The sequence below is a fragment of the Triticum aestivum genome, chromosome 4A (genome assembly GCF_018294505.1).
Source record: "Triticum aestivum cultivar Chinese Spring chromosome 4A, IWGSC CS RefSeq v2.1, whole genome shotgun sequence".
Lineage (NCBI taxonomy): Eukaryota > Viridiplantae > Streptophyta > Magnoliopsida > Poales > Poaceae > Triticum > Triticum aestivum.
Window position 1 is genome coordinate 658,322,853 of NC_057803.1, and position 144,179 is coordinate 658,467,031.

A 144,179-nucleotide genomic window follows, 5' to 3' on the forward strand; every position below is an offset into this window, starting at 1 on the left:
AACCCTCTTTTTCTTCATTTAATTTTATGACACCTCATCAAAATTGCCTAGTCGAAATGCATGATACTAGCTATGATACTACCATTACAACTAGCCTCATGCACATGGGAATAGCAAACATGCTGATATGGCAAAGAATTAAAGAAGAGAGGGGGGTTAGAGTAACTAGTGTTCATGCATGCATTGGTAAACACATTTTTTTGTGTAGAACAACAACATTAGTTGAGTACTTTTGCAGACTTCAAAAACTATTCCACCGCCTCTGCTATCTTGCTAAGAGTAGGTGAAATTTTTGAATCGAGCCCTTTAAACTAGAAGGGAGGTAGTAGTACTCTAATAGACAACCTTGTTGTGATGACAAGATAGAACATGGCATGCACCTGGACGGAGGAACTAGTCTGCATTGTGCATTTAAGTTTTGTCTGAAGTCAATGTACCTCTACTTTGACCAAACTTATAGAAAAATGTATCAACATTCACAATGTCAAATCAATATTTTTACACTCATTATAAAATGTAGTTCTTATACTCATTATAATCAGTATAGTAGATATTGATATTTTTAGCATAAATTTGGTCAAACACTTTGCAAACGATTGACCAGAGTAAAAAGGACCAGAGGGAGTATCATGCATGCGGAGTAGGCAAAAAAAATTTGCTCATTTATAGCCGGTGGAAGTCTCAAAGGGCGCGACCGCGCGAGGAAGGCAAAGGTCGTGGGAGGCGCGACGGTTGACAGAATTAAGTGAAGTTGCATCCACGCACCGGCATGGCGTGCGAACAGGTAGAAGCTATACCGTCAGGCCTACGATATGGGTTTAGTAGACATGACATCTAGTGGGTCCCGCATAGTTCTCGAGAACTCTTTGGGGGCTTGCAGCCGTTTATCCACCGGGCAAGCCAGCAACCCCACGCCGTTCGCACGCCCTACTCGTCCCCGTCTTCTACCTTACACCAATTCGCTCCCAGTCGTCCCGTCCTTCCACATTAGTTTGCTCCCTGTTTTTTTGCGGGGTACGACAGTTCAACTTCTCCTAACCCTCCTACAAAATCCATGGCCTCCTAAATCTCCATGGTCGCCGCTAAGTACCAGGTTAGAGCCATCACCGGCGATGAGTTCATCGTCATGTACACACGTGGATCCACGACGGTGAAAGCATGCCTTGCCCATTTCCTATGCATGTTCAACAATTCAATGGATGAGTGGGTCGCTGGGCTAGATTTTGAGTACACCACAGTCCTGGAAAGAGAGAAGATTCTAAAGGAGGCAGAGAGGTAGAAGCCCGCCGTGATCCAGGTTTGCGTACATAACGTTTGCTTGGTCTACCACATATGCCATGCCGACGTTGAGTGCCAGGATTTTAAGAACTTTCTCAAGGACAAAAGAGTGAAATTCGTGACTATAGGATTTAGGAACGACAATGATGTCCTGCATCGGATAGGTCTCGTTGTAGGCCAGCCCTTCGATCTCCACAAGGCAAGGCTGGTGTCCTCCTCTCAACCTTCAATGCTGACCCTGGCAGCAGACATGATCGATCCTGCGTACGCTAAACTGAAGAAACCCCATCACGAGTTTCATCATGCATGGGAGTTGACGACATTAGATGAAGATCACATCATGTACACAACAATGGATGCCTACCTTTGTTTAAATATCTACAAGGATTGGATGAAGAAGCAGAGCCCAGTGTTCAGTTTAAGCAAAGAAGCGTCGGCGAAGAGGAAGAGGAAGAGGGAGGAGGACGAAGTCGAGGACGTGGACTCAGACTCCGAGTAGGTGGTAGTGCTGTCGCTCATGCTGGTTCTACTGCAGTGTCAAGCGGACTAGTTGCTTAGTTTATTTTCAAGGGTGTGTTGTGCTGAGGCCCCAGCTGAACTATTTTTATGTTCTTTCTCGTTATTTGAACTCTTTAGTACGTACAGTAGTACTAGTACTATGTCTTACTATTGTTCTTCTTGCAGTTGGTACTACTGCTCGTATCTTCGTGTTCCTACTGTACTTAATACGTTCATACTAGTGGTATAATTTGGGTCAGTCGATTTATGAAAGAAGTTCGACAGAGCGAAGGAAGAAGACGACAGAAGAGGTGGAAGAAGCCCTTCTAGCCATCCATGTTGCATCAAACGGCTCACAAGAGTCGACTGACCCAAATTGCTCCTTCAGATTGCAGGATCCACGTGGCATTCAAGGTCTCGAAGGTAGATTCCGCGTCCGCACCCGGTTTGCGGGCTTGATACGCGCGCGACTGGCTTCCGCCGTGACAGCCACCATGCGCGCCTCCTCCACGCGGGCGGAGACGACAATGACACGCTAGTTCCTCCTCGCTGGCGTGCTGGAGCACATGCTCATCCTCCTCTTCATACGCTGCGTGCATAGACGTGGCTCCACCAGCTGCTCGCGTGCTTGGCAGCGCGGCGGCATCGCGAGGAGGGACTGCAGACGACGTGAGCGGGCGAGCCTTCGGCTTCATGGCATAGGGATGGCGGCGACATGGCGGTGATGGGCGAGAAATTGTTGGCCAGAGCAGGCGGGGTCCAGCATGCGCAACGGCGGCGGCGGCTTATTGATGAGTGCGCGTACGGGAGCTTACTTTAGTTTTATATAAGGTTGGTCAGACTTAAAAGAAAACCTTACTAGTACACATAAACATTAGACTTAGGCAGCGCTTTTATTAGTTAGTACCACAGCCACGATACAGAATCATGTGCAAGCGCGTGAACCGCGGCCGCGCGGTCGATTGAACGGTGCATCACTGTGTCGCGCTCGAAGGACATCCACCGAACCTTTTTGTGTGTGTGAAAACAATCCCCGAATATTACTCAACTTTTTTTCCTGGAAAATTTCTTGACACTGCAATATTTCCATATATTTGAATTTAGCTCCAGTTCGTGTTTATTTGGATTTGGACGTTTTAGGTGCGCCTATTTTTTTTAATACTGATTTTGTGTGTCTGACTGAGAGAGAACGTGTGTATGTGTCCATATGTGTGTTGTGGCGGAAGGGCAATGTGGAGACGGTGTGCGTGTGATACAGACATAGAGAGGTGTGAATGTACAAATGATCATGCATGAGTGAGACATAGACAGATGCCGATACGTTGTGTATACATGAGAGAACGGTCTTCTAGTTTACTTGTGTGTGTGTGTGTGTGTGTGTGAGAGAGAGAGAGAGAGAGAGAGGAGAGAGGAGCATCCCTAACACAAAAACCATCTCTCTCGATTCGTCCGTCCCTCGCACGATCGCATGTAACACATGCATCAACGCGCACATTTTGACACCCTCGCCCGGCCCCTGCCCACCTCAAGGCCCACACAATCCCTTCGTGAATACCGATTTCTCTCCTTAGGTTTGTTTTCTCTCAATATCTGACACACACACACACATAGCACAACACACACACACACACTCCCCCGAGCACACAATTCATCACCATCCAAGGTTATACGGCGACCACTCTCGCTTGTGCTTCTTTGCACCCCAACATGCACAACACCTCAATCTTCAAACAGGACATCGAGGAGATCGAAGACGGCGCCCACACCGCGCTAGAGAATGCAGGGCCATTTGGAAGTAGGATGATGTGACGACGGCTGACTGGCTCCTCCCCCCACCCTCTCTCTCTCTCACACACACACACACAAAATTACCAATCCCTCTCTCTCCCACACAAAATTATCAATCCCTCAACCCGCGAGATCCTTCCCCTCTCGTCCATGTTTTTCCAGCTCTCTCATCAAACATGTTGTCTCTTTTCCTTCCACGTATACAAAATCTGGATGCACACGCATCTCACGTATATTGCATGTCTCCATCTTTCTCACAGACCTAACTTCTCCCTCTCTCTTCCTCTCTCTATATCTCCCCCCTGTCTCGTTAGGTTTGTCTCCTACTCTCTCATCCACATACATACAATCTTTCCCGCCCTATCTGCTCCATCTTCGCAAGCTCTCTCTGCACGTTTCATTCACACATTGGGATATGTTCAAAATGTTGTTTCTATAATGGCTGATGTAGAGTTATGGTTGGTTTTGTTGCATCCTACAAAGTAATAACTATGAAATGCATTTAGATTCTCATTTGACTGGGATTATGTGAGTTTGAGCATGTTGTGAAGTACTATAGACCTTGTATACATCTAGGTATTCGACAATGATTATAACTATTGAATTGTATAGTCTAATATATTTATTTCACAATTTCAACAAATGATTAGTTCACTACAAACTAAGAAAACAAATGTGTACTCCCTTCGTTTTATTTAAGTCCGCGTATTAGCATTGGTCAAAGTCAAGTTTTGTAAACTCTCAGAAAGCTTATAACAAAAAATATTAACATATACAATAACAAATAAATACCATTAGATTCATTATTGAATGTACTTTCACATCATACATATTTGTTATGGTAAATGTTTATATTTTTCCTATAAACTTGGTCAAACTTTAGGAAGTTTGACTTCGGTCAAACCTAATATGCAGAGTTTACTAGTACTACTCGCTAGTTGCTTAGGTGGTGTTTGGTTCTCTAGTCCTAGGACTTTTTCTAGTCCCTGGGACTTTTTGAAAAAGACTCTCAAGGAGGTGCTTGTAAGGACATTTAGCAAAAAGTCCGAAAAAAGTCCCCCCCCCCTATTTGGTTTGCTAGGGACTTTTTTAGTCCCAACACAAAAATGTCCCTGGAACCAAACACCCCCTTAGACGAATCACTCAACACGCCACACGGGGAGTTCAGCGTCACAAAATTTTGAGGTCGGCGGGAAAATCTCCCGCGACCCTGATTCGAGCAGTGGGAAGTTACCATCATAGCCATCAGAACAGGCTTACGGCTTGGTAGGGGGTTGTTTTCGTAAATTCAGGTTCACCCTACCCAGCCAACGCCACCCCGGCACCCAGAGTAGTACACCTGAATACTCCCCATTTTCTATCCCCACCGCAAAATAGACTTCTCCACGGCACCGCAGCCTTCATGCTCATCCCATTTACATCGGCGCACTCGTCCACCACAGCGCATCTGCCTCATCGATGACCTCGTACGCCGCACTGGAGCTGGTCCACCGCCGTCGTCATACACGGAGCCTCTTCCCCGGCATCGTCTTCCACGGTCTCGGATCTGCTTCCCGGAAGCCGACGCCAAGCGTAGAAGCACCACCGTCGTGGACAATGAACTGACTCCCGTTGCCGACCATGACTCACAGAGGCCGCCGCGACCATTGTTCTCCTCCTCGATTGGTAATGTGTGTATTGAATCACTTAGCATTACGTGTGTAGTTCCAATTTTGTTCATACCTACCCTTCAAATTTCCTGTGTGCTATTGTTCCCGTAGAAGTATTTGGTTATAGCCTCCATTGTCCAACTGAATATCAGCTTGTAATTGTGCGTCGCTCTTGTATCGCGCTGTGCTAGTTTTGGCACGCGGCGTCCGGCGCGCCCTCCCACCGCTCTGTGCCTTGCCACCGCTCTCTCCCCGCTCTGTGCCTTGCCACCGCTCTCTCCCCGCTCTGTGCCTCGCCACCGCTCTCTCCCCGCTCTTTCTCGCCTCGCCGCCGCCATGCCACCATGTCGCCGCGTTGCCGGGAAACTTGGGGATACCGCGGCATTCGCGCGCGCCCCTCCGGCGGCTTCTCCGCCGAGATCCGGTTCCGCGGGATGCGCCTCGGCCTCGGCAATTTCGACCCCGCCAACGAAGCCGCCCGCGTGTACGACGCGGTGGCGTGGTGCCTCCGGTGGCCTCATAGAACATTGAACTTCCCCAACATGCCGACTCGGGAGCGGGCGCAGGAGCTCGCGACTCTGCCGCGGCTTAGCACCGACGAGGATCGTCGCGACAACTGGCGGCGGGAGCACCGTCTCGGCATCGCCGAGATGGACGAGGAAGCCATGGCGCTGTGGCGCCAACACTTCCCGTAGGACATCATCAATGAGCACGAGTTCTACGCGCAAAGGAGGGCGGAGAGGGATAAGAGGAGGGCGGAGCGAGCCGCCTATCGTGAGGACAAGCGTAGGTGAAAAGCGGACGCTCAATTTAACATGAGGCTAGGAGCAGCTTCGCCCTGGGAATCCGAAGACGATCGGTATCTTCATGCCTACAGTAAGACGTCGGAGGAGGATATCACCAAGGAGGAGTCGGACAATGAGGAGTAGTTGAATTATCTATTTTTTTATCTATCAATGCTGAGAACTATCCTCTACTCTCTAGTCTATCTACTTCTCGATCTCAGCACTGTAAACGCTTTTTTAAAGCGCCGCGCATTGCGATTCTATTGGAGATGCTCTAAGATGGCAGACAAGTGCTTTAATGTTGCCCACAAGATGCGCAAGTATTACTAGTAATATATTTTTCTTGTCATGTTGAGATTTTAAAACCACGAGTGCGAACATGCAGAGTAGCAATGAAGACCAAACACGGGATATTGGGGACATCTTCAAGGAGTGTGGCAAGTTAAAGAGGAGCTGCACCGAACCTGTAAAACAAGCTTTGGTAAATAACACCCTTTCAATTACTTTCGTTTAGCCTCGTGTTCTTTGATGTGTATATGTTGTAGTTTTTGTTTTTCTTAAGCCTGGTGTTCTTCATGTGTAATAAGAAGAGTCTTAATCGTCCTAATGCTTTACTTTTTAGCTTGATGTAGGAAGATGGTGTTCTCACCTTGTAGTTTTTATGTTTTTTTCCTTTCCAATTCACTTCTCCGAGTTCTGTTTATCTGGCTTCTACTAAATGGATCTAGGTTGCTCTGAGTATTGATCTAAAAAAGAAGTAACTTCATGTCAGGATGAAGTTCCTGCGAGGAGGGAAGTATGGTCAACCTCGAGATCATGCTTCCAAAATGAGGTTGGACTACACACAAGGTGCCAGTTCCCTAATGATGCTGGATTAGACACAAGGTGCAAATTCCCAGATGATGATGGATTACACACAAGCCAGGTGGAGACGTCAGTTGTTCGTGTCCTTGTGGCTCTCGTAAAGGCTAAAAGAAAGCGTGTAGCAGCCCTTGAGAATGTAGCTGAGTTCCTGAAGAAGCGAAAAGAGCAATCAGATGCTCTCTTCACCCAAGCCAAAGAAGAGATGGAAGAAGCCAAAAATAAGCTAGCAGAGGCAAAGCAGGCTAGGCGTCTCCTGCTATCTAAAACTGTTGTCAATACAAAATTTCCTTCATAATAGCTAGGTTCAAATGTTTATCCAGTCAGCATGCCTGTTGTGATGTCCGTGCATCTACTGATGTGGCACAATTTTTTTCGGGTCATGTAATAACAGCAATTACTTTCCAAACAATAACAGATGAATCAGTCTTAAGCTGGTTGCACGCGCCGAGGAGGCGTGCTCAGCCGGGACTGCAGCGAGTGGGCGCCTCTTGGCCGGCGCGCCGGTTCAATGCCTGCGCTATGAGAGGTCGCGTCCGTGTAAGAGCAATCACCCCTCCAGTCCTTTTTCTGTTTGGGTATAACAAAATCTCGTTTTCCATTCACATTTTACAAGTAAAATTCATGGACAAACTTTGACCCAAAATACGATGGGGACTAGTAACCAGAATGGAGGTAGTAGTTTTTTTTAAATCAAAGAAGGGTTTCCCCTTCCGATTTTCATTACTGAAAACCAGCATCTAAATCTAAACCATAGTATTTGCCCTAGAACTACCAGGTTCAACATCTCGCAACATAAACCCATACAACCATACGCCAAGGAGGTACGTAGTACTATGAATTCCATTTTCGCTCCATACCAATCGTTCTAAAAACTACTTAGTACGTATAACGCGCCATTGAAAATCGGAACTCTTAACCACGCTAAAAAATGATATTTTAAACGTGGATACTCGATCTGTGGCAACTGGCAAGCCACCGCCGCCAAGTCGTTCACCTGTGGTCCCGACCATCAACTCCTATGGATCAAATTATCACGCGAGCTGACTATTCCTACAAAGGTGCTCCACCACGTACCCGGTACCCGCGACTGCAGCAATCGTGCACCTAGGGTTTCAGGGTTTATTTGTTAACGTCGCCTTTACGTAACACTATGTGTGCGAGACAGCAAGAGGCCGACTGCGTGCGTGCGCCTCTTCTCTTTGTATATGTACTCCACCGTTTGTCTAGTGTCCAAAAAATTATAATAACCACTAGCAATTCACCAATGCGTTGCCACACGATCAAAGTAGAATAATACATATTCACCGATTTGATAGAAAAAAAGTCTAGTTTTGAAATACCTATATCACTAATAATATGTTATGTTTCACTCAAAATATATTCCTTTGGCGTTTTTGATGAGATAAGGGAGGAATGTTGTTAGTTTCAAGATTCGAGAAGTGGTATATGTCTAATTTCTACTCTTACTAGCAAGATGCCCGTGCGTTGTACGGAACATCAAGATCTTGTGGGAGAAAAGGATGAACGAGGGAAGGCCTTATCTGCAAATGTGGTGATGAGTGCGGGTAAATTGCCATATTTTCCTTCCTATCGGTCAGATATAAATCGGATGACCTACATTGCAGGATGGCAGGCCCACCATCATCACCAACTCTGTTTTTATCCCTACTCTTATAAAAAGCATTGTCGGTGATGATGGTGTGCCTACCATCCTGCAATATAGCCCGTCCGATCTATATCTGACGGATAGGAAGGAAACTATGACAATTTTGCAAAAAGATACCCACACCCCTCTCCACATTTGCAAATGTGGCCTTCCCTCGTTCATCCTTTCCCCCCACAAGATAAACTACTCATACAAATGCATCTTGATGTTCCGTGCAACGCATGGGCATCTTGCTAGTTGTCGCAAAAAGCCCATGTGTGTGAGAGAGAGGGAGAGTGGAGGAGGACAGAGTGCATATGTGACAAAGACACAAGGAGTGTGTGTGTGATAGGTATCAGCTTAAAATGAGGCGATAGTGTGTGTGTGCATGATCGAGAGGGCATGTCTCAAGAAGGGAAGAAAAATCTACATAAATACAAGGAGCGGGAGAGAGACATTTATGCGATAGTGGAAGCACGAGTGTGCGGGTGTATAAACCTTTCTAGAGGCTAGTCGATAAATGTTTGTGAGAGAAATACGAGTTGAGGTGCGAAAGCGAGAGTTTTTGTGTGTGTGAGAGAGAGACGGTAGTCGGGAAGGGGAGTGGAAGAACGAGTGTGCGGGTGTATAAACCTATCTAGAGGCTAGTCGATAAATGTTTGTGAGAGAAATACGAGTCGGGGTGCGAAAGCGAGAGTTTTGTGTGTGAGAGAGAGACGGTAGTCGGGAAGGGGAGTGGAAGCACGAGTGTGCGGGTGTATAAACCTATCTAGAGGCTAGTCGATAAATGTTTGTGAGAGAAATACGAGTCGGTGTGCGAAAGCGAGAGTTTTGTGTGTGTGTGTGTGACAGAGAGACGGTAGTCGGGAAGGGCAGTGGAAGCACGAGTGTGTGGGTGTATAAACCTATCTAGAGGCTAGTCGGTAAATGTTTGTGAGAGAAATACGAGTCGGGGTGCGAAAGCGAGAGTTTTGTGTGTGAGAGAGAGACGGTAGTCGGGAAGGGGAGTGGAAGCAGGAGTTGCGTGTGTGTGTGTCTGTGAGAGAGAGAGATGGGGGGTTGTCTGATCGGTAAACAAATGAATAATGTCAGTCTGGGATGGAGACGAAAAGGAGACAGCAACAAATGTTGTGCCTACATGAGAGAGAGAGAGAGTAATTTTAGTTGTATGACTCATATCTAGAGACATATAGGGTGTGTGAGAGAATCCCGTAGAGAGAAAGACAAAGTGAAAGACGAGTGGAGACTGTGTGTGTGGCGGTGAAAAAGAAAGCTTAGGTACCGAGTGATACCAGATAACAATAGAGACGTGAGAGATAACAAAAACCGTGTAATGTATAATGATAGGGAGAGTGTGACACTTCTCAAGGGAGACGTTGAGAGACCATGTTTGTGAGGATAGGAGAAACATGAAGTGAGCGCTGGTGAGCTGGAGAAAAGAGAGTGATACCTACATGAAGGAGCATGCATGCGAGAGAGATGGGCATGAAAGGAGTGAACATAGAAGGGATTCAAATATTTGAATTCGAGACGATGATACATGTAATCCATACTCGAACCAAAATTGATCTATCAAACATGCATACTCATATGAATTCACGCACATCTATGTTATTTAATATGTAGATATTACTGATCCATACATTTTAGTAGAACATAATTTGGTTAAACTGTTTTGAATTCAACCTTAAGATTTTGAGATCATCGTATTTGTAAATCATATTATACATATAAAGGAGCAGAATTCTTTGTTGTGCTTTTGAAAGTATATATAAAAATGATGTATATAGAATGTAATTCCAATTGAAAATGGATGCCACCCGAAAAAATAGAATACAAACGGGATTCGAATTGAGTTGGCATGGTAAACGTGCACTCTGCAAAATTTGAACAAAGCAGGGAAAGTTGCAGTAACCGCCCGAAACCAAAATCTGCGAGATGGAAATTACTGTTGCCTATCCCTCCTACGCAAAGCCTATCTTCTGGATTTCTATAGGTTTTGATAGGGGTAGGTTTGTAATTTCACCCAAATGTGATGTAACCGCCTCTCACCCGGATTCATACACGGTGGGCGCCAAAACACAGTGTGTCCTCGGCCGAAATTGACTCCCTCCCTAATTCATATTCATACACGATGGACGCCAAAAACAAACTCTCGTCGGCAAATATTCGGTGTATGCGAGATTACCGTCCTATCCCCAACCGACTAATATTGCTGTGATGTAGTAGGAAATTTGAAAAGGGGGCTAAGTTTGTAAATTTCCTCGCATTTGAGACAAGCGCGCCCTGAATACACGGTTCCCCCCTTCCTCTCTACCTCCCTTTTCCCCATTCATACTCCGTGGGCGCCAAAATACCCTCTCCACCCCAGCCTCCTCCGTCCGCCGACGTCCGCCACCCCATCCATCGCCGTCCTCCTCTACCATGCCGGAGCTGATACCCCGCCGCCACCGTCCGTTACAAGAGATCGACCTCTCTCATCCACGGGTTTGGACCCGGGATCCATGCATCCCGTCCTCTCGCTTCATCCCCACCGCCATCCACCTTGCCGGCGCTGCTCCTACGACCATCTCGTGCACCGCGCCCTGCCGCCACCGTCTACCCTCCTAGATCTGCTTCCACGCCGCCAACAGCCATCGCTACCGCAGCACCGTCAAATTCTCAGCAGATGCATACACGGCGCCGCACCAGAGGCGGTACTCTTTCATATCTGCTCAACTTATTTATCGCAGCAAGAAAATAGATCACCACTGCTTTACTCTGATTTCTTGTCTTGGTTGCGAAGTTGCCTTTGTCCGGTTTGCACCTTCAGATCCGCCATGGCATGCTCAACACTATGCTCCCAATGCTTATGGTTTTCCCCTTTTATATTCCACACTAGTTAAATCACAATAGACTAAATTTCAAAATTGAGTCAGTCGATTTTACAGAGCTCGCCGGAGTTGGCCGGTGCGAACGAAGGGGCACGGGTGGTTGTGGGGCCTCGCCGAACGAAGAAAACTCGACGCGGGTGGGGGGTGGGGGTGGCGGAGGAACACAGGCGGTGGGGGCCGGTGGTCCGGCCGGCGGCCTGTGCGGTGTTCTATATGGGAAGAATCAGAGACGAGGAAGAAGAAGGGTTAGGAGACGTAGGATCTTCATCCAACCGCCTGAAATGGTCGAGAGACAGCTAGGAGTTGCGTTCTTAATGCGCTCTGGTTCATCATGTGTGGGCACTGCGCAACCAACATTTTATTATCCAAAATCTGCTTGCTCTTCTTTACCATGTTCCTCTTCCGTTCTTCTTTAATATGCACTCTCTCCGTTCCTAAATACAAGTCTTTGTATAGATTCCACCATGGACTACATATGGAGCAAAATGAGTGAATCTACACTCTAAAATGTATTTGGATACATCTGTATGTGATCCATAATGGAAATCTCACTACTAGAAAAAGGGCTATAAATGGGATTGACACTAATGGCGCACCAGACAGGCGGTGCGCCATCTATTATATAATTAAAACATAAGTCAAACAAGCCATCACGTTAGTCCACACAGATTAAATTATCTTGACCATCAATTTTAGATACAAACGCCTAAGATTTAAAGATGTAAATGTTACATAAAATATTATATACGTGCATTGTGTTGCACATATCAAGTCTGTTACGTACTTCTCTAAAAATAGCTCTGTCACGTACACCGGTTAGGAAAGTGCAACCATGTTTGCGTGTAGGAATCATATATGGTGTATGTGCCAATTAGGAAAAGTGTAGTCAAGTCCGACTTTAATTCTAATCCAGGAAAACAAACGCCATACAAAAGAAAAAAGGCAGCGTTTGTATACATGGGCCAAACTGCCAACCATCGGCCCGTGGTCCTAATACAGAGCACACACAAAGGCAGCTCCCGTAAAGAAATAAGCAGCGGCAGGCAACACTTCTCAAAAATAAAAATAGTATGCAATACGTAAATATTTTTATGTGGCATTAATGCACAAATATATACATGATGAATAAGCTTAAATCCAGTTAGCATTTTTTTCAAATGTCACCTATCGGCCAATTCATTCTCATATCAAATGTGTCTATGGTGAGCAGAAGCGAAGCAGCACAAGAATAGAAGGAGGAAAAAAATAGGTGGTAAGGATTAAACGGTTGAGCATACACGTATTTATTCAATAAATAGATAGTTCTTACTGGATGAACACATAATACATCGATATCTAATATATGAAAGCCAAAACAAGAAAAAAGCTAAAATGTTTTGTTTTTGAAAAGCAACGTCAGGCAACACTTCTCAAAAATAAAAATAGTAGGCGACAGGTACATATTTTATCTGGCATTAATACATAAATATATACATGATGAATAAGCTTAAATACATTAACCATCTTTTCAAATGTCACCTATATATCGGCCAATTCCTACTCAGATGGATGTGCCTATGGCAAGCAGAAGCAAAGCAGCAAAAAAAAACAAGATAAACACACACGGATTAAAAGGTTGAACACACACGGATCCATCCAATAAATAGATAGTTCTTACTGGATGAACACATAATACGTGTATGTCTAATATATGAAAGCCGAAACAAGAAAAAAGCTAGAATATTTTGTTTTTAAATGAAGATGGTGTAGCATTTATAAATAGATAAAGTCGACTTGAGTATACTTTTTGAAACTTCTATTTTTGAATCAATAATACAACTACATTACAGAATATGGAAATGTATCATATTATTAAAATAGAAGGGACATGTCACCCAGTTCCTTCAAATAGACAAAAGTATTTGCTTCGTTGATCTTAAAAGTTAAGTTCTATGATTTAGAATTTAATTATCTAAAATATATTAGATTTAGAAAAGAAAATATTACCAAAATGTAAGTGTACAAACTGTCCATGGAATACACGAGTGCTCTAATCCGAAGTCTAAAAGCTACAGTATGATTGGTACAAGAGTCATGTTGTTTTGGCAACACAAAGCCAACCCGTCAATGTGCTTTCCCATTCATATAGGAATTGTATTGCATGCATGCATGCGATGATTTCATTCTGAGGTCATCATATACTATTGAACTACCAGCTCCATATAGATCGTGACTAAGAATGTTTCCTTGGATATATATGTAAATCAGATTTAGTTTTTGCATAATTAAGATAATGAGAATGATCCGTGAAATAAAGGACATGAGGGATGCATAATTACCTTTAGCATAAGTAGCTTTATTGGTGAGGGAAAATACAAGTATATTCATTTAGATTTCTTTGTTGTTTGTGAGTTTTCCCGGGAATAGAACATGACTAGACTTGGTGATGAAATGTGTATTTCTAGATTTAATTCTCGGTTATACATTATTTGAAAAAAGAATAATAAATACTTAGAAGCATATCAATGTCCCCACTCTGTTGTACTTGCCTACACAGTATATGGTTTTGCCTGTCACGAATAAAGTAACAGTACATTGTAGTGGAGCTATTATAAAAATACAATAATATTTGTATAAGACGTACTTCTCTAGACTAATATTTTTGTGTTTATTTTGATGATATATCAAGTCGCATATATCTACCAATTATATCGACTGCTGCTTCTCTTTATGAAGTATTGATGATTTTTATGAGAAAATATCAACCCATACTTGGATGAGTTAAATGGAACAATATTTGGCCGTCCAACAACCGCAGTTAGAGCAAGACAAACATGAGCATGACGTTAGATCCAAGATATTGCACTATATAATTGTAACACCAGTAACGACGGCGTGTGTGAATATAAGACAACATAACTATTTATATTTAAATACCAGGTTGAACATTCTTTGGAAGATATTTTGAGGAGGATTAGGAAGTAAAGTTAATATAATTTTGTTTGACATAGATGATTTTATTAAGCATGTTAAAGACTATCTTAAATTTAAAGTAATAGTTATAATGATACATATGAATCTAGCCGCGCAAATGCGCGGGTCACTCCGCTAGTTAGTATATACTAATGGCGCACTACCTTCTGCTACGTCATTAGTGTTGGAACTACTAATGGCGCACCAGGCCCAAGGTGCGCCATTAGTATCAAAAAAAAATTTGAACTAGTGCGCCTGTCCAAACATACTAATGGCGCATCCAGACGAAGTGCGCCATTACTAGTTGTCGGAAAGTGCGCCACTAATGTAGTTTTTTTTATTATATTTTTTATTCCTTTTTTTGCAAAACTACTAATGGCGCACTTCTCCACCGTGCGCCATTACTAGTTTAAACTAGTAATGGCGCACTCTGGAGCAGTGCGCCATTAGTATGTTTTTTTTTGCAAAACTACTAATGGCGCACCACCAGAAGGTGCGCCATTAGTAACCTGGATTACTAATGGCGCATTTGTGGTTGGTGCGCCATTAGTAAGTGGGCAGCAACAAGATATTTTGGACAGTCTCTCCTACCCACACTCACTTTCCCCCCACTTCATTCTCTCCACCGCCTCCTCCTTGTCTCGGGTGCGTCCTCTTTTTCACCTCATTTCCACCATAGATTCATTCAAATTAAGTGGTTAAATTACCTTGTTTTGATAGGAAAGTAAGGGGGGAAGCTATATTTATGTTGTTCTCCCTACAACAATGTGCACATGCACTTTTTATGGCCTAGCTAGATCTATGTATGTTCGTGGTGTTGCATATGTTTGTGGTGTTGCATATGTGTTTGTGTTAGGAGGTGTACCGGTATTTGAAATGTGATAGTTGCCAATATTTTGCCGGAATGTTGATTCATTTCCGTTTCGGCGAGAATTTTGGCATTAAGCATTCTTTTCGGTCCTATTTTTAGGGAAAGTCATGCCAAAAATTTTCTTGGTTCTAAAATATCGTTTTGCTCTACCCCGCAGGCGACCATGGTCCGCACGATGACCGAAGGCATCGTGAATAGGTTTTTGAGGTCCGCGAAGGCCGAGATGCTTCAAAAGAACGAGACGGAGATAAGATATCCGTGTCGAAGATGCAAGCTGAAGAGCCTTATTGCGGACCCGGATTCCGGGCAGGTGCGGGACCACCTGCTCTTGCGTGGTTTCATGGATGGCTATCGGTGGCAAGGTGATGAAGATGACTACGAAGTCGTCCATGGGGGCCGGGCAAGAAATGAGGAAGGGCAGCAAGACAACCACCGCGGCTCGGGCGGGCGAGAAGACGAAGAATCCCCAGGAGATGATCACGACGGTGATGCTGTACACAGTCATCATGTAGAAGATGCAGGACATGATGATGAGGAAGATGCCGGAGCAGACGACGGGCATGATCATGAAGATGATGATGCCGGCGGAGCAGACGACGTTGGACCATCGATGGGCTGGGTGCAGGACCCTCATATTCAAGAGCTGCTTCTCAAGCAGACGGATAACGCAAGAGCTGCCGCCCGAGAGAAAGCCAAGATGGATCAACTTGAGTTAGACGCGGTTACTCCATTGTATGAAGGATGCAGGCCCGAGGATACCCGCCTGAAAGTAACGCTCATGGCTCTGGAGATGAAGGTAAAACACAAAATGACCGACGCATGCTTCGACGAGAACATGTCATTCTGGCACGAACGTCTTCCCAAGGGGAACAAGTTCCCAACCAGTTTGGAGGAGGCGAAGAAAATCGTGTGTCCTCTCGATTTACCGCACGTGAAATACCATGTGTGCATGAACAATTGCATCATTTATCGGGACGAGCACGCGGAGTCTACCATATGTCCGGTGTGCGGCGTCACTCGATACAAGAAGAGGAAGAAAGCTCCTCGAAAAGTGGTGTGGTACTTTCCGATCACTCCTCGTCTGTCGCGGTATTTCGCGGACCCTAAGGTAGCAAAGCTCCTGCGTTGGCACGCGGATAGGGAGGAGAAGAAGCGAGAAGATGACGCAAATGATCCGGAGATAGATAAAAAAGACAAGATGTTGAGTCACCCTAAGGATGCGAGCCAGTGGCAGGCGTTGAACTTCGAATACCCAGAATTTGGGAACGATCCAAGGAACATTGTGCTGGGCGCGAGCACCGATGGAGTCAATCCGTTTGGCAGCCAGAGAAGCACACATAGCACCTGGCCTGTGTTTGTGTGGATGTACAACCTTCCCCCTGGTTGTGCATGAAGAGGAAGTACATTCACATGAGTATGCTAATTGAAGGGCCGAAACAACCAGGGAACGACATCAATCTGTATCTGGGGCTGCTGAAAGAGGAGCTTGACATGCTGTGGAAAACGCCAGCCAATACATGGGACACCGCAGAGAAAGAATATTTCCCTATGAGAGCCGCACTGCTCACGACGGTGCACGACTATCTCGGTTACGGATATCTCGCGGGGCAGGTAGTCCACGGATTTTCTGGATGCGTAAGGTGCATGGATGACACAACGTATCGCCAGCTAGATAGAGATCCCGGGTCTTCGAAAACCGTGTTCATGGGACATCGAAGGTGGCTTCGCGACGATGACCCGTGGAGGAAACGCAAGGATCTGTTCGATGGTGAAACCGAACCCCGAAAACGCCCGTGTACGAGGAGCGGCGAGGAAATAGACAAGCTGTTGAAAAATTGGAAAGACTGCCCACTGCCGGGAAAGAAGCAAAAGGCGCCAGAGCCGGGAAAGAAGCGAAAGGCGCCAGAGCCGCTGCTGAAGGTATGGAAAACGAGGTCTGTTTTCTGGGACTTGCCGTACTGGAAGATCCACCGTGTGCCTCACAGCCTTGATGTCATGCATATCACGAAGAACGTGTGCGAGAGTCTGCTTGGTACCCTGCTCAACATGCCAGAGAGGACCAAAGATGGGCCGAAAGCAAGGGCAGACTTGAAATCAATGGGCATCAGGCAGGAGCTTCACGCTAATGATGATGATGATGATGATGATGATGATGATGATGATGATGAGGCGAAGCAGGACACAGAAAGTCGTCGCAAAGGCAAAAAGGCCAAGAAGACCGGAAATGACTACCCTCCCGCGTGCTTCACTCTAAGTCAGGAGGAGATCGAGCAGTTTTTCACCTGCCTCCTAGGAGTAAAACTTCCTTACGGTTACGCGGGGAAGATAAGCAGATACCTAGACCCAGCGAAGCAGAAGTTCAGCGGGATGAAGTCTCACGACTGTCACGTGCTGATGACGCAGATACTTCCAGTTGCAATCCGTGGGATCATGGACGCGCACGTCCGTGAAACGCTATTTGGCCTATGCAACTTTTTCGACGTCATCTCTCGGAAGTCGATTGGCGTGAGGCAACTCAGAAGGCTACAGGAAGAGATCGTGGTGATACTATGCGAGCTTGAGATGTACTTCCCGCCCGCATTCTTCGACGTTATGGTGCATCTGCTGGTCCATATCGTGGAGGATATCATCCAACTCGGGCCGACGTTCCTGCACAGCATGATGCCGTTCGAAAGGATGAATGGTGTCATCAAAGGATACGTTCGGAACATGTCACGTCCAGAGGGAAGTATAGCCAGGGGCTTTCTGACCGAAGAGTGCATCTCCTACTGCACGAATTATCTAGGCATCGAGAACCCCGTTGGTCTGCCCGTCAACAGGCACCTCGGCAGGCTCGCTGGATGGGGTCACCGTGAGGGTCGCCGCGAAATGCATGTCGACTTCGAGGGTCGACTCGCCGACTTTGAAAGAGCAAACCTAGTCGCGCTACAACACATAGACGTGGTCGATCCTTGGGTGGTAGAGCACAAAACCTTTATTGAGAAGACGTACAATGACCGAGGCCAACAGAGGACGGACGGAGATATACTCAAAGAGCACAACTCATGTTTCACGCGTTGGTTCAAGCAGAAGCTTCTGTCGTACCCTTTACATGAGGATTCTTCCGCGGAAGAACAACTCATATTCGCCTTGTCACAGGGCGCCGAGCACAACCTGATGACCTATGAGGCGTACGATATCAACGGCTACACATTCTACACCGAGGACAAGGACATGAAGAGCGATGGTTATCAGAACTCCGGGGTAACGATGGAATCCTACACCGGTAAGGACAAGGACAGATACTACGGAAGGATCGAGGAGATCTGGGAGCTGAGCTACGCTGGAGAGAAGGTGCCGATGTTCCGTGTCAGATGGGCCAAGAGCGTCCTAAAAGAAGACCGATATTTCACCACCATGGTTATACCCGAAGCCAAATCCAAGACCGCGGGCGCAAACGTCACCGCGAAAAATGAGCCATGGGTACTGGCTTCCCAAGTGGACCAATGCTTCTTCATTACCGACCCGCCAAAGCCCAGTCGTGTTGTCGTGAGGAGAGGCAAAAGGAAGATCATCGGAATGGATGGAGTAGCCAATGAGCAAGACTTCGACAAGTACGGCGACCCGAGGATCGAACATGACGACGATGATGAAGTAGCAGCATACACCACAAGAAGAAGCAGGACCACCCTACCTAAAGGACGTCCGTTCCACAGAAGAACTCCATTTGCGAAAAAGAAGGGCAAGAAGAATGTGAACAGATAGCTAGCTAAGATAGATTGTATTTAAATCGTAGCCTTCATTTCTCGATTGTATTTCATGGGCACTTTTTGAACTATCATGAATATTTTTAAATTTCATGGACACTCGATCTCGATCCCCCTCCATCTCGATCGCTATCCCACCTCGCCAGATCCGGCCCCCCTCGCCGCCGAGCACCCCCGGTCCACCGGCCGCCGCCGCCGACCCCCCTCACCCTCGATTCCCCTACTCAACCGCCGCCGCTGACCCCCCGCACCCCTCCCCTACTCAACCGCCGCCGCCGACCCCCCGCACCCCGCGCACCCTCCCCCGCTCCACCGGCATTACTGTTTGATGATATTTAAAAAAAATTATTACTGTCTTATAAAAAAACATTACTGTTATGATTTAAACAAGTTTGAACATATTTAAACACAAATAAGTATCAAACAGCATTTTAAATGCATAAAAAAATTGTGGAGCCTGGGAATCGAACCCAGGACCTCCTGGTGTGAGAACTGGCTGCTGACCAGTCGAGCTAGTAGAGGGAACTTGGTGTGGATCAGGTCAGGTGGGAGATAACCTGTTGGCTCGAGCAGAAATCAAAAAAAATACTAATGGCGCACCAGGGTGAGGTGCGCCATTAGTATGGATGTACTTATGGCGCACCGAGGGGTGGTGCGCCATTAGTATTGTGCCCCCATCCATATTTCCTCCCCAGCCCTCGATCCCCTTCTCGCCCTCGCCCTCGATCCCCTTCCTCTCTCCTCTCCCGATGCCGCTGCCCCGCCGCCTCGACGCAGCCCCGACGCCGCAACGCCGCCCCATCGTCCTCGTCTCCGCCCCGACGCCCCGACGTCGCGACGCCGCCCTCTCCTCTCCCGACGCCGCCGCCCTGCCGCTTTCCCCGCCGAGAAGGAGGAGGAAAAGGGGGCGCTCGCCGTTGACCTCGCCCGGCCGACTCCGGTGGCCCGGCCGACTCGCCATCGCCCCGCCGCCCTTGTCGCCGGTGGCCCGGACGCCGCCCCGTCCACACCACCGTCGCCGGAGCACTACACCACCACCCGGACCTCGTCGCCCCACCTCGTCGCCCCGTCCACACCACCGCCCCCGTGAGCTCCCCCTCCTCCTCTCCCCCTCTCCCCCTCTCCCCCTCACTCTACTTACTGTCAGTTGACACTGTATACCTGCCAATTGTCCAGGGCTGAATCCTAACAATGTATTTTGATCATCTTACTCTGCTTACTGTCAGTTAACAGTGTATGCACTGTCAACTGTACTGTATATGCAATTCAGCACAAACATTGCAGCACTGCATTCATGATTTTTGAGTACATATATTGCTCATGGTATGAAGCCCCTGCATCTGCATTCATGATTTTGGAGTAGGTTGTATGTACTTCTACACCACTTTAGTTGGTCTATAGTGGGGTGCCTTCTGCTCTGTTTGGTTGCAGTATATGCCCATCTAAAATGAACCTGGAGTATATGTTGTGTGCCTTGGTCTGTAGTAGAGTGTGTTTGTTTGTCGGACTAGGTCGCGAGAGCATTGACAGCATTTAGCTTATGGACTATCAGTAGATTAATAACTAAGACATGATTCTGAAATACATATGGTGGACAGGGCATGTACCAATGGTGGCCCCTTTGTGTACATATTTGTCACATCTGATGTCCAAGTAACTACAAAGCGATGAGGATACTATCAATATACACATACACTCACAACTGCCATGATAATAATTTGTATAATTACAATGATGCTGGAGTTATAACCTAGAATAAGGTGGATGTCTCAAACACCTGCACATAAATAACAGATAAGTGTAAAGTGATTGTAGGGAAGCTGAGTAAAATCCATATCATGTTCAAGATAGCTAGTAATTATATATGTACACAAATATGTAACCAGTCAATGAGAGTGTGCTCTTGTTGTATGCCTGCCTGCTATTGCTACAACCGCTAGTGTATGCCATAGAGTTTGTCAGGTATCCGTTAAAAACCAACCTGCAGCAGTTTCTACGCTATTTGCATCTCGCTTGTGCCTAGAAGTTAAAAAACAAAGTATGTGATGTGGGGCGATGGCGCTCGTTGCCGGCGTCCTTAAGACATCTATGTTCTTTCTTCTGAATTAGTTCTATGTTGGAAGAGAAGAAGCAAACTTGTTGCTTGGAGAATGCTTCTGTTTTTTTCCTTTGATTTTGTAATGTTGATTCCTGGCTGGCAATTTTGATGTATACTTTATATGATGATGAAGTGCTACTGAGTTGTGTGCAAATTTCGTTAAATCAGTGATGTGTATGTGTGCTGTCAGTTATGTGTATGTGCTTATTTTAATCCAGTGAAATATGGCACTGAACTGTAGCTAGCTAAACGGTATTTTCCATGTTGTGATGGAGGCCTTTTTTGCCTTGTCCACCCGAGAGGCCCTTGAGTTTGCTGGAATGTCGATTAACTTCCGTTCCAGCAAATTCGGGTACTCCATATGTCCTATTTTCAGCAAAGGTCATGCTGAAATTTTCCGTGAATTTTAGCATGACTTTGCTAAAAATAGGACATATGGGGTACTTGTGACTAATGATGAAAGCTTAGGCTTTTAGGGTGCCTCGGCGTCGAAAAACCCTCAATGATAAAAGCTTAGCTTTTAGGATGCCTCGGTGTCGACAAACCCTAAATGATGAGACCATGATCTTGTTCCTTGACAATAACCAACTTTTTGACCAAACTTTGTTCCTATTTAGAGAGAAACATGGCCAACAACGATCAGGCCGGTGGTTCGGGCGGCAAGGCATTCTGGGAGCTGTCCCAGGAGATGGAGGAACAACCTCACTTGTATGAGGACGCCGCCTTCCCCACCGATCCTGAGACCACTGATGGTACCGCCGAGGATGACCCCACTGATGCCACCACTGATGGTGCCGCCGAGGATGCCACCACTGATGATGGCGGCGCACGCACAGATGGCAGCCAACAGAAGAGGCAACGGAAGGACCGGCGCCCGACCGTGCTCCGCACCCTCAAGGAGGAAGTTACTGAAGTGGACTCCGACGGGAATCCAACGGCGCCCGAACGAATAGTCAAGGGGTACTCGCTTCAGCTCGGGTGCATTCTCCGGAGCACCGTCTCGATCAACACCGAGAACCTGAGGCATCCTGACCGAGGGAATTTGCGCAACCTCCTCTTCACGAAGCTGCACGAACGATACAAGTTCCCCGCTGCTTTTGAAAACACAAGCCTCAAAGGGAATAAAGTGAACAATGCTGCCCTCACGAAGATGAGCAAGGCCCTGTCTACTTGGAAAAGCAATGTGAAGAGAATGATCGAGAAAGGTGAGAGTTATGAGAAGATCAAGGAGAAAAATCCTTCGATCACCGAAGATGACTACAACGACTTCAAGATCAATTGCTCGAGCACCGCAAACTCCCAATCAAGTCAGTGGGGGAAAGAAATGCGGGAGCTGAACTTAGGGGAACACAAACTCGGTCCCGGCGGTTACAGAGTGGCGGAGCCTATATGGGACAAGGAGGACGCGGAGCGTGCCGAGCAAGGCCTACCGCCCCGCTTCGAGAAATACAGCGGTAACAAGCAGACCAGGAACTTTGTCAGGGCCCGGTACAAGGAGGACCCGATAACAAAGGAGCTTACCACGGATCCGAAGACCAGGGCGCTTGAGCTTGTTCTGGTAAGGAATACACCCCCGCGTAATTAGCTCCATATGGTTGCATTCTAATTAATGAAGCCAAATTTCTAAATGGTTCACATTCCTTCCGCAGGCGACTGAAAGCAGTAGCGCGGGGTCGACTACGAGCAACCCTTGGGACACCACTCTAAATAGGGCGTTGAATGTAATGAAGAACAAGGATAAGCTCAGTAAGCCGACGTCAGCTGGTCGTGTGGCCGGCAAAGGCTTGTCCACAAAATGGGGGTCATACTATACCGCTGGTGTGCGGAAGGAGAAAAAGACCAGCTCGGAAAGCCAGGCGCGCGAGGTTCAAGAACTCAAGGCACAGGTGGCGCGGATTCCGGAGATTGTCCAAGAGCAAGTGGAACAACGACTCGGAGCGACGATCACCGCCATTGTGCCTACCTTGATCCAGGGGTTGAGTGCGTGGATTGCGGGCGGCCAACAGGGGCCGCCCCCGATTCCTAGCTTCACGGCCAGCAACTCGCAGAATGCGATGGCGGGGCCATTGGTGTCTCCGGCGGAGGCGGCATTGGTGTCTCCGACGCCGGCACGGGAGCTTAATGCACCCGGGTGTACGCCGGCCGGCACCTCTGCAGCAAGCGGCCCCTCCGTCAACTGCACGCCCGCCGTTGGCGGTGCCTCGACATTAGCCGAGCTCGACGCCATCATCACGGTAACTAATTAAGCCTCTCTCGGCCGAGGACTTCATCTCCTTGCCTTTGACTGGGCATCCCTGACGCCCTACATGTTTTCGCAGGGCGCCGCCGACGTTCCGTGCACTCTCCTGCACTTCGTGAACAACGAGTTGGTCGATGTCGCCAAGGGCCAAATCGTTCAACCGGGCAACCCCTTGTTCCACGGTACCCAGATGCCACCCAACTTGTTTAGGGTTCAACTGGTTCGGGTGCTGCCAGGCTGCGACGAGTTGTTACCTCCGATTCGACCCGTCGGGGCCGACGATGATGACGTGATGACCCTCAGCGCCTGCCTGAGCTGGCCCCTGCTTTGGCCGAAGAGCCAGATTCGTTTGGGGGCGGGGGACACCACCCCAAAGACAACACCGCCAGTCGTGCCGGCGCCAAGTCGGCCCCATGGCAAGACCGCCGCAACGGTGCCGGACATCCCTATGCCACTGGATCCAAACATGCATATGGCACAGGATCAGAACGACTACGACGACGATACATTTGGCAACGTCGATCAGTACTTTGCCGAACATGGGTACGATGGCGACTTCATGGGGGCTCCTTCTCAAGAACCCAACCCAACAAAAGACGTGCGCGATCTAGCTGGTACCGCGGAGAAGCCAAGTTGCAACAGGCGTCGTCTGCCGTTCAGCTCTCAGGAGACGCCTCCAGCTGCCGACTTCACCGAGCCTCAGATAGGCGAGGTGCGAAATATTATCAGCCCAAACACACTCAAGAAGGCGGTCTGTGAGCAGAACTCGGTCCCATTACAGGAGAAGAAGAAGGCACGCAAAAGAAAGACTAACAAGGGTGCGAGCCAGCCGGCACCGAGTACGATCCGTGCTCAGGACGGGCCACCTTCACCTGAGGATATCTCGAGGAGGGTGCATGTGGCGGGTAGGGCGATGCTACCGACAAATATGCTCAATGCTGCAACCGGTGCTATGCGGAGTCTGCATGACAGTGTTCTTTCTTTGGAGAAGCGGCGTCTCAGAGAGAAGGATGTGGCATACCCGGTTTTCGCGGCCAAGGTGCCAGAGGGCAAGGGCTTTGTGGATAACTCCATCGGGCGTACGATCGTCCTGCGGTTTGATGACATCCACGCTATGATGAACCTTCATCCGCTGCACTACACCTTCGTTCGGCTATTTTCGCTGAGTATGGAGATGCGGATCATTCGCGACAAGACCCCGGACATCGTGATAGTCGACCCCTTCTACATGCGTGCCAAGATCTTGGGCAGCGCTGGGGACCGGCAAGTCGCGAGTTCTTACCTCGAAGGCGTCATTCTGGCAAACCAAGATAAGGATAACTTCCTCGTGCCTTACTTTCCCGAGTAAGTCCTCCCCTCAACCGGCCCGTAACATATGAATTCTTAGATTTCGATCGTTTTTCTTTTAACATTCCGTGTTTTCTGCAGTGACACACATTGCACGCTCATCCTCCTAAGCCCCAAATATTCCATGGCCACGTATTTCGACCCGGACCGTCAGTCGAACGTAGACTACACAAATGTCAAGAAGGTTCTTGATGATGTTCTCCCCGGCTACGCCAAATCTGGAGGCACCTTCACCAGGCCTATTCGTAAGTACGGCAAGCACGTGTTCTCCCACAATACGACGTTCTGCTGCGTCAAGCAGCCGCCTGGCGGTCAGAAGGGTGCCTACTACGCCATCCATCACATGCGGGCGATCGTACGGGACCATCATCAACTTCTGCTACCGAGTAAACTCAAAGATTGGGCAAAGAGCGTGTCGGCAATCCAGGACGCGGACCTCCGACAAGAATTCTTTCGCATCCAGTCGGAGTTTGCGGAAATCATCCATCAAGATGTCCTTCGTACCTCGGGGCAGTTCTACCTCAGAAATCAACCGTCCAACAGTGACATCGACACAATGCTACAAATGCAGGCTGACAACGCCCGTTCTTTCATGACTCCCACGATAGACGGCGGCTTCATCCACGCTCCGGTCCCTTGAGTCGAGTCGAAAGCAGTGATGCTGTGTCTAGTTCTGAAACATCGATTGGCTCATGTTGTAATTAAACTTTAATGAACTTGTAGTATGTCTCTTTGGTTTCGAGAGTCGTTCAACTTAGATGTAATCGATGCTATTAATGTCTTGCTTTTCTCTTCCGATCGTTCTGTTGCATACTTATATATTGCTTATGTATTGTCTGTGAATTGGTACTAACGTTTCGTTTGGCTAGTGCATAGCGATGCCGACGTATGTCGTGTACAAGGGTAAGGTTCCCGGAGTCTACGACGACTGGGAGGAGTGTCGGAGACAGGTTCACCGATTCAGCGGTAACAGTTACAAAGGGTACACCACTAGGGCCGAGGCCGAATCTAGATACGCCCGCTATCTAGCGGGAGAGGGGAGGGAGCGTTGGAGGAACCGGATGAAGACGAGTTTCATCGTGATGATGCTCATCGTGATGACCGCAACTCTCTTCTATGTGATGGTAGTTTAGATGATCGATATCGACTTGTAATGTGAAGACAAACTCGCTACTCGCGGTCTCGAGACTTGTAATATAATGTTCTATCTTTGTTCGGTCTTTTCAATTCGGAGACTAATATGATGAATTGTATTCAGAGACTAATCTTCTATTGTATTCGATGAATCTGTTGTTGATGTGTGCTGTCTATATTTTGTCCAATTATACATTTTGTAACCTGTGCAAAAAACAGAAAATAAAAAATAAAAAACCTAATATTCATACTAATGGCGCATCACACCACAGTGCGCCATTAGTATGCCAAAGGATACTAATGGCGCATCATTAGACAGTGCGCCATTAGTATGCCGAAGTTACTAATGGCGCATCTTGCTGTTGTGCGCCATTAGTATGCCAAAGCACCTGGGTATACATGGCCCCCTGGGAGGCATACTAATGGCGCACTGTTGTATATACTAATGGCGCATCCAGTGGTGCGCCATTAGTATACCAGATACTAATGGCGCACTAGTGGTGCGCCATTAGTAAAATATACTAATGGCGTGGCACTAATGGCGCACCACTGATGCGCCATTAATGGCCAAATTAGGTGCGCCATTAGTAGGCCTTTTCCTAGTAGTGTCTCTACCAAGACCTATATTTTGGAACGGAGGGAGTATGATAGTAGTACAGTATGTTCCTTGTACTGAAGATGAGCAGGGACATTTGCAGTGTAGAGGTCTATAGGGTCGGTTGTGATGGACACTTTGAGTCTTTGATTCATAGGATTTTGTAAACATAGGAATAGGATTTGTAGTGACCTTCCCACTTGAATCCTATAAGAATAGCAAGGAAATGCGGGGAGCTGTGTCGCCTTTGAGAGTTACACTGATATTAACAGTACCGCACCTTCAGTTGAAGAGAACTGGTATCTGAAGCCTTTCTAGCCATACCGACAGTACTAGCACATATATTCCAGCAAGTTCCACTTTGTTGATTTTACTCTGATGCTTATGGTTTTCCCCGTTATATCTACACTATGATCTGTGTAGCTGCTTTGTGTCTCACTAGCAGCAGTCCACTCTTGAAGCTAAGCACTGCAATGACTTACAAAATTGGCACCAAGGCATTGAGTGCCATTCTAGATGCAATGAAACTCATACGCTCCTCATCTGTTGATTCTTGTTCAGAATATCATCCTAATGACTCTTGTTCAAAATTGCCACATATAGAGAGACAACATGGAATTGCATTTCTTTGGGCGCTGTGATTCATCATGAGTGGGCAACCAACATTGTATGCAATGAAGCGGAACCTCAAGAATATGTTTCCTCTTCTGTTCTTTAACATGTTCCTCTTTGTTTATTCTGTATTTAGTACGTACAGTATGTTCCTTGTCAGGAAGGGGCGCAGGGACATCTGCAGTCAATAGCTGATAGAGCTGGCCTGTACGTGATCGATAGGCTTTCAATTACTAGTGGCAATACAACACCATATTTTCAAGCCAGTTCCACCTTCCCGATTTATATATCGTGGTTATGGTGTACCCCTGTTATGTACACTATGATCTGCCTAGTTGTTTTGTGCTCTTGTTATCATAGTTTGGCAATAAACTCTCTATACAGTATATTATGAACCTATCATCTTCCAACTATCCTTACTTCTGGAGCCTATTTTTTTGTGTACTTGTGCCAGATTATATAAATGCACGCACCATATTACAGCACACATGAGCTCTCTCATCAAAATCCAGTGATAGCACACAAGTGTTTATAGGGGCACCCCTATATTTGAATATCATCTGCATTACAAAGATAATCACACAACTATTTATGTTTTCATGGTTCTCAAAAATTATACGCAATTACAGTGAATATCAAAATCTGCGCATCAGAAGAATATTGTGGTACACTGCAATGACTTACAAAATTGGCACCAAGGCATTGAGTGCCATTCTGGATGCAATTAAACTCATACGCTCCCCGCCTGTTGATTCTTGTTCAGAATATCATCCTAATGACTATTCTAACCACGAGGAGTCAAAGGAAGATGGCATGTCCTGTTCACCCATCAAGGTGCATGTTCTAATTTGGCAAGGTTTTATTGATTGTGCGTATCTTGCATATGTTGTCTTGCATTTCTTCTACTTTGTTGCACCGCCATCTGCTTAGTTTACTCATCATATATGTCGAGATGCCATGCCCATCCATTATCAATACATATTCCATCTGTCATCATACCATGTTTTTTCACTGAAATGATGTTCTTGTGCATCAGACATCAAAAACGAAGAGGGTGATTGCCGAACCTGAAGGAGCACCAGCAAAGTCCTTGAAAAATGTGGTGGTGCCGAAGAAATCAGACAGCACCCCACTTATATTGGTTGTACAACCAGTGACACAAAACGTAGGACCGACTCCACCAGACTGTACCCATACTTCACTGGCCACACCACTAGCCCCACCACACAGGACCCGCACTCCAGCAAAAGGTATACCGATTTCATTTGCCATATCATCAGCCGTACCACAGAAAAATCCCACTCCAGCAAAAAGTACAGCAAGTCCACCGGCCGAAGACCCATCCCAACTGCAGAGACGGCCAATTCCTGCAGATTGGAACCCCGTTCCATTTATTCCTAGTTTAAAAGACAATGCTTTCGATGTTGTTAGGGACTACGTGCATATATTCCCATCATGGGAAGATTATAGTGAAGACAAACACCATTTTCACATCTTCCTGTCCAACTTACGTGTAAGTGCTATTATTCATGGTTATTATTTTCCTATTTTCTGCCGATTGAACACATCAATGATTTACATTACATTGTTGTAACTAGGCGAGGGTCAATCTGGATAGTCATGATGAGCAAAGCTTGCTTGTGCTTTTCAAGGAAGCATTGTAGCAGTATCGGTGTTACCTGAGGAAATCACACTTTGATGGCAAGTCTATAAACGAATTTCCGGTGAAGTCTCATGTGCTAAATTTAGAAGACATTGAATGGAAAAACCTTGTTATGCACTGGTCTCGTTCCCAGGATGAGGTACTGTCTATGAAATCACATGATAATTTGAACTTCTACTTTTCCGCATGTGCCTTACGGATCTTTTTTGCAGGAAATCTGCTCGAAGAAGAATTCCGGTTTGAAAAGAACGACAAGATATCGCAAATATGTTGCCCACTGCTTTGCTCTTGTTAGTACCTGTTGTCCTGTATCACTGTACTTGCATACCTACCTGGTTCATTATGTGACAGCAGTATGCATGATAGCTTGCTTATCAATTGTTCGCTCCAAATTATCTGATCTATATGAATGGTTACACTAGTGTAGAATATATCCAATCCCAATGAATTTTTTAGCTCTGCATTGTTCTTGTAAGTACATGTTGTCCTTTATCAGTGTACTTATATTGACAGGTAGTTGTTCATGTACCATCACTCTACAGCTTATTTTCCTTTCCCCTTCATTTTCTACACATCAGATCTATATTTACTCTTACCATAAGGTTGGTACTGAAGAAGTTTAGCTGTGCATTGCTCTTGGTTGTGCCTTTTGCCTGTATCGCTGCACATACATTTATAGCTACTTGGTTATGTAGCATCACTCCTCATCTTATCTTAAATATTCTCCATTTTTTCGTATATTATCACATCTATATTTACTCTTAACAAAATGTAGAATAAAGGCAATGCTTATGAAGAAGATTCTGTGGTAAACTTCTTTAATTGCCCCCTCATCAGCATGGACAAGGGCTTTATAGAGCCTGTCTTCACAAGTAATGTAAGTTTGTCCTTCTCAAGCCTTTAAACTTTGTTGTGTATATTTGGTTAGGCATGACTGCAATAGCTGTTTATTTTTGGTGTTTGCATCAAATTGCATGTTTAAAGTTTATTATATAGTTCATAAACAAAAGTTTGTCCTTCTCAATTTATGTTTTCAGTTGTACAACCAAGTTCCTTCTTCATACCATGTACATTATCTTCTTTTGCACTGCATGTATGCTTCTGTTCTTCATCCGTAATCTAGTAGTGTGGTGCACCTACCCACTATAGCACAATGTCATATTCTGCAATGTCTTAACTATGAACAATGTCATATCATTCTACTATTATTTAAACCATCTCTTTATTTGCCATTCTGAAATGGGATAAATTGACAGCACACTAACCATTGATACTTATGAGTTCTTGATCTGTAATCTAGTGGTGTCGTGAAGCTGCCAACTCCTTCACAATGTCATTTCCTGCCATGTCTTGACCTGAACAATACCATATTGTGTTAATGCAATTTTAAACTGTGTCACTTTATTCGTCAGTAAGAAATGTGATGAATTGTCAGCACTGATACTTTTATGTGCGAAACGTGTCATCTATCTGCTTGTTTATCTTTCAGAGTGAGAAAGATATAAGTGTTGAACAAGTGCAGTCTCATCATCTTGCTCAGCTGCTTGCACTGCAGCTCCCCAGCAAGGCTAACCTTTCTTGAACTCTATTGAAGTGATGTCGGTTTTGTATAGTATTTTGTCGGTATGTTTATTTGCACTGGTGGCGATGTTTGATGCCCAGTGTATGTAATCTGCTGTCTGCTTGTGCTTTATTATCTTAGTGGCGAACTTTGATGCCCAGTGGATGTAATATGCCGTAATTTCTTTATTGTATAGTCTAGGTTTTTTCTTATTCACGATGCTGCAGTTATTTTACTGTATATATATACTGTCTTCGTAGTAAACCGGCCAAACCGTAAAATTACGGTACATAATCGGGCCGTCATGCAATCATGACGTATGATCCACATCATGGGCCCCGTCATCTTGGTCCGTTAAACGACCAAAAGTAAACTGGCCCACTAGTAGATAAGGGCCTTTAATAGTCCAAGTAAACCCCGACCCTCTTTTTGCAAGAAAACTCAATGGGCTTTTAGGTGGCTGAGAAGTAGGTTGGGCCTGAAACATGTCGAACAGCTCACGAGCCGGCAGCAGCCCGAAATGGACCCCAGCCCATGAATGTGCGAATCAAATCACGGGCTTTTTACATGCCAAAATTGTCTCGGTCCTTGTTTGGTCCAATCAGATATCGGCTGCGAGCAGGCCAGATGCAAACCGGGTCGTAGTTAGGCCCAACTATATAATGGGCTTTTAACAGGCCAAAATTAATATAGGGACGAAATGTTAAACGGGCCCTTAATAGGCCAAAACTAATATCAGGCCGAATTACTAAATGGGCCTTTATCAAGTGGGCCCAAAAGCATAGCGCCCAGTTGACGGGCCGAATCTGATATGGGCCATAATTTAGCCCAAAGCCTCTAAAAGGGCCGGACCTGATCTAGGCCGTAACTTGGCCCAGAACGTGGTAGGATTTACGGGCCGGATCTCATATGGGCCATTATTAGGCCCAGAACATGGCAGGCCATTAATGGACCGGATCAAATATGGGCCGACATTTGGCCCAAAACATGGAAGCCAGTTAATGGGCCGGCCTACTAGGGTCGTCATCTTGTGGGCCTACAGCTGGGCCGACCCATTAATGTCGGCAAAATCTCGTGGGCCTTTAGCTGGGCCGGCCCATTATGATCCGCAAGAATCTTGTGGGCCTTTACCTGGGCCGGCCCATTATGGCACACAAAAATCTTGTGGGCCTTTACCTGGGCCAGCCCATTATGGCCCGCAAAATCTTGTGGGCCTTTAGCTGGGCCAGCCAACACTACTAGGAAAAGGGCTATAGATAGGATTGATACTAATGGCGCACCATGGAAGTAGTGCGCCACTACTATATACTAATGGCGCACCTGTTGGTGATGCGTCGTTAGTGTGGAAGACACTAATGGCGCACCAGAAACAGGGTGCGCCACTAGTATTAATTTTTTTTTCATTTTTCCATACATACTAATGGCGCATCAGGTCGAAGTGCGCCATTACTAGTTCTAACTAGTAATGGCGCACTACCACGCGGTGCGCCATTAGTAAGCTTCCCCCTCACTCCACCCGTTCCCCTCCCTCCCTTCCTCCCGGCCCACTCGACCTAATTTGCCCCCTCCGCCCCAACCGTACGCCGCCGCCACCGCCGCCGCCCCCTCCATCCCCTCCGTCCCCTGCCACCGCCGCCCCGACCCCCGCCGGAATCCACCCCCGCCGCCGACCCCGACCCCTCCGGCGACAGGTCGCACCCGCCCAGGTACCTCTCCCCCTTCCTCCTTCCTCCCTCTCCACCCTTCCTCCCCATTCCCTCCCTCCCTCCCCTTCCGCCGCGCCCTCCACCTCCCCACTGTCCTAGCACCCACAGCGACGACACGAGGCCTCGCGCCCCCGCAGCCCCGTCGTCTCTGCTCCGGCTTCGGGCCTCCTCCCGTCTCCAGATGGAGCGCTGCCAGACCTCCGGCCGGCTGCCGCAGCCGCAGCCCGCTCCCGCCCCGGCCCCAACCCCAGGTGCGGCGCCGATCCACCCACCAACTCATTAGCTTGCTCCGGCTTCGGGCCTCCTCCCCTCTCCGGATGGAGCGCTACCGGACCTCCGCCCGGCCGCCGCAGCCGCAGCTCGCTCCCGCCCCGGCCCCAACCCCAGGTGCGGCGCCTATCCACCCGCCCCGACCACGGCTGAGGAGCCTCCTCTTTGACGTCCGGGCCAAGATCGATGCAGAGGCCACCGACGCCTTCCCGTTCCAGAAGCAGTGCAGCGTCGGCTCCGTGGCGTGCACCGACCCGACCCTCTGCTTCAACAATGGCAACTCTGAGGTCGGTAGCGCCTGTTGGGAGGATAGCTCCGAGCCGGCGTCTGCAGACTGCAGGTTCGGTGAAGATGGCAATTATAATGGCAATGGCAGTGCGTCGCGGGAGGTCGATGCTCCGAAACAACCTGTGCGTTCCAGGGATGTCGTTGAGCTCTGCTTCCCTAGCTGAATCCATGAATGTGGTCAGTGATTATTTGGGGTTTTGCTTCGGTAGTTCTTGCATGGGAGTTGTTTTACATTTTTGGTGAAAATACACTCTCATGGAACGAAAGGGCAATCAGTGAGTACAACTGATATGATGTTCTTATGTCTTGATACTATGCTTACTCATATAATAGACATAGAAGGAGGTTAATAGTTATGCTCAGGAGGATGTGCTCAGGAGGATGTGTTCTGGTACAAAATTGTAATGCCAATATGCGCTTGATCTCTTATCTCTGGTTTGGATTCGTGAGTATTCAGGCAATCGGATGGGACCATGATACAGATAAAAAAATGCACCGTCTTTGGTTCTTTCTCGTTGTTCGATATCAATTTCTTAGTTAACTTGAGCATCGATTCAGAAAAATTCTTCCACACATAACCTGATGATATAAGCCTCAAGCAAAACTGAAGTAGCTGCAATTGGTAGCGATAGCTAGCTAGCTTGACTGGATTATGTGCTTAATTCACTGAATTTGGTTGGTGAAGATGAATTAGCAGCTCCCCCATGTAGCTAGAATTGGTATGATTTCTATGGAGAATGACCAATTCAGCTTCTTACCCCTAAAAAAATCAGCTTCTTTAAAACTGACAGCAGGTTCCTCCCATGTTTCACTTTTTCTAGTTAGTTTCTTCCAGCTATAGGTTAGTTTACAGCTAGAATTATGTATTTCAACCATTTATATGTTTAGTTTCCAGCTATAGGTTAGTTTACATCTACTTGCTGCTAATACAACATAATATTTGATATGAGCAGGGTGAACAACCTTCAGGTCCCGGGAATCTACTCAAGGCTGCAGACACTTCTTGTCTCACTTCTTTTATCATCGGTATAATATTCATATTAAGGAGTTTCTATAAGTTCGTTGTTCTTACCTGCAAATTTAAAATGAAAGCACAATCAATCCATATTAAGTGCTCATCCTAGTGGCAGGCAAAATAATTAGGGGAGTGTGTCATTCTTGCTATGGTCATGTAAGAGAAATGCTCTGCCTTGCTAATTTTACCATGAGATTTGGGGTAATCAGCTAGTTCTGGTCAAAGCAAGTGGTTTTCCTAAGCTATGCCTTGGTTAGAAAATGATGTATGATGGGCATCATGCATGTTATCATGCATGTTTTATGATTTGTTGTAAGGGTACTAATTGGTCTCTTCTGCTGCTTATCAGAGATGGCGGGAAGCAGCCACCGCCGCTCTGCGACACCACAGTACGAGTTGGATGCTTTCGAGTTCTTCACTATCATACTTGAGACTTCAGTATCATCCATGACGCAGGTATATAAAATGAGAGATCTCCCCTTCACCCATCTCATTATGATATCTGTTGTTTGCTACATCACTCATTGTCCCAAACTGCAGAGGCTGCCTGACAGTTTTATGAACATGCTGATGAGTGAAGATGCGCCAAATAATGTGAAGATGCGACAGGCCGGCAGCGGGTTTCGCAGGCAGTGGGATGTGGAGTTGGTGATCAAGGAGGGCCACATGTACTTGTCTCGTGGGTGGGAGAAGTTCTACCGTGCCTACAATCTGCGGCTGGGGTACTTCCTTCTCTTCAGGTACGACGACGACGCCACCATGCTCATCGTGAAGGTGTTCAACACGACTATGTGTCGCATGCGCTACGCTGACAATGATGATGCCGGTACGTTCTGCCTCTTCTTATTCCTCTACATTTGGCTTTGTCTCATATCGATTGTTAACGGTCATTGTTGCATTGTGGACAGGTAATGGGAGCAGCAGCAGCGACACTGGCTACAGCCAAAGCAGCAGCGACTATGGCTATAGCGAAAGCAGCAACGATTCTGGCTGTAGAGAAAGCAGCAGCAATTCTGGCAGCAGCATAGACAACAAGAAGGATGATCTGGACTGGAGTGCGGGAGAAGAGGAGCAGAGTGGGGATGCGGAGCTGCAGGATGACGATGGGCATCAGGCTGAGGATGACCTAGTGCTGGTGGTGGCTGACCAAGGGCAAGAGATGGTGGTGGCTGACCAGGGGCAAGATATGGAGGTGGCTGAGGATGACCTAGCGATGGTCGTGCCTGAAGGTGGCCTCACGATGGTGCTGGTGCCTGACAATGACCACGCACAGGTGGTGGCGCCGGCGATCCCAGGCGACATGACCACGCCAATTGTGGTAGAAGACTACATCCGACTGCCTCCACCGCCTCCACCGCCTCGCCGCTCTTGGCGCGTGAGGCTGAGGAAGGAGAAGGAGAAGAACAATGCATGAGAACTGAACTTTGTGAGGTATGTCAGATCTCCAAAATGATATATATATACTTAGTTACCTATGTTATCTCTAATATGCTTAGTTTCCTATAGGTTAGCTTCATTTTACCTAAGTTGGCTCTAATATGCAAACTTAGAGCTTATATGCTTAGTTTCCTATAGGTTAGCTCCAAAATAACTTATGTTAGCACAAAATGATCAAGTTTACATAATAAGCTTATAGTCTTTTTCTTATTCTTCTTCTTTTCCAAAATGACATAGGTTAGCTTCATTTTACCTAAGTTGGCTCTAATATACAAACTTAGAGCTTATATGCTTAGTTTCCTATAGGTTAGCTCCAAAATAACTTATGTTAGCACAAAATGATCAAGTTTACATAATAAGCTTATAGTCTTCTTCTTATTCTTCTTCTTTTCCAAAATTCTTCTTATTCTTCTTCTAGTGTTCTTCTTCTTCTAGTATTCTTCTAGTCTTCTTCTTTTTCTTCTTCTAACTTCTTGTTTATCATTTTGCAGATTTGATTTAATTAACGGAAGCTTGCATGGATGGAGTGCTTCTTTTCCATTTGTGTTTTTATTTTGTATCAATGTGAAACTTTTGTGAATTGATGGATAACGGTGTTGGATGAACAATGTGAAACTTTTGTAATATGTAACAATGGAACTATGTGTTGGCTATGTATGTATATATGATGGAACTTGTGTGTTGGCTATGATTGTTATATGGATGCTTGTTGTATATATATGTGTGTTGGATATCTCATAGGTGAAATAGTGACCTGAGATTAAGAAAAAAAATTAAAAAAATTGTTACTAATGGCGCACTACCATGTGGTGCGCCATTAGTATAGAATACACTAGTGGCGCACTATGGGCAAAACTAATGGCGCACTGCATGGTGCACCATTAGTATACCAGATACTAATGGCGCACCAGTGGTGCGCCATTAGTAAAAAATTCTAGTGGCGTGATACTAATGGCGCACTGGTAATGCGCCATTAGTAGGCAAAACCAGTGCGCCATTAGTAGGCCTTTTCCTAGTAGTGCAATTATGGTCCGCAAAATCTCACGGGCCTTTAGCTGGGCCGACCCATTATGGTCCTCCAAATCTTGTGGGCCTTTAGTTGGGCCGGCCCATTTAAACTTGATGGTTCGGTCCACGTGTCAACATATCATAGGCGTGTTTGGCCCATTGGATGAGTGACACATGTGCCAACACGGAGCTGACACGTGTCTCCTCCAGCCAATGATGATTTTACACGTGGAAACTCCCCATTGGTCGGGGCTATTAACGGGTTATCAGATCCAAAACCCAACCCGATAGCTTAACGGCGTTCCATTACGGTGGATGCCACGTGTCGGTCACCCTTGACAAAAGCACTTCTGTGACACGCGATTTATCGTCATGGAAGTGGACACTTCCGTGATGATAATTTTGGTAATGTCATGGAACACTTCTACGACAGCACAGGTATGACTATCTTGATTCTGTCATAAAATTGTCATGGATGTACATGCATGACAGAAAATGCGACCTACTCTGACAAACACGTATCATCACGGAAGTGTATTTTTTAGTAGTGATGCATTACGGAACAAGTAAAGAGACTTTCCGGTAACGAGATAGAACTAGGTATGAAGATACCAACGATCAAATCTCGGGCAAGTAACATACCGATGACAAAGGGAGTAACATATATTGGCATAGCGGTTCGGCCGATAAAGATCTTCGTAGAATATGTGGGAACCAATATGAGCATCCAGGTTCCGCTATTGGTTGTTGACCTGAGAGGTGTCCTGGTCATGTCTACATAGTTCTCGAACCCATAGGTTCCGCACCTTAACGTTCAATGACGATTTGTATTATATGAGTTGTGTGTTTTGGTGACCGAAGGTTGTTCAGAGTCCCGGATAAGATCATGAACATGACAAGGAGTCTCGAAATGTTCGAGAGGTAAAGATTGATATATTGGAAGGTGGTATTCAGACACCGGAAGTGTTCCGAATGTATCGGGTACATACCGAAGTACCGGAGGGGTTACCGACGGCCGCCCTTCACTCTCCCTCTCCACTCTCTCACTCTCTCCCCATGCCACTGTCGTCTCCGACGCCACCAACGCTCCTGCTCCTCCTCCACCGAGGTATCTCCTCCCTCCCTCCTCTTCCCTCCACCTCCCTCCCTCCCTCCTTCCACCTCCTTCTCCCTTCCTCCCTCCTATCTCCTCCCTCCCTGCCTCGTCCGTCCTCCTCCTCCCTCCATCTCGCTCCCTCCCTCCCTCATCCCTCCCTTTTCCTCCCTCCACCTCCCTCTGTTTTGAAATTTTAGTAATATTTTTTTTTGTAAAAATATTTAGTAACATACATTTTTAGGTGTAGAATGCTATATGCAAAAATTTTAGGTATTAAATTTAGTAATAGAAGTTTGTAGTAAGAAAATTTATGTATAGAAATTTTAGTAATAGAAATTTTTAGTAAGTGTTGAATAGAGTAGAACTAGGGTATTTAGTTATGCCAATCTCACATTGCCAAGTTGAGAGAGAGAGAGAGAGACCTATTTAGTTATGTTTCTTGTCGGAATGAAATGTTCAGATTATAAGATATATTGAATTGTTTTTGTTAATATTTTGAACCATAGAAATGCAATGAGCACCAAGTTTGAATGCTCATGTGGCACAGGGTAGGTCAACGACGCTCAGAATATCACTGATGACACATGCGCCCAGTCGACATCCATCGTCTATAGTGAGTAAACATGGTCTATGTGGTTTCATAGATGTAATGGTAGTAGATGAGTAGTTGTGACAATGTGTATGTACATCTTTGTATCACAGGGAAAATCCAAGTTGCCTATGTTTTGCCGGAGTGTTGATTCATTTCCATTCTGGTAAATTTTAGGCGCTCGATATATCCTATTTTAGCAAATGTCAAGCTTGATTTTTCCGTGAATTTTAGCATGACTTGTGCTAGAATATGTAGGAAATATTGAGTGCCATGGATTTCCCGAAAAGAGAATTAAACGACATTTCGGTTTGACTTTATTAAGTCTGTCGGGGCTCCATACATGACAGTCAAAAAATCGTGAGCAAGAGTGCCCACCATATATGAGAGAAGAAGAATGCCGCTGTAGTCGTGGGGGTTGCTTCTCCTTCTTCTCCTTGGGCTAGACCTTTGTTATGCACTAGGGGAAGGAGGAGTAGCGACCATCATCAACGGTCGAAAAATCAGTGAGGGAGGAAGAATCCTAACTGTTATCGTGGGGGTAGCTTCTTCTTCATTCGAAGGTGCTAGACATTTTGGTGTAATGCAGTTTCAAATTAAAGTAGGAGCTACCATCACCGATGGTCGCAAATGTCAGAGAGGAAGAATCCCGACTGTTGTCGTGGGAGTTGCTTCTCCTTCATTCTCGTGTGCTAGACATTTTGGTGTAAGGCACTCGGTGACGAAGGGAGGAGCGACCATCACGGACGGTCGAATATATCAAAGAGGGAGTGCCACCATATACACCACGTGAGATGAGAGTTTTCAAGGAAGATTCAACAGACCGAAAGTCAACCCTTGATGAATAATAATGATCTGCGTGTTGAGTTCCTGGTAGTTGTCGTTGATTTATAATCTTTGAATTTTGAACACAGAAAATGTCAAACAATGATCAGTTCCCGAAGTTTGACTACTGCTGCGATGACCGGGGTTTGTGTGGCAGGGAGCCTCGCCTGCAAAATGGTAGGTTCTTCACCGTGATGCTGGAAGAGACCTTCGACGGTACGCAATGACAAGTATTTCATTGTAATTAATCATGACTTGTGCTTATTTGCTTGAACATGCAATTTCCTTTTTTTTCAATTCGACTAGTACATCCCGTGCGCAAGACCGTATTTCTTGCAGAAGCTCGGTTTCCAAGACTTTGAGAATATGGAGACAGGGTGGGCTCACCTTAGGACTAAACATGGTTATGCGTTTTGGGTTAAGTTGTACAATGTGCTTGATAACTCACATTTCGGTTGCTCTAATGGGGAAGCTATCTGCAAGGCCTATGCATTTGAGGAGAATATGCAAATAGCATTTGATCTTCTTCCCGAAGATGATGATGTTGAAAAAAATATCGATATTTGGGTGGATGTGGATATGCCTCCAGTTTTGCCTAAATGTGGGTTTGTCAAACTAATTTGTTAGGTTAAGTAATTTATATTATTTATTTAAAATTATTTGGTGTTTATTGCTACTAAACTTGTTTATTTGTAATTATCAGTTTATTTCTTATCTTTAAGAAATACTCGGAAGGCTGTACATAGGACGTACTACAGCTATCGTTTTGAGCTTAATTGTGAGCTGAAAGGATATCTTGTCTCATTTATAGATGATGTTGAGACCTTTAAGACCAATCACTTTATCAGCCTAAATTTTAGTGGGTACGTGCCACTAGTCCATGAGTTGCATGATGAGAACTTCATAGCCAAAGTATGATTTTGTTAATGATGGTAACTTCATTGCAAACATTCTTCTTAAGCTAACTATATATGCTACTATTGTGTTGTTCAACAGAAGCTCCCGAAGGAGGTTGTGCCTGACATGATGCTTAACGACGGTCATACGTATATGGTTAGCTTACGACCATTTTCTCTAACGGCTTACCATAGTGCATGCTCTATTTCTTTGAAAGATGCAAGGCTCAATATCAAAGAATGGATCAGACCAACCAATGCTCACACGCAATCGATTGGATACAACATGCATGTGTGCAAGCCACAACCTGGCGACATGTGGATCTCCATTCTCCATTTTCAAGATGGACCGGTTTACGCGTTTTATGCTATTTTACTTAGGAGAGAGGAGTATGTCCTAGGGAGTAAGAACAATTAGCTAGTGTTGATTATGACTATGATGATGATGATTAGTTGTTATTATGATGATGAGTTATGTGCTACAATGTGTTAGCTAAAATGATGAGTTGTTATATGACTCATAGATGATGATCATGAGGAGTTGTTATGACTATGATGATGACGATGATGACTTGTTATTATGATGATAAGTTGTTATTATAGATCATATGATGAGACTACTTTATAAACATGTACAAATACAGTGCAAATACGCAAAAGAAAATAAAAATATAGGAAACTGTAGCGGTAGCGGTGGTTGTACACACGCTACTGCTAGGTTGAGTAGCAGCAGCGCTTGTTGGACACACGCTACTGATAGGTAGGGTAACAGTAACGCTGGTGAACCGGCGCTACTACTATGCAATAGCTGTAGCGCTATACAGTAGGGCGGCGCCCAGCGCTACGGGTAGGCTTTCATCCCACGCAATTACTAGTGTTTTCCGTAGTAGTGAGTCTTATTCAAACCCCATTACATAGTGTCTTTTTTAGCCGTAAGCTGAATGCCAGAGATGTAACTACATATTTCATGCCATTGGCTCAATAGTACCGCATTAAGTCTTCTTCTCAAGAAAGAAGAGGACGTGATAGTGCTAATTTTGTCCATAGTGCAATCTTGATCATTCCAGATGTCAAATAGTTGAGGGAATTGAGCATTAAATGGGGGTCAGCCCATTGGAATCTTTTCACTATCTAGCTAAATCACCAGATTCTTGCTTGATTTTTCTACTAATTGGAAATATGAGCAATTTGTTGAATGATTGTATTAACAGAAATACTAGATAACGCATGGCTAGTATAGCAATGATAAAATAAGCCATGCGATTTGACAAAGAGAAGGTAAACAACATGTTCATATATGAACCGTAACTAAACATATCTAGAGCAGACAGTATAGCAGGTTGCATATATGAAATAGAGTCTAACATATCTAGGGCAAATACTAGGACAAGGAACTATAGCAGAACCTCTAATAGAAAGGGGACAAACACGTACAGGACAGCAGCAGGAGCAGAGGCACTGGACTTGGGGTCAGTGTCCTCCATGTCGTCGAGGAGGTTGTCGACGCCGGGGAAGTAGTCGTCGAAGTCCGGGGCGTCCGTGACGAAGAAGTCAGTAGTCGCGCAGAGCGCTCCCCAAAAACCTTATCACCCTTCTCTCGTACAGGACTCAAAAGGTGCGGTTTCAGAGGCCTACTGTCCCGACCTACGGTGCACGCCGCAAGCCGGGATGGGGAAGATTGTAGCAGCAGCACAGTGCTCAGGAACTAGGTGGCGAGAGGAAGAGGACCTTCTGTTGTGTATCTCTGGAGAGGAGCGACCTCTCTTATATAGGCACAGGAGAGGGACACGAACAGGCTGCGGTGAGACGTGAAGCAACGGAGGGAGACAAAGCGAACAGGCCATTCGTATTCACTCTCCACTATAGCAAAACATTTCAGCTCCCGTGTGATCGTTCGTATACCCATCGTGCGTGGCAAAAATTTAGACATCAGCTCGGCTCATTCCCGCAACCCGCGGCGCATCGTGACGAGGCGTGGCGAGGCGGGCGGCGGAGGAGGAGCGCGCGTGGATGTCCCTCTTGTTATCATGCTCATACATGTGGAGAAAAAACCTCCCTTATAAAGAGGTTCAACTCCCTCTAAACTAGCAATGTGGGACTAAACTTTAGTTCCACCTCTTGCCTTGCACGAATGGGCTACGTGGGCCTCTAGGATTTATTAGGAATTTCTGAAACTGCTATTGGGCTAGGACCAAATAGACAAAAATTCCAGCAATCCCCCACCAGATCCTAGAGGCACACAAAATTTGCCTTTGGTTCTAATACACTATTTTATATACCGATACTGCAGTGGAGACTGTTAAGTTGAATTTCCACCTAGAACTCTATGCTACACTAGTAAGCAATTTGAACAGTGGACTGGGCCTTGAACTGTAAGTTTTCTGCGAATCTAGCTTCACACAAAGCCTTGACCAGTACGTGGCTACCGTGGGTCTTCCCCACGGGTGGAGCTTATGCGTCATACTCTGAGACCTTTCATGAGTTTACTAGAGAGAACCCTACTCTCATAGATTGGGACGTTTAACAATCAGACTCATATAGGTGCGTTCTTCATAAGATGTTCTGCAGGACAACATCTCTGCTTCAAAGAGCCACTTAGAACACATTAAGATATAGATCAACCTGCCATGCAGATTAGGAGAGTATTGCATCTTCATAGAGTGGTATTTTTAACAGTAAGGGTACTCTCCTCCCAGTTGACCAACAGCTTGTCTTCCACATCTAATTCACGGGATCTCCGATCACAAAGAATAGGTTACCACTATGAACAACTCATATTGAGGGTCTCATACCCATCTCCCTCGATGCATTATCTATCACATTACGTGATAGACCCTTAGTGAAAGGATTTGCCAGATTTTTTGACGTTTGGATATAATCCAATGCAATAACTCCAGAGTTTCTCATTTTCCTGACAGACTTTAACCTTCTCTAAACATGTCTTGATGACTTCATGTTATCCTTTGAGCTGTTCACTTTCGTGATCACAGTTTGATTGTCGCAGTTCCTAAGGATACCCGGTATAGGTTTCTCAACAATCGGCAAGTCATTCAAGAGCCAGCGAAGCCAGTCTGCTTCAACCGTAGCTGTATCTAGTGTTGTGAGTTCTGCTTCTATTGTTGACCTCATTAAGATGGTCTGCTTGCAAGACTTCCAAGAAACAGTGCCACCTCCGTGAGTGAATACATAACCACTCATGGCCTTTATCTCGTCAGCATCTGAGATCCAGTTTGAATCACTATACCCTTCAAGCACCTTTGGATGCCAGTGTAGTGAATTCCATAATTTGCAATGCCTTTCAAATAACGCGAAACTCTCTCTAGAGCTTTCCAATGCACATCTCCTGGTTTTGAGACAAACCGGCTCAGTTTGCTAATAGCAAAAGAGATGTCAGGTCTTGTAGCACTGGCTAAGTACATAAGCGAACCAATAATCTAAGAATATTTCAATTGGTCTCTAGCAATTCTTCGATTCTCTAGAAGCAACACACTAGCATCATATGGTGTTGAAGAGGGCTTGCAGTCACTGTAGCCAAAGCGACTCAAGATCTTTTCCACATAGTGAGATTAAAGCAATGTAATCCCACCATCATCGTCTCGCAACAACTTGATGTTCAGAATGACATCAGCCACTCCTAAATCCTTCATCTCAAAACAACGAGATAGGAAATCCTTGACCTCCTTAATAACATTCAGATTTGTTCCAAAAATCAGTATGTCATCAACATACAAGCAAAGCATAACTCCCTCGCCCCCACCATGGCGATAGTACACACATTTTTCAGCTTCGTTCACAACAAAGCCTGTAGCTGTTAAAGTTCTTTCGAACTTCTCATGCCACTGTTTGGGTGCCTGCTTGAGTCCATACAAAGACTTCAGCAACTTGCACACTTCCCCTTCCTGACCATCTATTACAAACCCATCTGGTTGTTCCATATAAATTTTCTCGTCCAACTCTCCATTTAGGAAAGCAGTCTTAACATCCATTTCATGAACGAGAAGACCATGTGAGGCAGCTAGTGAAAGTAGAACTCGAATAGTGGTCAGTTGAGCCACAGGTGAGTAAATATCAAAGAAGTCTTCACCTTCCTTTTGGGTATAACCCTTAGCCACGAGCCGAGCCTTGTACTTTTCAATAGTACCATCGGGCCTAAGCTTCTTCTTGAATACCCATTTGCATCTTATAGGTTTGCACCCATAAGGATGATCAGTTATCTCCCAAGTTTCATTCGCCAAGATGGAATCCATCTCGCTATGAACTGCTTCCTTCCAGTAGTTAGCATCTTCAGATGCATAGGCCTCTGAAATAGAACTGGGAGTGTCATCTATGAGATACACAAGAAAATCATCACCAAAAGACTTTGCAGTCCTCTGTCTCTTGCTCCTAGTAGGAACTTCATTGTTCTCCTCCACAGGACTTTCAAAGTGTTCCATCAAAATGGCAGGTTCAGTAATTTTAAATGGTTCCTGATTTGATGAACTAGGTATCTCCTGATTAGATGAGGTAGCCATATTCTTCATGGGAAAGATATCTTCAAATAAAGTTGCATCATTCGACTCCATGATCGTACCGACATGCATGTCAGGTACCTCAGATTTTACAACCAAGAATCTATAACCAATGCTATGAAAAGCATATCCCAGGAAAACACAATCCACAATTTTTGGTCCCAGCTTCCGCTTCTTTGGAATTGGCACATTGACTTTCGCAAAACAACCCCAGGTTCGTAGATAAGAGAGCTTTAACCTTTTCTTCTCCCATTCCTCGAATGGAGTTATCTCTTTGTTCTTTGTGGGAACTCAGTTTAGGACATGACATGCTGTCAATATCGCCTCCCCCCACCATGCCTTGGAGAGACCCGATGTGTCTAACATGGCGTTAACCAAATCAGTTAGAGTACGGTTCTTCCTTTGGGCCACCCCATTTGACTGAGGTGAATAGGGGGGCATCCTCTCATGGATTATACCATGTTCCGCACAAAAGGAATCAAATTCATTTGAGAAATACTCTCCACCACGATCGGACCTAAGCCTCTTGATCTTTCGATCAAGTTGGTTTTCCGCTTCAGCTTTATAGATCTTGAAATAGTTCAAAGCTTCACCCTTAGATTTCAGAAGATGCACATGACAGTATCTAGTGGAGTCATCAATTAACGCCATGAAATATTTATTTCCACCTTTTGTCAAAACACCATTCATTTCACATAGATCTGAATGTATGAGTTCTAGTGGTGCAAGATTTCTCGTTTCCGCAGTCACATGAGACTTACGTGGTTTCTTAGCTTGCGCACACACTTGACACTTGGATCCCTTGACAGTGGTGAAACTAGGGATTAAGTTCAACTTAGCTAGTCGCGACATGCAACCAAAGTTAACATGACAAAGACGTGAATGCCACACATTTGTTTCACTATTGTTGCAAATATGATTAACAACTTTATTGCAAACGTCTGATAAGGATAAACGAAACAGGCCTCCTGACTCATAGCCTTTACCAACAAAGGTTCCATACTTGGAAATTACAAATTTATTCGACTCAAAGACAAGCTTGTAGCCATCTCTACACAGAAGAGATCCACTAACAAGATTTTTATTGACGGAGGGGACATAATGCATGTTCTTCAGCCGCACGATCTTCCCCAAAGTAATCTTCAGATCGACCGTGCCTACCACGAATAGAAGCACTTGAACCGTTGCCCATCAGCACGGTTGAAGTCCCTACGGTCTGATAAGACAAAAACATGGAAATATCACTACATACATGTACATTAGCACCCGTATCAATCAACCAATCAGGAGAATGACATACTGAAAGAATAGTGGGAAATAAACCATACCCAGCATCCTTCATGTCAGTGTCTCCAATGACAACATTAGCGGTCTTGCCGCCTTTCCCAGGATGACGCTTGTCATAGCGATTGGGGCAACTAGGAGCCCAATGATCAGGATCTCCACACACATGACAAACGCCTTTCTTCTTGTCATTCTTCTTCTTAAAGTTCGTGTGCTACACAGCCTTGTTCTTCCCATCAAACTTTGCTTTACCATCAAACTTGCCCTTGTTCTTGAACTTGTGGGGCTGGAAGTTCTTCTTATGTACCAGATTGGCACTAGAACCTCCCTCAATACCTCGAGCATGGTTGTCCTTTGCTCTCGCCTTTTCTTCCACATTAAGAGTACCAATGAGATCCAGAATGGAAAACTCCTGCCTCTTATGCTTCAGTGAGGTAGCAAGGTTCCTCCACGTGGGAGGAAGCTTAGTGATGATACCTCCGACAATAAACTTGTCCGGTAGGATACAATTGAAGTGCTCAAGTTCTCTAGCAAATGACTATATCTCATGAGCTTGCTCAACCACGGAGCGCTCTTCAGTCATCCTGTAGTCATAGAATTTCTCCATGATGTACAGCTCAGTGCCAGCATCCGAGAACCCAAACTTGGCCTTGAGTGCATCCCACATATCTTTTCCATTATCAATTGACGCATAAGCATCAAGTATGTTCTCACCAAGAACACTCAGAGCAGCCTTAAACAAGGTATCCATTTTTTGAAAAGCTTGTGCCTGTTGGGCATCTTGCTCTCCTTCGGGTTTGCCAAGAGTGGCGTCATAGCAGCTCATGGTCTGAAACCATAAGACTGCTCTCACGCGCCACCTCTTATAGTGGATACCCTCAAACATAGGAGGTCTCATGGAAGCAGCAAAACCACTCGGGGTAAATTGCCTATAATAAGGTTTTTGGATTGTTGGAAATATGAGCAATTTACCGAATGATTTTATTAATAGAAATACTAGATAAAGCATGGCTAGTATAGCAGTGATAAAATAAGCCATGCAATTTGACAAAGAGAAGGTAAACAGCATGTTCATATATGAACCATAATTAAACATATCTAGAGCAGACAGTATAGCAGGTTGCATATATGAAATAGAGTCTAAAATATCTAGGGCAAATCTAGAACAAGGAACGGTAGTAGAACCTTTAATAGAAAGGAGACAAACACGTACGGGACAACAGCAGGAGCAGAGGCACTGGACTTGGGCTCGGTGTCCTCCATGTCGTCGAGGAGGTTGTCGACATCGGGGGAGTAGTCGTCGGAGTCCGGGGCGTCCGTGACGAAGAAGTTAGTAGTCGCGCAGAGCCCTCCCCAAAAACCTTATCACCCTTCTCCCGTACAGGACTCAAAAGGTGCAGTTTGGGAGGCCTACTGTCCCGACCTACGGTGCACGCCGCAAGCCGGGATGGGGAAGATCGTAGCAACAGCGCAGTGCTCAGGAACTGTGTGGCGAGAGAAAGAGGACCTTCTGATGTGTATCTCTGGAGAGGAGCGACCTCTCTTATATAGGCACAGGAGAGGGACGCGAACAGGCTGCAACGGGAGGTGAAGCAACGGAGGGAGACGAAGCGAACAAGCCATTCGTATTCATTCTCCACTATAGCAAAACGTTTCAGCTCCCGTGTGACCGTTCGTATACCCGTCGTGCGTGGCAAAAATTTAGACATCGGCTCGGCTCATTCCAGCAACCCGCGGCGCGTCATGACGAGGCGTGGCGAGGCGGACAGCAGAGGAGGAGCGCGTGTGGATGTCCCTCTTGTTCTCATGCTCATGCATGTGGGGAAAGAACCTCCCTTATAAAGAGGTTCAACTCCCTCTAAACTAGCAACGTGGGATTAAACTTTAGTTCCACCTCTTGTCTTGCACGAATGGGCTGCGTGGGCCTCTAGGATTTATTAGGAATTTCTGAAACTGCTATTGGGCTAGGCCCAAATAGACAAAAATTCCAGCAGCCCCCACGGGGGGTGACGACGAAGACGTCGCCATCATCCGATCCAGGAGACCCCCCAACGCCTCCAACGAGGGCTACGACACCCACGGCCGCCGCCGTCAATGGTAGCCTCCTCCAGATCTGAGGTTTTCCCCGAAAACAATGTAGCGAGGGACGCCCCCACCATCTCCTCCAATGAGAAAAATGACACCCATGGGCGCTGGCGACGATGGTGGCATCCTCACCCACTTCAAGAGCTAGGCCACCATCTCCTCCTCCACTTGATCCGCTGCCAGGAAGCCACCGCGAGGCAACACCCACCGACCAGATCCCTTTGGACCTACGATGAAGACAACCAAAGGTAGAGGAAGTCACATCGCTGCGTGACTAACGCCAAGGCTACACACACGTCGTCCCGAGACGCCCGCTCAAGATCCACAATCACAACCATGCCTCCAAGCCGCGACGGAGGGACACCCCGCCGCTGCCATCACCCCCCCCCCCCCCCCGCCCCGCACAGGCTTTGCCCAGCCGGGATCCGGCGGCGGCGGGAGGGGAGGCAGAGGGGAGAGGAGGCAGAGGCAGAGGGAAAGAGAGATATTTGAATCGGGAAGGAGGCCTAATTGAGTAATTCTTGAAGAGACAAAATACCATCCAATATGTTCCTACCTTTTGACAAAGGCATTTTGAGTAGGCCTAATCAACTTATTAGCATATTTGCTTACTCTACGATCCATCACCTTAGTTATGAGTTTATATGGGCATCTAAGGAGACAAATGGAGAAAAAAAATGTTGTATACGATCAGCCCCAGAAACTAGGCAACAAGGTAATAATACCATAATTGAGACGTCGGACGTCAAGAGTTCCTTTATGAAAGCTGATGAACAGCTACATGATACCATGCTTAACTGTTTCCCAACAACATTGGTAAAATTATACAGGAATGTTGTTGGCCCTAGAAACCCTATTTGCGCCCTTCGCAAAAATAGCATCTCTCACTTCTTCTTCCATAAACTCTTGAGTCAGATCAACATTATCGTCATCTTTATGCTTCTCATCGTCACCTCACGTGTTAGGATCCATGTGAAACTGGTTACCAGGGGCGGGGCCAAAGAGTTCCTTATAGAACTCGGTGGCATGTTCAATCAAATTGTCAATACCCTCTATTCGACATCGCCGCATTGAGAGATCTTGATGTATGAGAGTCTTTAGTTCTATTTGGAGAAGAACTTGTTGTATCCCACGTTTGATTAGAGTGAAAGAAGATATGTGTGGCTTGGGCTCGTGGTATTTACCCCACTTGACGGTTTTCCACATAAAAATACCGGTGCTCATCTCTGCTAATTTTGTGCTATTGTTTTGTGTAGTTTCGCTTGGCAAAAGACACCTTTGAGTTGGATGTCATTGTGCAGCACCGTGTTGGAGAAACTTAATAAAAGCGTTAAATTTCTTCCTAAGTTTCGGTTGACAGAATGTACTCCATATATGCAAACACATATGTTTCCTTCTGTAACTAAGTAACAACGTGTGAGTTAGTGCATAGAGTTGGTGCTAAAGTTACTTTGTTTCCGTTGCAGTATTTTCGGATCACCGTTAAGCGCGTGCTTACCATATGACTAGGCGTTCTCATTCGTTCGGTCCGATAATATATAAAGCTGGACGATATGGGGGAGAGCGAAACTGGGAATATGTAAACTGAAATGGTGCTTTCAGCCGCTACCAACGGAGTAGAACAACGTTATCTCCACCTCCAATAAATTGTAGCCTATGTCAACTATCTAACCGTTGACATTCGTTATCCCATCCTGCTCGTGGCACAACGCAGTAGTACGTAGTACACATGCAAGTACACAAAGCGCAAGCAGTACTTGAAAGTCGAAACTGAAATGGATAGAGACGGAAGCCATTTCAGAAGCCTAATATATATAGACAGGTGTGCGTGTGGTGTACTGCATTCCTTTTCAAGCTAATAACGGTCATAAGCTAGATAGAGATGGCGTCGGGATCAGCAGCTCTGGCTGTCGTCGCCGTGGCCGTGGCGGCTGCGCTCCTTGCCCTGTGTGGCTCGACGGAGGCCCACGCGCAGTTCGGGGCGTACAACAAGACGTGCCCACAGGCGGAGGACATCGTGTTCAAGGAGATGACCGCCGTCCTCGCCAAGTCGCCCGGCCTCGCCGGATCCATGCTCAGGCTCTTCTCCGTCGACTGCTTCGTCGGAGTAAGTCGAGCTCATAACCCAGCTATCTATCTACAGTTATGAGCTAGATAGGCGAGTCAAGTTCACAACTGTGCCTTGCGCAGGGTTGTGAGGGGTCGATACTTCTCGACTCGACGGCCAACAACACGGCAGAGAAGGACTCGCCGCTCAACAAGGGCCTCCGCGGCTACAACGTCATCGACTCCATCAAGGCGAAGCTCGAGGCGGCCTGCCCCGGCGTTGTCTCCTGCGCCGACGTCCTCGCCCTTGCTGCGCGTGACTCCGTGCGAATTGTACGTCGTCGTCTCAGCAAATAATTGTCTCCTTCGTATTCATCTTACAATGTTTTAAATAGCCCAAGTTATAGCCCCGCTAAAGGGCCCGGGAGCCAAATCGAATTGCACTTTCAACGCTGAATTGAGAATGACGGCAATAGCCCGCTATTTTGCGCTATAGCGCTAACTTTGAAGTCATTTAGCCTTCTGCATTGTTTTTTGTTCTTGTTTATCATATATATGACGCTTGGTTGTTGAATTAGGACACCTAATTGGTGCTAGGGTATTGATGTGTGAATATGTTTATATGTCAAGAGATAGCATATGCAATATAATCCCTCCGTCCCATAATATTGGATTATTTTCAAGCTAACCTCTGTCTCATAATACAAGATCATTTTTCAAGCTATGTTAGCTTCAAAAACGATCTTGTATTGTAGTTGGACGGAGGGAGTATCATATATGATGCCTGATTGTATACTTATTTTTTTTCATGATTTAAGAAAACACTAAATGAGGCTTATAGCTTCGATATAACTTTTCATAGCTTTTGGCCGCTAAATGGCATACTGTTATTTAAAACAATGGTCTCATCTGTATCTGATGCCATGTGGCTCATGCCTCACCTCTACTAGACCAAAGGCCCCTACATCCCGGTCCCGACGGGACGGGAGGACGGCAATAGATCGTCTGCCGCCGACGTCGCCCCCAACACCCCCAAGCCGGACGCCAGCATTACCGACCTCATCACCTTCTTCGGGAAGTTCAACCTCACTGCCAAGGACCTTGCCGTCCTCTCCGGTGCACACACCACCGGCAAGGCTCACTGCCCCGCCTTCTCCGCCCGCCTCTACAACTTCACCGCCAGCAACAACATCTCAGACCCCACGCTCGATGCCAACTACACGGCCACGCTCCGCGGCCAGTGTGCGGCCGGTGACCTCGCCACCCTCGTCGACCTCGACCCCAGCAGCGACACGACGTTCGACCTTGGCTACTACAGGGGCGTCGCGGCGAGCAGGGGCCTCCTCTCCACCGACGGCGCGCTGCTCCTCAACGAGGACACCAGGGCCTACGTGACGCGCCAGGCCAACGCCACCGCGCCCGCCGAGTTCTTCGCCGACTTCGCTGCGTCCTTCATCAACATGAGCAAGATCGGCGTGTTGTCGCACCATAAGGGCCAGATAAGGAGGCACTGCTCCGTTGTCAACCCTCTGTCCGCCTCCTCCCAGGCGCCCGTCACCATGGGCGCGCACGCCGCTGTGCTACTTGCCAGCTCTTTCGTCTCCATCGTCGCTCTGGCGCTTGTGCTCTAGCCAGCATGCAACTTGCATTCTGTGAAGTGTTTGGTTTGGGTTTTGATTTTATCTGTTGATTGCTTATTTGTCTCGATTGATTTGCACTGGTAAGGATGGATGCTATCATGTCAAGCTGAGCTTGCTGTTCCCTGATTTATGAATGTAAGTATATATTGCTGGTCGCAAGCTCTCCATGATGACCGTCATTATGGCACTTGTACCTGTTTTGAGTTTGATGGGTGTTGGAATTTAAGTTTGAGTTTGAATGAAGTTTAACTAGTTTTCAATCAGTTTTAACAAAGAAAAGGGTCAATTCTTTTTTTAAAGAAAAGGGTCATTTCTTATTGAAGCAGGCAAGACCTATAAGCATCAAAACCGTAAAACATATAGTCACATAGCATTGCAAACATCGTAAGGTCTAGATAGTCAAAATATTACCCGTTGTTAAGAAATATAAATGAAAATTGCATATCTATTAATTTGAATTTAAAGTCGGTTCTCTACGACCAACTTGGTCAAAGATCTTTATAATTTGTTGAGAACTCAACTTAGGTCTTCCCACATCATGTGTTCTTAACCTGACACTAGTAGAGAAATGGTTAGCCACAACTTTAATTATTGTCGCACCCACTTTCAATCCATGTCATCGCTATTTTTTTAAAATAATGATGGCATTGACATATTTGGTACCACTGGTAGGAAAACGACTTTACATGAGCCCCACTAGTCCCGGTTCCAACGGCTAGGGGGCCGGGCTTCATTAGTCCCGGTTCGTGTTGAACCTTTAGTACCGGTTCGTGACACGAACCAGGACTAAAGGGGTGGTGACAGGCTGGTGTCAGGCTAGGGCCCCACGAGCACATTTAGTAACGGTTCATGTCACAAACTGGGACTAGAGGTTCACCTTTAGTCCCCGTTTGTATAACCAACCGGGACTAAAGATACTCCTATATAAACTCTTCGTCCAGCTCGAACCTAAGCTCTATGTTTTCCCCTCCTCTCTGTTTTCTTCCCCTCTTGATCGAGCTCACCTCCATTTTTACCAAAATTTGTCAAGATTTGAGGGCACCCATTCATCCAAGTGTTCACAAAGGTTTGCAACTTTGTCCTTTCATCTCTCATTGCTAGATTAGCTCTTGCAATGCTCTATAAGTATAGTGATTTGTGAGTTTTAGTTTGGGAGTAATTATATGTGGTAGTTTATTTGATTTATATGCAATTTGAGCTCAGGCGCCGGAGAATAATTTATGCGCATATTACGTTTGCGAGAACATTCGCATTATGACGTCTGAAAGGACCAAAGATGATAAACAACATTGGGTACGTTTGCCAGGTATATATATATTTGAAATGAAAAAGAATTAAATGGAAAATCCAAAATTAAAAGGAAAAATAAACCCCTAAACCTTTTTTTAACACACCACAAGTTTGTGGGATAAGGTTAGACACAAGTTAGCTGTGGCGTGTGACTCCTATGCACGCCGTAGGTACTTATACTAGTGGTGGCGTGCTTCTTCTGGCACGCAACCACTAACATTTTCAGATGTATAAGTATTGGTAGCCTCCTTGTTCCTCAAACAATTTCAGTTCTCTGTCCACAAAAATCTTCTCCCTAGCTAGCTCCTCTCAATTTTGATCTTCCCCTAGTAGCCATGTGGCCGGTAAAGGACCAACCGGAGCTTGTAGAATCAACATGAGCCCCCTGTGCGAGCCCATATTGGCCGAGAGTGTCGAAAGATTGGGGATCCGCCATCTTCAACTATTTAATTTTGTTGAGTACTTAGAGCAAAAATTTAGAATGTAAATTAAAAATCAACCCAAAAATAAACTATATATAAAACATAATTAACATCTAAAATAAACAAATATATCAAAACATCAAAAGTAAAAATTTAAAACAAAAATAAATGAAACCTAAACAAAAATGAATTAAATTAAAAAAACAAATAGAATGTAAACAGAAAATTACCTAAAAATCTAGAATAAATAAACTATATATATTAAAAATATATATATAAATAAAATGTATAAAAATGAATTAATTTAAACTATATATAAAATGTCAATAAAATAGGAAATAAATATAATGTAAATAAAGTAAGTAAAATGTAAATAAAAATAAAGTAATAAAATAATATTGGGAAAAATAAACTATATATAAACATAATAAAAAGAACTATATTTAAAAAATGTAAAAATAGGGCCCCTTTTTAACTTAAATATCCCATGCTTTATCATCTAGATTATAGCATGTATCATAAACTTTGACAATAAAAGTTGGTGGTTCATGTACAGGCTCACTCAAATTAATATCATCCCCATCTTGAGTTTTCATGCGCACTTGCAATATTGTCGCCCTCAACCAAGTTTTCATTCCCACTCGCAGCATTCTCAACCCCATCTAAGTTTGCATTGGGTTATTCTTTAACAATGTCAATGGTTAAATTCAACTAGTTAACATTTCTAACACTAGTATTTGATTCTTGGTGTGGAGTTTAGTGAAATCGATGATTTTTTATGTTGTGAAAGGTTTTCCGGTACATTACAACATGTATCGGTTTGGTTATGTACATGTGGGCCACATGTTGCAATGATTTTGGGCATCACAGTTTGCAGTGGATGCTGCAAAGTTGTTCTCCCATTGTTCCAAACCTTGCCTTCTACGTTGGGTATGTTGTGGATGCTTTTTTTCGTTGTACGATTTGTTTCAAGCAATGGTGGTCTGTTGCATACATAAAAGATCGTGTATGGATAAAAATATTGCAAGGCGGATGGATGAGCAAAACCATCGCTGATTGGACCCAGCAGAAACTAAGATTTCTACAATGAAACTACACACCTACTGCAGATGCCGTTGGTGCCCATGATTTGTTGCAAGATAGGTAGTGTTATGTAGCAGTGTTCCTAATTTGCTACATCTAGCGATTGACATTAATTGACTAATTAGTTAATTAATCACACACGCACACACTTTTCTTGTGACTAATTCCCTTGATAGGGCATTGAGTGCACAACGCTAGTGAGTGATGCACAGTGGGCATGGACATGTAGACGCCTTACCAATATAAACTGCAGCTGCCCCGCTCGGCCCAAGCCCCTCTACTCATGGTTTGTTTCGTTTGAACTAATGATAATCGACGTGGGGTGCTTCTCATTCACACGCAGGCATTCACGCACGCACAAACATGCATGTAGAAACCGTCACCCGCACATTTTTATGAAGCAAATTATGAGCCCCAATTATTTGCCTCCAGGCTCCAGCTATGTCTATGGCTCCACAAAATCAGATGGAGGACTTCACTCAGGCTGTTCCTTTCACATTTATGTACCGTAGGTTACACTGTGTGAGAGAGGGTGAGAGGGAGAGGCTCCGCGTGTGTTATATTTGTGAAATTGTTTATGCAAAATATAACACTTGGTGCTTCCTCAGTGAAAATACAAAGTTGAGTGCCATTAAAATGTAAAAATTGCAGACAAACAATCAAAGGACAAGAACTGTATATGTAATGTTTTTGTATTTTTAAAAAATTATCTAATAAGCTTAGATACTACTCCCTCCGTTCCTAAATATTTGTCTTTCTAGAGATTTTAACAAGTGACTACATACAAAGCAAAATGAGTGAATCTATACTCTAAAATATGTCTACATACATCCATATGTTGTATTCATTTGAAATGTCTAGAAAGACAAATATTTAGGAACGGAGGGAGTAATTCATAATTGTCCATGCATTGCAATGGATGCACAATTTTTTTTTGTATGCAATCAAAATAAATTACTTGCCATTTTATTGTCAACTTGATTACGTTCCAATAATATAATTTAAATTATAGTTGCCGGTACTTATTGGATTAGCAAAGAAAGCATGATTTCCTTTGCTAAGCCAATGAGACATGGGCTGCTGGGAGCTGGTTTCAAGAAAAGAAGAGGAAAAATTCATAAGACCGAAACGGAGGTGGGGGGGAGGATGGACGAAAGAAACAAACACTCTTATTTTTAGGTAGGAGAGAAAAGAAAGCCCAGTGGAAAAATAGACAAAACCGAAACCGAAGGCGGGGTGGGGAGGGAGGGCGAAAAAGAACAAACGAAACCTTACTTGGTTTTTCGGCAGGAATGACAAGAAAACCCAATGAAAAAATCGAGAAAACCAGAAACGAAGGTGAGTTGGGGAGAGATGATGAAAAAGAAACGTAAGATGGAACCTTTAGATTTTAGGCAGGAGAAATGAATGCAGTGACATGTTAGGCTCTTTCCCTCCCTTCTAGACGGTGATGTTTGGTTACGAGTTTTCTGTTTTCTGTAGTGATATTGTAGACTCAAGCAGGAAGTTTATATTTATCTACTGGAAATTTATTGGTAATTATTTTATATCATTAATAATTTTTATGCTGGCCATATTTGGCAAGTTTTCTAAGCTTATTAGAGTAAAAGCAAGTCTTAGAGCAAAGCAAACCCTTCATGCTCAAATTCCACAAAATATAGTGACAAACGTTTGATGCAACTTGGACAAACCTTGGAAAATAGCGACTAGCTTCTAATAAAAAATTAATCAATTAAATTTTATTTATGGATTTAATTTTGAAAGTAAGTAGCTTGTAATGAGATTGATAGATTACCTAGCTACACAATATTTTGGGATTTGATTGGGGTCATGCAATTATGTAATAAAGAAATGAAATGAACTTTTTGTTGCAGGGAACGAGACGTTCGAGAAGCTTGGCACGATCGGGACGTTGTCCAACATACCTGACTACTGTGTATCACATGCAGAGCGTCAACGCCGCCACCCTCCTCAACGTCTTCTCTGACACCAGCAACCTCGCCACCGTCCTCGGCGCCTTCGTCAGCGACACCTACCTAGGCCGCTACACCACCATTGCCATCTCCATCGTCGCCTCCTTCCTCGGCATGCTCCTGCTCACCCTCACCGCCGCCCTCCCCTCCCTCCACCCTCCCACCTGCAACGCATCCAAAAGGGCAACCATGTCAGGGCCATCCGCCTCCCACTTCGCAGCTCTCATGGCCTCCTTCTTCTTCTTGGTCGTCGGCGCCAGCGGCGTTCGACCCTGCAGCCTTGCCTTTGGGGCAGACCAGTTTGACCCGCGCACCGCGGACGGACGGCGCGGCATCGCCAGCTTCTTCAACTGGTACTACTTTACTTTCACCATCGCCATCATGCTCTCTGCCACCGCCATCATCTACCTCCAGAGCAACGTCAACTGGGCGCTGGGGCTAGCCGTCCCCGCCGTGCTCATGGGCATCTCATGTGCCGTCCTCTTCATCGGAACGCATCTCTATGTTCGTGTCCGCCCCGAGGGCAGCCCCTTAACTAGTTTTGCACAAGTCCTCGTCGCCGCCATCCGCAAGCGCCACCTCCGGCGAGCTCGTAGCATCGCCGAGTTGTTCGACCCACCGCACCGAAGCAAGCTCGTCTCCAAGCTGGCCTACACCAACCAGTTCACTTGCCTCGACAAGGCGGCCATGCGGACCTCTGAGGACGCGCTCTACTCTGACGAGAAGACGCCGGTGAACCCATGGAAGTTGTGCACGATACAACAGCTGGAGGAGGTGAAGTGCCTAGCGCGCATCATCCCGGTGGCCGGTGTGGTCGTCGGGGATCGTCTACTTCGTGGTGCTCACCCAGCTAGGCACCTACGTCGTACTCCAAGCAGCACAGACCGACCGTCGGATCAGCAGCGCCAACAGCTTCCAGATCCCGCAGGGCTCCTTCATCGTCTTCTCCATGCTCTCCCTCACGCTGTGGATACCCGTGTACGACCGGCTGGTGGTGCCGGCACTCCGCTGCTTCACCAAGCATGAGGGCGGCATCACCCTGCTCCAGCGCATAGGCGTCGGGCTGGCGCTTTCTGTCGCGACGATGCTGGTGTCAGCGGCCCTGGAGCACCGGCGGCGGCGCCGCACCACCATGATGCCGTGCCTCTGGCTGGTGCCACAACTGCTGCTGGCGGGCTTCTCGGAGGCGTTCGCCGGCATCGGGCAGCTCGAGTTCTTCTACCGGCGGTTCCCGGAGAACATGTGGAGCGTGGCGGGTGCCCTCTACTGCCTGGGGTTCGCCCTGGCGAGCTACGCGAGCGGGGTCATGGTCACCTTGGTGCACCAGGCGACGAGGGGATGTGACGGGCGGCCGGACTGGCTGGTACAGGACCTGGACCAGGGGAGGGTCGACCTTTTCTACCTCGTCACAGCCGCAATCGCCGCCGTTAACCTCGTATATTTCATTGTCGGCGCGCGCTGGTACAGGTCCAAGGAGTCTGATGACGACAATGACGGTTCACACGCCAACGTCGATGGCATCGAGCTCGTCGACGGCAGCCCGAAGAAGTCCGTGAGTGCGGCGCCGGTTTAGCCTAGCTAGTTCGGCCGTGATGCATGGATTGGTAGATTATATAAGGGTGTGGCTAGGTCTCAATCGATTAAGATTTAACCAAATATCATTCAAGTGATGTAATATATAAGAAAGAAAAAGAAAAATGAAGAAAAAATTGTACAAATTTCCATGCAAGATCTAGTCTAGGGGATATAGCCTAACTTGTTTTTGCAGGGAATGTTGTGATGTGATATGGTCAAGACGTGATGCTATATTTTGTTGTATGAGATGATCATGTTTTGTAACCGAAGTTATCGGCAACTGGCAGGAGCCATATGGTTGTCGCTTTATTGTATGAAATGCAAACGCCCTATAATTGCTTTACTTTATCACTAAGCGGTAGCGATAGTCGTAGAAGCAATAGTTGGCGAGACGACAACGATGCTACGATGGAGATCAAGGTGTCGCGTCGGTGACGATGGTGATCATGATGGTGCTTCGGAGATGGAGATCACAAGCACAAGATGATGATGGCCATATCATATCACTTATATTGATTGCATGTGATGTTTATCCTTTATGCATCTTATCTTGCTTTGATTGACGGTAGCATTTTAAGATGATCTCTCACTAAAATTATCAAGAAGTGTTCCCCCTGAGTATGCACCGTTGCCAAAGTTCGTCGTGCCCAGACACCATGTGATGATCGGGTGTGATAAGTTCTACGTCCATCTACAACGGGTGCAAGCCAGTTTTGCACACGCAGAATACTCAGGTTAAACTTGACGAGCCTAGCACATGCAGATATGGCCTCGGAACACGGAGACCGAAAGGTCGAGCGTGAATCATATAGTAGATATGATCAACATAGTGATGTTCACCATTGAAAACTACTCCATCTCACGTGATGATCGGTTATGGTTTAGTTGATTTGGATCACATGATCACTTAGATGACTAGAGAGATGTCTATCTAAGTGGGAGTTCTTAAGTAATATGATTAATTGAACTTAAATTTATCATGAACTTAGTACCTGATAGTATTTTGCTTATCTATGTTTGTTCTAGATAGATGGCTCGTGCTGTTGTTCCGTTGAATTTTAATGCGTTCCTTGAGAAAGCAAAGTTGAAAGATGATGGTAGCAATTACACGGACTGGGTCCGTAACCTAAGGATTATCCTCATTGCTGCACAGAAAAGTTACGTCCTGAAAGCACCGCTGGGTGCCAGGCCTGCTGCTGATGCAACTAACGACGTTAAGAACATCTGGCAGAGCAAAGCTGATGACTACTCTATAGTTCAGTGTGCCATGCTTTACGGCTTAGAACCGGGTCTTCAACGATGTTTTGAACGTCATGGAGCATATAAGATGTTCCAGGAGTTGAAGTTAATATTTCAAGCAAATGCCCGGATTGAGAGATATGAAGTCTCCAATAAGTTCTACAGCTGCAAGATGGAGGAGAATAGTTCTGTCAGTGAGCATATACTCAAAATGTCTGGGTATAATAATCACTTGATTCAACTGGGAGTTAATCTTCCGGATGATAGCGTCATTGACAGAATTCTCCAATCACTTCCACCAAGCTACAAGAGCTTTGTGATGAACTATAATATGCAAGGGATGAACAAGACTATTCCCGAGCTCTTCGCAATGCTAAAAGATGCGGAGGTAGAAATCAAGAAGGAGCATCAAGTGTTGATGGTCAACAAGACCACTAGTTTCAAGAAAAAGGGCAAAGGGAAGAAGAAGGGGAACTTCAAGAAGAACAGCAAGCAAGTTGCTGCTCAAGAGAAGAAACCCAAGTCTGGACCTAAGCCTGAAACTGAGTGCTTCTACTGCAAGCAGACTGGTCACTGGAAGCGGAACTGCCCCAAGTATTTGGCGGATAAGAAGGATGGCAAAGTAAACAAAGGTATATGTGATATACATGTTATTGATGTGTATCTAACTAGAGCTCGTAGTAGCACCTAGGTATTTGATACTGGTTCTGTTGCTAATATTTGCAACTCGAAACAGGGACTACGGAATAAGCGAGCACTGGCCAAGGACGAGGTGACGATGCGCGTGGGAAACGGTTCCAAAGTCGATGTGATCGCGGTCGGCACGCTACCTCTACATCTACCTTCGGGATTAGTTTTAGACCTGAATAAATGTTATTTGGTGCCAGCGTTGAGCATGAACATTATATCTAGATCTTGTTTGATGCGAGACGGTTATTCATTTAAATCGGAGAATAATGGTTGTTCTATTTATATGAGTAATATCTTTTATGGTCATGCGCCCTTGAAGAGTGGTCTATTTTTATTAAATCTCGATAGTAGTGATACACATATTCATAGTGTTGAAACCAAAAGATGCAGAGTTGATAATGATAGTGCAACTTATTTGTGGCACTGCCGTTTGGGTCATATCGGTGTAAAGCGCATGAAGAAACTCCATACTGATGGACTTTTGGAATCACTTGATTATGAATCACTTGGTACTTGCGAACCGTGCCTTATGGGCAAGATGACTAAAACGCCGTTCTCCGGAACTATGGAGCGAGCAACTGATTTGTTGGAAATCATACATACTGATGTTTGTGGCCCAATGAATGTTGAGGCTCGCGGCGGGTATCGTTATTTTCTCACCTTCAAAGATGATTTGAGCATATATGGGTATATCTACTTGATGAAACACAAGTCTGAAACATTTAAAAAGTTCAAAGAATTTCAAAGTGAAGTGGAAAATCATCATAACAAGAAAATAAAGTTCCTACGATCTGATCGTGGAGGAGAGTATTTGAGTTATGAGTTTGGCCTACACTTGAAACAATGTGGAATAGTTTCGCAACTCACGCCACCTGGAACACCACAACGAAATGGTGTGTCCGAACGTTCTAATCGTACTTTACTTGATATGGTGCGATCTATGATGTCTCTTACTGATTTACCGCTATCGTTTTGGGGTTATGCTTTAGAGACGGCCGCATTCACGTTAAATAGGGCACCATCAAAATCCTTGAGACGACGCCTTATGAACTGTGGTTTGGCAAGAAACCAAAGTTGTCATTTCTTAAAGTTTGGGGCTGCGATGCTTATGTGAAGAAACTTCAACCAGATAAGCTCGAACCTAAATCGGAGAAATGTGTCTTCATAGGATACCCAAAAGAGACTGTTGGGTACACCTTCTATCACAGATCTGAAGGCAAGACTTTCGTTGCTAAGAATGGATCCTTTCTGGAGAAGGAGTTTCTCTCGAAAGAAGTGAGTGGGAGGAAAGTAGAACTTGATGAGATAACTATATCTACTCCCTTGTTGGAAAGTAGTTCATCACAAGAACCGGTTCCTGTGACAACTACACCAACTAGTGAGGAAGCTAATGATATTGATCATGAAACTTCAGATCAAGTTTCTACTGAACCTCATAGGTCTACCAGAGTAAGATCCGCACCAGAGTGGTACGGTAATCCTATTTTGGAAGTCATGTTACTTGACCATGATGAACCTACAAACTATGAGGAAGCGATGATGAGCCCAGATTACGCAAAATGGCTAGAGGCCATGAGATCTGAGATGGGATCCATGTATGAAAACAAAGTATGGACTTTGGTTGACTTGCCCGATGATGGGCAAGCCATTGAGAATAAATGGATCTTTAAGAAGAAGACTGACGCTGATGGTAATGTAACTGTCTATAAAGCTCGACTTGTTGCGAAAGGTTTTCGACAAGTTCAAGGGGTTGACTACGATGAGACTTTCTCACCCGTAGCGATGCTTAAGTCTGTCCGAATCATGTTAGCTATTGCTGCATTTCATGATTATGAAATTTGGCAAATGGATGTCAAGACTGCATTCTTGAATGGATTTCTAGAAGAAGAGTTGTATATGATGCAGCCGGAAGGTTTTGTTGATCCAAAAGGTGCTGACAAAGTGTGCAAGCTCCAGCGTTCCATTTATGGACTGGTGCAAGCATCTCGGAGTTGGAATAAACGCTTTGATAGTGTGATCAAAGCATATGGTTTTATACAGACTTTTGGAGAAGTCTGTATTTACAAGAAAGTGAGTGGGAGCTCTGTAGCATTTCTAATTTTATATGTAGATGACATATTATTAATTGGAAATGATATAGAATTTCTGGATAGCATAAAAGAATACTTGAATAAAAGTTTTTCAATGAAAGACCTCGGTGAAGCTGCCTACATATTGGGCATCAAGATCTATAGAGATAGATCAAGACGCTTAATAGGACTTTCACAAAGCACATACCTTGACAAAATTTTGAAAAAGTTCAAAATGGATCAGGCAAAGAAAGGATTCTTGCCTGTGCTACAAGGTGTGAAGTTGAGTCAAACTCAATGCCCGACCACAGCAGAAGATAGAGAGAAAATGAAAAATGTTCCCTATGCTTCAGCCATAGGCTCTATCATGTATGCAATGCTGTGTACCAGACCTGACGTATGCTTAACAATAAGCTTGGCAGGAAGGTACCAAAGTAATCCAGGAGTGGATCACTGGACAGCGGTCAAGAACATCCTGAAATACCTGAAAAGGACTAAGGATATGTTTCTCGTATATGGAGGTGACAAAGAGCTAGTCGTAAACGGTTACGTCGATGCAAGCTTTGACACTGATCCGGATGATTCTAAATCGCAAACCGGATACGTGTTTTTATTAAGCGGTGGAGCTGTAAGTTGGTGCAGTTCTAAACAAAGCGTCGTAGCGGGATCTACATGTGAAGCGGAGTACATAGCTGCTTCGGAAGCAGCAAATGAAGGAGTCTGGATGAAGGAGTTCATTTCCGATCTAGGTGTCATACCTAGTGCATCGGGACCAATGAAGATCTTCTGTGACAATACTGGTGCAATTGCCTTGGCAAAGGAATTCAGATTTCACAAGAGGACCAAGCACATCAAGAGACGCTTCAATTCCATTCGGGACCAAGTCCAAGTGGGAGACATAGAGATTTGCAAGATACATACGGATCTGAATGTTGCAGACCCGTTGACTAAGCCTCTCTCACGAGCAAAACATGATCAACACCAAGACTCCATGGGTGTTAGAATCATTACTATGTAATCTAGATTATTGACTCTAGTGCAAGTGGGAGACTGAAGGAAATATGCCCTAGAGGCAATAATAAAGTTATTATTTATTTCCTCATATCATGATAAATGTTTATTATTCATGCTAGAATTGTATTAACCGGAAACATGATACATGTGTGAATACATAGACAAACATATAGTCACTAGTATGCCTCTACTTGACTAGCTCATTAATCAAAGATGGTTATGTTTCCTAACCATAGACATGTGTTGTCATTTGATTAATGGGATCACATCATTAGGATAATGATGTGATTGACATGACCCATTCCGTTAACCTAGCACTTGATCGTTTAGTATATTGCTATTGCTTTCTTCATGACTTATACAAAGTTCCTGCAACTATGAGATTGTGCAACTCCCGTTTACCGGAAGAACACTTTGTGTGCTACCAAACGTCACAACGTAACTGGGTGATTATAAAGGTGCTCTACAGGTGTTTCCGAAGGTACATGTTGGGTTGGCATAAATCGAGATTAGGTTTTGTCACTCCGATTGTCGGAGAGGTATCTCTGGGCCCTCTCGGTAATACTCATCACCTAAGCCTTGCAAGCATTATAACTAATGAGTTAGTTATAAGATGATGTGTTACAGAACGAGTAAAGAGACTTGCCGGTAACGAGATTGAACTAGGTATTGGATACCGACGATCAAATCTCGGGCAAGTAACATACCGATGACAAAGGGAACAACGTATGTTGTTATGCGATTTGACCGATAAAGATCTTCGTAGAATATGTAGGAACCAATATGGGCATCCAGGTCCCGCTATTGGTTATTGACTGAGAATGGTTCTAGGTCATGTCTACATAGTTCTCGAACCCGTAGGGTCCGCACACTTAAAGTTACGATGACAGTTTTATTATGAGTTTATAAGTTTTGATGTACCGAAGTTTGTTCGGAGTCCCGGATGTGACCACGGACATGACGAGGAGTCTCGAAATGGTCGAGACATAAAGATTGATATATTGGAAGCCTATGTTTGGACATCGGAAAGGTTCCGGGTGAAATCGGGATTTTACCGGAACACCGGGGGGTTACCGGAACCCTCCCGGGGGTTAATGGGCCTTAGTGGGCCATGAGGGAGAAGAGGAGGGCCGGCCAGGGCAGGCCGCGCGCCCCCTCCCCCCCTAGTCCTTATAGGACAAGGAAGGGGGGGCGGCGCCCCCCTTTCCTCTTTCCCCTCCCCCCTTTCCTTCTCCACCAAGGCAAGAGGTGGGAGTAGGACTCCTCCAGGCGCACCCCAAGGGGGCCGGCCGCACCTCCCCCTCCCTCCTTTATATACGGGGGCAAGGGGACACCCCATAACACACAAGTTGATCTACGGATCGTTCCTTAGCCGTGTGCGGTGCCCCCCTCCACCATATTCCACCTCGGTCATATCGTCGCGGAGTTTAGGCGAAGCCCTGCGCAGGTAGAACATCATCATCGTCACCACGCCGTCGTGCTGACGGAACTCATCCCCGAAGCTTTGCTGGATCGGAGCCCGGGGATCGTCATCGAGCTGAACGTGTGCTGAACTCGGAGGGGCCGTACGTTCGGTGCTTGGATCGGTCGGATCGTGAAGACGTACGACTACATAAACCGCGTTGTCATAACGCTTCCGCTTACGGTCTATGAGGGTACGTGGACAACACTCTCCCCTCTCGTTGCTATGTCATCACCATGATCTTGCGTGTACGTAGGAAATTTCTTGAAATTACTACGTTCCCCAACAAACTGATCCCTTACAAAGTAGCGCATAAACTAAGGTTTAAGATTATGTCACTCTACCAACCCATCATCTAATAACTACTCCACGATGCATTCTCTTAGGCCCGAATATGTTGAAGTGTCATGTAGTCGACATTCACATGACACCACTAAGGGAATCACAACATACATATCATCAAAATATTAAACACATATCAAGTTCACCTGATTATTTGCAACAAGATTTCTTCCATGACCTCAAGAACAAAAGTAACTATTCACAAATGATAAACATGCTCAAGATCAGAGGGGTATTAAATATAATAATGAATCTGAACATATAATCTTCCACCAAATAAACCATATAGTAATCAATTACAAGATGTAGTTGACACTACTAGTCACGCATAGGTACCAATCTGAGGTTTCAGTACAAAGATTGAACACAAGAGATGAACTAGGGGTTTGAGAGGAGATGGTGCTGTTGAAGATGATGAAGATTAGCCTCTCAAAAATGAGAGGGTTGTTGGTGATGACGATGACGATGATTTCCCCCTCCGGGAGGGAAGTTCCCCCGACGGAATTGCTCCGCCGGAGGACAAAAGTGCTCCTGCCCAAGCTCCACCTCGAGACGGCGGCGCTCCGTCCCGAAAGTCCTGTCCTTATTTTTTCTGTAGGTCAAAATGACTTATATACCAAAAAAGGGGCACCGGAGGTGGGCCGAGAAGGGCACAACCCACAAGGGCGCGCTTCGGGGGCCTGGCGCGTCCAGGTGGGTTGTGCCCACCTGGTGGGCCACCTCTGGTGGTTATTTGCTGCATTATTCATCATATATTCTAAAACTATTCTCCGTAAATTTTCAGCTTATTTGAAGATGTGCAGAATATGTGGTCTGACATAGCTTTTTCAGGTCAAGAATTCCAGCTGCCGGTATTTTCCTTTTTTGTGAAAACCTTGCATATTATGAGAGAAAATGCATTAGAATTACTCCATAAAGCATTATTATGCATAAAAATATTATATATAACAGTAGGAAAACATGATACAAAATGGACGTATCAAATACTTACCTCTGCTATGCTGGATCATACTCTCCTCTTCGGGGAAAACTAACGCGGATCACAAGTAGTAGGAAGAAATTCTGGCGCCGTTGCCGGGGAGACATCATCAACATCTATCAGGTTAGAGGGGGTTTGGTATTAGAGATAAGAGGGAAATGAGCGGCCCAAGAACAGTATTATACCGAAAATGCCTAACGATTTAACATGCAGTAGTGCCGCTATAATTTATCAGCTCAGATACCAAACGACCTCCGAATGTGACGACATTTGACAGGTTGTCTACCTACCATATAACAAGTCCGAGCGCCAACTTTCAACGAATTTCGAGAATGTTTTATTCTCACTTAGAAAAAAATTATTTAATGATGCCACGGGCGTGAGCGAGTATGATTGGGCTTGAGACGATCAGCAAAGACAACTAAGAGAAGCGGCAACTACAAATAGATGGAAGTTTTGAAAAATGACGCCAACAAAGTGTGGATGCAACGCAAATGATGCTATAATGCATGCAACGAGCAAATAATTAACGTGGTTATCCCGCAAAACATGGAAGACATCTGGAACGTCGGTCTCGGGTTGTTAGAACCTTCTCTCCCCCACCGGCCGGCTTGTGCTCATCAACGCGGTCCTCGACGCCATCCCCACCTACGCCATGGCTTCCATATGAACGATGTGAGAAGTCAAGACTTTGGTCGTCGGTCTTGGCAGGACCACCATCGGGTTGGGTGCAGTACTGCTCTGCTACAGCAACAGAGCAGCGAGCCAGCCAAACTGAGATACAGTATAGACAGACACTGAAATGAATGATGCAATTAGTTGTCATCGTGCCGAATTATCATCTTATCTTTTTTTAGCAATCATAATACTGAGTTTAACTGGCCTGAAAATATGGCAGCACACGTTTTTATTTTTATTTTTTGTCAAGACTTTTTTAAAGAAAAGAAAAGTATGTTTTCCGTCCCTCAAATTCCTCAAAAGTATAGGCTTGAATTTGTTCCTTGTTTTAAATTTACTGTTCATCAATCAAACCTGGTCAAACCCCAGTCAACATGCTTAAAATCTGGCTTTTGACCAAACTTATCCGGTTTTAAGACTTGAAGGATCAAATATATATCAAAAAAATTTGAGGGACCAACTCTATATTTTTGGGAAACTTGAGGGACCAAAAACATGTTTTTCTCAAAAAAGAATAACCCCGGTCTCTGCATCAAGTGATGCACACAACCATCTTTTCGTGAAGACGGCGGTACATAATTTCTGCATTGTTCGCCGGCACAGGGTACCTGCTTGTATCGGCATAGTAAATTGTTAACGTAGTTAAAAAGATTCACCGGTGTTCTTTCCATTTCACACCGGACAAAAGAAGCTTCAAGGAAATTACCTTGCATTGGAGTGTGCTTGTGACTTGTGAGAAAGCAAGACGTTGGTCAATCTTCTCACATTCACCAAAGTCTTGAAGAAGCTCCATTCATCGGTCTTTTACATTCGTCAACCCTTCCACATACCATTAGAGCATCTCCCAACAGGCGCGTCAAAGGCGCGTCCGCGCGGTAAAGTTAGGTTTTAGCGCACGCCGGCTGATTCCGCGCGCTCCAGCGGTGGCGGAAACTTACCGCGCTCGGGAAGCGTTTGCGCGCGCGCGGGAGAAAGGGGCACGCGGCGCGGTAGATTTAGCGTGCCGCTTACCACGCGCCTATAAATTGCCGCGCTCGCCACGCGCACAACACACAGCCACGCGCCCTCTCCTCGCAACCTCGCCGCCTCGCCACCACCGCGCCACCATGCCGCCGGGGTGCTTCGGGCTATCGCGGTGTCCGCGAGCGCCCCAACGGCTGGTACTCCGCCGAGATACGATCCGGCGACGCCCGGCTCGGCCTCGGGACGTTCCGGAGCGCGCAAGAGGCGGCCCGCGCGTACGACGCGGCGGCGTGGCGCTTGGACAGGCCCCGATCGCAGATGAACTTCCGGGACGTCTTCACGCGCGAGCAGGCGCAGCGCGTCGCCCCTCCGCCGCGTCTCATCACCGACATGGACCGTGTCGACCACGCTCGGCTGCAGTGCCGCCTCCTCGTCGCCGAGGAGGACGAGCGAGCCATGGCGGAGTGGCGCCGTCGCCACCCGGAGGACGTCGCCGACGAGCATGCCTACTGGGCGGAGAGGACGGCAAGGCGCCGCGCGGAGCGGGCTGACCGGCGTCAGCGGAAGGTATTGGCGAACGAGCAGTGCGACATAGTTTCAGCAGGTGGGAGGTCGTTCTTCACTGCGGACGACGAACGTTGGGACGACATATGGATCTCAACCTCGGACGACACCGACGAGGATGATGGTGATGGTAGAGACTTGGAGTAGTTTCTATCGCTGTATGTCGTAGTAGTTTCTATCTATCTATCTATGTCGTAGTAGTATCTATCTATCTATGTATGTCGAACTATCTATCTATGTATGTCAAACTATCTATCTATCTATGTAAAATATCTTATATCGTTTTTTTATCTATGCAAAAAAATGTTTTTTAGAAGAGCGCGCGCTGCATTTTTACCGTGCCTGCTGAAGCTGCGCGCGCGCGGCTTTACATCGCGGCTGCTGGAGCAAACGCTGCGCGCCGCGCCAAAACAGGCGATGGGCGCACGCCAAATCAGTTTTTAGCGTGCGACGCGTTCGGCGCCTGTTGGAGATGCTCTTATTGCACACTCCTTTACACACGCATCTGCAGGCCGGCCCTGTGTTTCAGGAGGCCCTAGACGAACTCGACTAAATGGGCCCCTATGCCCGTATGTGTGCGTGATATATATGTGTGTGTACATATATATATATATATATATATATATATATATATATATATATATATATATATATATATATATATATATATTAAGAGCAAACTTGCAACCACACATCTTTAGTCTGAGATTTGATGACTATAATAATTGTTGGATAATGCCATATTATGGCAGAAATATTAAAGGATAGCAAAATGAAACTAACATGACATGATAACCTCAAATAAGGAACAAACTCAAAGAATCCTTCAGTGTTTGAACTTTTGGATCACTTTCTTTCTTTTTTCTCCTATTTTCAGCACCCGACAAATGCTTTTTAGGCAACATGGCATGCTAATGTCCTAAAATTATTAAAAAAGAGGATATAGAGAATTAGAGATTTATACGTCGGATGATTGGAACCCTATTATTCCTCTACTAGCAAAAGGGTCCGTGCGTTGCAACGTGGAAATAAATCATCGCCAATACCGGCCCATCCATGTCGCCACTTCTCTTATTTTTCACCGTTGTTGATGGTGGTCATGTTGTCCACTACTCATGACGTGATTAATTCCAAGGTGATGAGCTTGGTCATCACAATCTAGCATGCCGCTTTCACGAGAACCCTTCCTGCATCGACCTGTAATTCTCCAGACTTGTAGTGATGATGGGCGCCACCGCTATCTCAGCCAGTGCATGCACTATCCCCTCAAGGCCTCACTCCTTCACCTAGTCCAAGGGTGGCAATGTCATGCACAGGAAGTCATGATGGTTGGTGTGGTAAACTTAATCTCAATCCATGAGGTCGTGGGATCGAATCGCCATGTTGCCTCAACATATGAAGATTCATGTTGCACCCATGTTTAAAATAAACCAAACCTAAAAATTTACGTTTACAAATTAACAAGCATACATCCCACAGTAGAGAATCATCTAATGTACTGAAACGTTGACTTTTACTCGATACAAAAGTTGTACGTCATAGATAAGAATGCTAAGGCATAATTAATGTCATAACCATTGTTTAAACCATTTTTTTTCAAATCCCATACTAATGTAAAAGGCTTTCACAGAAAAGAAATCACTTTTGGGTGCTATAACTTATAGTCAAATTGGGATCATTTTGGTTAAGCAGCTTGGATCAGGTTTTCGAGTTTGTAATGTCCAAGCTCAATTACGCAGCAGGCAACGCCAGCCGCACAGCCCGTGCGCACTTCTCCCTCCGGCCGGCCTGGGAGGCCTGTCCCAGCGTGGCACTTTTGTGTTGAGTTGCTTTCGCTTATGATGGTTGTATAACTCATGCCTTCATTATGTTTATCTTCAGCATATATACCTATGTATACCTACTTTAATAAAATAATAAAATATAATATTGTGAATGGATTAAAAATTCTCAGCAATAATTTTGACATCAGAACTGGAAACATCTTATGAAAAAAGTGATTTTTTAAAAATATACGGATTTTCATGAAAATTCGAAACATTTTTTTTGAAAAATAAGAACTAAAAAATAAAAAGGAAAATATAGAACTGGTAGAAAAACCTTCTAGAAGGTTCTCAAAACCAGTAAAACCCGGTTAGGAAACCTCTAAAACATGCCACGTGAAAGCTGTACTTATACATATAGATGGGTGGGCCCAAATGGCATAATGCGTTGAATAGGGATTTTACCAATTTTATCTCTTCACTAGCTAATTACCCGTGCGTTGCACCGGGAGAACAACAATTATGTGTATGCATGGGTGATATATTTAGGTCATGCTTTCAAAAATAAATCAACCAAGAGTTGTTTACCCTCCTATTGCTACAGCATAAAACATGTGCAATACATGTATTAGTTGGAATAGACATATATAGATTGTATATAGTTAAATACACATGCATTCCTACGGAGAATAAAATAATAAAATAACCAAAATGCAACTTTCTCATTTCCTAGTTAATCTGGGGCAACTTGTTCCACCATGAACTATCTTTTCACTCAAGAGCCAACAAAACCTTCTTTTACAATCAAATGGCATCAATAAAATAGTCCTTCATATCTACTTTCTTATGCATTTTTGGTGGACAGATTATGATAAAAAACAGCATTATTCAACTCCTTGCACATATCTGAGGCAAAAGATGAAACCACGGTAATTACCCAATTCAAGGGCGAAGAAGATACATAATTACCCCGATTGATCAAAGCAGTACCGTGTGTAGCGCAGGTCGTCACTGCCGCTCCAACATCTCCATGCCTCCTGCCAGCTCGTGCCCACCTCTCCATGGCTCCTGCCATCTTGCCTAGGTTGTAAGTTTTGTAATGCTCATGCAGCTCCACAGCTGACTGAACTTGAGGTGACAGTTTTATTCAAAACAGCTCCACAGATGCATGATGACAACAGTTTGGGACTAAGTTTATACAGGCTTCATGGATGTTCTTCAGGGAGCTCCATCGTCGAATGTTTTAACTTGGTAGCTTTAGATAAGAAATCCATCGCGTAACTGAGACCATGTCAAAAGTGTACCTTTTATAATTATTTATTTGTTTCTTGCATCTGATTGTCAATTTTAACTACATGGACAATTTGAATCGTCGTGCTAATCTATGTAAGTTATCATGCTCTCTTCAATTCAGTGCTTTAGGACAAAAAAAAGGGAACTCGCTCCAAAAAGAACAAGAAAAGGAAGCTTAGTTGCAAGAAAAGGATAAAGAATTTGTACTGTTTTGCTCCGGTGACTCTGATTGGTTTTCTTGTATCGTTGATACTGGTGCTCTATTACTCACCGTCAAGTCAAGCAAACTACCACAATGCTTATCCAACAACAACAACAACAACAAAGCCTTTAGTCCCAAACAAGTTAGGGTAGGCTAGAGGTGAAACTCATAAGATCTCGCAACCAACTCATGGCTCTGGCACATGGATAGCAAGCTTCCACGCACCCCTGTCCATAGCTAGCTCTTTGTCGATACTCCAATCCTTCAGGTCTCTCTTAACGGACTCCTCCCATGTCAAATTCGGTCGACCCCGCCCTCTCTTGACATTCTCCGCACGCTTTAGCCGTCCGCTATGCACTGGAGCTTCTGGAAGCCTGCACTGAATATGCCCAAACCATCTCAAACGATGTTGGACAAGCTTCTCCTTAATTGGTGCTACCCCAACTATATCTCGTATATCATCATTCCGGACTCGATCCTTCCTCGTGTGGCCACACATCCATCTCAACATACGCATCTCCGCTACACCTAACTGTTGAACATGTCACCTTTTAGTCGGCCAACACTCCGCGCCATACAACATTGCGGGTCGAACCGCCGTCCTGTAGAACTTGCCTTTTAGCTTTTGTGGCACTTTCTTGTCACAGAGAATGCCAGAAGCTTGGCGCCACTTCATCCACAATGTGTACATAATATTGCATATCCTTTGTCCATATTTTTAACTATGCGGATTTGGAGCATGATTTACAACCAGAGTCCCACAAAATACACAATAACTATCTGAAAATGGAAATATGTACATAATATTGCATAGCGTCTTCATTTCAGAATCCCTGTTCTTATTGTCTTTATACACGCATATACTTATGCAAGTCACACAAAACTACTTATGTGATATCACTATATTATTAAAAAAACAGCTCATAATTCACATTTTGCTATCTATATAGTTATATTTCAAGTATTGTGTTCATTGCAATATATTTTCATGTAAGATCATATCTCTACTCTCTAAACAAAGTTATGTAATGTATGTATTATCATGTGCATATGACTAAAAGTCCCCGCAGCAACGCGCGGGGTATCATCTAGTACTACAAATGACAAGGCACAACATGTTTAGCTTTTCGACCAAGATAATAGAGACCCATAGTTCATGGCAAGAACCTTACTCGTGAGGAAGGAACAGACTCAAGGGCCTTCAATGGCCATGGATTTGAGTGAACCCTAAATCCATCTTCTAATATGTCGAGTGCAAAGCCCTAAATACGCAGCGGGGAGTTTTGAATGCGATGCACTAATCCTATGAATCCTCGTGTGGAAGCCGGTCCCCTTCTTCTACTCTTGCGTAGCCTCCATGGCACACACTACTTTCTCCTCCACACCTGAGTGACGAATGGAGAGGGAAACATAATTTAAACTGAGAACAGATCATGTGTGGCACTGCACCAATGCTCTCGTGTGTTCCAAGGAGTTTTGCCTTGTATACTCTTGTTCTTTTGTCTGTGTACTGTAATTGTCAAACAGTGCCCTGAGAACTTGTAGCTATCACCGATTGTGCTAGAAAGTAAACACAACTGTGAAATTGCTCTTGTGCGGCCAAGATAGTGTGTTACCTCCGACCAATCACAAATCAGCCGGCCGTGCTGCCTCCAACGGCCGAGCTCTGCTTTGACATAGCCACCGACGCCCGAGTTCTCCACACAGAAGTATTCTGATTGGAAAAAGGAGCAGCATGTTCCTATTGTTTGCGATATAACTGAATATAACAAGAATTAGCATGATCAATGGTAGATTGAATTAGCTAAACAGATAGCCCCCATCTTTCCAAATCTATGAAGATTGCACTACAGGGAACGAAGTGCTCACGGGACCAGCTTAAAGTCACACCATCAGACATGGATGCTCACCTTGGGCTATGGTAAATAGCCTCTACCGGCGGCGGCTGAGACGAGGCCGGGCGGATTCGTCCTGAAGAGATTCCGTGCAACCGCCACTAGATCAAAGGAAGTCGTCCTCGTTGGCGTCGGATGACACTGGGGTATGGGGAGGAGGGGGAGAAGGTGGGCATCTTCACCTCGACTTAGGTAGAATAGGCGGCGGCGGGACGAAGCCAAGATCAGATTCATCCCAGCGAGATTTTGGGCGACCATGGCTGGATAGTAGGACCGTCGTCCTCCTTGGCATCGGATCGTGCAACGGTAGGGGAGGAGGGAGGAGGTGGGGCGAACTCTCAGGTGGTGGCGGCGGTCGAGAGTAGCGCTAGGCGCTTAGGGCATTCTCTCATCGCAAGGGAAAAGGTTGGGCCAGGACGGGACAGAAAACTGGGCTGACTTTCGCTCATTGTTTCGGATTTAAAAAAAAAACAGAAAAAACTGCGCTCGCGAGGGGAGAAGGATCGACGAAGGGTGGGTAGACGTAAGAGGGGAGACGGAACCTTATGTAATTTTTAGGTAGTAGAGAAGAGAGTAGAGAAAAGTACAGAGCTATCGCTGGTGGGTTGGTTGTTGCTTGCCCCGTCGATGGCATGGTGCATGGTTCGAATCATGTCCTCGCTAGAGCCCACTAACAGTAGCATTGAGCGGAGGGCAGGCCCAATAAAACCTGCGTTTGTGGTCATTATATATCTCTACTCCTAATGAAGCAGTTGATGAATAGTCCGCCGGTTATTTTTCGCTAGTTTTATTTCGTTTACCCTCCCACCTCCGTCAAATCGCTGGTTTATTTTCGTCTATTGTCCCACCTACGTAAGCTCGCAATCCTCCCGCGAAAAAAAAACCATGCCAAAAAAAACCCCATCCTTCGTTGCCCCCTCCCAGCGATCCCATCTACCCCGCCGCCGCCGTCCGAGGGGGAGATGACGCCACCGCTGCCTCTGCAAGGCAGGGCGGTTTGATTCCCGCCCCTGCAGCCTCTGCAAGGAAGGGCGGTACTGCACTTCGTCGGTACCGAAGGGGCACCTGCCGCGGCTGGGGACTCGCCGCCACTCTCCTATCTCTCATCGCGCACCTTCCCCGACCAAGGAGCGCCCCAACGTTGCCATGTCACTCGCGTGGCTCCCATGGTCATGGTGCCGCCCGCATAGCTCCTTGCGCCGCCGGTCATAACGCCCGCCTCCACCACAACTCCTCTGCCTGCGCCCCCATGTGTCTGAGATCCAGGTACTCATCACTGTCGATCCCCAGTGGGAGAGGCCCCCGCCTTCCTCTCCTCCTGCATGGTGGCCGATGGCCGCAGTTAACGGCGCTCCTGCGAGCGGGAGACACGAGTGCGGCGCAGGCAGTGACCAAGAGTGATGAGACAGCCCCCGGCCGCCTGGGGGCGGTTCTTTCACGTGCTGTAGACCATGCCATTCTGCTATGACGAGGATGTGTTCCGGTGAGCATTCTGTGAAGATGGTTACCTGCTTGACGAAATGCATTCCTGAGTAGCGCTTTTCTTGTTAGGTAGTCATAAAAATCTGGATCTTACATTTTATACCATGTTTATTTTCTGAAATTTCTATCTCATTCACATCCCACACTGATCCACTAGCAAAAAAAGTAACAAGAAAATGGAAACATATTAAACTGGATGCTCGTCATGTATTTCATGAAGAAATTTGCATGCCTAAGGGATGTCTCTGTATAAAAGGTTGATCTCTGCACAACAGTAGTTTCTTCAGGTTATGGTGTCTGATTTTTTTTTCATCTCATTTTGCCATGCACTAGATTACGTGGTTAATACTATCACAATGCAATAACTGGGAAGATTACAGAGGGAAGGGACAATATGTAAGATGGGGCAAGGAGGCTGGCTTCTCATGACGACTTCATATATGATGCAACACTTAAGAGCTACTACAAAGCTTTTTTTAGGAAGCTACTACAAAACTTTTTTTTCAGAAGCTACTACAAAGCTTTTGTTCAGGTAAATTTCTAGCTTAAATGGCCATCAGAAATGGATTCCCTGTTATCCGTCATGCTTGGTGACCAATAGATATCATTATATGCATAGCTATATGAAATGCTACCAGCAAACAATTACTGCTAATTTTAGTTTACCAACTCTGAATTTTGTAGTCGTGTTTTCCTGTTATACAAGAGTTTCAATATTGTGCATATGTTTCCTTTTCTTAGCCTGTTTTTTCAAGAGTAAAAGCAATCACAAACGAGGCCTACAAAGACGATCCTACCATTCTTAACTGGGCGATGATCGTCGAGTCGTGTTGCCCTTCAAATCCATCAGACAATACGCTCTAGGTCCTTATTGCAGTCTTATTTTTGGGAACTTCTATGTCTCATTTATGTTTGTCCACTGCACATTTTGAAAATATTGGTTCTTTTGTAGGCATGGATAGAAAATATGGCATCTTACATTAAGTATATAGATATTGTGCACCTTGTCGAGATTGGTGTTGAAGTATAAATTATGGGTCGTCTACTCCTGAACTTTTGCTCGTCAACCAAGATGAAATCGGTCAGACACATAACGTACAGTTGTATAACTATATAACTAGAGTGTACCTGATAACTATATAACTTGAGTTATAGAAGAGGAAATTTTGTTATATATGTTTAACAGTTTCTTTTCAACAAGAGAATATTTGTGGCCCCATTGCAATATATGGGCAATTAACTATGGTTTGATTCTCTGCACGGTCGGCCTCACCCCTGCTCGCCAGGGACGCCTTATTCTGTCGTACTCATGCTCGTCACTGGTCGCCTCTCTATCTCTGGCCGGACCCATTGTCGGCTCCGCCTCTGCCTCGATCCCATGCACCATGGCTGCCCAGATGGCCAGCCAGCGGACACAGGCGACTGCCACGCTAGGTATCCTGGACCGCTGATACCACTGTTTTTCTGAAGATACGCTTGTTCCATTTGCACCAACCTTGTTGTTTAGTAATAAACGTCTATGTTTCTTCTACTACAGTGGGATAAGAGTACCATATCCCGAACAATGGGGTGGTCCAACTTTTAATACTGGCGAAGCTTTTGCAATGATGGCTGAATCATTTGTTGCTCTGGTGGAGGTTCAATTAAACCGAGGTAAAAAAATGCCAGATTCTTTTGTCAGATAAAAACATGACTGTGTATTTTGCTTGTCAGGACCAAGATCTCTAGCTATCAATGAAATTTCCATAGTAGTTTTTGTTGCCTCTGTGTAACCCTGATAGTAGCTTCTTGGAAGGTTCAGATGTGTGGCAAAGGATTTCAATTTTCCTGTTTACACAAAGGCAGCCCGTGGAAGGTTCAGATTTCTCATGCTAGGATCTGTGCTCTCAGGGTTACATAGACAAAAGTGCCTCCTACTTAGTACTTACTCAAAGGCAACCTGAGAAAGGTTCAGATTTCTCATGACTGCTTCTTGGGTATTTCATGCCTTTGTCATCTTATTAGGAAAATGTAGTTTGTTTTATAGCTGATGTTGCTCGATGCTTTTCATCGATGAGTAAATGCTTAACTTAAACTCATAACTACATGGCACAAGCTACTTCCGATGGGTCCTGTGCAAATAAGTTTCATCTTCAGACATGCCTTGAGTTGATTATTTAATCCTTCTATAAGAATCTATTTAGCTTTGTATTGTTGCAGTTTCATTATATATGCACTTACCAATGCATCTAAAGGTTCAACAATGTAGAAACCACCATTAGTCTTGAGGCTACAAGTTGCTTCCTCATTCCTCTGTGTTGCACTATAGGTGCTAAGGGGCCGAGGTCACATGTTCGTTGAGGCATCAATACACCTCACTTTCCCTTTCCTTTCCCCTATTTCTGTTCTTGCATTTATTTGTTCTTCTCGGACCTCTCTGTCCGCTGCTTTAATATGGTTCTGATTGGTGCCTTACGTCTCCCAAGATATATGGATTTTGGTTGGGGCAGTCATCACATAAATAAAATGCTAACATTCTCTCAATTTCTGGGATTTGTGAAATTGCCTTCTTTTTGTTGGATCTCACCTGATTTGTTTGATGTCCTTGAAGCAAATACCATGACAAGAGCTTGAAGATTTCAAAGATACAAAGGGTTAGCAGAAAGAGGATACACTGATTTCATCTGCTGCACTTAAGAGTCGAGTCTCTCCGTAACAGGTAACTCAACTCTTAACATATTCATTGCAGAAGCAGAAACAACGGGATACATGACCTGAATACTTGCATTGTGACATGTTTTTCTCGTGCCTCAAATTGGAACGATGTCCATGCCTTTGACCTTTACAAGTTACCTACACTTCAGATAACCCAACGGCTGGAACCCCGATAATTTGGGTTATATGACAAATGTTTAAACTGCTTGGGTCATGTTGGTCAATAGAGTAATTAACATGTTGGTTTTGTTCTGAGATGATATAAACTTGATGTATAGAGTATTAGAGTACTAACATAGATCCGTTTTCTTTCAACATGTATCTTTATTGCATATACTTGAAGTAATATAATATGCTTGAAGTAAACTTGATGTATAGATTATTGTTGCCTCTACAGATGGTCAGATTTTGAAGGCTCTGTACTCGAAATCATAAGGGAATTTCTTGTTGTTGCATCCAGGTGCTGGAATTCCTCGTAGTGGAGTGAAAACAATTGTCTCTACGCATGCAACAGCAAGGTGGGAAGTTGTAATTATTGTAGGACTTATTTTCTGAAAGTTGAAGGGAGGTACTACGCAAGTTACAGGCTTTCAATTCAGGTTAGTTCGGATGAAAAAATTGGCAGAATAACATTTTGACACATTTAGCTGACTTCTTGATTTTGGTGGCAGCATGAAACCAAGACACGTGATATATTGGTAAAACAGTTAGGGTGTGATGATTCATGAACAAAAGATTCAGAAAATTTGTTGAATCATTTAAGGAGCAAGAACAACAAGTATGTGCTGAAAAATTATTTCCCATGGTTTCTTCACTCTTGGTTAAGGGATTCTGGCACATTCCCAAAGTAGCAACTTGTCAAGGTGATGTTCCTATCTTGTTTATGCTAGATGTAGCTATTTATTTGTGACATCAAACAGCTTACAACATTAGCGATTTTTACAACATGTGGTAGTTCTTTCACATTTTTCTCAAGAAAAATAATAATTGGTTGCCATTTTTAATCCTTTGTAATTTGTAGTTTATTTGAATATTACAGAAACGGTTGACATCTAATTTGCCATCATGTTGTTTTACGCATAATGTATTTATCGGTTGACATCTAATGCTACCGGTAGGCTGGATGGACTTATATGGTACAAGGCCATTAGGTAGCATGTACACAAGACTTCTCCATTGGTTGTTGTTGAGTCAATCAACTTACTTGAGGACCCGTTAAGCTTCCCTGATAGAGAGCACGTCAGTGATTGTTTTTTATTCCGTCGTTTGTATTGTAGGGTTCGGGTCGGAACAAAATTCAATATATGCTGATGTATGGAAGAAAAGCATATGAAGTTACAAAAGTGGATTATTCTCTATCGTGAACAAAACATTATTTGCTTCCCCAACTCTGATTAAATCATCGGTGCATGGATTCACTTAACTCACTTGGATTATCTGTAGTTGACCCTCCATTTAGCCATAGAAAACTTGTTAATTATAAAATATTTACTTCCTTTTAAAGCAATTAATGTATAGTTGTTCTTACTATATTATCCTCTATTTTTCTCAGTATTTCAGAGAGTGTCATGTGAGTTCAACATTACTTGTCTAGAGGTAATTGTCAAAATTAGCCTCCCGAGTTTGCTTGTGTCGCTCATGGTATTTGTTGAAGTATAAAAGGTGTTGATTTTACTGATTACAATACGAAAACTAACAAATGATGATTCAGTTGAAGTTTTTGTGTCCTATGGAATTAATTGTCTATATCTCTGTATAATTTTATACTATAAATTTTGGCACTCCAATTTAAAAAGTGAAGCACTTCACAATTATGTGTGATGTTTCAAGCAGAATTGAGATTAGCGAATATTTTTCTGCAAAAGAAAAGCATGCATGACTTGGAAACTATGAGATTTCTTATCAGAATTACTGCCAGATCTACGGATATTTTTCCTAAAGAGCAAAACCATAGTTGATTTACTGAATTCAAATAACGGCATGCAAGTGTGGTTCTATATCAAATAGCTTTTGCATTTGACAAAAGCAGAATAAATGGGATTCTTACCATACAAAAAGGTTAAAGCCAAAATAAATGAAAATGTTGGTATTCAAAACTTTGTATTCAAGTCCAGCTTAGGGGTTCATAGACTTGCAAAAAAAAAAAAATCTTGATTGAAGTTGGCTCCATGAATTTACAGGCTAATATGCAATCTTGAGCTATTATTGTTCTGTATATTCTGAGGTGTAGCACCCACTCATCCTTGTTACAAGGGATGTATCTAGATGGTAATTTTATAGATGGTTTGGTAGACTGCGAAATTTTTCACAATCTTGGCACGTATTTGTATTTAAGCCTATATTGACCAAATGTGTGATGTGATAAGAAAAATACAGCATGTAAGGGTGTGGATGAATTCAAACATTTTTACTCCCTCCATCGCTGTTTATAAGTCTTGCATGTGTATCTAGGTCATCAATTTAACTTATATAAAATAAATTGTTTAACATAAAATTATATCATTAGAAAATAAAATATCTAAAGTTTCTAATAATATACTTTTTGTAATGTATGCCTCTTATTAAGTTGGTCATATTAATGACCTAGGTACACGTGTAAGACGTGTAAACTGAGATGGAGGGAGTACTAGGGATAAGAATGAGTGGCTCCATTAGTACTAGGGATAAGGTTAGTAAAAAAGAAAGAAACATCGGTGGTGTGTGGTCCAACATGAAACGACAGGCGGCGTGACCGGTCGGCCGAGTTGAATCGTTTTGCATTCAACTACTGGTTGCTTGGTTCCAGCAACAATTTTTGAGTGTCAATAACATATTATTGTGTTTGATAGTATGATGTGTGTTAGCTGATTGTAAAAAAAAATGTGTGTTAGTTAAGATGTGCATTGTTCTCGGTTATTTTAGTGCTTGTCATTTTGTTTCTTCAAAAGCCCGTGGCAACGCACGGGCGATCTACTAGTATAGCTATAGACTCTCCGGACCTGGGCCACAGTGCGTTGCCACGTGGGCTTCCTCCGTAGATATATATATAGATTCAGCAACCATTGTTGAGGCCTCTGGAAAAGTTTGCCTGCATGTTTCAGATCACAATATTAATTGCTAGTAAAACTGAGAGTGAAGGGGCATACACATAGCTATTTTCTCATACATTGTCAGAATATCCGCGCCTCACAAACCAAGAGAAAGACCAAAATATACACAGAGGAGAGCAGGCCCTACTGCCAACCAAAACAAGAGGGGCAATGGGGATCATTACTTTGATGTGGCGTGTCAACTGCCACAGCGACTGCTAGCGACGAGGCAGCGTTGGTTCCTTTCAAAGCGCAGGCCGGGCAATGCCGGCTCTCGCACTCGAAAAACAGCGCCGTGTTTTGGAGCTGCAAAAGCAACAGATGCAGCCACCAGATGCTGGCGTGGGTGATGGCACTGATGCTTAACGTTGGGGGGCTTGCCGGAGCAGACACCGATAAAAGTGGCAGTTACAATCACATGATAGGATTATACTCTTGATCTACGGACACATCACAGAAACGTAGAGAGTTAGGTCTAACTTGTTGGCGCCGCCTCTCGCAGCGCCGCTCTTCTTCTACCTCACACAGCTCTCTCTTCCTCTTGTTTCTCTCTCAAACACAAGAACACACACACACACACCAAGGAGAAGACCAGCCTCTAGCTTTTTGCCGAGGTACTCTCTCCTTGATGAATACATTGGCTACATCTTTGGTGCTCGGCCCTCACGGCCAGACTTTTTCATTAATTCAATGCAATGCCTATAACACATAGGAGAGGTTTGCCACACGCACTAACTAGCCGGCACTCACGGCCATTAACCCACTAATCCATGCACTGCCGCACGTCCACCTCTTCCTGGAATATCTCCAGATCAAGGTGACTCGGCAACAAACTTGACCAAGCTGCACTAACAGACTTGCATGTCGCATGCAACTAACAAATTAACAGAAGTCAGCAATTCACTCGGCTGCAACTCCTTGCGGGCCGTGGGCTCCAGGTCTCGTACGTCTATGTCGGCTTCACACGGCACTCGGCACCTAGCATCTCCGACCCCTCAAAAAAAAAAACCTAGCATCTCCGCCGCCTCACACGGCAGTAGCATCTCACCGTGCACGCTCTCCGGCAGACGGCGACACTGAGCCACTGACTACACCTAGACTAAACTACGTGCATAACGAAAGCTACATATGCAGATACATAATCAAGATTAAAAGGCTAACATAACGATGGAGTTTATATGCTATGGTCATCGGTCTGAAAAGGCAAGACTATGGTCATGGGTCTTGGCACATGCAGTAGCAGCACAGGACCACTTGTGTGATAAGGCAAGATGCTGCTTCATTAATTATTCCTCTGTTTAGCAGCCATTGCTGACGCCTCTTGCGCTCTTGACATCCGGTCGTCTCCAAGTGGTTTTCCGTATTATTTCCAGGAAATGAGGGCCCAGTGACGCTCTGCCCTTGCAACACGCACAAGGCGAGGCCACAAGCATATTATATACGGAGCGGCCAACCAAACCAAGAGAACCAAGAGGGGCATAGCAATGGCAAACGGGGTCATGGGCTGGCTATGCTCATTTCTAGCCATCCTGACGGCCGCCATGGTCACCGCTAGCGACGAGGCCGCGTTGCTTGCTTTCAAAGCGCAGCTCAACGACGGCGGCTCACTGGCCTCCTGGAACAGCAGCACCAGCTTCTGCAGCTGGGAAGGCGTGATCTGCATCCCTTGAAGGCCGGCACGGGTGGTGGCACTGATATTGAACGGCACCAGGCTCACCGGACCACTCTCCCCGGCCATTGGGAATCTCACGTTCCTGCGGGAACTTGACCTGAGCTTCAACTCGCTCCACGGTGACATTCCCGCAAGCCTCGGCAGCCTCCGCCGCCTGAAGAATCTCATCCTCAATGACAACTCCTTCTCCGGCACGTTACCTGCCAACCTGAGCTCCTGTGTCGGCATGACCATAATGCTACTGGGCAACAACACTCTTGGCGGGCACATCCCGGCTGAGCTCGGCGTCAAGCTCACGTCCCTGGCTGTGCTCTCCCTGACAAACAACATCTTCACAGGGCCCATCCCGGCATCACTGGCGAATCTGTCCCGTCTGGAAGCTCTCGAACTCAGCACAAACCAGCTTACTGGCTCAATCCCATCGGGGTTTGGAAGCACCCAGAGCACGCGGATCTTCGTTCTTTTCGGAAACAACCTCTCTGGTATGCTCCCGCCTTCTCTATTCAACTGGTCTTCAATGGAACAATTTGACGTACAATTCAATATGTTGCACGGAAGCATTCCAGCTGATATCGGAACCAAGTTCCCCAAGATGAAAGTTCTTGGCTTGGGTGATAATCACTTCACTGGAGGCCTCCCATCATCACTATCCAATATGTCTGATCTCAGACATCTTAGTCTCGCGCAAAATAGATTTAGTGGGTACGTGCCTCCCACGTTGGGGAAGCTGGGAGCTCTACAAGGCCTGTACTTTGCAGACAATGAGCTTGAAGCAAATGACAAGGAAGGGTGGGAATTCATCACTTCTTTGGCAAACTGCAGCCAACTGCAGCGATTGGAAATTGCCAAAAATTCTTTTGGAGGACAAATGCCGGGTTCTGTTGTGAACCTCTCAACGACTCTCCAGTACTTAGGCTTGAGTGACAATATGATCTTTGGGGTGATTCCTGCGGACATAGGGAATCTGGTTGGTCTCCAAAAGCTTTTTATAGCAAATAATTTCATATCCGGAATAATTCCAGAAAGCATAGGTAAACTAGAGAACATGATCGAGCTAGACTTGTACAATAATAGCTTGTCTGGCATCATACCATCATCGGTGGGGAACCTTTCGCAGTTGGTTATCATGACTGCATATTATGGCAACTTGGAGGGGCCGATTCCGGCAAGCCTGGGGGAGTTGAAAAAACTTATTGTACTTGATTTGTCACATAATTACCGTCTTAACGGTTCAATACCCAGAGAGATTTTCAAATTACACGGACTTTCTAACTATTTGGACTTTTCATACAATTCCCTTTCTGGACCTCTTCCTAATGAAGTTGGTAGCTTGGCAAACCTTAACCAACTGATCCTATCAGGAAACCAGTTGTCTGGCAAGATACCCGACAGTGTTCAGAATTGTATAGTGTTGGAATGCTTATTATTAGACAAGAATTTGTTGGAGGGAAGCATACCTCAGTCACTAAAGAACATAAAGGGGCTCAGGATACTGAACTTGACCATGAATAAGTTGTCTGGTAATATTCCTGAGGCCCTTCGCAGTATTGGAAACTTGCAGGAACTATACCTAGCACACAACAACTTGTCAGGGTCAATCCCAATAGTTCTACAGAATTTGACATCATTGTTCAAATTGGATATATCCTTCAATAATTTGCAAGGCGAGGTACCAAATGAAGGTGTTTTCAGAAACATCACTCACTTAGCGGTTGTTGGGAATGTCAATTTGTGTGGTGGTACACCTCAACTTCATTTGGCTCCATGCCCCACAAGGGACTTAAGCAAGAAGAGAAAAAAGATGCCAAAGACTCTTGAAATTTCTCTAGCAGTGGGTGGAGCAATCTTGTTCTCACTTACAATGATTGTTCTTGTTTGGATACTTTGTACGAAGCTCAAATCAAGCCAGAAGACAGTAGCAAAAGATTCAGTTGTTGATTACCATTACAGAAGAATCCCCTATCATGCATTACTGAGAGGAACTAACGAATTTTCAGAAGCCAACTTGGTCGGCAGAGGAAGTTATGGTGCAGTTTATAAGTGTGTTTTGGACACCGAAGAAACAATATTGGCTGTCAAAGTTTTTAATCTTGGTCAATCTAGGTATTCGAAGAGTTTTGGGGCTGAGTGTGAGGCCATGAGAAGGATACGACACCGTTGTCTCATTAAGATCATTACTTCTTGTTCGAGCATCGACCATCAAGGTCAAGAGTTCAAGGCACTGGTTTTTGAGTTCATGCCCAATGGTAACTTGGATGGATGGCTTCATCCCAAATATCAAGAACTCACTACAAACAACACACTCAGCATGGTCCAGAGGCTTGACATTGCTATCGATATTGTGGACGCAGTAGAATATCTGCACAACTACTGCCAAACATTGATAATCCATTGCGATCTTAAGCCAAGCAATATTCTTCTTGCTGAGGACATGAGCGCACGAGTTGGAGACTTTGGCATATCAAGGATCCTTCAAGAAAATACAAGCGAGGGGACACAAACTTCTTATAGCTTAACTGGAATTAGAGGTTCCATTGGTTATGTTGCTCCAGGTGACTAAAATTCTTCTAACTTTATATTTTACTTTTTCACTCAAATATGGCATGTTAACCACAAACCTTTGCATAATTGCAGAGTATGGAGAAGGCTCTGTAGTCTCAACAGCTGGTGATATTTATAGTCTTGGCATATTGCTGCTTGAGATGTTTACCGGAAGGAGGCCAACAGAAGGCACGTTCAGAGATTCATTGGATTTGCATAAGTTTGTCGAGGATGCACTTCCAAATAGAACCTTTGAGATAGCTGACCCAACAATGTGGCTGCACGGCGGACAACATAATAACACTGCAAGTATTAGAATCCAGGAGTGCTTGGTCTCGGTCTTCAGGCTTGGCATATCCTGCTCAAAGCAACAACCTCGAGACCGAGCACTGACGAGAGATACAGCGGCAGAGATGCACGCAATCAGAGATACGTACCTGAAATTTACAGGGGAGGATGGAGCAGAAAGAGAAGCCTCGACCCGAGAAATTCAGAACATCATTGAATAAACAAGCTGGTACAGGATATGATCCTTCAAAATAATAAAATTATGTATCATTTCAATTAGTAACGTTCTCGAGGCTATGTTGCTCCACAATTGTATTAAATAAATGCACAACCATGGGGTTCTGTAATAATAGCACTATAGCAAGTTGTAGGGAGTTTCAAAAATCAAGCAGTGTAATTGTTTTTCATTTTCAAAATTGTACACATGCAAGCAGTATTATTACTTCATGCTTCAATTAAACCAGTAGACTCGAAGTTCTAGAGAGTTTGAGAAGTTGTTTTCTCGTTTTCTTATTCTTATTTTTTCCAAGCAAATGATCCAAATGTATTTGTTTGTATTACTATAAGGAAAGTGAAGCCTGAAAATGTTGGCACAATACTTGAGAAGTTCTAGATGCGTACCTCCTGATTGTCGGTGAGCATGGAGGATGGAGCAAAAGAGGAGCCTCGGCTTGAGACATTCGAGCTGGAGCAATATGATCCTGCAATAACACAAATTGCTTCAGTTAGCAAGCATTTGCTTGTTATCGGGGCCAGTTTGTTGCACCATATCAGATAAATGTAATGTAAAATAATGTAAAATCATCCTAGCGTTGTGCAATAGAACTTCAGCAACAGTAGGTGTCAGCATATTACATACTCCCTCCGTTCACTAATACTTCCTCCGTTCCTAAATATAAGTCTTTGGAGAGATCCCACTATGGACCACATACGGAGCAAAATGAGTGAATCTACACTCTAAAATGCATCTACATACATCCGTATGTGTTCCATAGTGAAATCTCTACAAAGACTTATATTTAGGAACGGAGGGAGTATAAAATGTTTTGGATATTTCAATATGGACCCCATACAAACTCAAATGAGTGAACAAACACACTAAAACACACCTAAATACATCCGATCCAGAAAAAGTTTGAATATCTTATAATAAAGAACAGAGGAGTAGCTTGTAAGAAATTCCAAAGATTCAAAAATTACATACTCGATCCAATAATCAGCAGTCAGTCACACTGCTGATTAACAAGGTATATACTGTCCGTGTGTACAGAAAATAAAAACATAGGGTACAGTAGGCAATAGCGGCAGCAGAAATCGACCCAGATAAATATTTCACAGATACAGTAAGATATTAAAACATATGCACAGTATGATTAGTAACCAAAAACAGTCCAATGAGCACCCAGAAACAGTTAGAAGATTATAAAGCCTAACAAGAATATGATCTCCCAGAGCCAGGAAGTAATGAGCCGAGGATAGAGATTAGAAACATTACTGGTGTTGAGGAGTTCTAAGAAAACAGTAGACATATAAGTAGACTGAATTTGTCTCTTCCAATTGTTGATATGTAGCAGTACATACTGTTTAATAAAGGTTCATTTGCCATTCCCTCAAAAAAAAAAGGTTCATTTGCTCCAGCTCGAATGTCTCGAGCCGAGGCTCCTCTGTTGCTATTAGGTACAAGAATGCCATTTGTGAAGGAACTAGAAGTTATCTGATGGAGTTCATGGAGGGAACAGGGGAGGAAGATGAACAGTACCGAGGCCGAAGCCCTTCCGTTCATCCCCAACTTCGGTTGCCATCCCCTTCTCTGCTCCGCTCCTGTATCTTGCCAGTAGGCCCATCAACAGAGTATTAGGCCGCTGACATATTAAAAAGTACTCTATTTCTAGATCTCTAAATGGCATGATAGTTCGTCACATATGAAGAAGAAATCTGAATTGCTTGCAATGAAGCATACTGGAATATTATTTCTCATACACTAGAATAGCACAAAATTTGTTGGTGGTTCAGAGACAAAAGGCAGGAATATTGCAGGAATGCAATGTTATGAGGAAACGGACTCTTTCTCTCACACACACACAGACACAAACGCACCCACACTTTTTCAGAAACAGAACAGGGCTGGGATGAGAGATGGAGAGAGAGGCGGAGGGCTGCCTGCGGTGAGCCATGGATCCACTACTTCCGCGGCCGCGCGCGCTGAAAGAGAGAAAAATCTAGTACCTTTAGTCGGTGCGGCGACCGTGACTGCCGTCCGGCTTAGCCGCAGGCGAGGCAGGGCAGGCCGGCGAGGTCGCAGGTGAAGAAGGTCGATGCGTCCTAGGGGCCAGGGACTCCGGTCGCCGGAGATCCCTCGCACGGCGGCGGCGGCGGCGGCGGGGGGAGTGGGGATTTTCTTTTGGGGGTCGGCTGAGCAGACAGAGAAACAGAACGAATCGTGACGTGGCAAAAGAAAGGAAAAATGGTACTCCCTCCTAACCAATTTTTTTTTTTTGAGATAAACTTCTAATCTATTCATGGCAGCAGTACATTTAGAACATCAAAAGTAAAAAAAAATTATAACCAGCTCCATGGACCCAAATTAATGGTCAATGCTAGGCGTCGGCGCGCCTGCTCAGAGTTTCGGCCGGTCGCACGCTAGCCGTCAGATGGGCCTGTCCCAAGCCGTTGGATCGTTATCCACCTCAGGTCGTCTTCTTCCTTCACCCGTTCCCGCGCCCCCCTCCTTGCCTCGTCGCCGCATGGCAGTCGCCCCTCTCCCCAGGCCCCGCAACACCCGTCCCTGCCCTCTTCTCATTGCCTCGTCCCCGCAACGCTCCTCGTCAATCACAAACAAAAAGGCGTTGACTGCAGCAACTTTTTCATTCACCTTCCCTGTTGCATCCATGGTGGCCGCCCATGGCGCCGGCCGGAAAAACTCGTTCCTCGCTGGTGCTCTCGACCCAAGGATGCAACATTAATGGCGACGGCGGCGTCACTCGCAACCAAGGCAAGTTGTAGCAAAAATGGTGATGTTTCCAGCAATACTAAAAGACGTCAGCTGGTTCCAGCAAAAAAGCTCATTGGTCAAAGCTTTTTCGGATGCCTGATGCAACAAAAAAGGACTCCACCCTCGTCGCCACCGGAGAAACATTGCAGTCGTTGTAGCAAATCCAGCTGCCTGTTCCAGCTCCGGCATCAGCTGGTTGCAGCAAAAAATCGATGCTGGTTCCAACTTTCAACTTCACCAGTTGTAGCAAATCTAGATGTTGGTTCCAGCATCTGTTATCCCGCTACCCCCTCTCAACCAACATTTCGTTGTGTGCTCGCGGGGGTTGAAACTTTCAGTAAAGCTGGTTGAAGCTTTCGGCAAAGCGGGTTGAAGCTTCCCGAAAATGATGTTGTAGCCTTTTTAATTTCGTAGTGGTCAGATGAAACTTCTCTATTTCTCCATTTGAAGCTTTTTCAAACTACGATTGAAGCTTTCATAAAAATGAATGTACTTTTGTGTCCGGTTGAAACTTTATATGTCGCGGGTTGAAGCTTTCGAATCAAATGGGTGTAGCCTTTTGGGTCGTCGGTTGCAACATCAAATGGGGGTGCAAAAACTACTTTCAGGTTCGTTTTGGGAGGAGATGGTTGTAGTAGTGGGGGGGAGGTCACGCCACCATATTGTAGCATCTCCAGTCGATAATTCCAGTGTGGGGAACTGTGAGAAAGAAGATGAGCGACTACGTGGGAGAAGGAGATCAGGAGGATGTGTTGTCACGTGGCTCGCACGCCGAGTACAAGCATTTTCCCAAATTAATTGATGCAGTACAAATTTATATTAAATGTGCATCAATTAATATGGATCAAAGAGAGTACTGTCTTTTGCCCAAGCGAACAAAACCTTATTTGCTCCGATAAGTAATTTTGATTTAAGGTGAGGTATTGGAGAATGCCCCTAATAACCCACAAGTATAGGAGATCGTTTGTAGTCTTTTTCGATAAATAAGAGTGTCAAACCTAACGAGGAGCTAAAGTTAGAACAAATATTTTCTCAAGTTCTACCGACCACCGATACAACTCTAAGCACACTTAATGTTCGCTTTACCTAAAACAGGAATAAAACTAGAAGTGCTTTGCGAGAATAAAACAGCGAATAAATTGCAAGATAATAAATTTACACTAGTAGAAAACAAGGCTTGGTCCAGGCCAGAAAAGGGCATTAATCCTGGTTCACTCACAAAGCGGGACCAATGGGGGCATCAGTCCCGGTTCGTGAGGCCAGGGCGCCAGCTGGGCCTCGGGGGCCATTGGCCCCGATTCGTCTGAGCCCTTTGGTCCAGGTTCGAGACACGAACCAGGACCAATGGGCCTCACTACTGGCCCATCACCTTTACTCCCGGTTGGTGGCTGTAACCGGGACCAAAGGCCATTCATCTATCCTGGTTCTAGCCACCAACCGGGACTACCAACCGGGATTAGAGAGATGTCTATATATATGCTCGCCCCTGCCCGCTCACTCCTCTGTTCTCACTCTATTTTTTGGCCTCCTATGCACATGAGGTGTGTGTTGCTCTAGATCACCTCCTATGCACATGAGGTGTTCGATGAAATGCACGAGCCACACTTAAGCTTTTTCCTCTCGAAGCTCCTTGTCCAATCTCCATTTTCCTCAAGATTTTTCTAGGTTTGGCACTCCGTCCTATCCCGTCCCGTCCTCACCGCCGCCGATCGCCCACGCCGATCTCGTCGCTGGCACCACCGTGGTGAGCCTCTTGTTCTTATCTTCTTTCTAAAATAAAAAAGTTCTTACTTGTATAATTTAGATAGATACTTGTGTGATTTTCTTACTTTTGTTATTGTTTGCGGTAATTGCCTTTGGCTCCTAGGTGCATATGCACCCATTGTCGAAATACACATTTCGAAAAGTTAAAAAATTCATAACAAAAATCCTGCGTGTATATCTGGACATTTTATGTGCTTGCACAAGGTTTCAGTGAAAAACGATGTTTTTTGTGGCTTGTGTAAAAAAGACAATTTCTGATGCTTCATTTTAACTATCCACAAGGCATTTCTTTATCTTTTTTACACAAGCCACAAAAAACGTCGTTTTTCACCGAAACCTTGTGAACGCACGTAAAATGTCCAGATATACACATGGGATTTTTGTTCCGAATTTTTCAACTTTTTAAAATGTGTATTTCGACAATGGGTGCATATGCATCTAGGAGCCAAAACGCCGCTCTCGTTTGTTTGTTATTATATAGTGCGATGGTTTTGGTATCCGCCTCCGTTGGCCCTAGTCCTGTCTATGATTCGGAGGTGATATATATTATTTTTATAACTATTTGGTTCATTTAGTGTTTATGACAATTATGCCGACCAACATGACATAGATGTTTTTATCTGGGAGGTATGTGAACTGGAAATTCCAATCGACCCTAATGTCGAGAGGTTAAATTTAGTTGAAGAAGAAAACAATTACCTGAGGAGAAGATGCGATTGGAGTTGCATGTTGCGGATGTCGTCGATGATCACAAGATCAAGATGGATGCAATGCGCTTGAAGATTAGAAAGATTAAAAAATATGCCATTCATACCAAGGCTTGGTATTATTATGTCGTTAGATTAATTGTTACCTTAGTTGCGATTATGATTGTATTTGTTGTTGCATTGAAATATTTTACATAGTTTCAATGTATGGTTTAATTAGATGCTCTGAGATGTATATATGTGTTGTTCAATGAGAACTATATATGTATGAACTTTATGTATTTATTTTTTAAGTAATAACATTTGATCACTACTGTACTTTGGTTTTAATGTGATGATGAACTTCTATTAATTTGGTCACTTCTGTATTCATGATATTCTGTAATGGTTTTTGACACACTTAATTATATATAATGCATGCAGATGAACCGGTAATGGATGTACGATAACAGACGCACCTCCGAGTACAATAAGGGCGTGCATAGTTTTCTTGAAGTGGTAGAGGCAAACAAGCAGAATGGTTTTATGTGTTTTCCATGCCCTATATGTGGGAATACGAAGTCTTACTCTGACCAGAAAATCTTTCACACCCACCTGCTTCATAAGGGTTTCATGTCACACTATATTGTTTGGACCGAGCATGGAGAAAGAGGGGTTATGATGGAAGACAACGAAGAAGAAGAAGATGATGACAACTATGTGCCCCCTAAATACGGTGATGCTGCAACGGGGGAAGCTGAAGATCCAGTTTTTGCCGTAACCCTGATACTTCGAAAGAGATTGTCCATTTTGTATATGAAGTGCATCCGGATTTTGCCGTAACCCTCTCAACTTTTTATAACATGCTATGTGGGATAAATGATGATACCATGCCAACTTTCAACCTTTTCAGAGTTCATTTGAAGTGTTTTTGAATTTCAGGGTCATTTAGCTCAAAAAATCAGTAAATGCATGAAAAATACCAAATGAAGTCAGAAAGGGTTGAAAAGATGATGTGGCTTTGAATGGTATTTTAAACACACAAAATGTCTGGAGTTCAAATAAGTACAAAAAATGAAATCCCTTTGTAACAGATGAGTTTTCGTCCGAAACCCTGATACTTCGAATGAGATTGTCCATTTTGTACACAAAGTGCATCCAGCTTTTGCCATAACCCTCTCAACTTTTTAGCACATGCTATGTGGGTGAAATGATGATACCATGCCAACTTTCAACCTTTTCAGAGTTCATTTGTACTGCTTTTCAATTTCAGTGTCATTTAGCTCAAAAAAACAGTAAATGCATGAAAAATACCAAATGAAGTCATAAAGGGCTAAAAATTGATGATGTGGCTTTGAATGATGCATTTTGAACACACAAAAAGTCTGGAGTTCAAATAAGTTCAAAAAAAATTGAAATCCCTTTCTAACAGATGAGTTTTCGTCCGAAACCCTGATACTTCGAAAGAGATTGTCTATTTTGTACACGAAGTGCATCCAACTTTTGCCGTAACTCTCTCAACTTTTTAGCACATGCTATGTGGGTGAAATGATGATACCATGCGAACTTTCAACCTTTTTAGAGTTCATTTGTAGTGCTTTTCAATTTCAGGGTCATGTAGCTAAAAAATCAGTAAATGCATGAAAAATACCAAATGAACTCAGAAAGGGTTGAAAATTGATGACGTGGCTTTGAATGGTGCATTTTGAACACACAAAAAGTATGTAGTTCAAATAAGTTCACAAAAATGAAATCCATTTGTAAGAGATGAGTTTTCGTCCGAAACCCTGGTACTTCGAAAGAGATTGTCCATTGTGTACATGAAGTGCATCCAGCTTTTGCCATACCCTCTCATTTTTTTAGCACATGCTATGTGGGTGAAATGATGATACCATGCCAACTTTCAACCTTTTCCGAGTTCATTTGTAGTGCTTTTCAATTTCAGTGTCATTTAGCTCAAAAAAATCAGTAAATGCATGAAAAATACCAAATGAAGTCAGAAAGGGCTGAAAATTGATGATGCAGCTTTGAATGATGCATTTGAACACACAAAAAGTCTGGAGTTCAAATAAGTTCAAAAAAATGAAATCCCTTTTGTAACAGATGAGTTTTTGTCCGAACCCCTGATACTTCAAAAGAGATTGTCCATTTTGTACACGAAGTGCATCCAACTTTTGCCGTAACTCTCTCAACTTTTTAGCACATGCTATGTGGGTGAAATGATGATACCATGCGAACTTTCAACCTTTTCAGAGTTCATTTGTAGTGCTTTTCAATTTCAGGGTCATTTAGCTCAAAGAATGAACTAATAGCAAAAAGAATGAACTAGAAAACTTTTATAAAACTCTAATAGCAAAAAGAATGAACTAAAAATAATCAATTAAAATATTCTATTATGATCAACTAAAACAAAACTATAATATTCTTCAATAGCAGAAAGAATCAACTAGAAAGCTTTTATGAAATTCTAATAGCAAAAGGAATCAACTAAAAGATTTTTATAAACCTCTAGTATTTTTGAAACTAAAATTATATAAAATTTATGCAACTAAAATTATCGAATTATAACCTAACAATTACCAAATTGAATATAATGATAAAACACAGTAATATTAAAGAGCACGAAAAAGAATCACTCAAAAATATATTTTTATAATAAAGTTATTCACAAACTAGTGATTCACACAAATTTAAAAGAATTCAAATTTAAACTATTCAAATTTGAAAAAAAGAAAAGAAAAAAGAAAAAAAAGAAAAAATGCCGCCTACTGGGCCACCGCGGCCTGAATACGGCTAGAAACCCAGCTAGTTGGGCTAGGAATCACGCCCGTAGCTGGCCTAGTAGGCCCACAGGCAGAGGAGTGTGTGATTAGGCCCGTATGTTTGCAGTTGTGAGGAGCTCGAGAGGGTTGGCGCAGCAGCGCTTATAAACAACTCTCGAGCCCTCTCAACTAGCGAGGTGGGACTAAACTTTTGGCCCCGGGCAACACCACCCTTTCGTCCCAGTTGGTGGCACCAACTGGGACCAATACCCACCTTTGGCCCCGGTTCGTGTCACCAACCGGGACCAAAGGTCTCTACTTCCTTCCCTTTGGGCTGATGAAAAGAGACCTTTGGCCCCTGTTTGTGGCACCAACCGAGACCAATGCCACTCTTTGGTCCCGGTTAGTGTCACCAACCGGGACCAAAGGTCTCTCCTTCATGCCCTTTGGGCTGATGAAAAGAGACCTTTGGTCCCGGTTGGTGGCACAAACCGAGACCAATGCTTTGGGTATATAAGTCCATACTTAGCGGTTTCTGCAAAAATCACTTCTTCTCTGCCCCGCCGCCCCCAGCTACTCGTCGTCACCGTCGCCGCCGAGCTCTTCCCCGACGCCATCAGGCTGCTCCACCACATCGTTGCCGCTGCCGCCGCCACCGCGCCCTCGACGCCTTTGCCCCGACGACGGTGCCGCTCCTCGCGCCCCTGCCCGCCCCGACGCCGCCCATCGTGCCCTGCTGCCCAACGCCGACACCGCCCCCTGTGAGCATCTACCCTACTCCCGTGCCCCTGCCCTGCTCCCGCGCCCCTGCCGCCATCCCCCTAGGTCTTTGTCGCCGTCCACCACTCCCATCACTTCTCCGGTGGCAACCAATCTGTTTCCTGATACACTTGAAATTTTGTTTAGGTCAGGGATGAGTTGATGTAGCTGCAATATCAACAATAAGTTGCATATGAGATTTTTTAATGTTTCATATTAAGTTATTTGGCTGCTTGCATCTGTGAGTTTGTCTATTCTCATAAAATAATCAATTCTTGGTGCCAAGCATTAATCAGTAAATGAGAAATATCTGGTTGTCTCCACTTGTTACCCAATTATTCTTTGTGCTTTATTGTTCTAGATAAGATTAAATAACATTTTGGTCACTTGGGGTTCATTCAGGGCATAAGCAACTCATCTGACCACTCCCATCGCTTCTCGACGCCACCCATGGCGCCCAAGAAGAGGCCGTCTGCAAGAGCTTTTCGCCGTGCTCAAGAGCGATGGGAGGAGGCTGTCAGCAAGTTCTCCAAGGGAGATTCAAAGAAAAGGATAGATGTAGAGGAGATCTGCAATAGGTTTCCCAGCTTGTAGATGTGCGTCGACCATGCTAGGGGCCTCATCGCCGTGGCTACGAATGTTGAGAAGAAGACGATGTTCCCTGGCGACCATGGAATTCCTCATGTTGTTGTTTTCCTTTGGGCTATGAATGAAGCGGAAAACTCACAAGGTCCGCGCCAGTGTGCTAGGTGGTACGAGTATCTCTCCCGCCATCGCACCCCTCCATCTCAAGTGGAAGGTCTCATCGGCGTCCTGGTCACTGTACCAGCTGCAGTGAAGTAGGTGATTGTCCACTCTAACAGTGAGGGAGAGAGTAGTGAAGATGAGGAGGAGGAGGAGGAGGAGGAGGAGGAGGAAGAGTCCAGCGAGGGGGAGGAGGAGCCAGGTGCAGACATGGTGGTGGAGGTGGAGGACGACAGCAAGCAGGAGCAGCTGATGGTGGAGGTGGAGGACGACAACAAGGGGGAGGTGGCGCGGCAGCTGCAGCTGCCTGCCTATGACGACCTGTAGATGGTGGCATCAGGGATCCTGCAGCTCGGCGACATGAGCATGCCAATCGAGGCGGAGACCTACATCCGCGTCGGCATTCGCCACTCTGACCGCATCAAGAAGATGAAGGAGATGCAGAAATGAAGAAATGTAGTGACACTAGTAGAAAAATTTCCTAATGTGAGACACATTAGTGCCGGTTCGATTTTGGCCCGGTACTAATGGTACCATTAGTGCCGGTTCGAACGGCTATGCATTAATGCCGGTTCGTTTCGAACCTTTAGTACCGGTTCGTGCCACGAACTGGTACTGAAGGGGTGGTGGCAGGCTGGCGTCAGCCCGGGGCCCCGCGATTACCTTTAGTATCGGTTCGTGGCACGAACCAGTAATAAAGGGCTAACCTTTAGTACCGGTTCGTGCCACGAGCCGGTACTAAAGGGGTTTGACCTATAGTACCGGTTCGTGGCACAAACCGGTACTAAAGAGCAATTTTCAAACTCTACCCCCCCCCCCCGTGTATCGCCATTTCAGTTTTGAAAAATACAAAAGAAAATGAGTAAACATTCAAAAAATAAATTTTTTCGAGATGTAGTTATATTACTACATCTACTAGTTAGGAAAATTTAAAAACTTAAATTTGGACATGTTTTGCAAAAAGTGTAGGGAAAATATAAAACGGCTATAACTTTTGCATACAATGTCGGAAAAAACGTATACTATATCAAAAAATTCAGTACGAAAATCCGCATCCGATTTTGACAGCCTACGGCCTGTTTGCAATTTTTTAGAATCCTCAAATTCGAAAAGGAGAAAAAGATATGCTCAAATTTAAGTTTTTTTTTCAATTTTGTTTAAATCTGGTCAAACTATGGTCAAACTACTTATTCAAAAAGTATTAATGTTACTACATACTTATTCAAGAATATTAGTGTTACTAAATAATTATTTCAAATTTTTGAATTTTGGTCAAATCTGGTCAAACTATGGTCAAACTGTGGTCAAACTATGGTCAAACTTATTCAAGAAATATTAGTGTTAATAAATAATTATTGTTTTTTAGAATAATAGTTTCAAACTCAAACGGTGAAATGTGTGACCTAATGCTCAAGCTAAACTGGTGAGGGTTAATAGGATTTACAGCTTACATTTGTCAGGAAAACAACAAGTGCGGATTTGAAAAGTAGGGGGAATAGAACTCCGAAGTTAAGCGTGCTCAGGCTGTGGGAGTGAGAGGATAGGTGACCGGTCGGGAAGTTAGACGATTTGGAATGAGTGATCCACACTTGAGTAGTTAAGAGGGGTGATTAGAGACTAAATCATCAAATAATTCAAAAAATTGAAAATAAAAAAATAATTTTTTTCCAAAATTTTCAAAAAATAATTAAAAAAAATACCTTTAGAACCGGCTGGTAACACCCACCGGTACTAAAGGTCCCCCATACCACGGCGTGAGCTCACGCCATGTGGTGGGCCTTTAGTGGCGGTTCGTGCCGAACCGGTACTAAAGGGGGGGGGGGCTTTAGTCTCCACTCTTTAGTGCCGGTTGCAGAATCGACACTAAAGGCCCTTATGAACCGGTATTAAAGCTCCATTTTCTACTAGTGTGAGTGTCAGTTAGTTAAGTGTCAGTGTTTAAGTTCAGTATGCTTTTGCAGTCAGTGTTTAAGTTAAGTTACGTACTGAAGAACTGCATGTGATGTACTGAAGCAATGCTTGCCTTTTGTAGTCAGTGTTAAGTTAAGTCAGATGGTTGCCTCTTGTTGTTTAAGTTATGTTTAAAGCAATGCTGAACCTGTTATGTATTGAAGCTGTTTAAGCAATGTCAAGTTGTTATGTACTGGCAGTGAAGTTGTTATGCAGTGAGATGTTTAGGCAGAAATGTTTTCCTCTCTGTTGCATTCCACAAAAATATAGTAGCAGAAATGTAGCAATGTAGTTTACAATCTGAAATTGTGCCTCAAAAGTAGCTTTAGGAAAAATGTCCTCCATTGGCCCTATAAGTTCCTTTTGCTGATCTGACATAAATACATATCCATCTCCTTGATTGCTTATTTTTAAGTCCTGGTTTATTTTGGCAAGAAACCAGAACCACGACTCATAATTTTCTTTCTCCACAACAGCCCAAGCAATAGGATACATCTGGTTATTTGCATCTCTTCCTATAGCACACAACATCTATCCATAGCAAGCACCTTTGAAAAAACAACCATCAAGGCCTATAACTTGGTGTTCGACCAATCTCGCAGAGAAAGAGAGATCACTGCTCTCTGTATATGTTCATGATGATCTTGTGTAATTAATAGTTCCTTCATTTGCTTACTAGCTAACATAGACTAAGCACGGAGATAAGAGAGAACACTTCTCTCTATTAGCTAGTTAACACAATATGAAACCCCTAAATTAACCCTCCAAAACCCCTAACCCCCCTTTCAAAAAAGAACAAAAACCCCAGCTCCTTCCAGATGCTGGCGCGTGGATGCCTATTTGGTCCCGGTTGGTGTTACCAACTGGGACTAAAGGTCCTCCTGCCTGGGCGCCCTGCAGCGGCCATGTGGAGCCCCTTCTGTCCCGGTTCGTAAGCGAACCGAGACTAAAGGTTTTGGACTTTAGTCCCGACCCTTTTGTCCCGGTTCCAGAACCGGGGCTAAAGGGCCTCTAGAACCGGGACAAATGGGTTGTTTTCTACTAATGTTAGTAGTTTAGTAGAAAGCTTTTTGTAACTCAAGAGAAAGGTTGTCCCTAGGCAATCGATAACTAGACCAGTAATCATTATTGCAATTTTATAGGAGGGAGAGGCATGAGCTAACATACTTTCTGTACTTGGATTCTAGGCACTTATGATTGGAACTCTAGCAAGCATCCGCTACTACCAAAGATCATTAAGGTAAAACCCAACCATAACATTAAGTATCAAGTCCTCTTTACTCCCATACGCAACAACCCCCTCACTTGGGCATAAGCTTCTGTCACTCTAGCCACCCATAAGCGAATTATGAACGTATGGCAACACCCTATGATGTCCACTACGCAACTTTATTCTTGTATACACGTGTTGGGCCTCCAAGCGCAGAGTTTTGTAGGAGAGTAGCAATTTTACCTCAAATGGATGACCTAGGGTTTATCAATCCATGAGAGGTGTAGGATGAAGATGGTCTCTCTGAAGCGACCCTGCAACCAAATACAAGAAATTTCTTGTGTCCCCAACACACCCAATAAAATGGCAAATTGTATAGATGCACTAGTTCGGCGAAGAGATGGTGATAAAAGTGTAATATTGATGGTAGAAATATATTTTTATAATTTGAATAAATAAAAACAGCAAGGTAGAAAATAGTAAATAGGCACAAAAACGGTATTGCAATGAAGGAAATATGCCCTAGAGGCAATAATAAAGTTATTATTTATTTCCTTATTTCATGATAAATGTTTATTATTCATGCTAGAATTGTATTAACCGGAAACATAATACATGTGTGAATATATAGACAAACATAGTGTCACTAGTATGCCTCTACTTGACTAGCTCGTTGAATCAAAGATGGTTACGTTTCCTAGCCATAGACATGAGTTGTCATTTGATTAATGGGATCACATCATTAGGAGAATGATGTGATTGACTTGACCCATTCCGTTAGCTTAGCACACGATCGTTTAGTATGTTGTTGTTGCTTTCTTCATGACTTATACATGTTCCTATGACTATGAGATTATGCAACTCCCGTTTACCGGAGGAACACTTTGTGTGCTACCAAACGTCACAACATAACTGGGTGATTATAAAGGTGCTCTATAGGTGTCTCTGAAGGTACATGTTGGGTTGGCGTATTTTGAGATTTGGATTTGTCACTCCGATTGTCGGAGAGGTATCTCTGGGCCCTCTCGGTAATACGCATCACTTAAGCCTTGCAAGCATTGCAACTAATGAGTTAGTTGCGGGATGATGTATTACGGAATGAGTAAAGAGACTTGCCGGTAACGAGATTGAACTAGGTATTGAGATACCGACGATCGAATCTCGGGCAAGTAATATACCGATGACAAAGGAAACAACATATGTTGTTATGCGGTCTGACCGATAAAGTTCTTCGTAGAATATGTGGCAGCCAACATGAGCATCCAGGTTCCACTATTGGTTATTGACCGGAGACGTGTCTCGGTCATGTCTACATAGTTCTCGAACCCGTAGGGTCCGCACGCTTAAGGTTTCGATGACAGTTATATTATGAGTTTATGTGTTTTGATGTACCGAAGGAGTTCGGAGTCCCGGATAAGATCGTGGACATGACGAGGAGTCTCGAAATGGTCGAGACGTAAAGATCGATATATTGGACGACTATATTCGGACTTCGGAAAGGTTCCGAATGATTCGGGTATTTTTCGGAGTACCGGAGAGTTACGGGAATTCGCCGGGGAGTATATGGGCCTTATTGGGCCATACGGGAATAGAGGAGAGAGGCCGAAAGGAAGGAGGCGCGCAGCCCCCCTCTGGTCCGAATTGGACAAGGGGTGCAGCCCCCTTTTCCTTCCTCCTCTCCCCCTCTTTCCCTTCTTATAAAAACACCAAAAAGAGCATACACCGCGACTCGAACCGGAAGTTCGGCGCCAAGGAACGCAACCGGCGCTCATAGGCGCGTCTGCGTGGGCCGGCCCAAAGAACAGAGCGCACGCATAAAATCTTTGCCGAAAATGGCCGTCGCGAGGATTCGAACTCGCGTCCATGCTCTCCTATACATGCAGCCTAGCCACTCGACCACCTACCTGTTTTGTTAATGTTAGCAGCGTGGAATCTACAAGAACTAAATACTAGACGCGCTATTTATTGTGCACTAATAGTACCATTTAGAATTTTCAATTATTTGAAAACATGTTCACATATTCCAAATGAAGTTTACGAACATGCTAAAAAAAGTTCACGAAAATGGAGAAAGTTCATGAATTCAAAACAAGTTCATTTTTGAAACAAGTTAAATGAAAAAAAATGCAAATATGAAAACAGCTTATGATTTTGAGAAAAATATTGAAAAGAAAATCGTGAGTTTGAATAAAGTTCATTGATTTTTTTAAAAAAATCAAGGGATTTTAAAAAATTTCATCGAATTTGAAAAAAAATCATGAATTTTGAAAAAAAGTTCAAGAAGTTTGAATAAAACTTTATCCAATTTGAAAAAAAGTTCATCGGATCTAGAAAAAGTCATCCAATCTGGAAAAAGTTCATCGAATTTGAAAAAAAGTTCATTGGATCTGAAAAGTTCATCGGATCAGGAAAAAGTTCATCCAATCTGGAAAAAGTTCATCGAATTTGAAAAAAAGTTCACCGGATTTGAAAAAAGTTCATCGGATGTGGAGAAAGTTCATCCAATCTGGAAAAAGTTCATCGAATTTGAAAAAAAGTTCACAAAAATTGAAAAAAGTTCAACGAAAATGGAAAAAGTTCATCAAAATCTGGAAAAAGTTCAACGAATCTGGAAAAAGTTCAACAGAAAGTAATTTAATTTAGCATTGTAATTTATAAAAAGAGTTCATCGAATTTGGGAAAAAAGTTCATCAATTTTGAAAAAAGTTCATCAAAATTGAAAAAACTTCATCATATTTGAAAAAAAACATCAAAATGTAAAAAAAGTTCATCAACTTTTTTAAAGAATATTCTAATTTGAAAAGTTCATCAATTTAGTAAAAAAAGTTCACGAAAGTTGAGAAAAATTCGCGCATTAAAGAAAACAAAAAAAATGAACAGAAAAGGATAAAAGAACAAAACGAACTTATGATCTAAATAAATGAAGGAATGGAAGTTTAATTGCAGAAGCTGGACCGTGGCATGATGGTAAGTGTATAACCCTCGCAGTGAACGGGGCGTGGGTTCGATCCGATCTGCCTGCGCATTTTTTGCGTTTCTGGAATCAGAGAAACAATTGCAAAGTGGGCCGAGCCCAGTCAACGTGGATGCAGGCGCCCGTTAGCAGAATCCACACTAACGGGCGCCTGCAGCGCCAAATAGGAAATCCCACTCGAACCATGCTCGTCACTTCAGAAAGCGCCCGCACAAACCAGTTCGACTAGATGACCACATGTGCTGTTATCGTTCTTTTCCTTCTCTTTATAAAAAGCGAAAAGGCAGCTGTTTTCCCTGTTTCCTTTCCTTTTTCTTTTCCTTTTTCTATCTTTTTTCTCTCTTTCTTAAATTGCGTGAACTTTTTTCAAAGGCGACCTATTTTTTGCAAAATCGGTGAACTTTTTTCAAATTCGATGAACTTTTCTCAAAATTGATGAACTTTTCACAAAATTGATGAACTTTTTTCAGATTCGACAAACTTTTAAAAAAAATCAATGAACTGTTTTTCAATTTGATGAACTTGTTTTCAATTTGATGAACTTTTTTTCCAAAGTTGATGAAATTTTTCAATCTCGATGAACTTATTCAATCTCGATGAACTTTTTGTCAAACTCAATGAAATTTTTATCAAACTTGATGAACTGTTTCAAAATCGATGAACTCATTTCAGATCGATGATCTTTTCTTTCAAAATCAATGAACTTTTTCATTTTTAGGATTTTTCTTCAAAATTGATATACTTTTTATAGGGATTTCGTAAAAAAAATTGAGGGAGTTCGATCGAGAGCGAATGTACCTGTGCGAGATTGAGAGCTGTCTTTTCTTTTTCGAGCGAGTTGCAAAGGATCGATGCTGCGGGTTTTTAATGGGCCGGCCCAATTGCTCGTGCGTGTAGGCGCCAGCAACGAGATCGGGCGCACAGAGCGCCGACGAGGAGGTCTCTTCCTTCTCTCCTACTCCAACAAGGAAGGGGGGAGTCCTACTCCCGGTGGGAGGAGGACTCCTCCTGGCGCGCCCCTCCTGGCCGGCCGACCCCCTCCCCCTGGCTCCTTTATATACGGGGGCAGGGGGCACCTCTAGTCACAACAACAATTGATCCCTTGGATCTCTTAGCCGTGTGCGGTGCCCCCTTCACCATAGTCCTCCTCGATAATATTGTAGCGGTGCTTAGGTGAAGCCCTGCGACGGTAGAACATCAAGATCGTCACCACGCCGTCGTGCTGACGGAACTCTCCCTCGACACTCGGCTGGATCGGAGTTCGTGGGACGTCATCGAGCTGAACGTGTGCTAGAACTCGGAGGTGCCGTAGTTTCGGTGCTTGATCGGTCGGGCCGTGAAGACGTACGACTACATCAACCACGTTGTGATAACGCTTCCGCTTTCGGTCTACGAGGGTACGTGGACACACTCTCCCCGCTCGTTGCTATGCATCACCATGATCTTGCGTGTGCGTAGGAATTTTTTTGAAATTACTACGTTCCTCAACAGTGGCATCCGAGCCTAGTTTTATGCGTTGATGTTATATGCACGAGTAGAACACAAGTGAGTTGTGGGCGATATAAGTCATACTGCTTACCAGCATGCCATACTTTGGTTCGACGGTATTGTTGGATGAAACGGCCCGGACCGACATTACGCGTACGCTTACGCGAGACTGGTTCTACCGACGTGCTTTGCACACAAGTGGCTGGTGGGTGTCAGTTTCTCCGACTTTAGTTGAACCGAGTGTGGCTACGCCCGGTCCTTGCGAAATTTAAAACAGCACCAACTTGACAAACTATCATTGTGGTTTTGATGCGTAGGTAAGAACGGTTCTTGCTCAGCCTGTAGCAGCCACGTAAAATTTACAACAACAAAGTAGAGGACGTCTAACTTGTTTTTGTAGGGCATGTTGTGATGTGATATGGTCAAGACATGATGCTAAATTTTATTGTATGAGATGATCATGTTTTGTAACCGAGTTATCGGCAACTGGCAGGAGTCATATGGTTGTCGCTTTATTGTATGCAATGCAATCGGCCTGTAATGCTTTACTTTATCACTAAGCGGTAGCGATAGTCGTAGAAGCATAAGATTGGCGAGACGATAACGATGCTACGATGGAGATCAAGGTGTCGTGCCGGTGACGATGGTGATCATGACGGTGCTTCAGAGATGGAGATCACAAGCACAACATGATGATTGCCATATCATATCACTTATATTGATTGCATGTGATGTTTATCTTTTATGCATCTTATCTTGCTTTGATTGACGGTAGCATTATAAGATGATCTCTCACTAAGTTTCAAGATAAAAGTGTTCTCCCTGAGTATGCACCGTTGCCAAAGTTCGTCGTGCCCAGACACCACGTGATGATCGGGTGTGATAAGCTCTACGTCCATCTACAATGGGTGCAAGCCAGTTTTTGCACACGTAAAATACTCAGGTTAAACTTGACGAGCCTAGCATACACTAGTGCAGAACCGGGCAATAGCACCGGTTCGTAAGGCCCTTTAATGCCGGTTCCATAACCGGCACTAAAGTGTGGTCACTAAAGCCCCCCCCCTTTAGTACCGGTTCTGCACGAATCGGTGCTAAAGGGAAACCACGTGGCACGAGCCAGCTCCGGGGGCCTGGAGCCCTTTAGCACCGGTTGGTAACACCAACCGGTACTATAAGGTTTGGGGTTTTTTAGTTTTATGATTTTTTTTCATTTAATTTTGTGTTTCCATTTTAATTCTTTTTCGTTTGCTGGTATTTTACGATACTACACATTGTAAACGTTATGCATATATATATATATATATATATATATATATATAAAGAATTTCTAGTAGAACCAATCATCGAGTTCAACATGATTGTCATGATATTATAAGCGTTCATATATAACACCACAAAAGCAAATCACTTAGGTTCAGAACGAAGAACACGGACATGAAAGGCCAAGTACTAATTAAGAGCAGCATGAAGAACTAGCTAAATCACTCCTGCTAGCTACTCTCTCTCTGGTAAAATTGCATAGAACATGTATAGCTCTCCTGATTGATCATACTGGAGCATGCCGATGAACCTGTCTCCTAATCGTGGGCTGCGCTTCTCATTGCTGCCCCCTAGTACTTCTCTGCGATCATTAACAATTTTCCTCCAATCTTTCACTATTAAGCATTCATCGCTTCTAGAAATCCTGAATGCATTCATGTGCAATGCAGGATATCTTGGCCTTAAGCTAACAATTGACATCTGACCTTTAGTCTCGATCCCTTGAGGCACAACTGTCATCAGGAGTCTCTATTGAAGAACATCGTATAGTACTTAATTAATATACTCAGCAATGAAAGTTAAAAAAAATATGTATGCAAAATATGCACTAAGGACAAATAGTAAATATCTTACCATCATTCCTAAATAGATGTGACCGTAGTTCAATACCATCACTATTGGTCGCACGTTTTGAGTACTAACATTTCCAAGTGCAGGAAAAAAATTTGTCTTGACAGTATGAAGATCCTCAAGCCATGAAACATAATGACTTATCTCCTCGCAGTTTAGTTCAGCTCCGGGACAGTAGAAGGTCCTGTCTACCAAGCGCCGGACATGCTTGGTTGAATGGAGATAAGCTGTCAATAGAAATTAGTTGTCAGTTATTTTTGAAATAAGCAATATTAAAGACAAAAATATATTTGAGAAGAACTCACATAATGGTAGAACTGGAGGCGTCTGCACATCGACCCATATGTCTCTATTACCTTTAATATCATCTTCCGGACGAATATCAAAGGTGATAACCATACCAGGCTCAAATGCATAAGTCTTGCATAGTGCTTGCCAAGTTTTGCATTCAAAATAGGTGTACGTGTGTGCATTGTATACTTTGACGTTGAAAGTATAACCATTATGCTCAGTTTTCAGGTAAGCTCTCTTTACCTCCATAGTTTCCATATCTTTGAAATCTATCTTATCCAAGACAAAAATTCTTGCATGGCATGGGATGCGCTAGTAGAATAGTGAAAATTAAAAATTATAAGTCAGGCAAATGAAGCATATATAAGGCATGCTTAATTACGAAAACAGACTTGTCGTTGTGACTTACTGTATCGAATTCGAATGTCTCATCCAGCTTGATGCTGAATCTCCTACCATCAACAAGGAAATTTCTGTCGCACTGGCCGCGCTCGTCTTCACAGTATGTGCACATACCGAATTTTTTTTCCGTCGTCAGACGACATTTCCTATGTTCATATTAGGCGAAACATTAAACACTTACTAATTCTATTAATTCAACTACTTACTAATTCTATTAATTCAACTAAGCATTTACTAAAAATAAACTAGTTATATTAATTCAGTTGGTTCAACTAAGCATTTACTAAAAATAAACTAGTTATATTAATTCAATTAGTTCAACTAAGCATTTACTAAAAATAAATTAGTTCTATATATTAATTCAACTAGTTCAACTAAGCATTTACTAAAAATAAAGTAGTTCTATATATTAATTCAACTAGTTCAACTAAGCATTTACTAAAAATAAACTAGTTCTATATATTAATTTAACTAGTTCAACTAAGCATTTACTAAAAATAAACTAGTTCAAATATATATCTAACTATAATATTTTAATTAGATAATCAAATCTCAGATACGACAATTTTCTTACTAAAAATAAACTAGTTATATTAATTATTCAACTAGTTCAAATCTCATATACCTAAATAAACTAGTTCGACAATTTTCTTACTAAAAATAAACTAGTTATATTAATTATTCAACTAGTTCAAATCTCACATACCTGGCTAATTAATATCTAATTAAATTTTCTAAAAAACAGAAAACAGAAAACAGAAAATAAGTAAAAAATGTGTGTGTGTGTGTGTATGTGTGTAGTGTGTGTATATGTGTGTATATGTGTGTACGCCGCCCCGTACGCCGCCGCCCCGTACGTACGAGTGGGGCGCCGGCGTACGGGGCGAGGGCGGCGGCGTACGGGGCGGGGGCGCCGGTGCGCGGGTGCGAGAGACGACGTACGGGACCGCGGCGACGACGACGGACGGCGGCGGCGTTCGGGGCGGCGGCGCGAGACGACGACGACGACGGGCGGCGGCAGGGACAGCGACGACGACGACGGACGACGGGCGACGGGCGGCGACGACGGGATCGTGCGGCGCGCGGCGATGTCGAGAGGTTGGAGACGAAAGTGGGGAGATGTAACTGAAATTTTCGTAAGTGCTATATATATAGGATGGGCCTTTAGTACCGGTTGGATCCACCAACCGGTACTAAAGGCCAACTTTGGCCAGGCCAAGAGGCGGGAAGAGCAGGCCTTTAGTATCGGTTGGTGGCTCCAACCGGTACTAAAGGGTGATCTGTAGTACCGGTTGGAGCCACCAACCGGTACTAAAGGCCTCGCGCTGCCACCCCAAAGTTTAGTCCCACCTCGCCGGGCGAAGGGCAGCCGCACTGGTTTATAAACCCAGCCGCGGCTACCTCTTTGAACTCCTCTATATAGCAGGCTTGTGGGCCTAAATTCTGCGCGCTGCCCTGTGAGTCTGCTGGGCCTTTAAGGCCTGTAATTGCACGCCCGTGGCCTAGCAGGCCCACAGGGCAGTGCCCCAATTTTCTTTTATAGTTTTTTTCTTTTCTGCTTTATTTTCTTCTATTTATTTCTGCGTAGTTTTTTGTATAGTTTTGTCTTTTCTGTTATATTTATTTTCTTCTATTTATTTCTGAGTAGTTTTTCATCTAGTTTGCCAAAATTCAACATTTTCAGAGTTCATTTTGTAGTGATTTTCAATTTCACGGTCATTTTATATAGTTTTTTTCTTTTCAGCTATAGTTTTTTTCCTGCTATTTTTTCTTTTCTGCAAAACTTGATGGTCAAAGTCTGGAGTTATAACCAAAGTTTAAAAAAAAGAAATGCCGACGTGCAATTAGTTTTTGCCATAACAGAAGAAGTCCGGAGTTGAATAAGTTATTAAAAATAAAAAAGAGGTGCAATGCTCGTTAATTTGCTTCAAGCCTTTCGGAATAGTGTAAACTGCACTGCGCATAGCTTCGTGCAGTCTACCATATTCCTGAAGGCTTGAAGCTAAGCAACGTGAGCATTGAGCCTCTTCTTCATCGTCTCTGCACTCAGGGCTTATAAACCGCTCCTAGTCCCTCTCTCTTCGCGAGGTGGGACTAAAAAACAGCTTACTAAGAAACTGTAGTACTGGTTCATCCATGAACCGGTACTAAAGGTGCTCGTGCGGCCCCAGCTAGCCTTACCTGACACAACCTCATTAGTACCAGTTCGTGGCACGAACCGGTGCTAAAGGTTCGCCACGAACCGGTACTAAACAGCTCCTCCCACCTAGCAGTTGGTGCATACTGAACGCAAAAAATATAAGAGCATTTAGATCATGATCTTATATTTCTTTACAGTCTAAATTGTCAATATGATCTTATAACATTAAAAATACTTTGATCATCAATGATCTTTGTGTGTACAATCTGAATTGTCAATATGAGTCATCAACGATTTATAAACCGATGAAGACTCATATTGCGGCCACAAATTCTACACATAGAGTTCAATGAAGACCTAGTGCTTGTGATTGTTTGAGAAATAACATATTTAAGGTGGTAAAAGGCTTGTTAGGGGAGCGAGGTGGGACTAAAAACAGCTTGCCATAACCTCATTAGTACCGGTTCGTGGTACGAATCGGCACTAAATGGTGATGGTGGGGCCATATCCTGACCGCAGGCTGACACAGCCTCTTTAGTACCGGTTCGTGGCATGAACCGGTACTAAAGGTTCGCCACGAACCGGTGCTATTGATCGCCGCCACGAACCGGCACTAATGTACACATTAGTGCCGGCTGAAATTCAAACCGACACTATTGTGCTTCCCATTTGGCCCTTTTTCTACTAGTGATATGCAAATATGGCCTCGGAACACTGAGACCGAAAGGTCGAGCGTGAATCATATAGTAGATATGATCAACATAATGACGTTCACCATTGAAAACTAGTCCATTTCACGTGATGATCGATTATGGTTTAGTTGATTTGGATCACGTGATCACTTAGAGGATTAGAGGGATGTCTATTTAAGTGGGAGTTCTTAAGTAATATGATTAATTGAACTTTAATTTATCATGAACTTAGTCCTAGTAGTATTTTGCAAATTATGTTGTAGATCAATAGCTCGCATTGTTGCTTTCATATGTTTATTTTGATATGATTCCTAGAGAAAACTGTGTTGAAAGATGTTAGTAGCAATTATGCGGATTGGATCCGTGATCTGAGGATTGTCCTCACTGCTGCACAGAATAATTATGTCCTTGATGCACCGCTAGGTGACGGACCTATTGCAGGAGCATATACAGACGTTATGGACGTTTGGCAAAGCTCGGTATGATGACTACTTGATAGTTTAGTGCACCATGCTTTACGGCTTAGAATCGGGACTTCAAAGACGTTTTGAACGTCATGGACCATGTGAGATGTTCCACGAGTTGAAGTTAATATTTCAAGCAAATACCCGAGTTGAGAGATATGAAGTCTCCAACAAGTTCTATAGCTAAAAGATGGAGGAGAATCGCTCAACTAGTGAGCATGTGCTCAGATTGTCTGGGTACTACAATCGCTTGAATCAAGTGGGAGTTAATCTTCCAGATAAGATAGTGATTGACAGAGTTCTCTAGTCACCATCACCAAGTTACTGGAACTTCGTGATGAACTATAGTATGCAAGGGATGACGAAAACGATTCCCGAGCTCTTCGTGATGCTGAAATCGACGAAGGTAGAAATCAAGAAAAGAGCATCAAATGTTGATGATTGACAAGACCACTAGTTTCAAGAAAAGGGCAAAGGGAAGAAGGGGAACTTCAAGAAGAACGGCAAGCAAGTTGCTGCTCAAGTGAAGAAGCCCAAGTCTGGTCAAGCCCGAGACTAAGTGCTTCTACTGCAAAGGGACGGGTCACTGGAAGCGGAACTACCCCAAGAATTTGGCGGATAAGAAGGATGGCAAAGTGAACAAAGGTATATTGGATATACATGTTATTGATGTGTACTTTACTAGTGTTTATAGCAACCCCTCGGTATTTGATACTGGTTCAGTTGCTAAGAGCAGTAACTCGAAACGGGAGTTGCAGAATGAGCATAAACTAGTTAAGGGTGAAGTGACGATGTGTGTTGGAAGTAGTTCCAAGATTGATATGATCATCATCGCACACTCCCTATACTTTCGGGATTAGTGTTGAACCTAAATAAGTGTTATTTAATGTTTGCATTGAGCATGAATATGATTGGATCATGTTTATTACAATACGATTATTCATGTAAGCTAGAGAATAATTGTTGTTCTGTTTACATGAATAAAACCTTCTATGGTCATACACCCAATGAAAATGGTTTGTTGGATCTCGATCGTGGTGATACACATTTTCATAATATTGAAACCAAAAGATGCAAAGTTAATAATGATAGTGCAACTTATTTGTGGCACTGCCGTTTAGGTCATATTGGTGTAAAGCGCATGAAGAAACTCCATGCTTATGGGCTTTTGGAATCACTTGATTATGAATCACTTGATGCTTGCGAACCATGCCTCATGGGCAAGATGACTAAAACGCCGTTCTCCAAAACATTGGAGCGAGCAACTGACTTATTGGAAATAATACATACTGATGTATGCAGTCCGATGAGTATTAAGGCTCACGGCAAGTATCGTTATTTTCTGACCTTCACAGATGATTTGAGCAGATATGGGTATATCTACTTGATGAAACATAAGTCTGAAATAGTTGAAAGGTTCAAAGGATTTCAGAGTGAAGTGGAAAATCATCGTAACAAGAAAATAAAGTTTCTGCGATCTGATCGTGTAGATGAATATTTGAGTTACGAGTTTGGCCTTCAGTTAAAATAATGTGGAATAGTTTCACAAACTCATGCCACCTGGAACACCACAGCGTAACGGTGTGTCCGAACGTCGTAACCGCACTTTATTGGATATTGTGCGACCTATGATGTCTCTTATCGGTTTACCACTATCGTTTTGGGGTTATGCATTAGAGACATTTGCATTCACTTTAAATAGGGCACCATCAAAATCCGTTGAGACGACGACTTATGAACTGTGGTTTGGCAAGAAACCAAAGTTGTCGTTTGGGGCTGCGATGCTTATGTGAAAAAGTTTCAACCTGATAAGCTCGAACCTAAATCGAAGAAGTGCGTCTTCATAGAATACCCAAAGGAAACTGTTGGGTACACCTTCTATCACAGATCCAAAGGCAAGATATTCGTTGCTAAAATGGATCCTTTCTAGAGGAGGAGTTTCTCTCGAAAGAAGTTTGTGGGAGGAAACTAGAGCTTGATAAGGTAACTGTACCTTCTCCCGAATTGGAAAGTAGTTAATCACATAAATTGGTTCCAGTGATTCCTACACCAATTAGTGAGGAAGCTAATGATGATGATCATGAAACTTCAGATCAAGTTACTACCGAACCTCGTAGGTCTTCCAGAGTAAGATCCGCACCAGAGTGGTACGGTAATCCTGTTTTGGAAGTCATGTTACTAGACCATGATGAACCTACGAACTATGAGGAAGCGATGATGAGCCCAGATCCCGCGAAATGGCTTGAGGCCATAAAATCTGAGATAGGATCCATGTATGAGAACAAAGTATGGACTTTGGTTGACTTGGTCGATGATCAGCAAGCCATGTTAAATAAATGGATCTTCAAGAGGAAGACGTACACTGATAGTAGTGTTACTATCTACAAAGCTCGACTTGTTGCGAAAGGTTTTCGACAAGTTCAAGGTGTTGAATATAATGAGATTTTCTCACTCGTAACGATGCTTAAGTCTGTCTGAATCATGTTAGCAATTGCCACATTTTATGAAATCTAGCAAATGGATATCAAAATTGTGTTCCTGAATGGATTTCTGGAAGAAGAGTTGTATATGATGCAACCAGAAGGTTTTGTCGATCCGAAAGGTGCTAACAAAATGTGCAAGCTCCAGCGATCCATCAATGGATTGGTGCAAGCATCTCGGAGTTGGAATATATGCTTTGATGAATTGATCAAAGCATATGGTTTTATACAGACTTTTGGAAAGGCCTGTATTTACAATAAAGTGAGTGAGAGCACTACAGCCTTTCTGATAAGTATATGTGAATGACATATTGTTGATCGGAAATGATGTAGAATTTTCTGGAAAGCATAAAGAAGTGTTTGAAAGGAGTTTTTCAAAGAAAGACCTCGGTGAAGCTGCTTACACATTGAGCATCAAGATTTATAGAGATAGATCAAGGCGCTTGATAAGATTTTTCAATGAGTACATAGCTTGACAAGATTTTGAAGTAGTTCAAAATGGAACAGTCAAAGAAAGAGTTCTTGCCTGTGATGCAAAGGTGTGAAGTTGAGTAAGACTCAAAACCCGACCATGGCAGGAAATAGAAAGAGAATGAAAAGTCATTCCCTATGCCTCAGTCATAGGTTCTATAAAGTATGCTATGCTGTGCACCAGACCTATTGTATACCTTGGTCTGATTTTGGCAAAGGAATACAATTTTGATCTAAGAGTAGATCACTGGACAGCGGTCAAGAATATCCTTAGTAAGGACTAAGGAGATGTTTCTCGATTATGGAGGTGATAAAAAGAGCCCGTCGTAAAGAGTTACATCGGTGCAAGCTTTTACACCGATCCAGATGACTCTAAGTCTCAATCTGGATACATATTGAAAGTGGGAGCAATTAGCTAGAGTAGCTCCGTGCAGAGCATTGTAGACATAGAATATTTGCAAAATACATACGGCTCTGAATGTGACAGACCCGTTGACTAAACTTCTCTCACGAGCAAAACATGATCATACCTTAGCACTCTTTGGGTGTTAATCACATAGCAATGTGAACTAGGTTATTGACTCTAGTAAACCCTTTGGGTGTTGATCACATGGCGATGTGAACTATGGGTATTAATCACATACAGATGTGAATATTGGTGTTAAATCACATGGCGATGTGAACTAGATTATTGACTCTAGTGCAAGTGGGAGACTGAAGGAAATATGCCCTAGAGGCAATAATTAAGTTATTATTTATTTCATTATTTCATGATAAATGTTTATTATTCAGGCTAGAATTGTATTAACCGGAAACATAATACATGTGTGAATACATAGACAAACATAGTGTCACTAGTATGCCTCTACTTGACTAGCTCGTTGAATCAAAGATGGTTACGTTTCCTAGCCATAGACATGAGTTGTCATTTGATTAACGGGATCACATCATTAGGAGAATGATGTGATTGACTTGACCCATTCCGTTAGCTTAGCACACGATCGTTTAGTATGTTGTTGTTGCTTTCTTCATGACTTATACATGTTCCTATGACTATGAGATTATGCAACTCCCGTTTACCGGAGGAACACTTTGTGTGCTACCAAACGTCACAACGTAACTGGGTGATTATAAAGGTGCTCTACAGGTGTCTCCGAAGGTACATGCTGGGTTGGCGTATTTCGAGATTAGGATTTGTCACTCCGATTGTCGGAGAGGTATCTCTGGGCCCTCTCGGTAATACACATCACTTAAGCCTTGCAAGCATTGCAACTAATGAGTTAGTTGCGGGATGAAGTATTACGGAGCGAGTAAAGAGACTTGCCGGTAACGAGATTGAACTAGGTATTGAGATACCGACGATCGAATCTCGGGCAAGTAACATACCGATGACAAAGGGAACGACGTATGTTGTTATGCAGTCTGACCGATAAAGATCTTCGTAGAATATGTGGGAGCCAATATGAGCATCCAGGTTCCGCTATTGGTTATTGACCGGAGACGTGTCTCGGTCATGTTTACATAGTTCTCGAACCCGTAGGGTCCGCACGCTTAAGGTTTCGATGACAGTTATATTATGAGTTTATGTGTTTTGATGTACCGAAGGAGTTCGGAGTCCCGGATGAGATCGGGGACATGACGAAGAGTCTCTAAATGGTCGAGACGTAAAGATCGATATATTGGACGACTATATTCGGACTTCGGAAAGGTTCCAAGTGATTCGGGTATTTTTCGGAGTACCGGAGAGTTACGGGAGTTCGCCGGGGAGTATATGGGCCTTATTGGGCCATACGGGCATAGAGGAGAGAGGGCGAAAGGAAGGAGGCGTGCAGCCCCCCTCTGGTCCGAATTGGACAAGGGGTGCAGCCCCCTTTTCCTTCCTCCTCTCACCCTCTTTCCTTCTCTCCTACTCCAACAAGGAAGGGGGGGAGTCCTACTCCCGGTGGGAGGAGGACTCCTCCTGGCGCGCCCCTCCTGGCCGGCTAACCCCCTCCCCCTGGCTCCTTTATATACGGGGGCAGGGGGGCACCTGTAGGCACAACAACAATTGATCCCTTGGATCTCTTAGCCGTGTGCGGTGCCCCCCTCCACCATAGTCCTCCTCGATAATATTGTAGCGGTGCTTAGGCGAAGCCCTGCGACGGTAGAACATCAAGATCGTCACCACGCCGTCGTGCTGACGGAACTCTCCCTCGACACTCGGCTGGATCGGAGTTCGAGGGACGTCATCGAGCTGAACGTGTGCTAGAACTCGGAGGTGCCGTAGTTTCGGTGCTTGATCAGTCGGGCCGTGAAGACGTACGACTACATCAACCGCGTTGTGCTAACACTTCCACTTTCGGTCTACGAGGGTACGTGGACACACTCTCCCCGCTCGTTGCTAAGCATCACCATGATCTTGCGTGTGCGTAGGAAACTTTTTGAAATTACTATGTTCCCCAACATGCAATGCTTGAAAACAAGGCCTAGGGTCCGTACTTTCACTAGTGCAACCTCTCAACAATGCTAATATAATTGGATCATATAACCGTCCCCCAACGTGCAACGAAGAATAACTCCAAAGTTCCTATATAGCGGAGAACATAAGACAGAATTGTTTGTAGGGTACGAAACCACCTCAAAGCTATTCTTTCCGTTCGATCTATCCTAGAGGTGATACTAAAATAACACCAAAGAAAATTCAGATTCATAATATTCAATCCAACACAAAGAACTTCAAAGAGTGCCCCAAGATTTCTACCGGAGAAACAAAGACAAGAACGTGCATCAACCCCTATGCATAGATTACCCCAATGTCACCTCGGGAATCCGCGAGTTGAGTGCCAAACATATATCAAGTGAATCAATACGATAACCCATTGTCACCATGAGTATTCAATTGCAAGACATATATCAAGTGTTCTCAAATCCATAAAAGTATTCAATCCGATAACAACGAAATCTTAAAGGGAGAACTTAATTCATCACAACAAGATTGAGAGGGGAAAACACCATACGATCCGACTATATTAACAAAGCCCGTGATACATCAAGATCGTGACATCTCAAGAACACGAGAGAGAGAGAGAGATTAAACACATAGCTACTGGTACAAACCCTCAGCCCCGAGGGTGGACTACTCCCTCCTCATCGTGGTGGCTGCCGGGATGATGAAGATGGCCACCGGTGATGATTCCCCCTCCAGCAGGGTGCCGGAAAGGGTCTAGATTAGTTTTCAATGGCTACAACTGATCTAGGTTAACCCCGAAGGGTTTTGGAATACTTGTGAATTTATAGGGTAAAGAGGGGGTGCGGGAGGCCACCGAGGTGGGCACAACCCACCTGGGCGCGCCTGGGGGCCCAGGCGCGCCTTGGTGGGTTGTTCCCCCTTCGGGGCACCCCTAGGTGCTGCTCTGGTTCTTCTTGGTTGTTCTGGTCCATAAAAAATCTCCAGCAAGCTTCACGGTGTTTGGACTCCATTTGATATTGATTTCCTGCGATTTAAAAAACAAGCAAAAAACAGCAACTAGCACTGTGCACTGGGTCAATAGGTTAGTCCCAAAAAATGATATAAAGTTGCTATAAAATGGTAGTAAAACATCCAAGAATGATAAAATAACAGCATGAATACTTCATAAATTATAGATACATTGGAGACGTATCAGCATCCCCAAGCTTAATTCCTACTCGTCCTCGAGTAGGTAAATGATAAAAGGAATAATTTATGAAGTGTGAATTCTAGCAAAGTGCACAAGTTTGAGCAATGAAAATTTCAATCACTTTTCCTAGCATCATAACAACAATTCTTTCTTATAAAACTTCTCATGTTATAGTAGCAACCAATTCACATGTTAATGTTCAAACAATGAACTCTCTTGAAACTCAACAACTTACGCTCTTAGTCACCAAGCAATTGCAATTCAACTTATTCAATTTAGTTTAAGTAAGAGCTCCACATACTCAACCATCATATAGTCTTCTATGATTGCTAACGCTCACCGCATACACATGAGCAAAACGTTTCAACCAGACACATAGAAAGATAGGGGCTTATTGTTTTGCGTCCCAATGTATTCACCTTAAGGGTGATGTCAACAATAATATCTCATGCTACCCATATTCAACTGGACATATGTGCCTAGATCTTTCCTCACCACATGATACTTGCCAAAAGAGAAAAATAAAAAGGAATAGAGAGAATAACTTTGACTCTTTGCATAAAAATAAATACTGAAAAGTAAAAGATAGGCCCTTCGCAGAGGGAAGCAGAGGTTGCCATGCGCTTATTTGTTTGTATGCTCAACCCCTTAGTGTAAAAGAATGTCACGTTATATTGCCCCTTATGATAGTAACCTTTATTATGCAGTCTGTCACTTTTATTCTTTGCCATCACAAGTTCGTACAAGGCTCAATTTTCTCTTATGCTAAATGATCTAACACTTTTAGAAGCAATTTTTATTGCCTTATTGCACCGATGACAACTTACTTGAAGGATCTTGCTCAATCCTTAGGTTGGTATGGTGGACTCTTGAAAATAAGATTTGGTTTAAGGGTTTTTGGATGCACAAGTAGTATCTCTACTTGGTGCGGAATTTTTGGCTAGCAAAGATGGGGGGCAAGCACCACATGTTGAAGGACCTATGACAATATAACTTCTATGTGAATATGAACAAACATAAATCATTATGTTGTCCTCCTTGTCCAATGTCAACAATTTTGGCATATAATATTTTGATGGGGGCTCACAATCACAAAAGATTTCCAGGATAGTGTATTTGCATGTGAAAGTTCTCTTCCTGATACTAATTATTCGTGAATTACTTGTATGACCAAAATTGTGATTGTCAAGCCTCAAAAGATTTCACTTTCTAAACCCAATGTGAAGCTACCACTAGGCATGATATGATATCAACTTCATGACATTCAATTTATTCAACAATTTACTCATAGGATATAAGTGAAGCACAAGGGCAATTCCAAAGAAAAGAGCTTCGTTGACGGCATGTGAATGCCGCTTACTTAGCCTCCTTGGCAACTATTTGAGGACTCTATTTTATTTAAAAACTCTCAGATCTAAGTATTTTATTAAAACATAAACTAAAACAAAAAAATGATATTCTAAGAATAGCATAACTCATGTGAAGAAGCAAAAACTTAGGCTCAACCGATACTAACCGATAATTGTTGAAGAAGAAAGGTGGGATGCCTACCGGGGCATCCCCAAGCTTAGATGCTTGAGACTTCTTGAAATATTATCTTGGGGTTCCTTGGGCATCCCCAATCTTTAGATCTGTGTCCTTAATTCCTCTTATATCACGGTTTTTCTAAATCTCAAAAGCTTTATCCACACAAAACTCAACAAGAACTCGTGAGATAAGTTAGTATAAACCAATGCAAAAACCTTATCAATCTCTACTGTAGCAAATCACTAAAATTACTATTCAACATTGCATACTAAATGCTTACATATTTAATACTCCTATCCTCAAATAGATTCATTAAACAAGCAAGCATATGCAAACAATGCAAACATAACAACAATCTGCCAAAACAGTACAGTCTATAAAGAATGCAAGAGTATCAATACTTATTCAACTCCAAACATTATGAAATTCTAACACACTATAGAAAATTTATCAGAGCTCATTATGGAAAAAAATTCAACATTTTATCACCTTTTGATATTCCTCGGGAATTTTTGCAACATCGATAAACTTTCTGTTTTCAAACAGCAACATGTATACTTGCAAGATAAGCATGGCAAAGGATACCAATGCCACTTTTATTGAAATAAAAGATGCAAAACATTATTCTAAATAACATAAAGGAAATCCTAACAAAATAAATTGACACTCCAAGTAAAACTCATATCATGTGATGAATGAAAACATAGCTCCAAGTGAGGTTACCGATAATGTTGAAGACGAAAGAGGGGATGCCTTCCGGGGCATCCCCAAGCTTAGTTTCTTGGATCTTCCTTGAATATTAACTTGGGGTGCCTTGGGCATACCCAATATTAGGGTATTTTCACTCCTTATTCTCCCCATATTGATATCTCACCCAAAACTTGAAAACTTCAATCACACAAAACTTAACGGAACTTCGTGAGATAGGTTAGTATGATAAAGAGCAAACCATTTCACTTTTGGTACTGTCAAAGACAAGATTCATATTTTTTCTCACACAATTCCTACTGTATAATATCATTTCCACAATTTATATTGAGCAATATAAGCCATAGAAACTAGAAAACAAGCAAACTATGCATTGAAAACAGAATCTGTCAAAAACAGAACAGTCTGTAGTAATCTATACTCAAACCATACTTCTGCTACTCAAAAAATTATTAACAAATTGGGACCACGTAATAAATTTGTATTTTAAACTTCTGCAAAAAGAATCAACTCAAAATCACTCTTCTGTTAAAAATGAGACTTATTTTTGCGAGTGCAAAAGTCTCTGTTTTTCAGCAGGGTCAAATCAACTATCACCCAACATGATCCCAAGGCTTTACTTGGCACTTTATTGAGACAAAAGAAATTAAACATTATAAATACAGTAGCATAATCATGTGAACAAACAAAAACAGTAGGTAAAAGTGTTGGGTTGTCTCCCAACAAGCGCTTTTCTTTAATGCCTTTTAGCTAGGCATGATGATTTCAATGATGCTCACATAAAAGATAAGAATTGAAACATAACAAGAGCATCATGAATCACATGGCAAGCACATTTAAGTCTAATCCACTTCATATTCATAGGGTTTTTGTGAGCAAACAATTTATGGGAGCAAGAATCAACTAGCATAGGAAGGCAAAACAAGCATAACTTCAAAACTTTCACCACATAGAGAGGAAACTTGATATTATTACAATTCCTAAAAGTATAAGCTCCTCCCTCATAACAATTTTCAGTATAATCATGAATGAAATAAAACAAATATCTATCACATAAAGCATTATTTTCATGATACACAAGCATAGAAATTTTCTCACTCTCTACATAAGCAAATTTATTCTCATGAATAGTAGTGGGAGCAAACTCAACAGAATAACTATCATGTGATTGAAAATTAAAATCATGATGACAAGTTTCATGGTTATCATTATTCAATATAGCATACATGTCATCACCATAATTATCATAGATAGCAACTTTGTTGTCACAATCAATTGCAACCTCTTCCAAAATAGTGGATTCATCATCAAATAAAGTCATGACATCTCCGAATCCACTTTCATCAATATAATAATCATAAATAGGAAGTGTGCAATAATCATAATAAACTTTCTCATCAAAACTTGGGGGACTAAAAATATCATCTTCATCAAATATAGTATCCCCAAGCTTATGGCTTTGCATATCATTAGCATCATGCATATTCAAAGAATTCATACTAGCAATACTGCAATCATGCTCATCATTTAAATATTTTGGGCCAAACATTTTATTGACTTCTTCTTCTAACAATTGAGCACAATTTTCTGAACCATGATTTTCAAGAAAGATATTATAAAGATCATCAATAATATGATGCAACCTCAATTCCATTTTTATGTAGTTTTCTTTTATAAACCAAACTAACGATAAAACAAGAAACTAAAAGATTCAATTGCAAGATCTAAAGATATACCTTCATGTACTCACCTCCCCGACAACAGCGCCATAAAATAGCTTGATGTCTACTACGCAACTTTATTCTTGTAGACACGTGTTGGGCCTCCAAGCGTAGAGTTTTGTAGGACAATAGCAATTTTCCCTCAAGTGGATGACCAAAGTTTTATCAATCCATGAGAGGTGTAGGATGAAGATGGTCTCTCTCAAACGACCCTGCAACCAAATACAAGAAATCTTTGTGTCCCTAACACACCCAATAAAATGGCAAATTGTATAGGTGCACTAGTTCGATGAAGAGATGGTGATAAAAGTGTAATATTGATGGTAGAAATATATTTTTATAATTTTAGTAAATAGAAACAGCAAGGTAGCAAATAGTAAACGGGCACAAAAACAGTATTGCAATGCTTGAAAGCAAGGCCTAGGGTCCATACATTCACTAGTGCAACCTCTCAACAATGCTAATATAATTGGATCATATAACCGTCCCTCAACATGCAACGAAGAATCAATCCAAAGTTTCTACCTAGCGAAGAACATAAGGCGGAATTGTTTGTAGGGTATGAAACCACGTCAAAGCTATTCTTTCTGTTTGATCTATTCAAGAGTTCGTACTAAAATAACACAAAGCTATTCTTTCCTCTCGTTCTATCTGAGAGTTCGTACTAAAATAACACCAAAGCAAATTTAGCTTCATAATATTCAATCCAACACAAAGAACTTCAAAGAGTGCCCCAAGATTTCTACCCGAGAAACAAAGACAAGAACGTGCATCAATCCCTAGGCATAGATTACCCCAATGTCACCTCGGGAATCCGCGAGTTGAGTGCCAAAACATATATCAAGTGAATCAATATGATACCCCATTGTCACCACGAGTATTCAATTGTAAGACATATATCAAGTGTTCTCAAATCCATAAAAGTATTCAATCCAATAACAACGAAATCTCAAAGGGAGAACTCAATTCATCACAACAAGATAGAGAGGGGAAAACACCATATGATCCGACTATATTAACAAAGCCCGCGATACATCAAGATCATGACATCTCAAGAACACGAGAGAGAGAGAGAGAGAGAGAGATTAAACACATAGCTACTGGTACAATCCCTCAGCCCCGAGGGTGGGCTACTCCCTCCTCATCGTGGTGGCCACTAGGATGATGAAGATGGCCACCGGTGATGATTCCCCCCTCCGACAGGATGCCGGAAAGTGTCTAGATTGGTTTTCAGTGGCTACAGAGCCTTGCGGCGGCGGAACATATGATCTAGGTTAACCCCAAAGGGTTTTGGAATATTTGTGAATTTATAGGGTAAAGAGGGGGTGCCGGAGCCACCGAGGTGGGCACAACCCACCTGGGAGCGCCTTGGCCCCCAGGCGCGCCCTAGTGGGTTGTGCCCCCCTCGGGGCACTCCCCAGGTGCTGTTGTGGCCCATCTTGGGGGTTCTGGTCCATAAAAATCTCCAGCAAGTTTCACGGTGTTTGGACTCCGTTTGATATTGATTTCCTGCGATGTAAAAAACAAGCAAAAACAACAACTAGCACTAGGCACTGGGTCAATAGGTTAGTCCCAAAAAAATGTTATAAAGTTTATATAAAATGATTGTAGAACGTCCAAGAATGATAAAATAACAGCATGAATACTTCATAAATTATAGATACGTTGGAGACGTATCACCCTACAGCGGGGATCCCTCATGCTTGCGCGACACGAAGGGCACCATAAGACAACATCAAAATAAAATATACAACCGAAACCAATCATGCTCATCAATCCACAGATCTACTCAAACATCATAGGATAACCTCATATCACTGGATAATCATATATAGTGTTGAGTGCAATGTTTAAGTAGAGAAATACATCGGGAATAGAGAGGTTACACCACTGCATAGAGGGGGAGAAAGTATGTTGACGGTAGCAAGGTTGTTGGTGTAGATAGCCGTCACGATACTAGCCCCGGCGGCACTCCGGCGCCACCAGGAGAGAGGGGGCTTCTTCTTCTTCTTCCTTGATCGACCTCCCCCTACATGGGAGGAGGGTTTCCCCTCTGGTCCATGGCCTCCATGGCGGTGGAGGGGCAACAGCCCCTCTGAGGTTGGATCTCTCTCTCTCTGTTCTCTTCTGTTTCGCATTCCTATTTTCTGGCCCTTCACCGTTTCTTAAATTCCCCCGGAGATCTGCAACTCCGATTGAGCTGAAATTTTAACAAGATTTTTTTCATAAATTATCTTTGTTGTGGCGAAAGAAGGGGGTCAACCGACCTAGGAGGCTCTCACTACCCACCACGGTGCACCCAACCCCCCTGGCAGGCCTTGATATTTAGTGGGCTCCTCAAGCACCGTCTTGCATTGAGTCTTCTTCAAAAAATTCATATATATTCCAAAATAAAGCTCTATAAAGTTTTATCATGTTTGGACTTCGTTTGATATGGATATTCTATGAAACAAAAAACATGCAACAAACAGGAACTGACACTAGGCACTGGATCAACATGTTAGTCGAATAAATCACATAAAATGTTGCCAAAAGTATGTGAAAGTTGTATAATACAAGGGAGACGTATCAGCCCCTCAGTGACCAAGGCATTGGGGAAATGGATCTGATACTCTCTCTCTCTCTCTACACCGCACACACTTTCCCTGAAACAAAATAGGGTTGGAATGAGAGATGAAGAGAGAGGTGGAGGGGCATTAGGCTGCTTGCGGTGAGCCATTGATCCTTTTCTGCGGCCGCGCGCGCTGGTAGAAAGAAAAAGCTCCAACCTTGAGTCGGTGCGGCGACCATGACTAACGTCTGGCTTAGTCGGATGCGAGGCAGGGCAGGCCGGCGATGTTGCAGGTGAAGGAGGTTGATGCGTCCTCGGGGCCACGGACTCCGGTCGTCAGAGATCCCTCGCACGGCGATGGTGGCGGTGGGGGAGTGGAGATTTTCTTAGATTTTCTTTTGGGGGTCGGCTGAGCAGACAGAAATAGAATGAACTAATATTTTTTTTAGATAAACTTCCAATCTATTTCATAACAGTACATATAGAACATCGGACAAAAATTACAACCAACTCCGTGGGCCCAAATTATTGGCCAATGCTAGGCGTCTACGCGCCGGCCTAGAATTTTGCCCGGTCGCACGCTAGCCATTAGACAGGCCTGTCCCGAGCCGTTGGATCCTTAATCACCTCAGGTCGTCTTCTTCCTTCACCCATTCCTGCATGCTCCTCTTTGCCTCCTTGCCGCATGGCAGTCACCCCTCTCCCCCTGCCCCGCAACTCCCGTACCTACCCTCTCCTCCTTGCCTAGTCCCCGCAACGCTCTTTGTCAAGGCTTACTGCTGATGCTCATCGGCAATCACAAACAAAATGGCATTCACTGCAGCTTTTTCGTTCACCTTCCATGGCGCCGGCCGTAAAAACCATTCCTCACTAGTGCTCTTTTTTTCTCGACCCATGGTTGCAACATTGATGGTGACGGCGGCGTCACTCGCGGCCAAAGCTTATTGTAGCAAAAATGGTGATGTTTCCAGCAAAACTAAAAGATGCCAGTTGGTTCCAGAAAAATAGCTCATCGTTCGAAGCTTTTCTGGATGCCAGATGCAACAAAAAGGACTCCACCCTCATCGCCACCGGAGAAACATTGCAGTCATTGTAGCAAATCTAGCTGCTTGTTCCAGCTCTGGCGTCAGCTGGTTGAAGCAAAAAATCGCTGATGGCTCCAGCTTTGATCCCAGTTCTAGCAACCACCATTGTTGGTTCCAACATTCAACTTTACCGGTTGTATCAAACCTATATAGTGGTTCCAACATCTGCTATCCCATCCCCCCCTCTCAACCAACGTTTTCATTGTGTGCTCGCGGGGGTTGGAGCTTTCTGTAAGCAAAGTAGGTTGAAGCTTTTTAATTCAGCGGTTGTAGCTGATGGAAATATGCCCTAGAGGCAATAATAAAGTTGTTATTTATATTTACTTATATCATGATAAATGTTTATTATTCATGATAGAATTGTATTAACCGGAAACTTAATTAGTACATGTGTGAATACATAGACAAATAGAGTGTCCCTACTATGCCTCTACTAGACTAGCTCGTTAATCAAAGATGGTTAAGTTTCCTAGCCATAGACATGTTTTGTCATTTGATGAACGGGATCACATCATTAGAGAATGATGTGATGGACAAGACCCATCCATTAGCTTAGCACTATGATTGTTTAGTTTATTGCTATTGCTTTCTTCATGACTTATACATGTTCCTATGACTATGAGATCATGCAACTCCCGAATACCGGAGGAACACTTAGTGTGCTATCAAATGTCACAATGTAACAGGGTGATTATAAAGATTCTCTACAGGTGTCTCCGATGGTGTTTGTTGAGTTGGCATAGATCGAGATTAGGATTTGTCACTCCGATTGTCGGAGAGGTATCTCTAGGCCCTCTCGGTAATGCACATCACTATAAGCCTTGCAAGCAATGTGATTAATGATTTAGTTGTGGGATGATGCATTACGGAACGAGTAAAGAGACTTGCCGGTAACGAGATTGAACTAGGTATGATGATACCGACGACCAAATCTCGGGCAAGTAACATACCGATGACAAAGGGGACAACATATGTTATTATGCGGTTTGACCGATAAAGATCTTCATAGAATATGTAGGAGCCAATATGAGCATCCAGGTCCCGCTATTGGTTATTGACCGGAGATTTGTCTTGGTCATGTCTACATAGTTCTCAAACCCATAGGGTCCGCACGCTTAACGTTCGATGACGATTTGTATTATGAGTTTATGTGATTTGATGACCAAAGGTTGTTCGTCCCGGATGAGACCACGGACATGACGAGGAGTCTCAAAATGGCCGAGACATAAAAATTGATATATTGGAAGGTTATATTCGGACACCGGAAGGGTTCCGAAGTGTATCAGATATTTTTTCGGAGTACCGGGAGGTTACCAGAACCCCCCGGGGAGTCAATGGGCCTTAATGGGCCCTAGTGGAGATAGGAGGCAGAGGGCAAGTCGTGGGGCGCGTCCCCCTAGGCCCAAATGGAATTGGTTTAGGGTTTGGGGGGCCGGCCCCCCTTTCCTTCTTCTCTCCTCCTCCTTCCTCCTTCTCCTAATAGGAATAGGAAAGGGGGGGGGGAGCCAAACCTACTTGGAGTAGGACTCCCCCCCTTTGGGCGCGCCACCCCTTGGCCGGCCTCCTCCTCCCTCCCTCCTTTATATACGTGGGAAGGGGGCACCCCAAAGACACACAAGTTGATTTCTTAGCCGTGTGCGGTGCCCCCCTCCACAGTTTTCCACTTCGGTCATATATCGTCATAGTGCTTAGGTGAAGCCCTGCGCCGGTAACTTCATCATCATCGTCACCACACCATCGTGCTGATGGAACTCTCCCTCGGCCTCAGCTGGATCTAGAGTTCGAGGGATGTCACCGAGCTGAACGTGTGCAGATCGCGGAGGTGTCGTGCGTTTGGTACTTGGATCAGTTGGATCACGAAGACGTTCGACTACATCAACCGCGTTACTAAACGCTTCCGCTTTCGGTCTACAAGGGTACGTAGATAACACACTACTAGGGAAAAGCTTATAGGCAGACGCTTACTAGTAGCGAGGGTTTATAACCCTCACTACTGCTACTTACTAGTAGCACGGGTTTTTACCCCTCACTACTACTAAGTTGATAGTAGTAGCGTGGGTTTTTACCGTGCCCTCCGAGACATGCCATAGTAGTAGCGAGGGGTATAAACCCGCGTTACTACTAAGTTGATAGTAGTAGCACGGTTTTTTACCCCTCGCTACTACTAAGTACGAGGTAGGTGGTCCCCATATCCTCGGCCGAATCCCTCCTTTCTCCCTCACTCTCCCCCTCTCTCCATAGGCTCTGCCTTGGTGCTGAACACCTCCTCCTCCATGGCACCCAACGAGTTCACCTCCTCGCGTCACGTGCCTCCTCCTCCATGGCGCCAAAAGAGGGAGGCCGCCTCGCGCCGCCGGCGTCCTGGAGCTCGCCGGTCTTCCCCGCATCTCCATGCCACCACGTCGGAGCACCTCACCACCGGCGACGAGCCCCGGTGCGCCCTCCATCTCATTCCTTTCTTCCTTGTTTCTCTTTTCCCTCTCCATGTCCCTCTGATTTTACTCACCTCCCATGCCCCATGCCAGTGCAGGTCATCAACATGGACAACGAGGAGCTCTCTACCTTGGACGTGAAGAGGACCCTCACACCGTCGTCTTGCTCTCCTCTGCACATCATCCGGTCCCTCTACAACAACCGTCGCTGGATCTGGTCTTCGCTGCCCGTCCGCACCTCCGACGACCCTTGTCATCGCTGGATCGAACCATAGACACCATTGACAGCACGCACGGGGTTGAGATATTTTTTTGGTTTTTGAAATTAATAGTAGTAGCGCGGGTCACGGTCACGCTCTATAGATAGTTAGTAGTAGCGCGTGTCGAAACCGCGCTACTACTAACACATGTACTAGTAGCGCGGTATGCACCACACTACTACTACTAGTTAGCTGTAGCACCGTAGTAGTAGCGCAGGCACCCGCACTACTACTGGCTTTTAACCCGCGCTACTACTAGGCTTTTTCCTAGTAGTGACACTCTCCCCTCTCGTTGTTATGCATGACATAGATAGATCTTGCGTGATCGTAGGAAATTTTTGAAATTACTGCATTCCCAACAGTGGTATCAGAGCCAGGTTTATGCGTAGATGTTATATGCACGAGTAGAACACAAAGAGTTATGTGAGCGATAATAGTCATACTGCTTACCAGCATGTCATACTTTGTTTCGGTGGTATTGTTGGATGAAGCGGCCCAGACCGACATTACGCGTATGCGAGACTGGTTCTACCGACGTGCTTCGCACACAGGTGGCTAGTGGGTGTCTGTTTCTCCATCTTTAGTTGAATCGAGTGTGGCTATGCCCGGTCCTTGTTGAAGGTTTAAACAGCACACTTGACGAAAAATCGTTGTGGTTTTTGATGCGTAGGTAAGAACGGTTCTTGCTAAGCCCGTAGCAGCCACGTAAAACTTGCAACAAGAAAGTAGAGGACGTCTAACTTGTTTTTGCAGGGCATGTTGTGATGTGATATGGTCAAGATGTGGTTATATATAAATTTGTTGTATGAGATGATCATGTTTTGAAATGGTTATCGACAACTGGCAGGAGCCATATGGTTGTCGCTTTATTATATGAAATGCAATTGCCATGTAATTGCTTTAGTTTATCACTAAGCGGTAGCTATAGTCATAGAAGCAATAGCTGGCGAGACAACAATGATGCTACGATGGAGATCAAGGTGTCAAGCCGGTGACGATGGTGATCATGACGGTGCTTTGGAGATGGAGATCAAAGGCACAAGATGATGATGGCCATATCATATCACTTATATTGATTGCATGTGATGTTTATCCTTTATGCATCTTATTTTGCTTAGTTCGACGGTAGCATTATAAGATGATCTCTCACTAAATTTCAAGGTATAAGTGTTATCCCTGAGTATGCACTGTTGCGATAGTTCATCGTGCCAAGACACCACGTGATCATCGGGTGCGATAAGCTCTACGTTCACATACAACGGGTGCAAGCCAGTTTTGCACACGCAGAATACTCGGGTTAAACTTGACAAGCCTAGCATATGCAGATATGGCCTCGGAACACTGAGACCGAAAGGTCGAGCGTGAATCATATACTCCCTCCGTTCTGAATTACTTGTCACTCAAGTGGACGTATCTAACACTATTTTAGTGCTAGATACATCCATTTGAGCGACAAGTAATTCGGAACTGAGGGAGTAGTAGATATGATCAACATAGTGATGTTCACCATTCAAAACTACTCCATCTCACATGATGATCGGACATGGTTTAGTTGATATGGATCACGTGATCACTTAGATGATTAGAGGGATGTCTATCTAAGTGGGAGTTCTTAAGTAATATGATTAATTGAACTTTAATTTATCATGAACTTAGTACCTGATAGTATTTTTCATATCAGATGTAGCTCCCGTTTATTTTTGATATGTTCCTGGAGAAAAACTATGTTGAAAGATGATAGTAGCAATGATGCGGACTAGGTCCATGATCTGAGGATTATCCTCATTGCTGCACAGAAGAATTATGTCCTTGATGCACCGCTAGGTGACGGACCTATTGCAGGAGCAGATGCAGACATTATGAATGTTTAACGTAGCTCGGTATGATAACTACTTGATAGTTTAGTGCGCCATGCTTTACGGCTTAAAACCAGGACTTCAAAAACGTTTTGAACGCCACGGAGCATATAAGATGTTCCAAGAGCTGAAATTGGTATTTCAGACTCATCCCCGAGTTGAGAAGTATGAGACCTCTGACAAGTACTTTGCCTACAAGATGGAGGAGAATAGCTTAGTTAGTGAGCATGTGCTCAGAATGTCTGAGTACTACAATCGCTTGAATCAAGTGGGAGTTAATCTTCCAGATAAGATAGTGATTGACAGAATTCTCTACTCACTATCACCAAGTTACTAGAACTTTGTGATGAACTATAATATGCAAGGGATGACGAAAACGATTCCTGAGCTCTCCCCGATGCAGAAATCGGTGAAGGTAGAAATCCAGAAAAGCATCAATTGTTGATAGTTGACAAGACCACTAGTTTCAAGTAAAAGGGCAAGGGAAATAAATGGAACTTCAAGAAGAATGGCAAGAAAGTTGCCACTCCCATGAAGAAGCCCAAAGTTAGACCCAAGCCTGAAACTGAGTGCTTCTACTCCAAAGGAAATGGTCACTGGAAGCGGAACTGCCCCAAATACTTGGCGGATAAAAAGGATGGCAAAGTGAACAAAAGTATATATGATATACATGTTATTGATGTGTACTTTACTAGTGTCCATAGTAGCCCCTGTGTATTTGATACTAGTTCAGTTGCTATGATTAGTAACTTAAAACAGGAGTTACAAAATGAACATAGACTAGTTGAGGGCGAGGTGACGATGTGTGTTGGAAGTGATTCCAAGGTTGATAAGATCACCATCGCACACTCCCTTTACATCCGGGATTGTTGAACCTAAAATAAATGTTATTTGGTGTTTGCTTTGAGCATAAGATGATTGGATCATGTTTATTGCAATATGGTTATTCATTTAAGTCAAAGAATAATTGTTATTCTATTTACATGAATAAAACCGTCTGTGGTCATACATCCAAGGTGAATGGTTTATTGGATCTCGATCGTAGTGATACACATATTCATAAAATTGAAGCCAAAAGATGCAAAGTTAATAATGATAGTGCAACTTATTTGTGGCACTACCGTTTAGGTCATATTGGTGTAAAGCGCATGAAGAAACTCCATGCTGATGGGTTTCTGGAATCACTTGATTATGAATCATTTGATGTTTGCGAACCATGCCTCATGGGCAAGATGACTAAGACTCCGTTCTCCAGAACAATGGAGCGAGCAACTGATTTATTGGAAATAATACATACTGATGTGTACGGTCCAATGAGTGTTGAGGCTCGCGGCGGGTATCGTTATTTTCTGACCTTCACATATGATTTGAAGAGATATGGGATATCTACTTAATGAAATATAAGTCTGAAACATTTGAAAAGTTCAAAGAATTTCAGAGTGAAGTGGAAAATCATCGTAACAAGAAAACTAAGGTTTCTATGATCTGATCGGGAGACGAATATTTGAGTTACGAGTTTGGTGTTCATTTAAAACAATGTGGAATAGTTTCACAACTCACGCCACCTGGAACACCACAATGTAATGGTGTGTCCGAACATCGTGACCGTACTTTATTAGATATGGTACGATTCATGATGTCTCTTACCGATTTACCACTATCGTTTTGGGGTTATGCATTAGAGACACCTGCATTCACGTTAAATAGGGTACCATCTAATCCGTTGAGATGACACCGTATGAACCATGGTTTAGCAAGAAACCTAAGTTGTCGTTTCTTAAAGTTGGATTGCGATGCTTATGTGAAAAAGTTTTGAACTGATAATCTCGAACCCAAATTGGAGAAGTGCTTCTTCATAGGATACCCAAAAGAAACTATTGGGAACACCTTCTATCACAGATCCGAAGGCAAGATTTTTGTTGCTAAGAATGGGTCCTTTCTAGAGAAGGAGTTTCTCTCGAAAGAAGTGAGTGGGAGGAAAGTAGAACTTGATAAGGTAGGTGTACCTTCTCCCGAATTGGAAAGTAGTTCATCACAGTAATCAGTTCCAGTGATTCCTACACCAATTAGTGAGGAAGATAATGATGATGATCATGAAACTTCGGATCAAGTTACTACGGAACCTCGTAGGTCTATCAGAGTAGGATCCGCACCAAAGTGGTACGGTAATCCTGTTCTGGAAGTCATGTTACTTGACCATGACGAACCTACGAACTATGAGGAAGCGATGATGAACCCAGATTCCGCGAAATGGCTTGAGGCCATGAAATCAGAGATGGGATCCATGTATGAGAACAAAGTGTGGACTTTGATTGACTTGCCCGATGATCGGTGAGCCATTGAGAATAAATGGATCTTTAAGAAGAAGACGGATGCTAATGGTAGTGTTACTATCTACAAAGCTCGACTTGTCGCAAAAGGTTTTCGACAAGTTCAAGGTGTTGACTACGATGAGATTTTCTCACTCATAGTGATGCTTAAGTCTGTCCGAATCATGTTAGCAATTGCCATTTTTATGAAATCTGGAAAATTAATGGATGACAAAACTGCATTCCTTAATGGATTTCTTAAAGAAGAGTTGTATATGATGCAACAAGAAGGTTTTGTCAATCCTAAAGGTGCTAACAAAGTGTGCAAGCTCTAGCGATCCATCTATGGACTGGTGCAAGCATCTCGGAGTTGGAATATACGCTTTGATAGTGTGATCAAAGCATATGGTTTTATACAGACTTTTTGAGAAGCCTGTATTTACAAGAAAGTGAGTGGGAGCACTACAACATTTCTGATAAGTATACGTGAATGACATATTGTTGATCGGAAATAATGTAGAATTTTTTTGGAAAGCATAAAGGAATGTTTAAAAGGAGTTTTTCAAAGAAAGACCTCGATGAAGCTGCTTACATATTGAGCATCAAGATATATAGAGATAGAACAAGACGCTTGATAAGTTTTTTCAATGAGTACATACCTTGACAAGATTTTGAAGTAGTTCAAAATGGGACAGTCAAAGAAGGAGTTCTTGCCTGTGTTGCAAGGTGTGAAGTTGAGTAAGACTCAAAGCCCGACCATGGCAGAAGATAGAGAGAGAATGAAAGTCATTCCCTATGCCTCAGGCATAGGTTCTATAAAGTATGCCATGCTGTGTACCAGGCCTATTGTATACCCTACCCTGAGTTTGGCAAGGGAGTACAATAGTGATCTAGGACTAGATCACTGGACATTGGTCAAAATTATCCTTAGAGGAATAAGGAAATATTTCTCGGTGATGGAGGTGATAAAGAGTTCGTCGTAAAGAGTTACGTTGATGCAAGCTTTGACACCGATCTGGATGACTCTGAGTCACGATCTGGATACATATTGATAGTGGGAGCATTTAGCTAGAGTAGCTCTGTGCAGAGCATTGTAGACATAGAAATTTGCAAAATACATACGGCTCTGAATGTGACAGACCCATTGACTAAGCTTCTCTCACAAGCAAAACATGATCACACCTTAGTACTCTTTGGGTGTTAATCACATAGCGATGTGAACTATATTATTGAATCTAGTAAAACCCTTTGGGTATTAGTCACATGGCGATGTGAACTAATCACATGGTGATGTGAACTATTGGTGTTAAATGACATAGCAATGTGAACTAGATTATTGACTCTAGTGCAAGTGGGAGACTGAAGGAAATATTCCCTTGAGGCAATAATAAAGTTGCTATTTATGTTTCCTTATATCATGATAAATGTTTATTATTCATGCTAGAATTGTATTAACCGGAAACTTAGTACATGTGTGAATACATAGACAAACAGAGTGTCCCTAGTATGCCTCTACTAGACTAGCTCGTTAATCAAAGAAGGTTATATTTCCTAGCCATAGACATGTGTTGTCATTTGATGAACGGAATATCATCATTAGAGAATGATGTGATGGACAAAACTCATCCATTAGCTTAGCACTATGATCGTTTAGTTTATTGCTATTGCTTTCTTCATGACTTATACATGTTCCTATGACTATGAGATTATGCAACTCCCGAATACCAGAGGAACACTTAGTGTGCTATCAAACGTCACAATGTAACAGGGTGATTATAAAGATGCTCTACAGGTGTCTCCGATGGTGTTTGTTGAGTTGGCATAGATCGAGATTAGGATTTGTCACTCCGATTGTTGGAGAGGTATCTCTGGGCCCTCTCGGTAATGCACATCACTATAAGCCTTGCAAGCAATGTGACTAATGAGTTAGTTGCGGGATGATGCATTATAGAACGAGTAAAGAGACTTGCCAGTAACGAGATTGAACTAGGTATGATGATACCGACGATCGAATCTCGGGCAAGTAACATACCGATGACAAAGGGAACAACGTATGTTGTTATGCGGTTTGACCGGTAAAGACCTTCGTAGAATATGTAGGAGCCAATATGAGCATCCAGGTTCCGCTATTGGTTATTGACCGAAGATGTGTCTCGGTCATGTCTACATAGTTCTCGAACCCGTAGGGTCCGCACGCTTAACGTTCGATGATGATTTGTATAATGAGTTCATTTGATTTGATGACCAAAGGTTGTTCAGAGTCCCTGATGAGATCATTGACATGACGAGGAGTCTCGAAATGGTCGAGACATAAAGATTGATATATTGGAAGGTTATATTCGGACACCGGAAGGGTTCCGAAGTGTATTGGATATTTTTTCGGAGTACCGGGAGGTTACCGGAACCCCCCGGGGAGTCAATGGGCCTTAATGGGCCCTAGTGGAGATAAGAGGCAGCAGGCAAGTGGTGGGGCGCGCCCCCTAGGCTCAAACCGAATTGGTTTAGGGTTTGGGGGGTCGGCCCCCCTTTCCTTCTTCTCTCCTCCTGCTTCCTCCCTCTCCTAATAGGAATAGGAAAGGGGGAGCCAAACCTACTTGGAGTAGGACTCCCCCCTTTGGGCGCGCCACCCCTTGGCCGTCCTCCTCCTCCCTCCTTTATATACATGGGAAGGGGGCACCCCAAAGACACACAAGTTGATTTCTTAGTTGTGTGCGGTGCCCCCTTCATAGTTTTCCACCTCGGTCATACCGTCATAGTGCTTAGGCGAAGCCCTGCGCCGGTAACTTCATCATCACCGTCACCACACCGGCATGCTGACGACACTCTCTCTTGGGGTCAGCTGGATCTAGAGTTCGAGGGACGTCACTGAGCTGAACATGTGCAGATCACGGAGGTGTCGTTCGTTCGGTACTTGGATCGGTTGGATCACGAAGACGTTCGACTACATCAACCGCATTACTAAACGCTTCCGATTTCGGTCTACGAGGGTACATAGATAACACTCTCCCCTCTCGTTGCTATGCATCACATAGATAGATTTTGCGTGACCATAGGAAATTTTTGAAATTACTACGTTCCCCAACAATAGCTTCCCAAAAATGATGGTTGTAGTCTTTTTAATTTTGTAGTGGTCAGATAAACTTTTTGTATTTCTTTGGTTGAAGCTTTTTCAAACTACTGTTGAAGCTTTCATACGAATGCATTTAGCTTTTTTTAGTGCACAGTGTCCGTTGAAACTTTATATGCCGTGTGTTGAAGCTTTCGAATCAAACGATTGTAGCTTTTTGGGTTGTCGGTTGCAGCATCAAATGGGGGAGCAAAAATGCTTTCGGGTTCATTTTGGGAGGAGATGGTTGCAGTAGTGGGGGAGGAGGTCGCGCCACCATGGTGTAGCATCTCTAGTCGACAATTCCAGCATGGGGAACTATGAGGAAGAAGTGGAGCGACTGCGTGGGATAAGGAGATTAGGAGGAAGCAGGGGATCATGGTCACAAGTTACTGCAGCCCAACTCCGGCTCGCCGGCGCGGGGAGATAGCAGCGGTGGGAGAGAAGGGGATCAAGAGGAAGAAGACTAACAATTGCATGGGGGAAGGAAATCGGGAGGAAGAAGACATGCAAAAAAAGGTGGACTAGGGGGCTGCACGAGACGTAGGACGGGTTGCAGCAAGTGGCACACGCACCGAGTACAAACGTTCTCCCAAATTAATTGATGCAGTACAAAGTCGTATTAAATGTGGGTCAATTAATATGGATCAAAGAGAGTACTCTCTTTTTCCCAAACAAACAAAACCTTATTAGTTCCGATAAGTAATCTTGATTTAAGGTGAGGTATTGGAGAATGCCCCTCAGTGGACCGAAGCGTTGGGGACAACAACATGTACTCCCTCCATCCATCTGTATAGGGACTAATGCGTTTTTCAAGACCACCTTTGACTATTGACAATACTAATAGTATATGAGATGTATAATGTGAAATTATATCATTGGAAGCTTCTTTCACATAAGAATTTGACGATATGCTTTGTGTAAGTTGCATGCCATATATTATTGCTCTAACATTTGGTCAAAGTTAGCCTCAAAAAATGCATTAGGCCATATATAGATGGAAGGAGGGGGTAAATTTGATTTAGTGTCGCATGGGCGTGGAAATTGATTTGTAGTGAAGTATACCAACACATTCAAGAATTTCAAGTGTGCACTGCTCTCTCTCTCTCTCTCTCTCTCTCGTGGGTGGAGAGAGGCCGGAAGATGAGTGGCACGGTGGAGATAGCCAGGGAGGTGTGTGGTGCTTGGGCTTGGTCCGACCGCTGATACATCTCCGTCGTATCTACTTTTCCAAACACTTTTGCCCTTGCTTTGGACTCTAACTTGCATGATTTGAATGGAACTAACCCGGACTGAGGCTGTTTTCAGCAGAATTGCCATGGTGTTATTTTCGTGCAGAAATAAAAGTTCTCGAATGACCTGAAACTTCACGGAGAATATTTTTGGAAATAATAAAAAATACTGGCGAAAGAATCAAGGCCAGGGGGCTCACACCTTGTCCACGAGGGTGGGGGCTCGCCGACCCTCCTGGGCGCCCCCTGCCTCGTGGGCCCCCGGGTGCTCCACCGACCTCAACTCCAACTCCATATATTCACGTTCAGGGAGAAAAAAATCAGAGAGAAGGATTCATCGCGTTTTACGATACGGATCCGCGCCAAGCCCTAATCTCTCTCGGGAGGGCTGATTTGGAGTCCGTTCGAGGCTCCGGAGAGGGGAATCTGTCGTCGTCGTCATCATCAACCTTCCTCCATCACCAATTTCATGATGCTCACCGCCGTGCGTGAGTAATTCCATCGCAGGCTTGCTGGACGGTGATGGGTTGGATGTGATTTATCATGTAATCGAGTTAGTTTTGTTAGGGTTTGATCCCTAGTATCCACTATGTTCTGAGATTGATGTTGCTATGACTTTGCTATGCTTAATGCTTGTCACTAGGGCCCGAGTGCCAAGAATTCAGATCTGAATCTATTATGTTTTCATGAATATATGTGAGTTCTTGATCCTATCTTGCAAGTCATTAGTCACCTACTATGTGTTATGATCCGGCAACCCTGAAGTGACAATAATCGGGACCACTCCCGGTGATGACCGTAGTTTGAGGAGTTCGTGTATTCACTAAGTGTTAATGCTTTGGTCCGATATTGTATTAAAAGGAGGCCTTAATATCCCTTAGTTTCCAATAGGACCCCGCTGCCATGGGAGGGTAGGACAAAAGATGTCATGCAAGTTCTTTTCCATAAGCACGTATGACTATATTCGGAATACATGCCTACACTACATTGATGAATTGGAGCTAGTTCCGTGTCACCTATGTTATAACTGTTGCATGAATAATCGCATCTGGCATAATTATCCATCACCGATCCAATGCCTACGAGCTTTTCACATATTGCTCTTTGTTTAGTTACTTTACCGTTGCCACTGTTACAATTACTACCAAAACTGCTACTGTTACTTCTGCCACTGTTACCGTTACTTCCATACTACTTTGCTACTACATACTTTGCTGCAGATATTAAGTTATCCAGGTGTGGTTGAATTTACAACTCAACTGCTAATACTTGAGAATATTCTTTGGGTCCCCTTGTGTCAAATCAATAAATTTGGGTTGAATACTCTACCCTCGAAAACGGTTGTGATCCCCTATACTTGTGGGTTATCAAGACTATTTTCTGGCGCCGTTGCCGGGGAGCATAGCTCTATTCTTTGAGTCACTTGGGATTTATATCTGCTGATCACTATGAGGAACTTGAAAGACGAAAGAACTAAGATCTTTCCCTCAACTACGAGGGGAGGTAAGGAACTGCCATCTAGCTCTGCACTTGATTCACCTTCTGTTTTGAGTAAACTTGCGACACCTAAACCTGCATCTGCTATTAATTATGATATGTCACATGTTATTGATGATGCCACTTCTACTTTGCATGATACTTATGAAGAAACTACTTCTATGCTTGATACTACTATGCCACTAGGTGAATTTCTTGATGAACAACTTGCTAGGGCTAATGAGAATGAAATTATTGAAACTGATAATATTGATGAAAGTGATGATGAAGACTCTCCCCCTAGATATGAATTGCCTGTTGTGCCCGAGGGTTATGTTATGGATGAAGAAACTGCTAGAGACTTTCTTGCTTGCAATGATAGATATGATCTTAAGAAGTTATTAGCTAAGATGAAAGAAAAGTCTTTGAATGCTAGAATGAAATATGACCGTGCTTTTGCTACTTCACCTATTTGTGTTACTGATAAGGATTATGATTTCTCTGTTGATCCTGAGATAATTACTTTAGTTGAATCTGATCCTTTTTATGGCTATGAATCTAAAACTGTTGTGGAACATCTTACTAAATTAAATGATATAGCCACTCTATTCACTAATGATGAGAAAACTCGCTACTACTATATCCTTAAGTTATTTCCGTTCTCATTGAAGGGTGATGCTAAAACATGGTTGAATTGTCTTGATCTTGGTTGTGTGTGTAGTCTCCATGATATGATTTATTACTTCTCTGCTTAATATTTCCCCGCTCATAAGAAACGAGCTGCTTTAAGGGAAATATATAATTTTGTGCAAATTGAAGAAGAGAGTCTCCCACAAGCTTGGGGGAGGCTTCTCCAATTACTTAATGCTTTGCCGAATCATCCTCTCAAGAAAAATGAAATACTTGATATCTTTTATAATGGACTAACCGATGCTTCCAGAGACCACCTGGATAGTTGTGCTGGTTGTGTTTTCAGGGAAAGAACTGTCGATCAAGCTGAATTGTTATTGAATAATATGTTGACTAATGAAAATAATTGGACACTTCCTGAACCAACTCATAAGCCAACTCTGAAGAAAAGGGGTATTCTATTTCTCAGTCCTGAAGATATGCAACAGGCAAACAAGTCTATGAAACAAAAAGGTATTAAAGCTGATGATGTTAAGAATTTGCCTCCTATTGAAGAAAAACATGGTCTTGATTTTCCTCCTGTTGAAGAAATACATGGTCTTGATAACCCGACACAGGTAGTACGTAAAGGAAAATTCTCTCTATATATTTGATGAAGGTGATATTCCTCGTTATAAGTCTGCTAGCCAATGCTTAGATGAGTTTGATAATTTTATTGTCAAACAAGAAAACTTCAATGCTTATGTTGGTAGACAATTGAAACGAAATGCTTATATGATTGAACACTTGAGTGATTATATGTCTAGAGTTAAAGGTGAACTTAAACTCATTAGTAAACATGGTTCTATGGTTACCACTCAAGTAGAATAAGTACTTAAGACTCAAAATGATTTGCTCAATGAATTAAATGATAAGAAAAATGATAATGCTATTAGAGTTGTAACTAGAGGGGGTAAAATGACTAAGGAACCTTTGTATCCTGAGGGCCACCCTAAGAGAATTGAGCAAGATTCTCAGAGAACTAATGTTGATGCACCTAGTCCTTCTAAAAAGAAGAAAAATAAAAATGATAGGACTCTGCATGCTTCTAGTGAACCTGTTATTGACACATCTGAGAATCCCAATGATATGTCTATTTCTAATGCTGAAACACAATCTGGTAATGAACATGAACCTAGTGATAATATTAATGATGATGTTCATGTTGATGCTCAACCTAGAAATAATAATGATGTAGAGATTGAACCCGCTGTTGATCTTGATAAACCCAAAATCAAAGAATCAACGTCATGATAAGAGAGACTTTGTTGCTAGGAAGCACGGTAAAGAAAGAGAACCATGGGTTCAGTAACCCATGCCTTTTCCTCCCAAACCATCCAATAAAAAGGATGATGAGGATTTTGAGCGCTTTGCTGAAATGATTAGACCTATCTTTTTACGTATATGTTTGACTGACATGCTTAAAATGAACCCTTATGCTAAATACATGAAGGATATTGTTACAAATAAGAGAAATATAGCCGAAGCTGAAATTTTCACCATGCTTGCTAACTATATTTTTAAGGGTGGAATACCAAAGAAACTTGGAGATCCAGGGGTACCAACTATACCATGCTCCATTAAAAGAAACTATGTTAAAACTACTTTATGTGATCTTGGAGCCGGTGTTAGTGTTATGCCTCTCTCTTTATATCGTAGACTTGATTTGAATAAGTTGACACCTACTGAAATATCTTTGCAAATGGTCGATAAATCAACTACTATACCTGTCGGTATTTGTGAGGATGTGCCTGTTGTGGTTGCAAATGTTACTATTTTAACGGACTTTGTTATTCGTGTATTATCCTTGGGAGACCCTTTTTGAATACTGCAGGGGCTGTTATTGATTGCAACAAAGGCAATGTCACTTTTCATGTTAATGGTAATGAGCATACGGTACACTTTCCGAGGAAACAACCTCAAGTCCACAGTATCAATTCTATTGGAAAAAATTCAACTATTACTATTTGAGGTTTTGAATTTCCTCTTCCTACTATCAAGAAGAGATATGATATTCTTATTGTTGGGGATGTGCATATTCCCGTTGAGGTAACCTAGTGTTATTCGAAATTTCTCCGGTTCCATATTATTCGAAAAGAGTTTGTTAACAAGACTTGATCAACCTTGTTAGTGGATTCCTTTTGATGAGCATGAGATGGATGAAGTTATAAAGCACAACCTTCTGTACCCTCCTTTTACTTTCTATTATTTAGATTAAATAAAGTAAAAATAGTATTTATTGTCTATTTTCTGAATAATCCGTGCAATAGAAAATACCCCGAAAATAAAAGTTCTCCAAATGCCCTGAAAATGAAATATGTTTTTTCTAGAATATTTGAGAATATCGGGCACTGAGAATACATCAGGGGGAGCCAGCACCTGGCCACGAGGGTCTAGGGCGCGCCAACCCCCTGGGCGCGCCCCCTGCCTCATGGGTCCCTGGTGGGCCCCCTCCACTTATTCCTGCACCCACACACTCCTTCCTCCCAAAAAATTCACCAACCAGCTCAAGCACGAGTTCTAGCTCATCTTGCTGCGATTTTTGATCTCCTTTCTCAAAGCTCCACTCACAAAACTGCTTTGGGAGATTGTTCTTCGGTATGTGACTCCTCTAATGGTCCATTTAGTTTTTGTTCTAGTGCTTTATTCATTGCAAATTTTTGCTGCCTAGGTGACCCTGTTCTTGAGCTTGAATGCCAAATTTATATGGTCCCAAGTAGTTCTAATGCATGATATAGTCTCTAGGCACTTGTGGGAGTAGTTGCTATCAATTTTGTTGAGTTTGGTTCACTTTTATTTTAAGTTACTAAAAATTTCAGAAATTTTTAGAAAAGGATGAAGAGATTTTTGAGGGGCTCTTCGAGCCGAAGCTCGAAGGACAAGCAAAGTGAAGAGGATAAGAGGCCCAAATATAATCTTCCTCGCACCGCGGAGGTTCGGTCGTGTGAATGGCCTTGTGATGATTTCTTGAGGGCATCCGGGATTCATGATGATTTTTATTATTTGGATGAGAATGCGGGCCTCACCGACTTCCTCCACGACCAACACGAACAGTATCTCCTACTCACTAATATTTTTGTGCAAAATTTTCATTTCCATGCTAGGAGATCACCACCTTCGGTGAATTTTTATTTATATGATGAGTATAAGGAGATGCCCCTTTATGATTTTTGTGAGGTTTGCAAGTTACCCTTTGCGGGCAACATAGAGGAACCACATCGTAATGATGTGGAAGGGTTTATTGATATGATTGCTGTAGGGGAAACGAGGAAGGTTTCCAATGCACGAATCACTAGCATAAACTTCCCTGTTCTATGTTACTTTGCAATATTTGCTAGTAGATGTTTAATTGGTCGCGGTAACTGTGGAAACCTTAGTGCCCTTGATATTGTTATCATGAGCCATGCCTTGTTTCGTGATAACACTTTTAGTCTAGGCGCTATTGTTGCCAAGTGGTTAAATCTGAACCGTACGAAGGGTCCTATCTTGGGAGGTATCTTCGCCTCGCGCCTCGCTGCACACTTTAACATACCTATTAGGCATTATGAGAAAGAAGAAAAGTTGCTGCCTCCTATTTTTCTAGACTATAAGAGTATGGTAGCACATGATTTTATTGTTAAGAATAAGAAAAGGATGCTTAACTATAAACTGATATTTGATAAAAATTACTTTGAGACTATTACTTTGCCTGCTCCTTCTTTGTTCAACTTATCTTCAGGCAAGTACCTTGTTCTGCCGGAGGCCATTCATGCCTACCAGAACCTAACACCAGCTCCAGAGCCCGAGACGGAGCCACCACTTGATCCTCATCATCAGTCTCTCTATCAGTGGGATCCGGAGGAGATCGCCAACACTACAAAAAAAATACACTTCCGTGATGATACGTGTTTGTCACAGTAGGCCGCGTTCTTTGTCTTGCATGTACATCCATGACGATTTTATGACAGAATCAAGATAGTCATACCTGTGCTATCGTAGAAGTGTTCCATGACATTACCAAAATTATCATCACGGAAGTGTCCACTTCCATAACGATAAATCGCGTGTCACAGAAGTGCTTTCATCAACGGTGACTGACACGTGGCATCCACCGTAACGGAACGCTGTTAAGCTATCGGGTCTGGTTTTGGATCCGATAACCCATTAACATCCTGGACCAATGGGGATTTTCCATGTGTAAAATCATCATTGGCCGCAGGAAACACGTGTTGCCTCACCGTTGGGACATATGTCATCCACTCATTGGACAAGAGGCGCCTATGATAGGTCGACACGTGGCACGGCCCAACAGTGGCCCATTATGGTTAAAAAGGCTGACCCAGTAAAAATTAGTAGGCCGGCCCATATAAGGCCGACTTGTGTCAGGTCCATTTAAGCCCACGACCCATACGAGACGTGCCAATTCGGCCCGTCAATGACCCGTTAAAGATTTGACACCATTGCAGCCCATCGTCAGTTCGAGCCCGTTAATAGCCTGCTATATATTTGGGCTCAATATCAGGCCGATGAGATTTTGGCCTATTAACGGCCCATTCAATGGATGGGCCAATTTTCAGGATGTACATCTTTCGGCCTTTTAGCGACCCATTTAAATGTTTGGCTAATTTCCGGCCCGATGTGTCTTTTAGCCTGTTGACGACCCATAAATCTGATGGGCCATTTGTAGTCGGACCTAAGTTTCAGCCTTTTAGCAGCCCATTTAAGTGTTGGGCCATTTTCCGGCCCGGTGTCACTTTCAGCCTATTGACGGTCCATAAATCAGTTGGGCCATTTGTAGTCAGACCTGAGTTTTGGCCTTTTAGCGACCCATTTAAGTGTTGGGCCAATTCTCGTCCCTGTGTGCCTTTCGGCCTGTTAACGGACCATAAATGAGTTGGGCCATTTATAGTCAGACCTTAGTTTTGGCCTTTTAACGGCCCATGCCCTTCATGGTCCAATACCAGCCCGGTTTCTCTTTTGGCCTGCTAAAGTCCCACAACACAGTTGGGCCATTTACAATACGACCTGACTTTCGGCCTCTTAGCGGCCCATGCTCTTCATGGTCCAATACAAGCACGCTGTCTCTTTCGGCCTGCTAAACGCTACAGTATAGTTGGGCCATATGTAGCCCAAACTTAGTAACGGCCTATTAACGGCCCGTGAAATAAATTGGGCCGATCTGTTGCCCACTTCGATGTCGGCCTGTTAATGACCCGGGAGGTAAGAGGGCCGACCATTAACTTTCGGCCTAGTAACGGCCCATTAACTTAATGGGCCCACTAAAGTTCGTACATGTCTTTAGGCCAAATTAGATAATTTGAGCCCATTACGACGAGCAATTATGCACAGGACCAAAACCGATCAAGCAAAGGTACGACATACCTAGGGAATAACGTTGCACATCCAGCATATATTACAGGAAATTACATCCACTAGGCAATCAAAGATTGATGCTAGTGCAAATAAATGAGCAGAACCTAACCATCTACAATGTCACAATCTGCAACCTCAGCACATATGATTGCCATAAGCATGTGGGCAAGTTCTTGCTACTTTGCTACACTGTCTCTGAAAACATTGATCAGTTGTTGTGTCGCACGACTCTGCACCTCTGATTCATCCACCATTTCCTTCATTGCTTCAACCATTAATTAATTGGTTCACAAACATACATTTATTCCGTTGCATTCAAGACAGAGGATAATGAACAGATTCAGATGGCGATTTTGGCAGGCTTGTATTATTGATAGTGGAGAGTGTCTCGACCACTGCATCATAACATAAATTAGGACGGGGACCAAACAGATTAATCATGAGTTATTGCCATATTACCTGGCCTAGATTTACTGGAAAGAAACAATGGGGTTGCCTTGCTGTTTTCAGAGTTTGTCTTCTTATCTTCAGCAGCCTACACAAAATTAACACACTAGCATTGCCATCATTGGCCAAGTCAGATAGTAGGAAAGTAACATTGACACAACGAACGTTTGGGCAACTAGCCTACACCAAATTAACACAATATGGCACAGCTATCATTAGCCAGGTAAGGTAATACGAAAGCAACATTGACACAATGAATGAATGGGCAACCAGAGAAGCACTACAATTCAGTAATGTGCGTGATATGAGATAGTACACACATGCAGCTCAGTATGCAAAACTACCAGGCAGTTTTCCTTACAAAAATCAACATTGGCGCCTTTAACATTTTGCTACAACTAATTTTAGATCAGATAAAGGTTAGATTCATGCTGATTAACAAAATACATGCTGATGTAAAAATATAGTGATATACAACAGGTACTTACATCAGCATTGGAGCACAGAGAATTCCCGCAAGATATTTTCCTCGAATACGATCCCAATGGAGGAAGTCTTCTATCATTTAACCTTATTTTCTAAAAGAGAGATGGGTAAGAAACATGTAGAAAATATGATCAGAATGCTATAAAATTTCATGATGCAAGGATACGCACACGCTTCTTAGAATGGAGTTGACATTCTTTTGCTAGACTGGAGCGGACTAGTTCTTTGGCCACTGGAATCTGCTTATTATCAGTGGGAGTTGGGTTTCTTTGTGCTGGAACAGTATGTATGAAAAATGGAGTTGGTTTATTATCTCCTGGCGTTTGGATCTTTTGCAAAGACCTAGTTTGTAACCCTTCAGATTCCAACATAGCCGTCTTCCCCTTGCATGCCTTATATAGAAGAATGGTGATTCAGTTATAAAACATGTCACAACAGAGATGGAATAGGTACTGAAGAATAGAAAGGCATGACATATTGACATGTATTCCCTCCATACGGAAATAAATGGATGGGTCTAGGCGTATTTCAGTTGTAGATACATCCAATTTTATCCATTTCTGCGACCTGTAATCCGGATGGAGGGAGTATGATGTAAGAGCTCGGGATACGACAGGACAACACAGTAAAAAACACTGAAAAACCCACTGCAGAACCAAAGTATTCAAACCCACTGATATGAGATAGTACACTCATGCAGCACAGGATGCAAAACTACCAGACCGTTTTCCTACAAAAATCAACATTGTGGCCTTTAATCATACATTTTGCTACAACTAAATTAGATCAGACAAAGGTCGGATTCACGCCGATTAACAAAATACATGCTGATGTAAAAATATAGTGATATACAACAGGTACTTACATCTACATTGGAGCACAGAGAATTCCTGCAAGAATCTTTCCTCATAAACGATACCATTGCAGAAATTCTTCTATCTGTTAAGCTTATTTTATAAAAGAGAGATGGGTAAGAAACATGTAGAAAATATGATCAGCATGCTATAAAATTTCATGATACAAGGATACACACACGCTTCTTAGAATGGAGTTGACATATTTTTGCTGGACTAGAGCAGACTAGTTCTTTGGCCACTGGAATTTGCTTATTATCAGTAGGAGTTGGGTTTCTCTGTGCTGGAGCAGTATCTATAAAAACTGGAGTTGGTTTATTATCCCCCGATGTTTGGATCTTTTGCAAAGGCCTTGTTTGTAACCCTTCAGATTCTAACATAGTCGTCTTCCCTTGCATGCCTTGTATAGAAGAATGGTGCTTTAATTATAGAACATGCGACAACAGAGAGATGGAACAGGTACTGAAGAATAGAAAGGCATGACATATTGACATGTATTCCCTCCATCCGGAAAAAAATGGATGGGTCTAGGCATATTTCAGTTCTAGATACATCCTTTTTATCCATTTCGGCAACATGTAATCCGGACGAAGGGAGTATGGTGTAAGAGCTAGGGATACGACAGGACAACACAACAAAAAAAAACACTAGTTTAATGTAAAACTGTATGCTAGCGGAATATGTACAGAAATAACTAAGGAAACATACATGTGTATGATTGGGAAACTAAGATAGCATCGCAACAGAGCACTAGAACAACACTTCAATGTAAAAAACATGGTATGGTAGACATATGAAGTACATACTGATGAATAACAATGCATAAGATATTTAGAAGCATGATGTCCAAATTAAGAAAATGGCATTGCGATAGAGTAGAATGACAGTACTTGAATTTGAAAACATGTTATCATGAATGGAATAGGTACTGAAAAACAAAAAGGCATGACATATTTACATGCATGATCAGCATGCTAAGAACATGGCATTGCAACAGAGTAGATACACTCCAGGACATTATATGCATGTTGTACCCATATCACAGGCCAAGTTAGAGCAAGGACCTTATGGGGTGAAGAGGATTCATCATCTTTCTGCAAGTCTTCTGAAGAACTGCCTTTACGTGTTCCATCATATTGGGTATCATTGACATCAAGTTTATTGGCCTTTACATTGCTCCGTGAGGTTCTTGTGGATATATCAGTGTGTGCAATTATATCTGACATGCATGGAAGACAACTAGTAGTTAGATTTATGTAATGAGTGCCTGTAGGAGACAACATAAATAGTAGGACTGGGGTTAACTAGCAGCAACAGGTCTCATAAACTAAAGGGAGAACACAGATGAAAGCTACAGAATATGTATCATTTGTACTCGAGATCAACTAGATGGCACACAAAAGTATTAAAGAACGACAGAGGTAATACTAGAAGTGGTATAATACTATAATCACCAGCCTGTGGAATAGCATTGGTTGATGGATGATAACTATGGAACAACGTTACCTAAAGAACAAGTATCTTAGCTGAACTATGGAACATCGTTAACTCCTGAACAAGACCCGTAAGAGATCAGCATGAATATACAGTGAAATGTGATGATCTATTTTCCATGCTTAGATGAATAACAAAGCCATAAATGTTGCACACAAGTAAGATATGATGAGGGTACAACCTATCTGGCTGCCATCCATAGGAGTGAGCATCATGTGCTGACTTGTCGATGGCCCTGCAGTTGTTGTGGTTGTCCATGTCGGGCACACGCATTCGATGCAGGGAACTGTTGAGTGGGGACTATAGCTCCCTTCTGGTGTATGCTTCCCTTGTTGGAGCAGCTGCAGTGAGTCGGAAGACGATGTGTCTAAAGATGCAGATAACGCATAATGTTAAGAACGACATATCTCTTTGATCTGAAGAAATACACTAAGAGATCAACATCAAGGTATGAGAGTGGTCACACATCTGTTGACTGAAGACTAAATTGGGGTCACATGATTTTATTTTATTTTGGTACTGTCCGATCTACGCCAGGTGGCTTGATGGCCGTCTTGTGCCTCCTGGCTGGCACTGTTCGGAATCTTCCCCGAAGAGCCAGCGACCAACGGCAAAGCAACATGCCTCCGCCGTCCATGGCCCTAGCCAAAACCCCGCTCCTCGCCCCACCGCACTGCCGTGGTTG

At 43.7% G+C, this 144,179-nt stretch overlaps 1 protein-coding gene, 2 long non-coding RNA genes and 1 pseudogene across 8 annotated transcripts; 3 read left to right on the forward strand and 1 right to left on the reverse strand.

The window, feature by feature from the left end:
- The first annotated feature begins 49,087 nt into the window (after nt 1–49,087).
- Nucleotides 49,088–50,882, forward strand: LOC123082930 (peroxidase 1-like). Its single transcript, XM_044505122.1, has 3 exons — nt 49,088–49,312; nt 49,396–49,584; nt 50,202–50,882. The coding sequence occupies exons 1-3, from the start codon at nt 49,088–49,090 to the stop codon at nt 50,880–50,882; spliced, it is 1,095 nt and encodes a 364-aa protein (XP_044361057.1).
- Nucleotides 50,883–55,550: 4,668 nt separating this feature from the next.
- LOC123084206 (protein NRT1/ PTR FAMILY 2.11-like) lies at nt 55,551–57,232 on the forward strand (annotated as a pseudogene).
- Nucleotides 57,233–73,739: 16,507 nt separating this feature from the next.
- On the forward strand, nt 73,740–78,257 carry LOC123087917 (uncharacterized). Of its 2 annotated transcripts, none has more exons than XR_006441585.1 (6): nt 73,740–73,870; nt 74,203–74,401; nt 76,460–76,567; nt 76,961–77,162; nt 77,235–77,426; nt 77,841–78,257. It is a non-coding gene; the product is annotated as an uncharacterized lncRNA (long non-coding RNA). The 2 variants fall into 2 exon arrangements; XR_006441586.1 differs by having other exon boundaries at nt 77,024–77,162.
- Nucleotides 78,258–79,685: 1,428 nt separating this feature from the next.
- LOC123087919 (uncharacterized) lies at nt 79,686–86,591 on the reverse strand. 5 transcript variants are annotated; one of them, XR_006441588.1, is made up of 8 exons: nt 86,359–86,541; nt 85,892–85,953; nt 84,754–84,833; nt 84,282–84,376; nt 83,009–84,122; nt 82,761–82,873; nt 82,395–82,474; nt 79,686–82,250 (listed from the first exon to the last, which is right to left on the reverse strand). It is a non-coding gene; the product is annotated as an uncharacterized lncRNA (long non-coding RNA). The 5 variants fall into 5 exon arrangements; XR_006441589.1 differs by having other exon boundaries at nt 85,892–85,959; XR_006441591.1 differs by lacking the exon at nt 85,892–85,953 and having other exon boundaries at nt 83,922–84,122; nt 86,359–86,591.
- Between the last annotated feature and the right edge of the window lie 57,588 nt (nt 86,592–144,179).

Coding starts and splice junctions, on each gene's coding strand:
- LOC123082930 (XM_044505122.1), top strand. CDS start 49,088: ATGGCGTCGGGATCAGCAGCTCTGGCTGTCGTCGCCGTGGCCGTGGCG. Junction 49,313..49,395: donor CCGTCGACTGCTTCGTCGGA/GTAAGTCGAGCT, acceptor TGCCTTGCGCAG/GGTTGTGAGGGGTCGATACT. Junction 49,585..50,201: donor CGCGTGACTCCGTGCGAATT/GTACGTCGTCGT, acceptor CACCTCTACTAG/ACCAAAGGCCCCTACATCCC.